The sequence below is a fragment of the Acartia tonsa genome, chromosome 4, assembly GCF_053477335.1.
Source record: "Acartia tonsa isolate MP-2025a chromosome 4, ASM5347733v1, whole genome shotgun sequence".
Lineage (NCBI taxonomy): Eukaryota > Metazoa > Arthropoda > Copepoda > Calanoida > Acartiidae > Acartia > Acartia tonsa.
This window is the reverse complement of record NC_137263.1, coordinates 47,077,263-47,221,441: the sequence shown is the minus strand read 5'-3', so window position 1 is coordinate 47,221,441 and position 144,179 is coordinate 47,077,263. Positions and strand designations below refer to the sequence as shown.

At 33.0% G+C, this 144,179-nt stretch overlaps 2 protein-coding genes across 2 annotated transcripts in view; one reads left to right on the top strand and one right to left on the bottom strand.

Moving 5' to 3' along the window:
* The window catches only part of LOC145317472 (SET domain-containing protein SmydA-8-like), a 13,631-nt gene extending 3,869 nt beyond the window's left edge, over positions 1-9,762 (bottom strand). The window contains exons 1-10 of the mRNA XM_080158566.1: positions 9,412-9,762; positions 8,707-8,791; positions 8,309-8,465; positions 7,760-7,833; positions 7,510-7,588; positions 6,704-6,799; positions 6,016-6,153; positions 5,587-5,641; positions 1,362-1,478; positions 491-571 (exon numbers count right to left, since the gene is read on the bottom strand). Of these exons, the coding sequence (XP_080014692.1) occupies positions 491-571; positions 1,362-1,478; positions 5,587-5,641; positions 6,016-6,153; positions 6,704-6,799; positions 7,510-7,588; positions 7,760-7,833; positions 8,309-8,465; positions 8,707-8,791; positions 9,412-9,553 (1,024 nt within the window). The 5' untranslated portion in view covers positions 9,554-9,762. The remainder of the gene's footprint in view (positions 1-490; positions 572-1,361; positions 1,479-5,586; positions 5,642-6,015; positions 6,154-6,703; positions 6,800-7,509; positions 7,589-7,759; positions 7,834-8,308; positions 8,466-8,706; positions 8,792-9,411) is intronic.
* A 56,614-nt stretch (positions 9,763-66,376) lies between these two features.
* Positions 66,377-119,825, top strand: Tmtc3 (Transmembrane O-mannosyltransferase targeting cadherins 3). The gene is made up of 5 exons (XM_080158565.1): positions 66,377-66,579; positions 87,590-87,826; positions 88,232-88,638; positions 92,447-92,522; positions 115,015-119,825. Exons 3-5 carry the CDS (start codon positions 88,398-88,400, stop codon positions 117,458-117,460), a joined length of 2,763 nt encoding a protein of 920 aa, XP_080014691.1. The 5' UTR covers positions 66,377-66,579; positions 87,590-87,826; positions 88,232-88,397; the 3' UTR covers positions 117,461-119,825.
* The last annotated feature ends 24,354 nt before the right edge of the window (positions 119,826-144,179 follow it).

The following is a 144,179-nucleotide window of genomic DNA, read 5'->3' as shown; positions in this document are numbered from 1 at the left end:
GATCAGACAAATATCCAAGTCATTTTTGCGATTTTCAATGAAATAATCTGAACTCAAAAAGACATTTTAGCATGATTTTGTTCACCCTTTGCAAAAAGGACGCAAATGCGAAAAATCTAAATTATCTAATGAATTTAGACGCTTCTCATATTTTAGATTGTTATCATTTCATACAATTCTAAGTTACTAAGCTTATCATGCTATAAGGCATATCAAGAACGTACGGAAAAAGCTGCTTATTATACAATAAATTCCAAGCTCTAATTAGTTATTTTTCGCATCGTGTTATAAACAGCTTTCCGCGGATATAAAAATGCAGAATTATAAGATTAAAACCAATTTTTATGGTTTTAATCTTATAATACGATGCTATACATAATTAATTAGTATGGCTGAGAACCTGTTCAAATCCACTGGACATTTATCGGTTTCCAGGCAATACTGGAAAAAGATTTACAATAAATAACTAAAAATTGGAGGTTAATTTTACCTACTAGAGTAGATCTTAGAGGAAGGAGAATGCCTTGGCATTCTGGACCACATATTAATCCGCTCATCATTGTTCCAAACTCTAAAAAATTGACAAATATTAAATTGAAAATCGATATACTATACTGACAAAGTCTTGAAGATCCAAGGATCTTATCCTAACAATTCATGCTCTGGTACATGTTAATATTCAGGTTTTCTATCCATTAGATCAAAAAAGTTGCATTTAAAGTTTCATGTATTTTAAACATACATACAGGATCCGAATAGCTGGCATATTTGTGCATGTTCAGTTCCTTTGTATTCATACCTTTAGCAACAGAATAATAAGAACAGGTAACAAAAAGTTCCAGGTATTTTCTTACCTTTAGTATCAGCATAGCAAACTTAGGTACAGGTAGTTTCAGATATTGAATACAGATCTTTAGGGTCATATTTGCAAATAAAGGCACAGAAATAATTCCAAATATTGTTTATACCTGTAGGATCAGAACTGGTAGAGTTCCAGGTATTGTATTCATACCTGTAGGATAAGAACAGCGGGTACAGGTACAGATATAGTTCCAGGTATTTTATTCATACCTGTAGGATCAGAACATCTGGCACAGGTATATATAAAGTTCCAGATATTGTTTTCTTACCTGTAGGATCAGAACAGCGACAAAGGTACAGATAAAGTTCCAGCTATTGTATCATATCTGTAGGATCAGAACAGCACACAGGTACAGGTAATGTTTTAGGTATTTTATTCATACCTGTAGGATCAGAACATCGGTCGCAGGTACAGGAAAGTTTCAGGTAGTGTATTCATAACAGTAGGATCAGAACATCTGGCACAAGTACAGGTAAAGTTCCAAGTATTGTATTAATACCTGTAGGATCAGAACAACGGGCACAGGTACAGGTAAAGTGCCAAGTTTTCTGGATGTCCTCCACCCTCTGGAAGTTTCCAATCTGTGGTGTTGTGTATCTGGTCCATATTGTTTCACCTAAAATTTTTTTAAAAATATTTGGAATTTAGTAAAATTCTCATTTAATATGTTGAAATTGATACTGTAATCAAATTTATTTTAAATACAAGATCAAAGCATTTTAAAATCTTTTTACATTAAAAATTCATCATACATATGTTTTACACATTTTTCATATGTATGAAAGAAAAGTTTATTTTTGCATAATAGGGTCAAAAGAAAATTCTTTTGACAGCGTAATTGAGTTTCACTTTGCAATTTTATATTAGAAAAGAAGGTTGGTGCAACATTTGAAAATTTATGGAAGCAAGGCTTCTCTACAAAATTTATCTATCATTCTTCTATCATGGAACGCAGGGAAAAGGGACCTAAATTCTGACAAACAAATTTAATTTAAAATTACCCACTTTCCTTTAGTTACACCACAACACAAGTTTTACGCCAAAATTACCCCACAAAAGTATCCAAATTTTCAGAAATTTCAAATGAAATTAACTTGCTGAATATCTCGGCTCCTGCTTAGACGATAAAAATTATGACTTTCTTTAAGCAATAATTCACATATAACAGTAAAAAAAGATTAAAAGAATGAAGGCGAAAAATATGTAAACTTTAAATACATTTTATTCAATTGTGCCATAATTATCAAAAACCAAGTTCTCTATGGTCGTTATCGTCCATGTTTTATCTAAAACTTTCCAAAAAATTATGATGCTATTTTTTCTCGAAATTTTACACTTAAAATGTCACTTAACTTTATGCAAACTATTTTATTGAATATTAACAAGTTTTTATTTGCATATCAAACCTTTTAAAGTATTAAAGAAATGTCATAGATCATTTTTAACACGCAGAGTGTGTTTCACAAAACTTAGACTTAAACCTTCCATTATAATTTTTTTTGTATATGACATTTATTTATTTATGTGATATTTTTGCTCAATTTATTTTTATTTTAGGTGTTTGTTTGTCTGATGTTACGGTCTTATACAACCTTTTAAGAAGCGAAGATACTCTTAACCCTTACAGATCGGGCCCCAATTCCCACCTTAATAGATCAGGGGGGCTAATTTGACCCCCCTCTCTATCTCGGCTCCTGTTACAGTTGGAGACATAATTTTTTTTTCTGGTGGTTCATGTGCATATTTAAACAAAATTACTTTTTCTAGTCATAGCGATCAGACCGCTCCTTAGCCACTTTTTAGCGGCCAGCTGCTAAATATTAAAACAGCTGTAGAGCGGCCAATTTTAAAGCTAGGATCACCAAATTTTGGTCATGAAGCTTCGAATGGATATAAAATATACATTGATATCAGGACAAAAAAAAACTATTGTCAATTTAGATTGTTAACATGGACATCACTTATTGGTCAGTTATTTCATCCAGTAGGCGGCGAGGGATTGGTTTAAGAGGGTGGATGTGAGGGATCGTTATTTTAGCCAGTTACAAGTTTCACATGATAATCTGGTGTAAGATCCAAGTAATAATAAATCCATTGAGCTACTTAGTACTTTTGGACGTTGCATCCTTGTTTTCTTTCAAAATATTGTAAGTTTATCACATCTATAAACTTAAAATGGCGCATTTAAAAATCACTTCAATCAGTCTAAAAAGTTTTAAATAAGATTATTTCATATTTTTATAACATAAATGGCCACGATATGGTTTCTATATTGAATTTTTGTGTATAATATTGTAAGTTAATGTTTGTAATAGTGTGAAAGGTGTAATATTGTTGTGATTATGTGTATTATATATTCCATACCTACATCTTATAGCGGCCATAAAATAAACTAAATGTACACAACGTGGGCTTAAATAAGGAAGCAGGATTTGAATTATACAAAAGAAACAGTTTCTTGCATTTTTAATAAAACATAAAATCTCAACCAGATATTTCTTTTCTTATAAGTATTTATAGTCATTTCTGACACACAGAAAACTGTCCCGAATTTGTATTAATTTTGAGGAACAAGACTCCAGTTACGTCATATTTTTCTTTCCCGAAAAAGGGAAGGGGAAAGAAAAAAAAGGGAAGGGGGGAAGAAAAAAGAGATGGGAGAAAAGGGGGTTTTCCCCATCTCTTTTGAAGAGATTTTCTTCCCCCCTTCCCTTTTTCAGGAAAGAAAAATATGACGTCACTGGAGTCTTGTTCCTCAAAATTAATACAAATTCGGGACAGTTTTCTGTGTGTCGTCATTTCTCTGTTACTTAAACTAAGCTTATGTAAAGAATATAAAAATATTTCTGTTTATTGAAAAATAACACATTTTTGAGTGGATTTGAGTAACCTAGAAAATCAAAAAAACAAACCAAAATTTATTTTTACAGGTAGATGGAGGGGGGAGGGGGATGAGGAAATTTTTAAATGATTTACGGAATATTTTACCCCCACCTCCTCCCTAATTTAATTTTTATCCTAGCCTCTTGCATTTCAAAATTAAAACTTAAATCTTTGATCAAGTGTTTTTTCATCATAATTCTTATCTCCATCAATGAGGAAAAAATGTTGAGAATGTAATATAGTGTGTTTTTGTTTGTGTCAGGGATTTTACACCAAGAAAGAAACCACTTTGCCTTTAGTTTTTTTTGTGCCAGTCAAAAATAATAGTCTGGAAACAAATATATCAGATACCTCTAAGGAAAGAAGGGGACAATGGGCTGTTTATTACACATGTCCTCAAAGTTTTATGATGACGTTTTCTTATTTGTTGAGTGTTTAAACGTTTCAACCACTAATTGTAATCTACAGAAATGTGTAATCAATTCATCAGTTATTGTCTTTTCCCTTTACATGCCTGGGTGAATGTTAGTCAAGGGAATAGCTTATGTATTTTATCATTTGATACAGAGTATACACCATTACAATATATCATTATTTCCTCTTTAAGTAAAGTATAATGTATACACTAAAGTACCATTAAAACAATATTATTTGTTGGTGGCTTTGCCCCTACCCTTCCAACTTGTGTTAGATGCTTCTCAAAAAATATTTGGTCTAGAAATTTGAGTTTTTTTTGTTAAAATTATAGGATCTACTGCAGTTCACGGTAAAATATTGCTGGTAACGAATATTGCCAAAAATCTATGAATTTTAAAGGCTGCTAGCTGCCAAACGGCTGAACGTACAGATCATGCCCGCACACTGTTTTAAGCGGCATAAGAAGGCCGATAAATAATCTGGAATAGCCATAAATCAATAATGCATAATTATCTCGCAGTGCAGAGAAATGCGCGAAGAAGGCCTATTTTACGCGTTTTTTCTCCAGTGAAGCTTTCCCTGTGCATCATTTGATCTTGGCTATTCCGGATTATTTGTAGGCCTTCTTGTACCGATTAAAATGGTGTGCGGGTATAATCAGTACGTTCAGTCGTTTGGCAGCTAGCAGCCTTAAAAATTCATAGATTTTTGGCAATATTCGATACCAGCAATATTTTACCGTGAACTGCAGTAGATCCAAATTATATTACTTTTTACTATAGAAAAATAGGTTGTTCTGTTCAATGTAGATTCTAGAGTTTATTTTGGAGCAGATTGGAAAATAGCCAAAACCGACCACCACCACTCCCTAAATTAAATCCTACCATTTTTTCCGCCAGAATAAACGAAATTTAATTTTAATTTTAATTGATTGAATTAGGAATGAAGTCTCCACACAGCAACTTCAAACTGTCCCAATAATGGATATATTATCACTTGGATCTTATGTCAGATTGTCACGTTCTCTAATAAAGTAAACACGCAGTGTGTAAAATAATGACATTCACCCCTTTACCTACTCCCCTACTACTGGATGGACGAAATGACAATTTATGAAGGGAAAAAATCCCCACAAAAAATGACAAGAATGACAACATCCATAAAAGTGAGTACAACAGACAAACAAAATTAGCTGATATAGAGTATCAACGTATTTATCATTTAGAAGTCTGAAAAAATCTGAAGCTGTTTATAGTGCCTTTAAAAAAATGACGTCATACAATACAAATGACTAATAATAGGCAAATACACAGACCAAATTACCAATGGCAGGTAAGTACACATTTGAATTGACCAATGGTAGGCCATTATGACGAAATTTTTTACAGGCACTATAAAAAGCTTCAAAAAGTGAATAAATTTACCTTTAATTATATCAGAATGAGCAATGAGATCAAGTCTTAAGTCTTTGTGCTTTCTAAGATTATTATGTTTTTGTTATAAAATGCATTAATGAAACAAAAAAAAAAAGCAAAGAATCAATTGTCGCAGGAGGGGTGGAGGAGTGTTGACAAAGTGTGTAAAAATTAGGTTTACATACCGATTTATTGGATACAAGATATACGTGGATATATTGACATGGGAAAACGTATCGTCCATTTAGCTTGCTAATATGGGCCTCATTTATTGGTAAGTTCGTTCATCGTTCATATGAGGGGAGAATATAAGGGAAACGGGGCTCGATGGAGGTATCATTATTTAAGCCAACTGCGAGCATCACTTTTTCAGAGCACATGAAAATCTGGTGTAACAGCCAAGTAATAATAAATGCCTCAACAAAATATAATATTCCTTGTATGAGTGTTACACATGCAGTTATGGTTGGCATATGTATAGGTTGGGTACAGGGCAACACCCTCCCCATACCCTACTCGGGTCTCCAGTTTAACGGCATTGGTGCGGATCACGCCGATCATCCGCCGTATCGCCACCTAAAAAATAGATACAATAATTCTGTAATAAAGAAAAAAAATCAATATTTCTCCAATTCTTTGAATATTTTGGTAATGAAAGGGATGAAGATTAATTTATCACTCATCGTTCTCAACCTCCCTGATAAAACAAAATTAATCCTCTCTTTATGGCTTTATGCCACCTTTGTTATATTAAATTGTTTATTCATTAATTGCCCTCGCCCCCTAGGGTAATATACTAAAACTACCATTTTAGCTATTAAAACGATTGGCCTAGCTTTTGTTGAAGTCTTACTGGGAATAGATATATACAGACAGGCAAACAGAAAGACAGACATACATCCTATAACTTTTTTTTGTAAATAAGGATCTTAAGGGATAAGACAATGGATGTTAAAGTGATTTAAACGTCCAATAATGATAAAAATTGCCCCTTCTGTAGATTATCATTATTGTTGAAAAAGGTTGTGCCAACTAATCAAGATTTGATAAAAGTACCCAAAGTTTAAAAGTAAGCGAATGAGATAATATATTCGTAAAAGTTTGGGGACCAGTATAAAAGACTTACTTGGTCAATGTTTTTGAGTTCTAGATTACCAGTGATAAAACTGAAAACTAATTTCTCGTGAATTTTCCAAGTTGGCGAATCTTTCTTAGCACGGTCCTGAAAGGTACAAAACTATCCAATCTATAGATTACAATTAGTGGTTGAGACTTTTGGACACTCAACTTAATAAACAAACCAATCAAAATTTATTAAAGGCCCTAAAGTTGTTAAGTCAACGAATAGGAAAACCTAATATACAACTTTGGGGACTCGGTGTAGTAAACAGCCCTATGTCCACTCCCTCCCTGTATTACAGTACATGCTTCTTAGATACTCAAACTTAAAAATGTCGGTCTTAAAACAAACGATAAGGGTTCCAGGACAAACGCAGGAGTGGACAAACGCAGGAGTGGACAAACGCAGGAGTGTTAAAATATTAATTTGATTAAGTATTTCTATAGAGATTAGGTTAGGTTAAGATATGAATGTACAGAAAAGCTCCCCGCAGTGGTTAGGCATTAAAAAATTTTTAAGAAGGTCTAAAATAGGTTTGTTAGGTTAAGTGTCCACTCCTGCGTTTGTCATAGGACCTTAGACCTTACATTCATTTCTTAATAATCTTGGACGTACGTGCGGACAGACCTCAATCGCCATCAAAATGTCCTGTCTATCTGAAGCTTTAGTGTCTATAAAAAATAACGTCATACAATACAAATAAACCAATGATATGCCAATACACAGACTAAACTACCAATTGCAGGCCAGTTTACATTTTTATTGGCCAATGGTAGGCCAGTGTGACGGCAATTGTTATAGGCACTATCTACCTGATCATGGTCCATAAATGTTTGTAGAATCTTCCAATGTGCAGGATTTGCCTGTTCTACCAGCAGTGCCCTGAGGATGAAGCAGCTCATAGTGCCAATAGAAAAAATGACGTCATACAATACAAATGACCAATCAAATACGTATACATTTTACGATTAGCCAATTACAATGTATAGTGGCTTATCATTGGTCATTTGAATTGTATGACGTCATTTTTAATAGGCACCATAAGCTGCTTCCCTGAGGATGGTTATACAGGAGTAGATGGGACAGTCTGCTTCCCAGTTCTGGATACTGATCTCATAGCCTGCATTCTCGAGCACCTAAAAAATAACAAATTGTAGTATATATCTTTGTAAAAATAAAAGTTTCAAAATTGTTTTAAAAGTATAAAAAAAAACTGTGCTATTGAAAATGGCAATTGAAATTGTCTATGGAATTTGTCTATTGAAACTTTCTATGGAAACTGTGTATAAAAACTGTATATTGAAACTGTATATAGAAACTGTCTATAGAAACTGTATATGGAAACTGTCTATAGAAACTGTCTAAGGAAACTGTTTAAGAAAACAGTGTATGAAAACTGTCTGTGGAAACTGTCTATAGAAACTGTATATGGAAACTGTCTACGTAAACTGTCTATGGAAAAACCTGTACAACCCTCATCATATTTCGTTTCTGAAATGATAACAAATACACTATTTTGCACTTTGGATCCTCACTGCAACGCTCACAAATTGCCTACACTGCTCTGAATCTGTCCTTATCACACTAAGTGCACTGTGGAGCTTTACTTACTTTGCACTCCATAGTATGCCACTTGCCAGTACTGCACTTTAAACTGCACAATGGAGCTTTACAGCGCTCACAAATAACAACATTGTCAGGGCCTGTCAATTTTTTCAGGCACTGCAGACAAACTGGTTTACTTCTTGTGTACAGAGGTCCAGTTACTGTTAATCATAACATCTTCAAAATCAATAATTTAATATTCTTGATTATTGTCAAAATTTACCTATTCTTTAGAGTTAGATCTGTTTTTTTACACATTGTTTTCATACAGGCCATGATATTTCATTATTAAAATCTAAACTCAATATAAGTCCATATTAAATTTCTATTACTGAATTTTTTTTTATATATAGATTTTGTGTTGAAAATATTATTTGAATGAAATTTTGATGATGTAAGTTCCTATAGGATATTCACTGAGGATAACATCACCAGCTTGTATATCCTTGCCAGCAACCAGATAGTGACCCTCGTTACTTTCGGGAGCACCTACAATTTTTATCTTCATAAAAAACAGTTTAGTAATTCAAACCAGATGTTGATACACATTTAGAGACAAAATAAAATGAATATCTTAAAATAATCCTATTAATCGATTAATAAAACTTGGTCATAATGTAAATGTTTAGAAAAAAAACAACAAAAAGCAATAATTTGGTTTAGAACACAATTTTTAAAAATGAAACAATGTATTTAGGGCAGTTCTTTTAAAAGCCTTTTTGGCGGTTTCCCTAAAAAGCACAGTAACAACCCCCCCCCCCCTTCTTATTTTGAATTGCCTACAGCACCCCCAAATTTATTTGGGGGGGGGGGGGGGGTAATCACCCTTTTACACCCCCCCTTTGACGTCTATGGTAGCTAGAACAAACTGATTTTGCCAAGATATGAGCGGAATATTATAATCTTTTTATAGTGCCTATAAAAATGACGTTATACTGGCCTACCATTAGTCAATTATAATTTATACTTGCCTACCATTGGTAATTTAGTCTGTGTATTGGTCAATTGTATTATATGGCGTCATTATCATGTAAGCACTATAAACAGCTTCTTGTTGTCATTATTGTAATGTAATATATTCATTTTTATATAAAAGATTTTTAAATTACCTGCAACATCTGCATGACAGACCACATGATCACCATTATGAACTCCATTCACGCCATTAGAAGCAGATACATCACCATTCTCATGATTATCATTATCACCAACAGTGTTGCCTATAATATCACCACCATTGCTTAACTCCATAATTCCAAAGTTTTAACCTCACTTTTTAGAAAAAATGCTCAGCTACCGACAGAAAAATTTGAACTAAATACATCGGATAATTTCTGCGCGAGGTCCAGCCCTTGTATCTGATCCACATCTGGGCGTGTTATTTTGGGTGTTTTCAGCGCAAGAAAGTCACAATCAGAGATTGAAATATTTGACCCCTTGTCCTCGGCTCTTCTTGCTTTTGTTTCTAATTCCCTCTTGCGGATGTAGGATATATATTGTTGTTGATATTACTATTTATAAAGTTTGTGTGGGGTTGTGTTTATGTTGTTGTATGCCTGTGTTAGTAGCTTTCAGGGAGGGAGGGGGCAATGGACTGTTTATTACACCAATCTCCAAAGTCTTATAATAACGAATTCGCTTAACAACCTTGGGGAATTTTATTGAATTTTGATTAGTTGATTCAATAAGTTGAGTGTCCAAACGTTTTAATTAAAAATTGTAATCTACAGAAGGGGTAATTTTTGTATCATAATTGGGGAAGTACATCAATATATCGGTCATTATCTCATCCCTTTAGATCCCTGGTTTCTTTTCTTTACTTTAAGGGAACTTGTTTATTTTGTCTCCTTTGCTTTCCCCTATCCTTTAAACAATTCTGCCTCCTTTATTTGTTGTGCCTTTCTTTATGCAAAACTCCTTAAATATTATAGCTTTCTTTTAAAGCACAGCATTTCTGAATATAATGTGTATCAGTCTGTATGTTTGTCTTTTAAATCATTAAGATTTTGAATTTTAATTATCCGAGAAATCTGAAAAGCGTAGCAGCTCTAAAATTATCATTATCAGAAAGTAAGTACGTTCTTTTTGGATTTTTAACTACTGGAAATAAAACTGTATAACTTTCTAGTTTTATTTATTTTGATTTAAAGCTTTTGAAAAACACGAAACCTCAACTATAGTAAAAATAAAAATTAATTTTTGAATTATAAATTGAAATAAAAAAATATGGCTTTTTTACATCTCATTTTAATTGTTAAAAACATTCTGTAAATTGCCTGCTGTAATTGTTATATATAAAAGAAATAATAAGACTTTTCAATAAAATGCATTTGATGCACTGATGGAATCTTTTTTCTTCTCTTGTGTCATATTACTATTTCCTGGATTCCTGTACCTTAAAATTCGCACGGTACAAATGTAACTTCCATCTATTTTAATTACCTAATTGTTTTACAACTAGACTATTCATACAAAAATGGTATCCTTCTTGCATTGAACATTGCGGATATATAATTATCTTTCTCGTATTCATTCGAATCCGGTGGATAGGAACCGGTTCTCATCCATACGAAAAAACTATGTCTAGCATCGTATTATATCTAGTTTTCTACGAATATAAAGATGTACAATCATAAGATTAAAACCAGTTTTTTTAGCCCGTGCCTTCGGCATCTCGGGGCTAAAAAAAATGGTTTTAATCTTATAATTGTACATTTTATATCCGCGGAAAGCCGTTTATAAAACGATGAAAGAATTAAGTATTAATTAACTATTCTAAATTTAATTTAGCCGTTAGAAAAAAAATATTTCTACATTTTTATTCATTGCTTTCTAGAAGAACCTAGAATCTCGGATCAACACCGCGTCATACTAAAGACGTTAAATATAGCTCTTACCGCTCCCATGAATAGATAGAGTAGTGGGAATGATACTTACGTTTCTCAGTAAGTTCTACCACACAAAAGCCTTGCTATATAAGTTGATTATCTGTAGATTTTTTTTGTTTTACATAAAGTTAGAAAAGTGTTTATTTTTATTAAATATCCCTTCCAGCTTGAAATTGGTTGCCCGAGGGTGGTAATAAAATGTGTTCTGTCTTTGGTTACAATAATTTGAGTGAGATTTATGAGTATGCGGAATTTTAACATTTCTCACTTTTTTTAGCGAGAAATCGACGAATTTAGATATTTTAGCAGATAGGGAGGGGACATTGGGCTATTTAGTGTTATAATGGCTTATTAACCTAGGGGACTTTAAATGAATTTTTATTAGTTTATTCATTTAGTTGAGTGTCCAAACGTTTCAATACTAATCTTTAGAAGAGTTAATTTTGTGAATCATCATTGGGGATGTACATAAATTTATGGGCCATTGTCTTATCCCTTTAGATCCCTGCATTTTAGAGCAAATTTCATAAATTATTTGTATAGTAATATTAAAGATTGAATTGATAGGCAGGGAAGTTTTTAATTTTTTTTCTGGGGACGATTTAAAATTTTCAAAAAGGTTCACTTTAAAGTAGAGTTATGAGGTACAGAGCCGGCTATTGACAGTCACAATGACATCCTCATAAAAAGCAAAGCTTCTAAATCAATAATGGCTATACCAACTTTTGGCGGATAATTAAAAATTTGGTATGTATACTCTTATACTTCTTGATAAGCACTATTAAAAAAGCTCTAATTGTAAATCTTAAAATATGTGCAAAATATTAGCAAAAATTATGCTATGATGTGTGTAAATGACATTCTGTTTTGTTGTGGTAAAATAATACAGTAGCTGTTCTTGAATTATAGCGAACTTTTTTTGAATTACAAAAAATACTAAAAAGCTACAGACCAAAGTGTTGAATCCGTCGAGACGGCGTGTTGTTTGTGATGTACAGACGTACGTACGGACCATAATTGCAGAAAAAAAAACTTTTCTAAAAAGATGTTCAATATTAAAACTGCACCACCACTGAAATATTAAGTATTTTTACTTTTAAGATGTATGATGAAAAAGTTTACTCAAAACTTATCTCACACAAAATTCTCAAGAGAGATTGGAGGGTGGGAAAAGGGAGATAAAAATAGATAGATAATTAGAGAGGGAGAGAGAGAGAGAGAGAGAGAGAGAGAGAGAGAATGAGAGAGAGAAGAAGATACAAGTAGAGAAGAAATGAGACAAATTATAGTAAAAATGTTGTCATGTGTAATTCATTACATTTTCAGTGAAGGGCTAGTACAAGTAAATACCCTGCAGTTCAGACAGGGACACAGGGATGGATCAATGGAGTTCAAAATCATAATTTCAGTGAAGGGCTAGTACAAGTAAATTCCCTGCAGTTCAGACAGGGACACAGGGATGGATCAATGGAGTTCAAAATCATAATTTTCAGTGAAGGGCTAGTACAAGTAAATACCCTGCAGTTCAGACAGGGACACAGGGATGGATCAATGGAGTTCAAAATCATAATTTTCAGTGAAGGGCTAGTACAAGTAAATTCCCTGCAGTTCAGACAGGGACACAGGGATGGATCAATGGAGTTCAAAATCATAATTTTCAGTGAAGGGCTAGTACAAGTAAATACCCTGCAGTTCAGACAGGGACTTAGGAATGGATAAATGGAGTTAAAAATATTAATTTTCAGTGAAGGGCTAGGACAAGTAAATACCCTGCAGTTCAGACAGGGACACAGGGATGGATCAATGGAGTTAAAAATATTAATTTACAGTGAAGGGCTAGGACAAGTAAATACCCTGCAGTTCAGACAGGGACTTAGGAATGGATAAATGGAGTTAAAAATATTAATTTTCAGTGAAGGAGTAAGACAAGTAAATACCCTGCCGTTCAGACAGGGACACAGGGATGAATCAATAAAGTTAAACTGATAATTTTCAGTGAAGGGCTAGGACAAGTAAATACCCTGCAGTTCAGAAGGGACTTAGAGATGGATCAATGGAGTTAAAAATCATAAATTTCAGTGAAGGGCTAGTACAAGTAAATACCCTGCAGTTCAGACAGGGACTTAGAGATGGATAAATGGAGTTAAAAATATTAATTTTCAGTGAAGGGCTAGGACAAGTAAATACCCTGCAGTTCAGACAGGGACACAGGGATGGATCAATGGAGTTAAAAATATTAATTTACAGTGAAGGGCTAGGACAAGTAAATACCCTGCAGTTCAGACAGGGACTTAGGAATGGATAAATGGAGTTAAAAATATTAATTTTCAGTGAAGGAGTAAGACAAGTAAATACCCTGCCGTTCAGACAGGGACACAGGGATGAATCAATAAAGTTAAACTGATAATTTTCAGTGAAGGGCTAGGACAAGTAAATACCCTGCAGTTCAGAAGGGACTTAGAGATGGATCAATGGAGTTAAAAATCATAAATTTCAGTGAAGGGCTAGTACAAGTAAATACCCTGCAGTTCAGACAGGGACTTAGAGATGGATCAATGGAGTTAAAAATCATAATTTTCAGTGAAGGGCTAGGACAAGTAAATACCCTGCAGTTCAGACAGGGACTTAGGGATGGATCAATAAAGTTAAACTGATAATTTTCAGTAAAGGGCTAGTACAAGTAAATACCCTGCAGTTCAGACAGGGACTTAGGGATGGATCAATAAAGTTAAACTGATAATTTTCAGTAAAGGGCTAGTACAAGTAAATACCCTGCAGTTCAGACAAGGACTTAGGGATGGATCAATGGAGGTAAAGATATTCCAGCATCGGCAAAGGGATAGTACTTCTCAAAATTTCGTGCAGATTTATGAGTTATGGAGACTTGATTGCCTTTACAGGCTAGGGGTAAGATCTAATGCAACTTATTACAATTCCTATTTTAACCATAATCAAAGTTAAGGAGGGGGGGGGGGTGGTTGGGGTTAGTAAAATTTTCATAGATATTTAGAACGGTGAATTAGTAGCTAGTTAAACAAATATAGAATTCTTTTAAAGATCTATTGATCCATTCCTGCATTCCTGATTTGAGAAACGCAAGATATAATTAATAATGGTTTAATGTATTACATTGCAAAACTATGCACTAATGAAAATAAAAACAATTTAAAATGACACAACGGGACAGCAAAACAAGGATGATTACATCCAAGAGTATCAACAACAAGCGGACAAAATTTATGAAGAAAATAACACCAGAGTGTAATATAAATATTTTTTTAAATAATCAAAATATGTAAGTTTATTTAATAAAGTGTCTTGAACTGGATTTCTAGAATAAAAAAACAGGATTATGGAAAGAGTTGTGGTTCTCTTGGGCTCTAACCCTGCGGGGCAATCATTTACATCCAACTAACCTAAAATAAATCAAAATCTACTGTGAAAATACGAAGAAATCCGCAACTTCGTTTTCTTTCCATGATCCAAAAAACATTTTGAAGTTCGTCAATAAACAAGAAGTCAATAGTAAGCTTTATTTACTTACTCAATGACTAAGTGTCAGATCCTAATAATATTTATGTTTTTAGTAGGTCCAAGATGGTAATTTAAAGTCGAAGTTATATTTTTATGTTGCAAAATGATTTATTTTTAAAAGCAAAGTCCGCACGTCCGGAACGGACAGCTTTTTTCCTGTAGTAGTAGTTAGGTACGATTTAAAAAGCGTAGCAACTCTATAATCATTACCAGAATGGCCCTGAACTATATTATGAAATAAAACTTTATTTTCTATTAAAAACACAATAATGAACAGATATAAATTACAAGTACATTGTCAATTCAAAAAGTAAATGTTAGAAAAATGGCAGCTTCAATCCTTTGTCCGTTTGTTTAAATTGTGGTTGCCCCAGCAGCTGCGGCAGCTGTCAGCAAAGCAACGAGTTGGTCAACACCACCGGCAGCTGTGATGAGAGCAGCTACGTCAGGACTTGTGCTGGAGGTCAGGGCTCCAAGAATGGTGGAGGCGAGGACTCCTGCAACTCCACCAGCGGCAAGGCCACCAGCTCCAGCCAACAGGGCAGCGTCAATACCTCCATCAGTGTTGCCGTACTTGCCATCTTTTCCGTGCTTGCCCTTCTTTCTATCCAATTGAGAAGGTTCATGGAGGAGTTGGTCAACAGGTTGGATGTTCTGTACCTGAAGGCCGGCCTCGACATCTCCAAAGTTGGAGGCTGCTACGCCGAGCAGTAGAATAGTTACCAGAGATGTAAACATTTTCAGCAGTTGATCAAAACACAAATTTTTCTACAAGAAATTCTGCTTTTATACTTAAGTTGTCCCTGAAAAATAATTAGATTTTTTTTTGTAATTTTAAAATTTAGTTTTTTCACTGAGCCATCATGAACTTTATATGTATTATTTTCTAATACCAATCAAAAAAATTAATGCCCAATATTAAGAATAAGAAAACTGTGAAAATTTCTTCAGAACATGCCTCTGTAATTATTTGGAAATAGAAATGTCTTTTTTGATAATAGAAATCTTGCAAATCTGACATATTAATTTACTCAGCAATTTAACACTTGAATTTTTAAAACATAATTTCTGAAATTTTAAATTTGTTTTGTGTTAATATGTATATTTAATATTATGATGTCTGTATTTTATTTTTAGCCTAAAGAATAAAGAAGAAGGTTGTATATTAATTCCTTGTTCATTATCTTATCCCTGTGTGTGTTGAGAACAGCTCATTGTTGGATTATTCTATTTTTTGATGGTAACAATAAAATATTAAATACCTATCTTATTTTTTTTGTATAAAAAATTTGATAATGGACTTATATCAAAGTACACTTTGAAATGAGCACTAGGCAATAATAAAGTGTTTTTTGTTTGTTACATTATCATTTACAAGATTTTTTTTTCATACGAAATTTAAACGAGGGACTTAATCCAAAACTTTCTTAAATTATATTTATATTTATATATGTAAAAAAAATCATAATTAACAATAACGAAGCTGCTTCAATTTTAACGTATACTGTATTTCTGGGGGGGGGGGGGGGTTGTGGAAATCTTTAAAAGGTAGTAAGTTTTTTTTGTCTTAATAATAGAATTAAGTATGCACATGGTTTTAGTCTTTTTTTTTTAAACTAGAGGATGGGAGTACATCCACTTTTACTACATATTGTACAGGTCTATTGTATGTGTATATGGGGTGTGTGTTTGTGTGTGTGTGTGTGTGTGTATGTGTTTGAAATTCTCTTACTTCCATCTCTGTACTCAAGGGAAATGTTTTTGTGTAAAAGTTTAACAACATTTTAAGAAGAAGAATTATAAAAGTTTTGTTGAGTAAGTTACAAGATTATCTGTTCTAAGCTCACTTTCAAGTAATTGTTTTCTTTACCATATTATACACACACACATACACACACCCGCACTTACTTGAAATCACGCCTGTAACCAAGTAGTAAACTTGACGGAAAAAGCCACAAAAGCGACATTTAGACAGGCGGACAAACGAACATTGCTTAAAATTCAGAATGCTTATTGTGGTGTTTAAGCAATTTACTGTAAAGATGATTAGCAAATACCAAAGTATTTCATTACAAACGCAGGAGTCCCAAACGTCGGAGTTGACAAACGCAGGAGTGTTAAACTATTCATTTTATTAAGTATTTCTATACAGATTAGGTTAGGTTAAGATATGAATGAACAAATAAGCCCCCCGCAGGGGTTAGGCATTTAAAAAACCTATAAGATGGTCTAAAATAGGTTAGGTTAGGGGTCCACTCCGACGTTTGGGACTCCTGCGTTTTTCGTAGGACCATTTTTAAGTGTCCTTAGCCAAAGTTTAATTCAACAATCACAGTGAAATATAGACTTATTGAGAAGCTTTGCCACCAAAAACTATATGATTGCTGGCTTCCCAAAGCTTTTTGGTGAGATAAATTGGTGTTTGCTTGTAAAATCTGCTCTCTCTCTCTCTCTCTCTCTCACTCATATCTCATAAAATCTATCATTTTAGTAACGAATCTTTTCTATGATGAAAATCTGTAATTCCGTATTTCTCAACGTCGGTGAAATTTCTTTTGAATTTGTTTAAAACTCTTTAAATGCAAGTTCAACCCTTCTGCAATATTTGACGCTTTGCTGCTCATATTATACAAAGTACCAAGGTTTTTTTTGTAGCAAAGGATCTCCCTAACAGCTGAACCGTTATGATTCTCCTTTACAATGTAGCTTCTCATAGGTCAAGTGAAGGTTTATAATTAGTTCATTGAAAAAAATGTGAAAAGTCTTTAATGTATCTCTTGCTATTCTTTATCTTAGTTAGACCAATGACAATTATTTTGCAAAGAAGGTGTATCAACTTTTTCACTTTTTATTTAAGATAGCTAGCCGGTTCTTTTAGTAAGTAGTAGATGTAAAATTTTTCATAGAATTCAGATATGCAATCGGGTTTTTTGTAGACCTCTTATTTTTTAAGTAATTTAAGTTTTTTTAAAAAATAATTAAGTCGGTTTTAAGGTACTAAAACGCAACAAAATAAAAGAAGAAAATGGCCAGTATGAACAAAAATAGTAAGATCTTTAATTTGACACCTTACTTTTAAAATTATGTTGAGTAATTATTGAAAAAATCAATTTTTTTAACCTCGGTTTAATCAAAACTTTGAAGTAAAATATAATCTTCCACAGGCATAAAAAATATGGGTTCATATATAACTTTAGAATCAGAAAAATATTATGAATCCATTGTAAGCTAAATTGAAAAAGTTTTATAAAACTATAATAAAAAATATAAGTTTATTTTAAGAATCATAATTTTCGGCTTTAAAGGGTTGAACAACTTGAAAACTGATAGCCTGATATCTAGTTGCCGAATGTGTACGCAGTTTCCTGAGTGTTTCCTCATCCTAGCTCAATATTTACTACTAGCTAAAAAAGCTTCAAACTTCAAAAAAAAAAATCAAAATTTAAAAAATTCAAATTTATAATGTATATTGTATAAATCGTTTACACATTCAAATTTTGATTTTTTTAAGGGAAGTTTGAAGATTTGTAGCTAGTAGTAAATATTGAGCGAGGATGAGGAAACACCCAGGAAACTGCGTACACATTCGGCAACTAGATATCAGGCTATCTGAAAACTTGAAACTTGAAATAAACCTAAATAAATATACATACAATGTAACAGATATTTTTTAAACACAAGAAACAATAAAGCATTTTTAACTGCATTGTTTTGAAGTTTATAAACAGATTGAAGCATATTTGTTCAAAATTTTTCGTTCTTTACATGTTATGTAAGTATCACTATTTTCATTGTAGTATCTATTGTATATATTCTATGAACATTATCCTTTTTTTTGTCAATTCTATTGGTTGAGGTTTTGAGGTTAAGCTTCCCGATTAGTCAATTTTTGAGACTTGTGATTGGCTAGTTTAAAGGGCGAATATAGGTTCGATATGATATGAGCTTATATCAAAGGTGCCATTACATAGTTTTAGAATATCTATGCCAAATTTAAAAATTCAAAAAAATCCTTAAGTAGATTTTGCAATTTTCTGTTTCAATTGAACATATAATAAATCAGATGGCCTACAAAATCGTTTATTTTAGCCCTTTACAAGACTTTTTTTGACTAGTTTTCTTAAGTTTAATTGATTATTTCATTGGCATGCATCTTAAATGATAATTTAAATGTTTATTTTCTTTAATTATATACTATTTTATTCAAATTTTAAATAGCATCAAAAATTTTGCTTTATAGTACATCATAAAGATAAATATTAAGTTTTTAAATTTATTTTCTCTACTAAGATTTTAGATTGATTCATGATGAATACAATATATTTATATAAAAATATATAATATGTAAAATATATTTACCCTATGGAGCCCACAAACATGATGCAACTTTTAGCAAACAAAAATAATATTTTAATTTTGAAATATTTTTTTAAATTAGTTTTCAGCCCTCCCTTTTTCAATGTACTTTTACAAAATTATGTTATGAAAAATTTATTTTATCAAAAGTAAAAGTTGCAGCATCCTTTTTTTCCCCATTCCTTTCGTCTTCATTATGACTATGATTGAACAAAAGCTTTATAATACAACCTTCCGACGCAGCCTTGTGTGATGCAGGGATGTTTGGATTTCTTAGGGAACCACACTAGTTACGCGAAATGGCGTAATTATATCGACGAATCAGTTCGGTTTTAGGCTAGAAACGGACTTATACAGTTAAATATGTCAATGTCTTTAAGTTATTTATAATCTATATAATTGCACGCTTGAAATAAGCTCATATCATATCAAACCTATATTCGCCCTTTAATAGTTACAATTAAGTGTTACCTGTAAAAAATAATACATTAGGCCATTTTTATTATTTTTATTTTTTTACTTTTTTCAATTTTGCTTACAATGGATTCGTAATATTTTTCTGATTCTAAAGGTATATATGAACCCATATTTTTTATGCCTGTGGGAGATTATATTTTACTTCAAAGTTTTGATTAAACCGAGGTTAAAAAAATTGATTTCTTCAATAATTACTCAACAGAATTTTAAAAGTAAGGTGTCAAATTAAAGATCTTACTATTTTTGTTCATACTGGCCATTTTCTTCTTTTATTTTGTTGCGTTTTAGTACCTTAAAACCGACTTAGTTATTTTTAAAAAAAACTTAAATTACTTAAAAAATAAAAGGTCTACAAAAAAACCGATTGCATATCTGAATTCTATGAAAAATTTTACATCTACTACTTACTAAAAGAACCGGCTAGCTATCTTAAATAAAAAGTGAAAAAGTTGATACGCCTTCTTTATGAGCTTGGCTCTTACGGATGTTGTTATGCTTATTTTTCCATTTATTTACAACATCTACTATAGCTATAAATAAAATACATTACACAAATCAATGAATCAGATTTATGCCTTTTTATTTTTTATCATTATTTATTTTTTACATTACTTTAAAAAAAAGTTCAATAAGTTTTCAAAATGCTCAAATGTAACTATAATTAAATGATTAAATTCTATATAAAAGAAACATGATCTGTGTCTGACTGTGTGTTACCCCCCCCTAGAGAAGTTACCCTGGAAGAAATTGCCCCCCCCCCCCTCTAATTTTATTACTTTTTCTTAATAAAACTAAAATTGAAATTGAGGATCGACTTTCCCTTCCCCCGCCGCTCCTGTTACGGCGGATCTTGCTAAACGCTGAACCGATATGGTTCTCTTTCACAATATAGCTTCTCATGGGTCCTAAGTAGCGAAGCTTCACTACAACTCACTTTACCCGTCCGTCTGTACGTCTAAGGGAAGCGTCATTTTCCTTAGCCTTAACTAGACCTTTATGAATATGTAAGGCTCAGTAAAGCCTAACGTCTATAACAAATGATATTAATCTACAGAAAGAGATAATTTGTTTATCTTAATTGGGGTTGTACATCAATTAAATGTCTATATATTGTCTTGTCCCTTAAGATCCCTCAAATTTTACTAGTTCTTAGAAAAATATGTATCTTTAAAGCAGATAAGGAGGCAAAATTTGCTTTACTGGGAAGCTTTAAATGAAATAAAAACGGTATTTTAACCTAAGGTTGAAAATAGTTATTTCTCGCATCGTATCATAAACAGCTTTCCGCGGATATAGAATGTACAATTATAAGATTAAAACCAGTTTTTTTGGCCCCGAGGTGCCGAAGGCACGGGCTATAAAAACTTTTTAAATTCGTAAAAAGCTGGATATAATACGATGCTGGACATATTTTTTTTCGTATGGATGAGAACCGGTTCCAATCCACCGGATTCGGATGAAATATTTTATCTGTTCTTTAAAAATTTCTAAAGACTACTACTATTTACAAAAGTTTACTGTTGAGGTTAGTCTAAGAAACGATAAAGATCAAGATTTATTTAATTTCTTAATAAATAACATATTTATTACTCAATACTGTTCAATTTTTGTTTAATAAGTTGCTTTATATGTTGTCATCCTTGTTTAAAGTGGAACATATGTGCATTGCATACATAGAGTGGTGAAAAGCCACAAAACCATACTTTAATTAACCACAAATCAGTTTTTGTTAGACCAACGAATTTAATTTTGCAATTGAATAAATGCATAAAAGTATAAAAATGTACATGTGAGACGCAGGGAGGGAGGGAACATTGGGCTGGTGATTACACTAGTCCCCAAAGTTTTTAAATAACGTTTTCATATTCGTTTTCTTAACAACTTTGATGACTTCCATTAAATTTTGATTGGGGTTGGTTCATTAACTTCAGTGTCCAAACCTTTCAACCCCTAATAACAATCTACAAAAGGGGTAATTTTGTATATTATCATTTGGGATGTACATCAATTTATCGAACATTGTCTCATCCCTTTAGATCGCTGGGTGTGACCACAATCTTGGTTAGGTTTTGCACGAGGCGACAAGGTTTTTATTTGGATCCAGTATACCAGTAGTGATCATAATAAATTAATTTGCATGTAATGCATGTGGAGTAGATGATATCCGCTGAAACCAAAACTGAAATAATTCGAAAAAATATTTGGTAATTTCAACAGATTTTTTTCAACAGTTTGGGGGGGGGGGGCAACACTTTATAGAAAAGTTCCTCAATATTATTTTAGATTTATTTCACTTGTTGGCCATACCCCATTTCTGGGATTCCACCATTATTTTCGCAAGTTGAAAATATTTAAATGTTACATATTTTTCATTTTTTAAGTGAAAATAATTATAGCTTGCATTATGTAATATTAATTTTAATTGTATTTTTTTTGTTTCTTAAGTACCAAGTTTTTTTTTGACTGAAGCTTAAGATACCAATGACTACTAAACTGATTAAGAGAAGATAAACAATAAACATAGGTCCCGAGATGGTTTTAGGCTATTATAATTTTAGTTTTAATTCTTATGAGGGTTTTAGACTTTTTTTTCAGATCCTCCCTACCACGAATTTTAATCTACAGAAGGGGAAATTTTATGTATTATCATTGGGGATGAACATGAATTTATCGGCCATTGTTCCTCAATAAAAATTCTATTAAATAAAAAATGAGGGGGGAGGGATGATTTTTTTTACTTTAGGTAATATAAGGTTAGGTAATACTGTGTACTGTGTAGCCCTGTATGGTAAGGGCGCCCTAGGTTTTGGTACGCTAGGTTAGTCCTTCCGCAATGGTTTGTCATAAGGAAAAAAAACAACCATAACCATGTTTTTAATTTATCTTAAAATTAAGGGGGAGGAGCTGTGCTTGACAGAAACTTTGAGGGAAAGTACTAAATTAAAATATTAAAAATAAAAATTAATTCCAAGTTTGTGAGAGGATTTAATTTTGTTAAATGTTAATTAAAGAGAAAATATTTACATTTTGTTCCTACATTGAATTTCTCATTCTAATTTTAAGTAGCGAAGCTATTCTACATGTCTGTTACGATTAATGCTTTCTCGCAATCTCACTTTGTAGCTTTCTTACAATATCTTCCATGTATTATCACGCAATTTAAAAAAAAACAGAAAGGGATAGTTCAATTTCTCAAATTTAAATTGCGAAAATAACAATATGATTTAAATAACAGGTTCAGTTTTATTGAATTTATTATTTTATTTTAAATCTTATTTTTATTGAAATGAAAAGAGGCAATTTTGAATAATTTTTTTTTACAGATGTTCTTTAATAAGAATTGGACATATCTATTAAAAGCATGTTGTCAAGGTAAAGAGAATTTTGTCCCAAAAAATTTTGATAAAAAAATGAACAAGTTTTCAGTTAATTTTATTCAATATTAAAATATTTTTTTCAAGACATGCAAAGTATATAAGCAAAGAATTTCCAAATTTGAAATTGTGTCTTGATTAACTTGTAAAGATGTATACATCTCTAGTTGCCATTCTTCTTCTTGCTGTATCAGCCTCCAACCTTGGAGAGACTGAGGCAGCACTGCAGGCAGTAGATGCTGTGCAACACGTTGATCAACTCCTATTCCAGGGTCTTAACAGACATAAGCATGATGGCGGCAAGAAGGGCAAGCACGGCAAGAAGGGAAAGTATGGCAAGAATGACGGTGGTATTGACTGGGAGAGTCTCCTGGGTACCGCAGCGTTGGCAGCCGCTGCTGGAGCCGGAGGCCTGGCTGCTGGATCCTTGGCTGCCGTAGTCGCAAGCACTCTGTTCAATGCCATTACTTCCTTGATCTCCGGAACTGTTCCTGATATTGGAGCTCTTATTGGAGATTTGTTGGCTCTGGCTGGCGGCAGTGTTGATGCTCTCTTCGCAGCTCTTCAACAAGCCGCTGCAGCTGCTCTTGCCGGTTAAATAGACAGCTATTTTTTTTCTAATGACAAATTAAGAACTATGGAAATTGGAAACTATATTGTACTATAAGAAACTTTATTTTCTATTAACTAACAATTTATATATTTAATAATAATAAAAGATATTTAGAATATTTTACTTTTTCATTTTATTTTTCAGTTTAATTTGTAATGGCCTTTTGGCTGTTTGTGTTGATGTTATCTAAGTATTTGTGGGTAAGTGGGTAAATGTTTGTGTGAGGGTGTATGTTTGTGTGTATTATGTTTATTATGTTGATAATGTAAATGTAAAGTAATGAACAAATCTTGTGGCTTAATCTAAATCCTTGTGCGAGGAGGTTTCAGGTTTTATTCATAGGACGCTCTTTAACTTTAATTTAAATCATTGTGCGAGGAGGTTTCAGGTTTTATTCATAGGACGCTCTTTAACTTTAATTTAAATCATTGTGCGAGGAGGTTTCAGGTTTTATTCATAGGACGCTCTTTAACTTTAATTTAAATCCTTGTGCGAGGAGGTTTCAGGTTTTATTCATAGGACGCTCTTTAACTTTAATTTAAATCATTGTGCGAGGAGGTTTCAGGTTTTATTCATAGGACACTCTTTAACTTTAATCTAAATCCTTATGTGAGGAGGTTTCAGGTTTTGTTCATAGGACACTCTTTAACTTTAATCTAAATCCTTATGTTAGGAGATTTCAGGTTTTATTCATAGAACACTCTTAAACTTTAATTTAAATCCTTCGGAGGACACACTTTAAACTAAATCCTTGTGCAAGAAGGTTTCAGGTTTTTTTCATGGACACTCTTTGATTTTAATTTAAATCCTTGTGCGAGGAGGTTTCAGGTTTTATTCATAGGACACTCTTTAACTTTAATTTGAATCCTTGTGCGAGAAGGTTTCAGGTGTTATTCATAGGACACTCTTTAACTTTAATTTAAATCCTTGTGCGAGGAGGTTTCAGGTTTTATTCATAGGACACTTTTTAACTTTAATTTAAATCTTTGTGCGAGGAGGTTTCAGGTTTTATTCATAGTACATTCCTTGACTTTAATTTAAATCCTTGTGCTAGGTTTTATTCATAGGACACTCTGAAACTTTGATCAAAATGTTTATGATTCAGGGTTTATCTAAAACCTTAATATAAGTAATTGTGATTATAAAACTTTGAAACCTTAATATAAACATATTTGATTAAAAGTTTTAGGTTTTATTGTAGGCCACTCTGAAACTGTAGAGGTTTTCAGGATTTATTCTATCTGAAACCTTAATTTAAGTATTACAATTTTAAATTTTCTTGTGATTGAAGGTTTCAGTTTTATTCATTGAAAACACCTTATGGTAATACCATTTTTCTTAAGCTATCATTTAGTGTATGATTATATTAATCTATCAAAAACATTAAGATTGAGATTATAGTAAGTTAATGTTTTTTTTAAGTTTAGTTAAAATTTGTTTTGAATGTATCTTTAGCTAGTAAAGATATTCTTATACTAGTGTACCTTAAAATTACTTTGGACACCAATCTTTATTAGAATGGTTCAAAATCCAATAATATTCTTATTTCTATTTACTCTGAATATCAATCTATATTAGGATAGTTCAAAATTCAAAAGTATTCTTTTTTCTATTTACTATGGACACTAATTTGTATTAGGGTGGTTCAAAATTAGTATATTAATAAGTACTTCTATGTATGTTCATGAATAAAAGAAAAGTAGGTTATTATTTCAGCCCCTAATTTGAAAATATTTTTCAAGATTGTAGAGTTGCTACGACAACCTTTTTAAATTAAATGACAATGTTGATAATCTTCACTTAAAAAGAAATATCAAGAACTCGCTAACCACTGAACCAATTAAGTTCTCTCTTTTAGGAAAGCTTGATACAGAACATGGGATGTTCTTAGGCCAGTTTATTTTAAATTTAAGTCTCGGGCTGGTTTTGGATATTAATAATCCACCTCCCTTCCCTTCAAATATCCAACCTCTTAACGCTAGGGACGGCGCAGCCGTTCGTTCTTAAAATAAAATATCTTGCCTCTCTATCCATTTGATTTGTACATATGTGATTGTTGGTACATTATTATTTTGCCTAATCTCACTAATCCGGCACAAATCACACACACACATACACACCCACACACAAACACACCTACCTTAAGTCACATACACACCCTAACAGGAATAAAAACTCACACACACACACACAAACTCACGCACACACATGCATGTGAATAGCTAATCCACTAAGAAATGAGTCTTGAATCCTGACACTAATCTATTCTTATTAAAACAAGGATGACCCTTTCCATAAAAGCGAACTAAACATACTCCATTTTTTTAGCCTTTACAATTTAACCATCATTCAGGGCTAAGGTAAAAGTACACACCTCTCCCCCCCCCCTTCTCCTCCTCCCACAATATTTTATCGACCCAAAGTTTTTTTCTCCTCCTTCAACAATCTTACCTATCACATCTCCGCCTACTTCCTAACCATATCAAAAATCCCTTTGATGAAAAATTAGCCTCGCCCCCAGGTCAATACAAATAAGGCCAAACAAAACTTTTTCCAGATCTCCTCCTATTAAAAAGTCATAATTTAATTCTTTTTTTTTCAAATTTGTTCAGTTTTCATTTTATCATCCTGAGGATAAGTTTCAACATAATTTGGACAAATTTTTTTTATAAACTTATGTAATGTATCTTAGATCATATATATTGTTTAATCTAATGTCTCAGATGACAGAAGTTTGGGTTATTATATATCCTTTCCCCTTTCTTAGCGTCATTCTTGTCATCTATAAGTGTTTATACAAAAGCGCCATTTTTTTTATTTTTTATATATTTATTTTATTTTTTTATATATAAAATGACATCTGTTTGGTTTTCCAGTGCAATTAAGCTTTTTTTAGGTACAGGGAAGGTTTTTAATTATTTTGGGAGAGCGTATCTCAACCCTCCCAATTTAAAATCCCCCTCCCCATATTCCTTATTAAAACTCAAATTAAAAAGTAGAAGGGCGGTTGACTTATCCCCCTCCCACCTTAAGAACACCTAGAGGCTTCTAGTGGGCGTTGCCCCTAGTCTTTTTAAAAATAAAAGCTATGTCTTGCATTTTTTTTTCAATTAGGTGTTTGATCACGAATTGCATATGGTAAACATATTTTTTTTATTTAATTGTTATCCTAATAAGATAAAAGTTATTCTTGAAACTTGTTTTAATAGCTATTATTATATATTACATTTTTAAAAAAAAACGTGAAAATTGAGATCAATATTTGCGTAACTTTAATACTCATTTGCGTCATTTCTATTTTCGGAATTTTCTTACCCGTCATCAATGTCTCATGTTTATATTTTTGACAAAATGAATTAATAATGATTTCTTAAATCAAAAAATATCTTCATGTCTTAGAATAGTGTATTTAACAAGAATGACAACATCCATAAAAGCGAAGCACTGAAACGGTAGGACAAACGGACATAAACACTTGTATAGTGTCTGAACTGAATAATCAGCAAAATTGTAAATAAATTTGTTGAAAAACTGCTTGATACAGGATAATGTTTATGGACATACTTACATTTTTAGGACTTGATTATAGAGTTGCTTCGCTTATAATATTGTTCTTTGTTGTCCCAGGAATCAGTATACCAAAAATCAGACCAATCGGATGATTAGGTCACATACAAATTTGTTGTTAAAAATGTTAAAAAAAATCAACATGTTTAAAATGGACGTATGGACATCCTGGTAATGATTATAGAGTTGGTACGCTTTCAAAATCGTACCTACCTACTACAGGAATCATCATGCAAAGTTTGAAATCGATAGGACAATTCTAACATGCCTCAATTAACTAATAAAAGCTATCTATCTCGGACGGACGTACGGACGGACGGACGGACCTACCCTAATTATAGAAAAGCTTCGCTTTATAAAAAATAGATTGAACAACATACTAAATTGTTTATCATAATTGTGGGTGTACATAAATTTATCTCCTATTGTCATATCCTTAAGATCTCTGAAAAAAAAACTATTTAAAAACATAATAACATTTTTGGGATGGAATAGAGGGTGTTTGAATTAAAATATACTGGTCTTGTACCCAGGAATATAGGTATAGCTAAATGTAGAGGTTCCCCAAAATTACCGATTCTGTAGAAAACAATTAGTGCTTGGAGCGATTGGACATTCAACTTAATGAACCAATCAATCAAAATTCAATTAAAGTCCCCAAAGTTTATGCCAATGAATAAGAAAACGTTATTATAAAACTATGGGGACTAGTGTAAAAAACAGACCAATGTACAATATACAATTTTGCAGCGAGAACATGGGATAAGTTTTATTTAAAAAAAAACATATATTTCTAGCCACTGTACTATAACCCTGTACAGGGCTTCATACCTACTTTCACTTTAGGGCTCATATATCTAATCCTTACTAAAACTAACCTAACCTAAGAATATAGATCATGATTTAAAAAAAGTTTGTTTTGAGATTCATCTTTTTTTATACCCATTCCTGCATTCCTGTCAAGTAGGGAAGGGGGTAAATTAGGAGAGGGGAGGAAGAAAATTAATTTTTTTATGGATATGGGATAAAGAGAGAGGGGACAATGGGCTGTTTATTACACTAGTCCTCAAAGTTTTATTATACCGTTTTCTTGGTCGTTGGCTTAAAAACTTGGCACATTCAGTGAATTTTGATTAGTTGGATCATTCAGTTGAGTGTCCAAACGTTTTAACCATTAACCTGCAAAAGGGGTAATTTTATGTATCATCACAGGGAGTAAGGGAGGGGACAATGGATCGAATATTCAATCTTTAGGAGTCTCAGACTTTGGGGACTGGCTTAAAGGGAATGTGCAAGAATTTAGCAGTTTCTGACTGAGTTTGGGGACTTGCGCAAGAAATGCCGTTACTCGCTATATTAGTTTTGAATATATATAGTTTTGCAGACAGAGAGTAGTTCAAATATAAATACACGGCCCCCCTCCCATACTATATTTCACTCCCTTCATCCCCACCTCCTTTTTAAAAGTAGACGAGAAAGGGAAATGGAGAAGGGAGGTGGGGGAAATAAACAGGATAAAAAGGGGCAGGAAGGCGTGCGGGTCATATACTTGCCATCCAGCTACACGCCTGCCTGCCCCCAAATCTCTTTTCTCTTTCCCTGTCATCTGAAGAGATCCAGGGAGATATTTCTAGTAATTAATTACAGAATGGTTATGTCAGTCTGTAATACTGGTAATCTTATTTTCAAATGATTGCTTTTTTTCTTGGAACTTTTTTCTTAGTTTATGGTTTTCTAGATTTAATCAACAATCACTTTACAATTTCCACCATATTTTCGGGATTATTCTGGTTTTCATGGCCTTTCTTCAAAAACTCTTAAATTGAATTAATTGCCCATTGTCCCCTCCCTTACTCCCTGGTATCATCATCGGGGATGTACATCAATTTAACGGCCATTAACTTATCCCTTTATATCCCTGAATATTGGGGGAAGGGAGAAGGTAGGGGGAGGCATTCAGCCGGTTGGACATTTCTTTTGATGTCATGTCACAAACTAAAATCTCATCAAACAGAGATTCTTTGCAACAATGGAATATTCAATACAGAAAGATTGGGTGGTAGTTTAGCAGGGTTGGGGGGGAAACATGAACAATTTGGTATTATCAGGGATCTAAAGGGATAAGACAATGACTGATAAATAGATTTACATCTCCAATGATGATACACAAAATTATTCCTTTACAATTAGTTGTTTAAACATTTGGATAATTAACTTAAGGTAGGAACCAATCAAACTTCAATATGAGTAATAAACAGCCCATTGTCCCCTCCCTCCCTGGGCATTATACAATATGAGGGGAAAGGGGAAGGATTAAAGTTTAATAGTTATTTCTCGCATCGTATTATAAACGGCTTTCCGCGGATATAGAATGTACAATTATGAGATTAAAACTAGTTTTTTTAGCCTCGAGGTGCCGAAGGCACCGGCTAAAAAAACTGGTTTTATTCTTATGATTGTACATTTTTATATTCATAGAAAGCTAGATATAATACGATGCTAAACATAGTTTTTTCGTATGGATAAGAACCGGTTCCTATCCACCGGATTCGAATGAATACGAGAAAACATTATTATTTTGATCTGAGCGGGAGAATCACAGGTGGGGAGGGGGGAACAGTTTTTTTTCGAATCTCTTTTTAGACAACTTTCTGCGGATAGTAAAATGAAAAGTTAAATTCCTGTTTTGTTAACTCCGAGCGGCCGAAGAACTTAGCCAACAAAATTAGTATTAATTTTATGATTTTTTTATTATTCTTAGAAAATTGTCTCCAATACGAAACGATAAAATTTTCAGTGTGGTTCAGAACCGGTAGTAATTCAGCGGATATTAATCGGTTTCGAAACCATGAAGGAAAATCCGTTTGGGGATTTATTTATTTCTGGAATGTGATTTCAGTGTCAATCCGCGACCTAAACCCCCCTCCCCCCTCCATCATAAAGAGATAGTGGAAGATGGCGATCATAACTATTCTCAGATATCTTCAAACTAGTTTACCCCCTCTCTTCCCCCTCTCTTTTTTTCCTTCCCCTTTCAAACCTATAATTCTGGTGTTCATACAAATGCGCCAATTTTTGTTTTATAAAATTTTTTTGAAAATAACATCTGTTTGGTTTTCCTTTGCAATTAAGCTTTTTTTTAGGTACAGGGAAGGTTTTTAACTATTTTGGGAGAGCGTATCTCCACCCTCCCAATTTAAAATCCCCCACAAAATTTTTTTTCTGAATATTTCTTATTAAAACTCAAATTAAAAAGTAGAAGGGCGGTTGACTTATCCCCCTCCCACCTTAAGAACACTTAGAGGCTTCTTGGGGGCGTTCGTTGCCCCTAGTCTTTCTTAAAATAAGAGCTATGTCTTGCATTTTTTTTCAATTAGGTGTTTGATCACGAATTTCATATGGTAAAAATATTTTTCTTATTTAATTGTTATCCTAAAAAGATAAAAGTTATGCTTGAAAATTGTTTTAATAGCTATTATTATATGTTGCATTTTTATATAAACGTGAGAGTTGTGATCACAATTGGCGTAACATTTGTACTCTTTGGCGTCAATGCGTATTTTCAGATATCCATTACTCGCTATCTCATAAAGAAACCCCTAATCCACGATTTTCACCGTCGTTTGATTTCCCAGCATACATAGATTTGTTTGACCATTTGGAGTACAGCTATTCCATAGACTTTTAAATCGTTAACTAATCTTATCGTAGCTTATCAGTACTAAAAATAATTTGTTAGGTAAATTTGTTAGTTAGTTTATGATAATGCTAGTGACTGCCCCCTACCATCAGGTTCTCTGTATTGGAGTGGGTTGGAATGGACATTAATATAGCCTAAAACCACCCTAAGACTCAAGCTATAAACAAAATATCCTAAAACAATCCGTATGAAGCTTTCCTAAAATTAACTAAATATATATCAATATATATCGAAATCTTAAGCTACAGACAACAAATCTTACTACTGTATATAATATAGAGTGATCAACACAGTTTAATTAAACATGTTATTTTTATTTGATAGTAAGTTTATTTAAATTTCATATTAATAGTACTTAAAAGCAATTAAATTTTTTAAATTTTTAATTTTATAATCGAAAAAGCAAATTATGTAACTAACACTTTTAGAGGCACAGGCAAACTGACAAAACATAGATTAAGTTTTTATCCTCTCCTGAATTTTTTTTTGTTTTTTGCTTTTAATATTGTTGCTCTTGTTTGTTCCCCAAAATTCCACGTATTCATATAAAAAAGAATGTTCATTGTTTTCATGTCATTTCAAGCAATTAATAAAATCTGAAAGATATTTTCAAGTTGTCAACAGGGAAGAAAATATTGATAGAGCAGCACAACATTAAGTATCACTAATGTATTGAAACAAGGATGAAACATCCGTTAGTAAAAATTTCATCAAATCGTATATCTAAAATAGTAGCTGAGTAAATCACATTCCCTACACGAAATAACTGACAATAAAAAACACGGCTAAAGTCCCCTTCCTGGTAAAGCGATTAAGGGGGGCTCTAACCCTGCGGGGCCAATTGCCTAAACCTACGGGGCAATCACCTAACCCAATATAACCTAACCTAAACTAACCTATCAAAAGCCATTTTCAAAATTCGCCGAATCGCCCCTTAAGGGGCGTTGCCACAAAAGGGACCATTCCCCCCAAAAATGTCTAATTTTGGTGTATCTATGAACGTTGTTAATGACGTTTATGATTAATGGCCAAACGTCCTACCGACAACTAACTCTTTGATTGCACGAACTTTGTCTGAAAATAACTATGGCTAGAATTGAGTTGGGCCTGTAATGGGCCAAGGCATTCCCCGAACCCATCACCTAGACCGGCAACGAGTGGATGCGCTACAATTTTTTTTAATGTCTAATATGTTTAGAATTTACACACTCCCTTCACCCCCATTGAGCACGCCCATAACCAAGAAGATATAGATGTATTGTAGATATACAATATAAATTAGTTTACTAATAATAAGAAAGTGTTTGGTTGCCAAATCTAATTTGAATACAAATTATTCTAAATAGTTCAGAAATTAATCTACGACATATCTCAGGAGGGCATTTGAGGGTATTACTGCTTATTAAAGCTGTTTTATTGGCAGGCTAGTCAACACAGTTATTCTATAGTTTGGATTTGTCTAAGCTCTCATTCACTGAAATGTCAATTGCACCAGAGCTGGATCTTTAAATTATTTTAGTGTTGAGCCAGATCGGGGTGAGCCAACTTTCCACCAGTGAGGCTGAAATTCGGCGCACCCTGATCTGGCTCACCACTAAAATGATTTAAATATCCAGCTCTGTACAGGGACTAGGGAATGTGACTCAGACAAACAACTCTAAGTGAAATTTCCCCTAAACCCTCTTCCCTCATTTCTCCCCCCCCCCTTCTTACCCACTTCCCACAAGTTTTACGCCAACTGTACGCTAATAAAATATTTAATTTTTAGCAATTTCAAATGGAATTAATTGTCAGAATGGTAGTCCCTGCACCAGTACAATGAAAGGATATAATTAGAAATGGACAATTTACATAGAACAGACATAAGATTTGCATTCAAAACTAAAGAATCCTTATTTTCATGATTACCCTCTGAAAGTTTTAAATGATTATTTACCTAAACTCTCTCTATACCTTTGACTAAAGATGATACGGGTGAAGCTTCTGGAAATTTGTTAAAGCCACTGCATTCAACAGCAATCCACTTATATCCCCTTTTATAACTTGTATTAAATATACTTGGCTAACTTTATCAACAATATGTTGTCAATATGAACAATTCATATTCAATACTTGATATAATTGTAGCTAATCTGAATATCATTACATAATACATACTTTAAATGATATTCTAATGAGTTTTTGACATATATAAATTTTGTATGATTATCTGAATATGGATTAATGATTCCTAGAACAACAAGGTACAATTTTATAAGCGGGACATCTCTATAATCAAATACTTATAAATGAAAATTTGTCATTTTACTGCATCATGTACAAATTTTTGTACAATTTTTTACAAATTAATCTTCCTTCTGATTTTAGAGCTTCGCTTTTATGGATGTTGTCATCCTTGTTTCTAAAGGTTGTAAAAATCAGATTTAAAATCAAGTTTGACGAAGGTTCCTGTATATAGGCCATAAATTGAAATGCAGAGTTGAAGGCATAAAAAGCACATTGTCCACTAATTGCATTTGAAAAGGGTGAATTATTGACTTTTTCAGTGTTTGGACTTGGATTTTCTCTTCCCCACTTGGCTTAGCCACCTTCTCTAGCTCATTCCCCCCTTTTCTTATTCCCTCTCCCCTTCCTTCACAGATAGACAAACACACTCGAAATTTTTTAAAGGCACTTGAACGTGGTAAAATTTATATTTCAAGATTAAATGTTCAGAAACCTTTCGAGATCTTTAAAAACATTAAATTTCTCATGGTTTTTAATAACTACAAGTTTTTGGGCCAAAACATTCCCCCTACTCTAACTTTTTTGGCAACTGAGATAGATGTAGTAGAAACAATTTTTCACGTCCTAGTCGCGGTGTTGGGCTGGAATTCAAATACGTCACCTACCCTATATACAATAAGCCGATGCGCTACGTGTCACGCCGCAGCTACTAGCGGCTACGCTTCTAGAGGCCTTCTGAGAACCCTTGAGAGCTGGGGAAGAGATTTTTTTTCTAGGTGCGATTTCTCATGGGAGGGTAGCCAAGATTGTTATAAACATTCCAAGAACTCATGAGATGCTACCCTGTGAAGTAACACAGACAGTCAGAGATCATTTTACTTTATTATAACGATTAAAACATTAGTTTCTACAGTAAGAACTAGTTTAAAATGTTGGTAACTCTGAATGATGGAATTCTAAATCCAATATCTGGCAACCCTGAATGATGGAATGATGGAATTATGGTTCCAATATCTGGCAACGCTGAATTATAGAACTCTGGTTCCAATATCTGGCAACCCTAAATTATAGAACTCTGGTTCCAATATCTGGCAACCCTCAATGATGGAATTCTGGTTCCAATATCTGGCAACCCTGAATTATAGAACTCTGGTTCCAATATCTGGCAAACCTGAATTATGGAATTCTGGTTCCAATATCTGGCAACCCTAAAATATTAAAATTCTCATGGATGGCAAACATGCAGAGACTTGAAGATGTCATGCTGTTCTTTTCTCTTGCTAATCACACACACACACACCACACACACACATTCACACACACACACACACTCACACAAACACACAAACACACACACATATATGCACACCTAAGACTGTGTGACTAATAAGGTTGAATAAAAAATAACTATGCACTGAGCACAAAAGGTCCCAGGGATCTAAAGGGATAAGACAATGGCCGATAAATTATTATACATCCCCAATGAGGATGCACGAAATTACTCCTTCTATAGATGAAAAATATTGGTTGAAACGTTTGAACACTCAACTAAATGTATCAACCATTCTAAATTTACTAAAGTCCCCAAAGCTCTTAAGCTAACGAATAAGAAATCTTTACTATAAAACTTTGGGGACTAGTGTAATAAACAGCCCAATGTCACCTCTCTCTCTCTGGTAGGTCCCCTGTAGTTTGCATACCCAGTCAGTCACACATACCTAACAAATACCTTTCAAATAATTGACACCTCATCTTATTGTTGCAACCCTTTAATTGATAATATATTTTCTAGTTTGGCTTTGAAACCGTCTAATATCCGGTGGATTAGAACCGGTGCTCAACCATTCTTAAAATCGTGAATAGTGTCGTATTATGGCCATTTTTTCTATGAATAATAAAATAAAGAAAATATAAATTTAATATCAGTTTTGTTTGCCCTTGTCTTCGGCCCCTCAGGGGGAAAAACTGGTATTAATCTTATAATTTTTTATTGTGTTATACGGGGAAATATTTCTATAATACGATGCGACAAAGGAATAGTACAATTTATGAAACAGATCATTTTGTTCTAAGATACATTTCATCAGTTCGATATTGCAAAATCCTTCATGGCAATTAAAAAAATAAGACGTTCAAAATAATGTTATATGTCTTGAGATTTTGTTAAAAGCTAAATATCTTAAAAATGTTTGATCTTATATGGTTATTTTTCTAGAGAACTTTATATGTACATTGGTGTTATCCGAGTATATTTTCTTATCCCCCATAGTAGAGCAAATCCTTTATCAAATCAAATTTATTAATTCAAATTTTTAAGGCTTAATATAATAAAAATAAAAACATGTTTGAACCCTTATAACAAAGATGATAACTTGGTAAGATGGGATATGAAAATAGCCAAGGACAATTCAAAGGTTAAAACCTAGAAATTAAATAGCCTAAAACCATTCCGGGATCGCAGTTAAGCTTTCCTGAAAGGTGAAGTAAATCAGTTCAGTAGTTCCAGAAATCTTAAGCTTTAAACAAAAAAAACCTTACTACTTTATATAATAAAGTAACACAACAAAGTATCAAAATTAATTTAATTGATTTGCAAACTTTTTACAATTGAAAATAAAATATCTATAAAGCCTTTATTACAACAATTTACATCTAAGGTTTAAATCGATAGGACGATTCTATAAAGGCTAAACTATCGATCAGAAAAACAGACAAACGAACATACTTCAAATGTAGAAAAGCATCGCTTATAAAACCTACAATATATTACCTATCATTCGTAATCTAAAATTACAATCCTAGATTTTCTTTGTTAAGGTGTCTCGGGACGGGTGTGCGGGTGGGGGCGCGTCATACTAGAAATAAATGTATATAAATATATAATATGCTTTTTGGTATAATGTTATATCAGGTCATGTGGTAAGGCTTATAGGAAAGGGGGGAGGGGGGAGGAGTAAAAGGTTAAAAAAGCATAAGTTTACCACTTATTTTCTAATTACGACATTGCATTTCTTATTGCTAATCCAAGAAATCTAAAGGGATAAGACAATGGCCAATAAATTTATGTATATCCCTATGATGAATGATGATAAACAAAATTACCCCTTCTGTAGATTCAAATTAGTGGTTGACACCCAACTTAATGCACAAACCAATCAAAATTCACTAAAGCCCCCAAAGTTATTAAGCCAACGAATAAGAAAACATTAATATAAAACTTTGGGGACTAGTGTAAAAAACAGTCCATTGTCCCCTCTCTCTTTAGCTTATCCTGTGTTATGATAAAGTATCATAAGTGACAAATTTTTTGGGAAGATTATATTAGTCATTAGAGAATTAAAGACTATTCAATATTATTTTTAAAAAAATTTGCCGCTCTTCTTCTGACATTTAAAAACATAGAGGCAAGGGGCAAATTAAATACAATTATATATAAAGAATATGAATTGAATAAAAAACTTTAAAACTTTGTAGACTGTTATTTACATGATTAAATTTGTTTACAAAAAATTAAAACAAAAAGTTTGTTACAAATAAAAAGTTTATTTGCAAAATTTTTTAATTTTCTAACTTTTAATCAAGCTATGGATAAATTAGACCATCTTTACAAGAGTAGAATGTAAATGTGTGTGTTGGTATGTCTGTGTGTGTGTGTGTGTGTGTGAGTTGGTTGGTGTGGTGACCCCCCGTGGGGAGAGAGTGTAGCTGTGGCCCCCTGCTGGGCATATGCTCTAGGGCCGCGCTCAGGCGCGCTCAACGAACCATCTCACCCACACACACACACCCACCTACCTAACCAACCAACCAACAATAGATATGATATATCTAGATGTAGATGGCCAAACTGGCCCCTTAATCCGTCAAACCCAAAAAAGAAAACACCGTTGTTTATATTTTATTATCTACGATTCATTCTAATAATGCTATATAGGGTTAAATTCTACAACGATTTAATTGCTTGTAGGCTACTTTTATCCAAAGAAATTCAACTATTCATAGCTGGTTTTTTTTATATATGACTTGCCATATGCTTCACATAATACAAGCCGCGAGGGAAGACATTTTTACTCCATAAAATTTACCCATGAATATAACTTAAGACTATTCATAGCTGACTCATTGGGCGAAAAAATGCCCTTGTGTAATATAATCTGTTTACTTTCTAACCAATAACATGGCTGGATTGTTGGGTGATTTAGAGAGTATATATCTATATTATACCTATAAATCCAACCAACCCAGTTGGATCAGGCCATGAAGGGGGCAACCTATGTATATGATGAGTTAGTGTTCAGATCCACAATCTTTAAACAGCAATTTAATAAAAAAAATTCCGAAGCGCTGGAAAGTGTCACGTGTGACGTCATTTAAATACGTCTATTATCCATTTCTGTATTAGGGGTTTCGTTTCCCAATTCTCCTCTCATCCCTCCTTTTTAGACGTATTTTTAAGACGTCACACCTGTCACTTTCCAGCGCTCCTTAATATCCACATTCAGCCATAATAAATTAGTAACTAATTAATAAACGGTTGATAAGTAATAATAATTAATTACAACATTTTTAGCAAATAGCCAAAAAGATCTAATTGTCATATAACTTTCAAATGTTACTATTTCGAGGGATGGGAGGTGTCAACACCTTCTTCAATTATAAAATTCGAAAGAACTGCCTTCCCCTTTATTATTTCACCCTTCAAGGGTCACATACCCATGCAAATATCTCTGCACGCCACTAATTTGCACTGATAAGCTTTTTTGTTGTTTTAACCCCACAATCATAAATTCATATATGTGCTATATATGAATTTATGTATCAGGGAGGGAGGGGACATTGGGCTGTTTATTACAATAGTCCCCCAAAGTTTTATTACAGCGTTTTATTTATTCGTTGGCTCAAAAAATGTGAGGACTTTTATCGAATTTTGATTGTTTGGTTCACTTAGTTGGGTGTTAAAACGTAATCATTAATTGTAATCTACAAAAGGGGTAATTAGGTGTATCATCTTAGGGGATGTATACTAATAAATAAGCCATTGTCTTTTCTCTTTAGATCCCTGGTATATATGATGGTATGTAAAAGTTTGAGCTGTACAGAACCCAGCGTGGTGTCATACGGAGAATTCAAAACTAAAAAAAAATATTTTCTCAAACTAATATTTAAATTTCAAGCTAAACTAAAATTAAACTTTTAAATGTATGTATAATCTTGATTTTATCTTTTTTTTTTAGAATTATTATCAAAGAAATTAAGGGGATTGGTGCTAACTTTGGATGTATATTGCAAGAAGTGTGCAAAATAAGAAAATGGCAGTATTCAGAAACTTAATAAACGTTTTTTCGACTATATTGCGGTATCGAAAAGTGTTAAGATAGCTACTGCGTGCTAGATTACGGCTGTGGATGATGAGCCTAAAAAAAGGCAATACTTTTGGATCTACTGCAGTTCACGGTAAAATATTGCTGGTAACGAATATTGCTAAAAATCTATGAATTTTAAAGGCTGCTAGCTGTCAAACAACGATCATACCCGCACACCATTTTAAGCGGTATAAGAAGGCCTACAAATAATCTGCAATAGCCATGATCCAATGATGCACAGGGAAAGCTTCACTTAAGAAAAAACGCGTAAAATAGGCCTTTTTCGCGCATTTCTCTGCACTGCGAGATAATTATGCATTATTGATTTATGGCTATTTCAGATTATTTGTAGGCCTTCTAATGCAGGCTTAAAACAGTGTGCGGGCATGATCTGTACGTTCAGCCGTTTGGCAGCTAGCAGCCTTTAAAATTCATAGATTTTTGGCAATATTCGTTACCAGCAATATTTTACCGTGAACTGCAGTAGATCCATACTTTTATTTGTATTTTTGTATTACTAAATATTTTCATTAAAATCCACAAAAATTTTAACAAACAGACCATAAACATAAAAAAATATGTGGAAATTAGTTGTTAAGGAATTCAGCGGTTAAAAAGCTGCTTAAAAGCAGTTTGATCGTCATCATAGATGTTTTATAATAAAAAATGTTCCATGGATGAGAAAATCAGGTTAATCACGTTACCTCAAAACGTTTCAGACAGACTGACATTAAGCTTCCATAAAACTAAAACTCAGTCTGCCATATATAAGTTAGTATTTATGAATCTTCTTATGACTGATTAGACACCTCAAAGCATACACACAATGAATTTCTCTGTTGAAGTAGTTCCATGACTTATCACACACATAAACAGTAAAAATTCAAATTCATTGCAAATATCTAAAATTCCTAAGATATGTTGGTTCTCAAAGCAAGAAGTGTCGGGTATAGTCCCTTTCGTGGCAACGCACCTTAAGGGGCGATTCTTCGTATTTTTCACACTAGCTTTTCTCCTATGTCTAGCCCCTGCGGGGGGCTCTAACCCTGTGGGGCAATCACCTAACCTAACATAACCTAAAATAAACTATAAAAAGTCATTTTAAAAATACGACGCATCGCCCCTTAAGGGGCGTTGCCACGAAAGGGACTATTTCCGAAGTTTCTTTTCATTTTGCTTTATAGTAAAAAAAAAGGTTATTTAGATAGTTATTTTTAATTTCAACCCTTTATTATTTTGTCCTTTATCTTCCTTTAAGCTAACAAAGTACATAAACAAGCTTCCATATATGAAGCACTAGCGGCTTCGCCCCTAGCCTCTAGAGGCTTTGCCTCATGAGGTAGTTTTCATGTCAGGTAATTGATAGGTAATATGCCTTGATGTTTTTGAGATCTTAAGAAATTACATTATATCTTTTTAAATTGTAGATTTTATGTTAAAAAATTTGGTTATATTTTTGTAAGCCATCAATTTGTAAGGGTTAATTTTTAATATAAAATTAGAATAAAACCAGTACTTTTTCCCACATAAATCTATTTTAATCATTTATATTGCTTTAAAATATGCTACCCTCATAAAAATTACAAACATATTGAATCACAATACAAATATAAAAACGCCCAATAGCAAAAAAGTAGTCATTATAGGGTGAAAATAAGAGGGTATTTGTAGGTCTAATTCATACATACACACACACACACACACACACACACACACACACACACTTGTATAATGTAGTAGGACCATGTAATGTATGGTTCTCTAATATTATAATTATGTGTTGGACGGTATATGGGGTTTTCTCTCTCTCTCTCTCTCGTTCTTAGTTTCTCTATCTCCCTCACTCTCTCTCTCTCACTCAGTTTCTGTCTCTCTCAGACCCTTGTTGAAGCTGGTTGTTAAAAGATGGGCTTTAGGCAGAGTGACCACGTTTGCGCGTGATCTGCGCACTTCGGTAAATAAGAATTTAGTTGGAGGTATGTCCGTCTGTAACGGTAGCTCATATCGTTAATTTAGGCATGTTAGAATTGTCCTATCGATTTTAAACTATGCCTGATGATTCATGTTACAATGAGGGATGATTTAAAAAGCGTATCAACTTTTTTGTTACAAACAATTTTTATATGATATTATTTTATTATTCATCTCATTTAGGAATAAAGATTTTTAGGGCAAGAATATTATAAACAAAGCATCTCTATAATCAAGTAATAAGATAAGTCTGTCCTTAAAAGAATCCAGTATTTTTACAATTTTGTGACAAATTTATATACAATTTTGTTTAGACTTTTAAATTTTTATTTTGTTTGTCCTTTCGCTGATTTTAGAGCTTGGCATTTATGGATGTTGTCATCCTTGTTTAATCTTAGGTTCTTAAGGAGGCCCTTCGGAGGCCACATTTACAATTAAGTTATAGTTGCGTCGAACTGTTAAATAATGTTTTAAGGTTTTTTAATAATGTTTTTTCTCACCACTTTTAAAAAGCCTTTTTAATCTGGGCATAATAAATACACATTAGTTTAACCATAATGAACTTTAATTCTACAAAAACATGCATAAAATATTTCAAATCTTCTAGAGAACTCACTTTTGGGGATTAAAAAGTCTTAGATCTGGTACATCTGTGCTCCTCTGCAAAATGGAGAAATCTATGGTTTGCAAACAAAAGGGGAAGACCATAAGAAATGAAAATCGGCTTAGGACCTAAAAAAGAGAGTTACAGGGGACGGGGGGGGGGGGGGGGGGAGGCGCAGGGGCACGCGACTGGGAGGAGTTGGGGAGGGGGAGATTATTAAAAAATGCGGGGAAATGGTTTCATCAGAGAAAAAGGAAACTATCCCTGAAGAAAGGGAAAGGGAGGGGGGGGGGGGAGGGCTCCTTAAGCACTCAGTAGTGAACCAACTTTGTCAGATGTTATATACTTAAAGACCACGTAGATTTGGTCTTGAAAAGAAAAAAAATAAAATTATTTAATTAGTGAAATTACAGTTTTTTAAACATCAATTAGTGACATAGGTTAAAAAAGTCTGGTTGTATTAAATGAAAAAGGTAAGATTTTACAATAAATTATATAAAATTAAGATTTATAAAGGTCATTTTAAAATTTCATCTACATTAATTTTCTAAGATTTTGATTTACTTTTACTAATTTTCATTTAAAATGTTTTGGGTCAGAATATATAGCATAAAATTCAAAAGTCTATATTAATCACTGTATTACAAAATGATTTAAGGTCCTATTAGGTCAGGTTAGGTTTATTATTACTCATGAGATAACCCCAGCGATGTGAAAATCCGTAGGGGCAATGTGAAGAAAAATTCTATGGAAATCTTTTTTTAACAAGGATTGCAACATCCATAAAGCGAAGCTTTGAAATGGTAGGACAAACGAAAATTAACACATGTAGAGTGTGAGAACTGAAAATGTATAAGTCTAAGCAAAATTGTAAGTAAATTTGTTACTAAACTGCTTAAATACAGAATACTGTTTTGGCACAAACTTTTATTCTAGGATTGATTATAGAGTTGCCCGCTTACACTATTTCATGAAAAGTTTGAAATCGATAGGACAATTCTAACATGTCTAAATTAACGGACGGACGGTGTAGAAAAGCTTCGCCTTTATAAACGGTGGCTTATAGTATCAGTTTACAACAAAGAATAGAAAAGCTCTTTTATGAAATGACACAAAAATGTTCATGTACAATAGAATTTCTAAAAAAAAACTTGAATTTTAAAATTCACCAGATAGGTTTTGAAGGAAACATAATAAATCTTAAACTTATAAATGTATATAAATTTAAAAGATTATTTTACGTTTAATTATAATGTATCTATATGACTTTTCTAGTTTTTCTGTCGCTAGGAATATTGGCTGCTAAAAATATCTTATAGAATTGCTACGCAAACTAAAATGTACCAAAGCGTCTTTGGAATCATAGCAAGTTTTATAACGATAGGGCAATTCGCTTTAGCCAAATTTTAATAAAATTACCATTAGACAAACAAATTATATTTACATATTGGGAAATAACCTGATAAAGGACCCATTTAATTCAGGGAGAAAGGGACATTGGGTCGTTATTACACTAGTCCCAAAAGTTTTATCACAACCTTTTCTTATTCGTTGACTTAACAACTTTTATTTCATAATATTTTAATTGGTTCGTTCATTAAGTTGATTGTTTTAACCACTAATTTTAATCTACAGAAGAAGTAAATTTACGTATCATCATTGGGGATGTACATTAATTTATCAGCCATTGTCTTATCGCTTTAGATCCCTGTATTTATTTACCTGGTTTTTCTGCGCTATACATCACTTAATCCTATAAAATTGTTATTTTCTGTCTGTTTTTATTCTGTGCTTCGCTACTTATGATTGTTGTCATCCTTGTTAATTTGTTAAATGCTATGCTGTGCCTATATAAGCCTTTAAATTTATGTATTTTATGCGAAAATAAAAATGAATGATCCTGCATTTGACCTTGATCCCTGGCTCTTTGCATATTTCTTCAGGGATCTAAAGGGATAAGACAATGCCCGATAAAATGATTAAAATTACAACAAAATTACCCCTCTAATAGATCAGCATTAGTGGTTGAAACATTTGGACACTATACTTAATTAACAACCAATCAAATTCAATAAAAGTCCCCAAAGTTGTTAAGCCAACGAATAAGAAAACGTTATTATAAAACATTGGGGACTAGTGTAACAAACATCCAAATGTCCCCTCCCTTCTTGTACACTTTTTAGCTGGTTTCTTTGAAAGGATTTAAATTTTTATAAATCATTAAATTTCTTTTATTTAAACAAGGATAACTACATCCAAAAAAGCGAGGCTCTACAATCAGAAGAACAATAACTCTTGTAGAGTGTCAGAACTTAATAAGCAGAACATTAACATGTTTAAATTAACAAAAGAGTTTACCCTTACAGACCACAGGGGTGCTAATGGAGTTCTCATTTTGAAGAATATTTATTTATCTCATCCTATCATAGACAGCTTTCTACGGCTATTAAAATGAAAAAATGATAAGATCAAAACCAATTTTGTTTTGATATTCGTAAAAAATTGTCTGTAATACTATGCTATACATGATTTTCAGTGTGACTGAGAACCGGTTAAACCCAGCGGATATTAATCGGTTTCGAATCCATACTGGAAAGTATTTTACTTTTAAACTGAATATTTTTTTATTAAATAATAAAATAGCAAACATGAAATAATAATATATCCTTACAATAAAATAGCATGTTAAAAGCCCATTACGATTCCGTAATAAGAGAGAGCGAGATAGAGAGAGAGAGAGGGGGAGATGGATTGGAATTTATACGAGGGAGTTATTGCCCTTATTGGCATGAATCGCGTGTTTGTGGTTTCAGTGTTATATTCAACAATTAACCTCTACAGACCCCTCCCTCCCCACACGAAATTTACATACTCGCCCCTCCCATATTAAATACCACATCTTGCCCCCAGGAGAAACCAATGATTTGTAAACAATTAAAAATTTAAGTTGAACATTTTCTTGTGGTTATTGAATATTTGGATTTTATTAATCCGAAATTTTCTAAAGGGTTTGTTCTAACGTAAATATTTAAAGAGTTTAGTAAAAATATCAGGAATGGAGGGGACATTGGGCTCTTTATTACACTAGTCCACAAAGTTCTAAAATAGCATTTTCTTATTCGTTTGCTTTACAACTTTAGGGACTTTATTGGATTTTGATTGGTTGGTTTTAAGTTGAGCGCCAAACGTTTCAACCAATAATTGTAATCTACAGAAGGGGCAATTTTGTGATTCGTTTTTTGGCCACAATGTTTAACTTACCCCAAAAAGTATCCACATACGCCCTCTGTAGGTTAATATAGCGCCACAGCATGCGATGTATTAAATTGCTTTATATAATTTGATTTATAACTTGGCTATTTGTCATGATATACAGTCTTGATAAATATTTAATGCTTTTACACTTGATTTTACTTTTTTTTAAACCAACGTTAATTATTAATAACCATATTATGTTATTTTCATAATAGATACATATAATTGTCAATGGATATATGTAGAATATACGTGGATATATTGACAGGGGGAAATTTGTCGTCAATTTAGGTTGCAAACATGTACGCCATTTATTGGTTAGTTAGTTGACCCAGTAGAAGGGGAGGGGTTGGAGTAAAGTGGGTGGTTGGGGATAGCGCGCCTGTGCACTTACCTATCAATCATCTCATCTGCTTGAGGATGCTGTCAATGACGTCAGGTCCAACAACCCAGGATAACTAAGAGAGCCATGTATCTACTTTTCTGTCCAAACACCCGGTGTATTAGGTTAAATAAGACTCATCAGACAACCAACTCTTTGATTGCACGACCTTTGTCTGAGAAGTCCTAACTGTGCATGGCAATGAGTTGTGCCTGTTTTGGGCCAAAGCATTCACCCTATTCTAGGAACCATTTTTAACGTCCTTAGTTATGACGCAATGTTAAGCCGGGATTTGAACCAATCACCTCTCCGACGACGAGCGGATGCTGGACATGTTGAGCCACGGTTGCGCTTTAAAGTTAAGCGGCAAAAAATTAACACTTTGAGCAGATGAAATACAAAGAGAGAATAAGAAGGAGTTCCTAATTAATTCATTATCCCCCCCTTGTTATTTTTATTACCCAGTAATAAAATTCACAATGGACTGCTCTTGTGTAACAAGGACAAAAATAAAAAATAATTTAGTTCTATTTTCTAATAAAATGTGTATATTCATCTTAAATATCTTCAAAATATGGAACTTTTCATAAAAAATATTTATATATAATTATGCACATTTTAAAAATGTTTTAAGCCATTCCTCATTCCATTTTAAAGTGGTTTGAATGGTAGAGAATAATTGCTGACAAAAACTGAAATGATGTGAGAAAAAATATAAAATTATAGTCTTTTATTGTGGAAAAATTAGGTGAACACAGGCAAAACTGTTTATTAGGGATGTGGGCTAAGGAAGCAAAGAAAATCGTTGGAGTGCCAAAGTTTTAAAATTCTATATTATTTAATTAGTTACGTTTTTTTTGTCTGTCATTCAAGATCTCAGTAACTTCAAAACCAATCAAAGCCGCAATTTTATAGAAGCTTTCTTTAATTTATTAATTTTATTTCTAAAATGTATATAATTCTCGAGGCTAGGGGCGCAGCTCTTAGTGTTTTAAAAATAATCGAACATATTTTAGTAATGTAATCTCAAACAGTTATGAGATATTTCCGTAAATTAAAATGTAGAATAGTTATTTCTCGCATCGTATTATAAACAGCTTTCCGCGGATATAGAATGTACAATTATATTAACATTAAAACATTATAAAATTAAACCAGTTTTTTTAGCCCCGAGGTGCCAAAGGTTCCTATCCACCGGATTCGAATGAATACGAGAAAGTATTTTTACATTAAAAGATAAACTTACAATCTATAATTTTTAAAAATCCTACATGTAATGTTGAACGAATATCCCATAGCCTAGTTTATTAACTGTTAGTATCTTGGGGCAATATTAAATATACCCAGACCCAAAGATTAAACTCAAATGGTGTTACAAATCTTTGCCCAAAAACTTAATCTTGTAATTTGCCGCCGATTTCAGTTTTAGAAAGGTATTTTATATCCGCTGGATTAGAAAGAGCTCTCAGCAATTCTGAAAAATCATGTATAGCATCGTATTACAGACATTTTTCCACGAATATTGAAAAAAGATTCATAAAATTAATACCAGGTTTAATCCTATAAGTTTTTATTTTAATATCCGCGAAAAGCTGTTTATAATACAATGCGATAAATAACTATTTACAAATTTGTGTTTAAAAACAGTATTAACGCATTTTTTGTCCGTTAAATTCTTGCCAAGCACTGAACAGTAAGATATATAAGTTTTCCGGAATTTTAAAGTTAGGGGGAGATTTGAAATCTGCAACAAATTTTGAGGATTTTTTATAAAATTCATTTTTTCTATAATTCTTTATCTAAAAGCGGAAATGCAATTTAAGTTAATTAATTTTGGCATCTGTGATTGGTGGATTTAAAAAATCCGCGCTCTGATTGGATGGCGTACATTATTCAACCAATTAGTACGCAGGTAGTTTAAAATCCACCTATCCTATTGGTCAAAATTAATTAACTTAAAATGCATTTCCGCTTTTAGATAAAGAATTATACAAAAAACGAATTTTATAAAAAATCCTTAAAATTTGATGCAGATTTCAAATCTCCCCCTAACATTAAAATTCCGGAAAACTTATATATCTTACTGAACAGTATAAGTTTCAATTTATAGGAAGTTTTATAGATAGTTGAGTTTTAATTGTGTTTTAAGCTATTTTTCTACCCCTTAATTCATGTGCCTTACAGGTAAAATTATGTCCATAAGTACAGACGTACAGCGACGTAGCGACGTACAGACCCTAATTTGAACTATGCCTCGCTCATAAAAATTATGCCACCTGCAATATGAATAAAACACATTTTGGGGGCGGGAAATCATTATATTAAAGTGGGCGGATTTGGATAATGGGAAGAGGTGAAGGCATTTTTAAATAGGCGGAGTTTTGTTTAAACCAAATGTTTTATTGTTTCCTTAATTGCCCCCCTCCCCCACCTTACCAAGGAAAATTAAATCCATAAGGATGGCAGCTATTAATAATTTAACAGAGGAACAATAATTTTAAAAACAGATTAAAGATTGTAAAATTGTGCATTGTCATATAAGCCATTTTGCCAGTCGGTTGGTTAAAACTAACTCATAGAGTATCTGCGCTACTCATATTTTCCAATGATCATAAAAAAATCTCACCCATTTTAAACTTAGCTTAAGGGGGACAATTTAATAATTGAGTTCATTAAGAATCATTATTAATCAGATGTATAGCAGATAGAAAGATATAATTTACCTTAAGTTTTTTGTTTGAGATTTCATTTCAAGTGAATCTTGACTTTAATTGAAGGTATACCTATATCGACATAGGTTTATTTATCTACCACAAAATTTTTAACATTTTATTTTTGTATGGCCAGTAAGATCTCGCTAACCACTGAACTGTCTACAAAGTGAGTTCTCCAATTTAGAGAAGCTTCACATTGCTCCTAGGATGGTTTCAGGCTAATTTAATGCCATATATGGTTCTAGCCTAGGTTTTTGCCCCCACGCTCCCCCCTTATCACATTAAAAAATTCACAATGGCTGTATATCTGAGGAAATTTGTTGTACTTGTTTTCTACTTTGATGTCTCTTGTTGACAGCTTAGATAATTACATTTTTTTCTTACAGGTCTCATTTTCTGACAGTTGACTTACAAATAATATTTTTAAAAGCAAAGCTTTTCTATATTTAGAGTCTAAACGTCGTCGCTAAGTGGTAATTTTGGGTAATTTTTCACAGTAGCTTTTTTCCTGTTTCTAGCCCCTGTGGGGGGCTCTAACCATGCGGGGTCAATTACCTGACCCTACGGTGCAATCACCAAACCTAATAACCTTCTAAAGCTACTGAGAAAATTCAACGAAACGTCACGTTGTCACGAAAGGGACTATGCCCGTAATTTGCTATATTCCATACGACGTTTTTTTAATTGATAGCTACCTTTTTACAATGAACAATAATTTTTTTTTACTTTTTTAAAGGTTTTTTTTATCATAATAATTACAGCTACTTTTAAATTTTTGAATATTTATATTTATTTTATAATTGTCATGCTTCGCTTTTATGCAAGCCATCATTCTTGTTTTTTACCAACTTTGCAATGAAAAATTATACAGTTGACAACAATTTACTTTTAATGGAAAAATATATCCTGTAAAAATTGTTTTATTTCTTAAAGGAACTATAAGGATTTTAAATGGATAAATTTGAGTTGTTTTTATAATAAAAAATCAATAAATATTTCCCCTATCAATGAAAATAAACAAGGATGATTTAAAACCTTTTTAGTTTGGCTCAACAAATTAGATTTTCAGAAAAACAATAATTAACATTTGTATAATTGCATCGTCTTTACATTTTACCCAGGGAGGAAGGGGACAATGGGCTATTTATTACACTAGTCTTCCAAATTTTATAATACCGATTTCTTATTCGTTAGCATAACAACTGTGGGGACTCTTATTGAGTTTTTATTAGTTGGTTCATTAAGTTGAATGTCTAAACGTTTTAATCACTAATTGTAATCTACAGAAGAGGAAACTCTGTGTATCATAATTGGGGATGTACATCAATTTATCGACCATAGATCCTTGTATTTTACTAGTAGGAAACAGAAAATTTATAGTAGTCAGATCAAAAAAGTTAAAAACTGAACCTTTTTGTTAATTAATAGAGAGTTTCTAAGGCTTTCCTCTAAAATTAAACTTTATTACTGCAGGAATCATTATACAAGGACGAAACAATACCTACCCATTAGTGTAGAACAGATTTGCTTTTAAAAATTGTAAACAATACCCCACACGCCCATCCATCTAGCAAGTCATCCAGCTTAACTGAAACTTAATCTATTCTATTTCCAATATAGAATATACAATATATGGATTGAATAATATTTGTATTTCAAACTATAAGCTATACTTTCCAGGGATCTAAAGGGATAATACAATGGCCGATAAATTGATTTACATGCCCAATGATTATTACCCCTTCTATTGATCACAATTAGAGGTTAAAACGTTTAAACACTCAACTAAATGAAACAGTCAATCAAAATTCAAGAATAGTCCCCAAAGTTGTTGAGCCAACGAACAGAAAAAGTTATTATAAAACTTAAGGACTTGTAATAAACAGCCCATTGTCCCCTCCCTCCCTGTATATTATCACATATTGTCGCCACCATATATTAAACACAGATATGGTGCTACAACTTTTTTTTTATCAAAGGGACTTCTTAACGTGGCAGTTTTTTAGCTGGTGTTTTTGACGACCCAAATCTTAAAAAATGACGTTGACTAAACTAACATCTTGAAAATGTAGAGAGTTAGTTGATAATTTGGACGGCTGTTGATATAATTTTGACAGCTATAAAAATTGTTTAGGAATAGCATTGCTGCCTGCGGCATATTTGGATTACAAGTCGGCTGGCTGCAAGTCTGACATTTCACAGCGCTATCTTTTCGAAAACTTTGCCCAAAACAGTAAAATATGTGATAGAAATTGTTTTTGATCATAAAGATACTTCTATTCTGTAAAACTAACCAGATAAAATATAAAATATACTTCTATAGAAAATAGTATTTATCAAAAGAAAATATTCTAAGAACAATTTGATGGCCCACCAACTGAACGGAGAAAATTGAAAGGTGTTTTATCCATTCCGCGCGTTTGTCAAACTTTACGACGATTCCGCTAGTATCACATTGTAGTGTTTTGCATTTAGTGATATGTTCACATAAAGCTTTTTATAAAGCCTATAAAAAATGAAGTCATACTGACCTACCATTGGTAAATTAAAATGTATACTGTCCAGCCATTTGTAATTTGTCTGTGTATTGGCCTGTCATTGGTCATTTGTATTGTATGGCGTCATTTTTTTAGGCACTATAAAAAGCTTCTATACATCTATAATACAAAGTAGAACGATGTCTGTCCGTCTGTCCGTCTGTCTGTCCGTCTGAAGCTTAAGATCTCGGTAACCACTGAACCGATCGGATTCTACTCTTAAGGGTATATACCTATTGGTCCTGTGGTGGTTTTAAGCTATTTTCTTGGGGGGTGGAACACCCCTAACCCCCCAAAAAACAAAAAAATCCCCCCCTTATTTTTTATTTTGCTCTGCTACAGGCTGCCGCAGGCTGCCCTTTATTATTTTTTATTCCAGCATTTATTTTGAATGAAAAAATAGCAACATTCTCTCACTAAAAACAATAAATATTAATTTTTTTTATCACCTCTTGGGGCAAAGCCCCTAGAGGCTAGGGGCGAAGCCGCTAGTATAATAAGAAAGTAGAATCTTATTTTGGGTGGGAGGATGACAATAGGTGTAAATTATTGTTTTGGTGGCAGCTTTGAACACCAAATTGAAAATACCTTCCTTCCCGTTGTCTTGTCAACATTTAATTTACCCCCCAAAAAATGATTCCTATAGAAATTGTTAGCAGAGCAGCTACACTATTGCTTGGTTCGGCAGGTTTTTCTGCAGGGGCAATATCTCCCGCCCTGATTTATATTATATATATTCAGGGATCTAAAGGGTAAAAGACAATTTAGGATTAATTGATGTACATCCCCAATTATGAAACACAAATTACCCCTTCGTAGGGGTTGATCCGTTTGGACACTCAACTCAATGAACCCACTAATCAAAATCTCAAAGTCTCCAAAGTTGCTAATCCAACGAATAGGAAAACATTAATAAAACTTTGGGGACTAGTGTAATAAACAACCCAATGTCCCCTTCCTCCCTGAGATATATCTTCCTGTAAAAGATATCCTCTACTTCCTAGGAGCTAATAGTTCCATTTTCATATTAACGATTTTCAATATTATCATATAATATCAAATTTAGATCAAGATAGTAGACCACAGGAATCTACAGGGATAAGACAATGGCCGATAAATTGATGTACATCACCAATGAATGTACACAAAATTATCCCTTTTTTAGATTAAAGTATTGGTTGAAACGTTTGAACACTCAACTTAATAAACCAACCAATTAAAATCTTACTAAAGTCCACAAATTGATAAGCCAACGAATAATAAAACGTTGTAATAAAACTTTGGGGACTAGCGTAATCAACAGCCCTCTCTCTTATAGAAGACAGACAACTAAGGAATACTTTCTAAATCAGCCATTAGGAAAACAGTTGAGAAACACACAGACAGACATCCTGTTACTTCTATATTAAGATATTGTATACCTGTTACTGGGATAAGACAATGGCTAATGAATATATTTGAAATTACCACTTCTGTAGATTAAAATTAATGGTTGAAAGGTTTGGACACTCAAATTAATGAATCAACCAATCAAAATTCAAGTCCCCAAAGTTGTTAAGCCAACGAATAAGAAAACGCTTATATAAAACTTTTAGGACTAGTGTAATAAGCACAAGCAACCAATTGTCCCCTTCCTTCCTGGCTTTTCCTGGACATAATTGTCGATGTTTGTATGCTCGAGTGCATGCCTCACTGAATGTGAATGGTTAATAGTGTATCATCATGATTATTAATAAATATTTCTTTATTTGACATCTAAAGGAATATATATATTCCGGGACTTGGCAGCAGCATGAAAGCCTCCGTTGAATCGTTATAAATTTAAAATTCAGCTGAATGTTATAAACTTTTCCTAGACAGCCAATTAAATTTTTCAGGATTAAAATTTTTGCACACCAGTGGGTTTAAATTTGAGGCATTTGCGCGACTGAGGCGCAGCTGCCGAGCCTTGATATATTCTATACACTTTAATACTTCCCTATTAAGCGGTCGAGCTCTTGTTATGTCAACATAAGAATAATGCATTTATACTGTCATCTGAACAACGTCATATAGGTAAAATAAAAAGAGAATCAAACTTAAAAATAACCAATTTAGAAACTTTTATTTTGATGTATATTTTAGTAAACAAACTTTTTAAAGAATGTTTGTAAATGTACATATTTCAAACTGTACAAAATTTTACCCTGAATTAACCTTCATCGATTTTTCATTTAATTTAAAAAAAAATCAAATAAGATTTTTTAATGAAATAAATACATATTTTGAGTTTTTTTTATGAGCAAAGCTTTAATCTGGGCATAATGATAAATTGTTAGCATATCTATGAATACAAGACTAATGATTTCATTTCTTATCAATGAACAAATAGGCTTCATTAAAGAAGATTCCTTTAGTGGATTGAAATTGTAAAATTACAGTTGTATGTCTTGCTGAGGCCATGATAATTGTGGGAGGGAGGAGGGGGGTGATGGCCCAAAGTCACAAACGTATTTTGAAACGGGTTTGGGGGGTTGTTACCACCCAATTTTAAAAGAAATTGGGGAGTTGTACATCCCCTTAACGCCAACATCCATAATACATATCTTTTAAAACGCGCCTAGTCTAAAACTTTTTAACCAATCTTTTTAACTCAAGTTTCCACTTTTATTTTTATTGCCCATTTAATGACTTTATACATATTTTATATACTAACTTTAGAAAACTAAAATTGACTTTTCTTTAATCAATATGTAAATTAAAAGGATAAACGAGGGGGGGGATTGAACTGTAAATTATACAGGTACCCAAAGTTTTAAGTATTCTCTCTCGCTTTGATTAGTTGATTCAAACTAGCATTTTCGACGAGGCCCAATCTGTACCACTTTTGCACCACTTTTGACGTCATATTCTCCATCTCTTTTTTAGGGGTTTTCTTTTCCACTTCTCCTCTCATCTCCCTCATTTTATGACGTCACAAGAATTAAAAGTGGTGCAAAAGTAGTACAGATTGGGCTTCGTCACATTTTCCAAAGAATTCAAACAATAATTTTAATCCACAACAAAGGCAATTTTTTTGATGATAATTGGAGGTGTAAACTAATTTATCGTCCATTGTCTTATCCCTTTTAATCCTTTGAAAACGAATTACCAAACCATTTATTCTACAAATATGGTTTTAAAATTAGAGTAAAACACTAGAGGGAGAAAGGGTTAAATATCAGTATCTCCCCATCACAATCGTCTTGTGCAACCTTTCTATTGGGTCATTGAAAATCAACCAATAGTATCGCTTATGTTACACAGCCAAGTAGCAGAAAATAATTTAGAAGCAGACGAAAGAGGTCTTTGAAAAATGAAGGAAGGTAGCTGTCTGTATATACATCTATACTTTAGATCTGTTGTTTTAGATCAGAACTATCCGTTACAGATCTGCGGACGTAACAATCCTTAATATAGAAAAGCCTTGCTTTTATAAATATTCTTTTATATTATGTATTGATATATAATTTTATATATCCCCAATATCCTAAATTATTTCCTCTAAACATATTCAATATTACCATGATAATGTCATCCATAAACTATTTTCTTATGTTTTCACATTATCATATTATAATGTGCAGCTTTTTCACGGTATATAGATATGATATTAAACATTTTTGTTACTTAGGATCTAAAAAATGTACGGCTGAAATATAAAGAGAAGTTTTTTGGTCCATCCCGGCTTGAATCAATCATCTAGAATTGTTAAAGACATTTTATTGAATTGAAACTTTGCAGGAAGATTCCTATAACAATTAGCCATGGGCATAATCTGAAAAACGCAGCATAAAATCCATAAAGCATATTGAATTTTACCTTTTTTGAGACCAAATAATTTTCGTAATAACTTAATTTTTAAAATTGTGAATCTTAAATATTATAAAAAATCAAGTATTGAAAGCAGTGGCGTACACAGCGATTTTAAAATTGAAAAGGGAAGGCATGCCCCTCCGTGTTCAATTATAGAAGGGGGGGGGGGGGGGGGAGTGTTGAACCCCCCTAACACACGCCCCCGATAGAAAACCCTGTTTTTCTTTTAAAGAGCTTCGATTTTAAGAATATTTTTATTGTTGTGTATTTTTTAATGCATATATATTGTTTATAATATGTATAATATATAAGTGTATGAATAAGATATGAATAAACATAGAATTGTTATTCTATAATAATCAATTCCATCAATAGATATCAGATAAACCTACAAAATAGCAGGAATAATGTTAACCATAAAGTTTTTCATAGGGACGTCTCTAAAAATAATATATCATACTTTTATCTGAAGCTTAAGATTTCAATAAATACTTAACTAATTTAGTTCTCCTTTTTAAGGAAGCTCCACATAGAATTCATGATGGTTTATAGTTACTTTATTTTTAGATTAAACCTTTGGATAGTTTTAAGCTATTTTTAACCCTTCTTACCTAGAATTCAGAGACTCTAGATGTTAGGGGCACAGCTGCTAGTATATATTATTTTGCTTGACTAAATTGCTTGACAACAAAAGAGAACAAATTCTTGGTTTAAAATAAGAAAAAAGTAACATAATAGCTGCTGTACAGCGGCTACTAAAACCTAGTTTATATTCTTTACAAAATGTAGCTTTTTTTAACATTCAACACAAAAAAAACAATATACATTTTTACTCTGAAATAAGACTATCATACATACTCCTCAGAAAGTAATAAAATAAATAAATAGTAGTCGAGAAAATTACGTTTCCCCTACTTCGTGTCTTACGGACGGACTAACATTTGGAATTATAGAGTAGCTTGGCTACTAAAAATGATCTTTTATAAGAGCCAAAATATTTATAAGAAGCTAAAATGTCTCTTCTGTAACAGTATCAAAATGTATAGACATGAAAAAAACAATATTCTAGCCAAGCATTGCAAATTGAATGGTCAAAGTTTAATAGTTTGACAATATATTGTTCTCTTTGGACTTCCTTAAAAGTATTCTTCAATAACTACTTTTTTTAGTAGGGCAGCTGCTCTAAAACTAAGATTTGTCCATACTTCCATATATCAAAACGTTTGAATAAGTTAGGTAAAATTATGTGTTTACAAAGAACATTGCTCTCTATGTATTCCTACACACTTACATACACACAAATACCTTTAATGAACAATCACATGAAAACACATAACTACCCTTACAGGACATGTTTTATTTCTGAACCTTTCTTTTAATTTCATACTTTTTTTTTAGGTAAGTGCATTGATTATTCACATATAGAGAATACCCAATGAATAACTCAAATCCATACTTTTGTGCTTATTCCTAGTTTTTTTTTTATTATAACATTATTTTCACACAAAAGGCCAAAATAAGGGCTAAATACTTCAAAATAATAAACTAACAGAAAATATATGTTATGTTTCGATTTGTGTGTGTGTATGAATTTGTGTGTGTGTGTGTTTGTCTGTGTGTGTGTCTGTGTGTAGATTTGGTGGGATTGAATTTAGTTGTCCCATAGCCTGAAGGAAGAACTTAATACAACAATTTCTCAAATGGCCAAACATATAACTTTAAAGAGGATTGTCTTTCTTTCTCATTTATCTTTGGTGGGTAGCATAGAATTCAACCAACACAGGTCGCCATGAAATGCAGTTGGGTGAAGTTAGGTTAGGTCGGTGTTACGCCATGGTTAGGCTTCTACATAAATTAGGCCTTGTTGCTAAATACCTCTTTTGATGCGAATTTTTGTTTACAATATGCCAGAACCAAAGGCCAATGTAAAGTAGAAGAACAGGTTTTGCTTTTTGTTTGTACACTAGCAGCTACACCCAATGAGGCATCTTTTTTTACTAGGTACAATTTCTCTTGGGGTGGTGTTAGTACACTCCCCCAAAAATAGTTATAAACTTTCCCAGTACCAAAGAGAAGCTAAATTGTAAAGAAGAACCATATCGGCTCAGTAATTTATGTGATCCTTCGGTACAAACAGACAGACAAATTAACAGACATCCTGTTACTTTTACATAAGGATATGCACATTGGTTTAGGTTGCAACTTCTGTGTCTAACTGTGCATAGTATGAGTAAAGATTTTTATTTGCTGGGGACTTAACCCCAATTTTGAACAACTCGCAAAGCTCACAACAATTTATAAAATTTTTCTCTTCCTCTTTTTTCGCTCTGTTGGACAAAAGTAATTTTCAATCAATTTTGATTCAATTACATTCTACACGGTGATCCTTTAAACAAATATTTTAACATAAAGATTCTATTTTGTAGCACATCTCCTTTATATTTAGGGCTCTTTTGTCAATACACCCATGCCTGACAGTAAAATAACATAATCAAAAGTATTATTATTTTAACAATCATAAAACATTTTGTTTGATTTTGATTTCACTCCTCCCACCTCCACATATTTTTTCTATTGCCCTTCTTATGATCTTAATTATCCTTGTTAGCTGTTTTCATTCATTTAGTTGTAAAATTTTATTTTCGCTTCAATCTTTACAAGTCGGCTTGCCTCTTGCTATTAGGGGCTACTAACATATACAAAATGTAGGTACTGAAATGGAGCGATCGTCGTTTTTGCCCCGAATTTTATAAAAAAAATCATTTCTTAAGGCTTCAACTCATAGGTGAGTGGTTACTCCTCTAATAAAAAGCTAAAACTAGCCTCGGACTAATATCAAACTTTTCTAAAAGTGTCTTCTGATTAGTTTAGGAGTTTATAAGATACTAATGAATCAATGATACATACAAGACCCTATTTTACTTAAGTGTATAGGATAAGTTGATTTAAAATGAAATAATTGAAAATAGTTTTAAATATTGGGCTGGAGTAAACTGATAAATTGGTCATTGCTTGGCTGAGCATCACTTTACAGGAAATAGGGACGCAATTTTGAAAAGGGGAGGGGGGTGCACATTTTCCACCATCCTTATCAATATTTTAAATGTCATTCAGTTCACCTAAAATCCAAGAAACAAATAATTTAAAATGATGCCTAATAATTAAACTCCAATATAAAAAAATACCCTCCCCCCAACCAGAAATTACTTACCTATACGTTGAAAATGTCCTCCCTCCTTTTAAGTGAGGGAATGGGGAAAATTTATCCTGTCTTTTCTAACTGCTCTAATATCAAAACTTTAATTCAACTTTTCATTCTTTCTAATTTCATTTGCATTTGGAGGATAAATTTTAGATATCTGAAATAGTGTATTTTTACATCATATTTTTGAAGCGAAGTTTCTCTACAAGTTTTGTAGTTGTGTGTTCATTTTATATAGATCTCGTGACAAATCTTTGATGGACTTTAATTGTTTTATGTGGTCTTTTTAAAAGCGAAGCTTTTCTATAATTAGGGTCGGTCCGTCCGTCCGTCCGTCACGGATAGCTTTTTTCGTTAATTTAGACATGTTAGAATTGTCCTATCGATTTCAAATTTTGCATGGTGATTCCTGTAATAGTTAGGTACGAGTTTGAAAGAGTGACAACTCTATAATCATTACCAGAATGTCCGTACGTCCATTTTAAACATGTTGATTTTTTTTTACATTTTTAACAACAAATTTGTATGTGACCTAATTATCCGATTGGTCTGATTTTTGGTATACTGATTCCTGGGACAACAAAGTACAATATTATAAGCGAAGCAACTCTATAATCAAGTCCTAAAAATGTAAGTATGTCCATAATCATTATCCTGTATCAAGCAGTTTTTTAACAAATTTACTTACAATTTTGCTTTGACTCTTATACATTCGCATTCTGATTATTCAGTTCTGACATGTGTTAATGTCCGTTTGTCCTACTTTTTCAGTGCTTCGCTTTTATGGATGTTGTCATCCTTGTTCCATTTAGGTTTATATTATTAAGATTTGGATTTTTTTGTTTTTGTTAAAAATTTTACATTCTAAATAAAGACCAAAATCTGGCATTTGGAAAAAAGAATAAAAACTGTAGAATATAAATAATTTGGTTAATATAATGTCCTAATCAGAAAATATTAATTCACCATCAAGCTTTAACGTATGTGTCTTTGAGTGTGTGTGTTTGAAGCCAGAGAGAGACAATGGGCTGTTTATTACACTAGTCCCCAAAGTTTTATAATAACGTTTTCTTATTCGTTGGCATCATAACTTTGTGGACTTCAGTGAATTTTGATTGGTTGTTTTTATCAAGTTAACATGTTTCAACCACTAATTTTAATTTTGTGTATCATCATTGGGATGTAATTTTTTTATCGGCTTTAGATTCCTGGTTTGAAATAGTCTTTAAAAATGACAACATGCCCCAATTATAAAGTTGTTACGCTTCTAAAAATCCATTGGTTGAGCGTAGCCTTCATGTATTAAAGTTTAATTTTTGTATATGTCAGTTTTGATATGACAGCCTATCAACTCTCTACTCCCCCCCCCCCCCCAACTTGCTTATTTTCAAGCAACCTAACTCTTAATCTCTTTCACCCTCCTTTACATTTTTTATGCCCTATTCAAAGCACCTTTTTGTGTTCGTTTCCTTCCCATATTTGAGGCGCTTTTTTTGTTGACCCCTTTTTCTAATTCATTTTTTGATTTTTTTGGTTATTACTTTTGCCTAGGGTCTTACGGATTTGGTAATATTAGAAATTTTGGATCATGGAAAGAAAACGAAGTAGTGGGTTTCGTCGCATTTACAGTAATTTTATCCCATTTCTAGCCCTTGCGGACGGCTCTAACCTTGCGGGGCCTATTTATTAACTATTTGGGGCAATCATTAACATTTACCGAACCTAACCTATAATAAAAGCTACTGTGAAAATACGACGAAACCCGCTATTTCGTATTTTTTACATGATCCAAAATTTTGAATATATATGTTAAGGTAATGCAATGATTACTAATAGTTGTTTTTAATTTGGCAAATAAAAAATAAGTATTGCCTCTAACTTTTCTTCCATTCCAAATAATAATAACTGGAAAAATAGTTTCTTTTTAGATTTGATATCAATCTGATTTTGAACCTAAATTTCTTTAAATTCTATAATGGATTTTTTACTCAGCTTTTTACATTCAACTATGGTATACTGGTATATCCCCTCCTGTACTTTTTAGTATCTTCTTGATTTTTATGTGTGTGTGTGTGTGTGTGTGTGTGGGTGTGTGTGTTGGACTGTCATGTATAAAAATTTCATCTAATCCCTATCTGAGTTTATCTATACAAGGTTATTAGATGAGTGGTTTTAATTGAAAGAGGAATTCAAAAAAATGGGGGAGGGTATGGCTTTTTGGGTATTTTATTGGCTGGTTCAAATAAGAAGTGTCCAAACTTTTTAAGCAATAATAGAAATCTACAGAAGGAATCCTTGTTTTTTTTATTGAAATTACTTCTGACAAATTATCAACATCTTGTTAAAACATCTTATTAAGCTTAATGACACACAGACAAAGTGAGTTACAAAACAGCTTTGCTTCTTAATATTTTTATCACTATTACATACCTGTATATAAATAATCTTGAGTGGTCTGCTTTACAGCGAAGGTGTTCCATAAATCCGCTAAAATTTAGCGGATTTCTAAATTTTTTGAATCGCAAACAACAGATAAAATTGTCAATTTTCCTTTACCTATTAAAACATCCAATAGTCTATTTAATTCTGTAATTTCATAGTAAACTAGCGGCTGCGCCCCTAGCATCTAGGTACTCTGTCTTCTAAGGGATAATTAGGGGGCAGAAAAGTAGCCTAAAACCGTCCAAAGGCTTAAATACAAACATAAGATAGCCTAAAACCTTACCAAGTTCTTTGTGATTCTTCACTAAAATGAAGAACTCGAGCGGTTTAGTAGCTATAGAAATCCTCAGCTACAAACATAATAAACTTATTACTTTATATAATAGGATATAAAACACTTTGCGAATATGAGAAAATGCGGGAGTGATGGAACATAAACAGTGATGCCTGTAAACATAAAAATGGTTAGACACACCACACAGCACATTTAAATATACCTTATTCTAATCAGGGACGGGGGACAGACGGAATTTGCTTGAATAACAAAAAATAGAAAAATAAATAATTTTGTCTTTATTAATATTATACTTTTATAAGTAGAAACAAAATATGTGCCCTAAAACCTGATTAGCATATCATATACTCTGATGAAATAGCTTACATAATGTATGTATTATATTATTAAGATAACAAGGATGACAACATCTATAAAAGCAAAGCTCTGAATGCAATAAACGAACAAACGGGCGTATAGGCCCTTATTATAGAAAAGCTTCGCTATTTAAAACAATTTAGATTATACTTATAATATTTTTGTCTATTTATATATCCCTTTCTTTTTGATGAAAAAAAAACTGGAATTTACTAACAAACACACTAAGAAACAGTCACCCACAGAATAGCGGGGTAAATAAAATAGATATTTTTTGAAAAAGATAATCTTTCTTTTTGAGGCTTTTTATAGTGCCTATAAAAAAGACGTCATACTGGCCTACCATTGTTCAATTAAAAAGTATGCTGGCCTGCCATTGGTTACTTAGCCTGTGTATTGGCGTATTATTGGTCATTTGTATTGTATGACGTCTTTTTTATGGGCACTATAAAAATCTTCTTTCTTTTTTTCCACATATTTTTAATACTTTTATACTTAAAGTGCATGTTCATAATCATAATCTTAAATAATATCATGTTTGTGTTTATACTCGGAGAACTTTTAAACAAAAAGTTTTTAATTAGAACCAGGATTCTATCACATTAAAAAAGATAGAAAATAAAAATCGTCTCACTTTTTATCTGCCTCTCTGTAAGAAGAGACTGAAATTTAATCAACATTTAATTTGTTTTTGTTTAAACGTTTTTGCAGCCAATTGTTTTTTTTTATGTTTTATGTTTAACATGTTTTCCAGCATGGCTACGAATACGATTAATATCCACTATATTAGAACCGGTATTCAGCCATGTTGAAAAATCATGTAAAAAAACTGGTTTTAATATTATAATTTTAATATCCGCGGAAAGCTGTCTGTGATACGATGCGATAAATAACTATTTCAGTATGGCTCCAAATCCGATTAAATTCCGCTGGATTGAAAATGCTAATTGAGCCATACTGAAAAAGTAAATGTATCGTATTATAGACAAAAAAGCACATGAATAATACAATTAAAACCTTTTTTGTTGACCTGGGTCTTTGGCCTCTGATGCAACAAGATGCAATAAATAATTCGTATTTTTGAATTTCAGATAAGTTATGAAATAAAAACAAAAGTGATTGACACAATTTTTTTTAATGAAGGTAAGTTAATTTTAACAATAATTTCATAAAACTTCAACATCTTTTCTCCATAAAACCTCAAAAAATTATCTTAATATTATTGTTGCTCCGTCCAGTATCCATTTTAATGTGTTAAAGGCATGAAATAAGTGGCTTTTTTTTATCTTTTTTAAATTTCTATTTTAAATTCTTATAGACGATAGAATATATATATATGACTCTTAGTCTGTTAAGGGAAACATATATCTCTTGGCAGATTTTTATGCCCACTTATTGGAAAGGGGAGAATCGACCCTCCCAAAAGAAATAATGGATCAATAAAAATATGATCCCTCCCTTCCCCTTTTTTTTACTGTTAAAAATAATAATTTAATCTGATAACCTCCCCCTACATATTTTAATAAATAGTAGTTTAAATTCTGTTAGCGGAGTTGAATTGAATAATATTGAGCTGAATTCATGCTGTGTTTAGATATTTCATTAGATTAGAAAAATTACTTTCCATTTGTACCGAGGTCGGATATATACAACTTAAATCATGGACTATGGTTTCCCTTATAATTTCATTAAATATTTTTAGCAAAATATAACTGATAAAAACAACGCCTTCTTCACCAATTAACTAAAAAGAATACTCCAACACTCGAAGCTTTTTGTAGTGCCTATAAAAAATGACGTCATACTTGCCTACCATTGATTAATTAAAATATATACTGGCGTGCCATTGGTAATTTAGTCTGTGTATTTACCTATCATTGGTCATTTGTATTGCATGACGTCATTTTTTGTATAGGCACTATAAAGAGCTTTCTAACACTCTAATACTGTAAGTTGATATTCTTTTTTTCCAATAAACCTATTCTTAGCTTGATATTGTGGCTGCTCTATTTATGGTTATAATTATTCTTGTTTGGACGATTTTCTTGAGGACTTTGTCCTATAAATTTGTATTTGTGTTTATGGGCATAATTATTCTTGTTTGGACCATTTTCTTGAGGACTTTGTCCAATATATTTGTATTTGTGTTTATGGGCATAATTATTCTTGTTTGGACGATTTTCTTGAGGACTTTGTCCTATAAATTTGTATTTGTGTTTATGGGCATAATTATTCTTGTCTGGACGATTTTTCTTGAGGACTTTGTCCTATAATTTTGTACATATTTGTGTTTATGGGCATAATTATTCTTGTTTGGACGATTTTCTTGAGGACTTTGTCCTATAAATTTGTATTTGAATGCATAAAAAGCTCTAACTCAGAAAAAAGAATAATTGGGAACACGCATTTCCAGACTTAAATATACATTTAATACATGTTTATTCCATATATGTATGTTGTATGTATACCAAAATGTTTTATATTCAACTTATAGCTTTTGTGTCGACCATACGTGGGTATATTTTCTTAGCGTTTGGACCTAAGTAGTCACGGAGACACTAATTTGTATAGCCACTGGGGCCAGCTTAAGCTCCACGTTTAAGTACATTATGAAATAAATTGGTTTACCATCCTTAAACCTTCGAAACCCCTTATTTTACCCCCCTCAAAAGAAGCTTGGACGTTTTTCGTCACAGCCTATGTCATTGTAACTTTTCACACCATCCTGAGATAATGGCATTCCTCAACAAAGAATAAAACTAAAATTATTTTAATACTGAAGCCTATTATTTATAATAACGTAAAGAAAGATTGTGTATAATTAATTAGTTTATTGATAACTACTCAATAATATCACTATAATACCCCCGTACACAAATATACACCTGTGACTAAGGGATCTAAAGGGATAAGACAATGAACGATAAATCTATATGCAGTTAGCTTAAAACAAGAATGACAACAACCACAGAAGAGTTCAGACGATAAAATATAACATTTAATTTTGCAATAAAGGTTCAAATTTTGAAATATATATTTTTATTTTGACTCTGGGATTTTGATCAAGGATTAGCAGCATTAGGCGCAGCTCCATTCTGCCTCACGGCTTTCAATAACTGTATCCTCAGCTGCGTGTCTTACACAAGCCGTCCAGCAAGCTTAAGCCGCAGCCGCGTAGCTTAAGGGGAAGAATAAAAGTTTAACTATGGATGGTAGATAAGTATACCTGTGTAAAGATAGATATTTCTACTTATACTTTTATATTATTAAAACAAATGTTTCATTTTATTTCTAATAAAATACAAAATTCAAGAGAAGTTTAAAATTGTAAATCTAATTTTAGTACTAGCTTACATTAATAATGTATTCCCCGCAGAAAACAATACATTATATAAATGAGTTTTGCTTAACAAAAGAGAACATTTTAGACCAATTATAGAGGAGTAGTTACGTTTTTTTTTTGAAAATCCTTATACAAATGTAATAGGATGTCTGTCTGTATGTCCCGAAGGATCTCGTAAACCGCTTAACTTATATGGTTCTTATTTACAATTTAGCTTCTCATTTGTCCTGGAAAGGATTATAACTATAAACTATGTATATTACTAAGAGAAATCGCTCCTACAAAAATGACCGTCTAAATTTTTAATATAGATGCATAAAAGAGCAGAGGGTGACTCCACACCACCCCCCCCCCCCCTGCTTCAACTAATCAGCTGTTATTGCTGCGTTGCTTGTGGACATATTTGTTGGTATTTCATACTGTTTAAGTTCTTTTTTTTTATTTAAAATATTATTTTAATTAGATGGTCAAAAGTTCTAAAATTTGTTGTTAAATTCTAAATAATTTTTCCATGTCTGTTATTAGTATTAGCTAATGGTCTGAACCCAAACCCTTTCCTGTCTTTTGAATTATTGATTACATTTGCTTTAATTATTCCCCCTCACCCCCTTTGAAATATTTTCGGGGGGGGGGGGGGGGGAGGTTGGATGTGGCTTGTGGATTAAAACACGCAATCTAATGAACACGTTTTATAATTAAATAAAAACATTTATGACAAAATTTAATGACTTCTATTTTGATGAAAAAGGGAATATAATATTTTAATAGATTTCTTAATCTAATCAAATACAATTAATTATAAAGAAACTTCTAATATTGGTCTGTTTGTCTGTTTATCCTTAATAAAAAGGAATAATTTTAAAAAAAGTTTATCTTAATATTTTTTTTCAATGTGTGACCCTCATATTTTAGTTTGGAAATAAGAAAGAGTGTATGAGTAACTCTGAGAAAAGCAACAAGGATAAAAATTTTATTAGTAGCGCAGCAGTAAGCTCGAAGTTCTGCATTAAAAGAACAGTAAATTGTATTACAAGATATAGAAAAGTTATTGATTTTAACTGTATATATAATTTTTAAGTCAAGTCTTTCAAACATATAAAAGCAGCACCAAATGTAGGTTATATAAGTGTTGAAGGGAGTAAGTGCGCTGGAAAAAACATTTGCGTAGAGACTGTTCTGTAACATTTGAATTTAAAGTAAATCGAGTCTTTGTTTTCATACTCGGACAGTCGGTCAGCTGGACAAAAACATAGATATATTATAGAGAATCTGCGACACGCTGAAAATCAAGGAGCCGAAAAATAAAGAGAATAAAAACCTGCTTCCGCCTTTGACACATTTTGATAGATTCTGTATCTCACTAACCACTATGGAAAAAACGTAGAAATTTTGGTAAATTTTATAACTCTCTACTATGAAAAAAAAGGTGTGATTTGGAATTTTTTTTTATTATAATCCACTTTGGAAAAGTTATGTTTTTAAAAAGCAATTTTCAATTCTCATTGAAGGAAATATTTTGTTGTAATTCAGTATGTCATAATAGATGGCCACTGAAATGAAATTTTCTTTTACAACGTTAGGAAAAATTGCAACCAAATTTGTAGGAGCCCTATACTTAATGGGGAATAAAAGAAACTAGCATCAAACCATACTAAGGCTTAAATCAATAAATATGAAATAACCCAAAACCATTCCGCGACGAATGTCAAGCTTTCCTTACTAAATTGGTTTAGTTGTTTTCTTAGAAATAAAATATTATACCCATTCAATTACTCAAAGAACAATATTCCTATATTCTTGGCTACGACACTAAACTAAAATTGCAATTTTAATCCTTGTTATTATAAAAAAGAAAATTCATTTTATGTCAGTTTATAAAGAAAAATATTTGTAATGAAGAGAGATTCGAGATGTCCTATTTTTTTATCTTTGATCTTTTTATATTCTCTTTTTTTTTCTCTCACTCTCTCTATTTTTCTAGTTTATTTTTTTTCAATCCTGTAGTCTTCAGTGTTTCAACATATCACCTGAAATCTTAAAAAGAGTAAAATAGAGAGTAAGGGCTCCTCTTTATCTCTCTTTTCCCTTTCTCATCCTCTCTCTCTGTCTCTCTATCTGCCGTATCTCTCTAGTGGTCTCCACCCTTTCTAGTTTTTCCTTAAAGCATGCACAATGTATATATAATAGTGTATTTATATGATTGTATGTGTGTGTGGGTTCAGTCTGGTTAAGGGGAACCGCTTTACAAACATATCTACTAAGGGGAGGGTTAAGAGTAAATAAGGGTTTTATTTATCAGGAGGGAGAGGAGGGTGGGCTGGTGCTAGAGGGCGTGGGAGTGGGCGGGTAGGCAACTCCCAAGGGACACGGAGAAACCTGTTGAAGAGAAAATGGTTGTACTCAGTTTTCTCTCACTTACAACCAGACAACCACACTTATACACACACACACACACACAAACACACACACACAGGTATGATAAAACAGTCTGATATTAAGAAATGGCAAAAAGTATGCTATAGAATGGTCATGATATATAAACTTTTAAAGTTCAAATATCTGTATGTCATTTCTTTCTAAATAATCATTTTGAAAAGCTGATCAATGTAACTCTTGTGTTCAGATGAATTTAAAAGTTACAAATTTTAATGTTTTAATATGTTGGATAAACTTTTAATAACTCTTTTAATAAAAGCATATTTAAAATTTTAATAAGTTTAGTTAAGATTTGATTAAAATTTCATAAATTGAAAAGTTTTTGTGTAGAGAAAAGCATATTTAATGAGCCAAAATGCATATTAATTAGAATAAAGTTGGTTTGTTATATTTGATACTGGTTAATTATTAAAAGCTTAAGTAAGTCTCTCTCTCACTCTCTCTCTCTCTCTCTCTCTCTCTCTTTCTGTGTGTGTGTGTGTGTATTCAGTAATGCTTTTAATAGAAACACAGAGCGAGAGAGAGAGAGAAAGAGAAATATTAAGAAACCATAGAGAGAACATGAGAAAGAGTATCCCTCTAGTTCCATTCCCTTTGCTAATTCCCCAGTCTATTTCTCTTTTCTCCGAGGTTATGTCTAACCTCTCTGATTCTCTGTGTGACTGACTCACGGATGAGTTTAGTAGACGTGTGTCTAGATTAGCGTCAATATACCACACAGCCACCTCAAGCTGGTGATCTACCTGTATTTTAAAATAAACTTAGCAGTCAGCTGTTTCAAAGCAACAGTGTTCTTTTTATCAAATACCGGTTTGTATTTCATTTTACTTTTATCAACATTTTATTTAATGATAATATTATCTTTAATTGTTGGTTTTATTGCAAATAATTCTATTTTAAGAGTAACAACAGATTGTTTTTATTACTTCAAAGTTTTTTCATAATCATCAGAAAGTATTTTTGTTGTGCATTGCCTGTCTTGCTATCATGCTACCTTTTATTTCCTTACAACTTTGTCAACTTTTATATACTGTATTTTTTTAGAGAAAAAAAATTATTTTGGCTTTAAAGGCTGTTATACAAAATTTCTAGACAAAAAGTAGAAAAGAACATTCTCTTTTAAGTTGAGATATCGATATTGATTTATAATATCTGGCCAAATTCATTTTTATATATCAAGTTAGGCGGAATTGCCAAAAATATGGTATACAAACGCATAAAAATTCTAGACTTTAATAAAATAAGATAATTTGCAAAAAAATTTATCTTAATCAAAGTATGTTATATTATTATTTTCTGTATAAACTGAATAGAAAACTGTAAATAAATATTGAATATGTATATTACAAATATTTTATACATTTTTTTGCATTAGAAATCAATATTATTGGATTTGCATTTGGTAAAATAGGATAGATTCGAATAATTCTTATTCAAAATATTTATCAAAACATTTTATTATGTGTTGTTTTTTTTCTCTCCCAAAATAGTTATAAACCTTCCCAGTACTTATAAGAAGCTACCCTGTAAAGGAGAACCATTTCGGTTCAGCGGTTAGCGAGATTCTTCGGTACAGACAGACAGGCATTATGATACTTTATTACAAGGATTAAATTTTCAAAATATTAAAAAATACTACATTTTTGTTCATTTTGCTAAAAAATAAACTAAAATATTTTTTTATCGCATAGTTCTATAGACAGCTTCTCGCGGATATTATAATGAAAAATTATAAGATTGAAACCAGTTTTGTTAGCCTTGAGTGGACGAAGACTCGGCCTAACAAAACTTGTATTAATTTTATCATTTTTATTTTAATATTCGTAGAAAATTTACCTCAACACGATGCTATATATGATTTTTGAGTATGAGAACCGGGTCTAATCCAGTAATTATTAAACGGTTTCGAAGCCATACTGGAAAATGATTGAAAAAGACAACTAAAATTTAAACATTTAATATAACCTTTTAAAAAAAGTTTGCAATGATTAAATTTGCAAGTACAGCATTACAGCATAATGCTTTCAAAAATTGCACAAAATAATGAATATTTAATTATTTGGTTGGTTGCAGCCTATTTAATACAATTCATTTACACATTAAAGAAGAGAGTTTAGAAAACAAACATTGGATAATCGTTGCCCACTATGTGTGTATGTATTGTGTACTTTAGTTGTGAGGTTACAAATTTTTCTCTTAGACTTAAGACTAGCGGCTATAGCCCCTAGAGGCCTTAATGTGTACTTAATGTGAGAGGAGTGAAAAGAGGGGATTGTAGACCTCCTCCTTATTTTCAATTTTAGTTTTAAAAGAAAAAGTAAACAAACATATTTTTTGCAAGGGAGTAATTTTCTAAAGGAAATTTCTCTTTAGAGGGTGGTGGTACCCTCATTCAAAATAGTTATAAATCTTTCCAGGACGACCTATGAAAAGTTACATTGTAATGGAGAACCATGTCGGTTCAGCGATTATCGAGATTCTTCGGTACAGACTAACATACATTCTGTTACTTTTAAATAAGGATAACTTTTTCCTCATCATGATTCTCGTAAAATATAGGAATTTTTTAACGAAATTTGGAGTAAATAATCGTTAAAATGTTAAAGTCACTAAAAAAAATTAAACATGGAATTAGTTCACAGTTTGAAAACTTCAGTTTCAAGATACAATTCTTGTATCTAAATTTAAAGAATTCCTTTTTTTGATATCAACATAAATCTGTTGTCATAATGTCATTATAATAACATTAATACTTTTATTATTTTTTAATGGAGAAGTTTTTTTTTGTAATTTACTTTAATTATTAACTTGCATTCTAAAAGCTTTGCTTTATTTCAGCTATACTAAAAAAAAGGAAACGCTTAACAATCTATCTTTTAATGAAAAGAGGAAGAAGAGGAAGTAAAAACAATAATAGATTTCATTTTTAACAGAGATAAAATAATTTTAACTTCCCAACTATTTTATTTGTGTGTTTGTAATGTGTGTGTGTGTGTGTTGTAAAAGTTAGTGTCAAATGTTTGGCCTAATTGAACACATTTTCAGTAGACAAATTCTATAAAGCCTAGCAAATCAACTTTCTAGAGTAGAGAACTTTGGAGACACACTTCCTTTAGTTTCAACTATTTCAGTTGCTCAGCTACTCTACAATGAGGTCATGTTTTGCGAGTTAACAGCGAAGGGTTGATTAATTTCAGCTAATCAAAATTATCATTATCGATACAAGTTATTTGTTATATAACCAATGGATTATATTATTTTTTAAAAAGAATATCATGTTTTTAAAATGCATAAAAGTTTAGTTTTAAGCCACTTTTAATCCAGTCTGCCTTTATTTCTAGTTAAAATTCCAATAAGGGAATAGTAGCTTTCACAGTATTGCGTAAAGTTGTAAGTAAGATTCCAGTCAAATGCGCTTATAATGTCAAACTGTTTTAAATATGCCTTTAATTATATGTCAACAATAAAAACAGTTCGACTTAATAAGCGCCTTTGACTGGAATCTTACTCACAACTTTACTCGATATTGTGAAAGCTGCTTTGCCCTTTAAAGCTCTTAGTAGATAAATAATTTTTGTATCTTGGTTATATTGTCAGGATAAATCTTATAGAATAAAGATACACTTTGACATCTATGTAAACAATACTCATGGAGGAAGGGATAGCTGCAAGTTTATTTTCTTTTCTTAAAATGTTTCATTTTTTAATTTTTGGGGGCATTGAGAGTAAGATAGTTTTTATGATATATTCTATTGACAACTCATTGGCTTTAATTTTATCTATAAAATTGAAATTTAAAATCCTTTGATAAGAAATAGTCGATTCTTCTACCATAGAAATAGATAAAGCATATCTAAGATATGTTTAGCTGTTTAGATGTCATTGGCCCTTTCAATGCATTTGTTAGAGAGAGAGTGGTGACAATGGGCTTTTTATGGTCCCCAAAGTTTTAAAATTCGTCGGTTCAACAACTTTGGGGGCTATTTCAATTTTGATTGGTTAGTTCTTTAAGTTGAGTGTCTAAAAAATTTAACCACTTATCTTAATCTAGAGAAGTGGTAATATAGTGTTTTAACTTGGGGGATATACACCAATTTATCGGCCATTGTCTTATCCTTTTAGATCCCTGACATATATGCATACCGAGTACACAGTACACATTGATAATGTTTGTATTTTGACTTTCTATGTACATTCTATAAAGGTGGTTACAAAAATATTACATCCTTTTTTGTAGCGAATCTACCATACACTCTAAGCTAGTGGCTCGTTTGACAAATTTGTTGTGATTACTTTATGGCATAACAACAGTTGACCGAAAATGTACGTAATTTTACAAACATAAGAGTACAAAGCCAAATAGCTACTATTATACTTTTAAAAGTTTAATTAATATTTGGTTTTAAGAATCTCTTCGTGTAGTAAATTCTAGTAAATAAATTTGTTAAAATTAATACAAATCCATATGCACTGTACAAAATGGGATCCTTAATTCACCCTTTATTTTTTTTTGCAATATTGATGTGCTAATTATTAACACAAATGTTATTGTTTAGTAATTGTAAATATTTTTAAAAACACCATGGTATGATGGTAGGGCAAAAGGGTAAGAGTTTATTTGTGGATGAGAGTGTGCACATGTGTGTTTGTTTTTGTCAGTGTGCACATGTGTCTTTATGTGTGTGTAAGTGTGTGTGTGTGTTTGTGTGTGTGTGTATTTATTCAGAGAGAGAGAGGGGGCAATGGTTTGTTTATTACACTAGTCCCCAAAGTCCTATTATAACGTTTTCTAATTTGTTGGCTTAGCAACTTTGAGGACTTTAGTGAATTTTGATTGGTTCGTTAATTAAGTTGAGTGTTAAAACTTTTAAACCACTAATTTTAATCTACAGAAGGGGAAATAAATTTTGTGTATCAACATTAGGGGATGTACATCAATTTATCGGCCATTGTCTTATCCTTTTAGATCCCTGGTGTGTATTGTATGAATATAGTAGTGTAATGTTGTGATAGATATATATTTTGTGTGACAGAATATATCAATTTATATTCTAGCTTTGTATTCCTTAAGCTGGGATATGTAGTTCTCTGCTGTACTAAAATATGGAAAATAAGTCAGGCATCTAAAGGATAAGACAATGGCCAATAAATTGTTGTGTTTCTCCAATATATACACGAAATTACCCCTTCTGTAGGTTACAATCAGTAGTTGAAATGTTTGGATTTTAAACTTAATTAACCAAACAATCAAATTTCAATAAAAGTTCCCAAAGTTGGTTAGCCAAAAAAAAGAAACCGTAATTATAAAACTTTGGGGACTAGTGTAATAAGCAGCCTATTGAGCCCCTCCTTTCTGAAATAATGGATACAAAAAGGATAAATAAAAGATATGTATATTATTTATCTTATTGCCTAAAGTAGTAAGGGTTTTTGTTTGTTATTATGACCATAAAAACCACTTAACCTTCATTTTAGGAAAGCTTCATATAGGTCCTGAGATGGTTTAAGGCGATTTTTCTGCCTCTCCTTCACCTTGTGCTAGGGTTGCAGACGCTAGTTATAATTTATAATAATTATAGAATTATTTATTGATCATGGATACAAAATTACTTTATATAATTACTACAAATTCGTTTGGGGGGGGGGGGGGGGGTAATCCCCACTTTACCCCCCCCCCCCATTCATTGGACGTCTATGACAAACATCCTTTAAAATTAAACACAATCATCAGATTTAGAATATGGCTTATTTCTTGGAACGATAAACTTCACCTTTTATTAAGTGGTATGCATATTAGCCAGGGATCTAAAGGGATAAGACAATGGTCGATAAATTAAGGTACATCCCCAATGATGATACACAAATTTTCCTCTTCTGTAGATTGCAATCAGAGGTTGAAACGTTTGGATACTTAAATTAATGAACCATCCAATCAAAATTTAAAAAATTCTCCAAAGTTGATAGGCCAAATTAAACAAAGCGTTATCATAAAACTTTGGGGAATAGTGTAATAAACAGCTCATTGTCCCCTACCTCTCTGAATATTAGCCCTGAGTGAGTGAGTGGGGTACTCTCTGTAAAGAGATTGATTCGACGTATCAATCTTACAGAAAGGCATTGTTCCACACAATTAGACAAACCAGAACAATAACAAAGAGGGGGGAAGTGGTGTACAAATGCATTTGGGGGGTAAACTACATACAGGGTGTGGCCCAAAAATTGTCAGAATTTTAAGTAAAGTTGTAAAAATCGAATACTAATTTTAAAATTATGAACTTTTTAAATACCTAACAACAATATGTTAAAATGACTATAAATAAAACAATATTCCCTTATAGCCTTTGGATTTAATAATTAGCTTTTAGTTGTTTTTAGGTTTATAGAGTAGCATGCTCAGATCATGTCTTGTTTGAAAATAGGGACAAGTTTCGTTGAGTACTTAAAAAAGGGAAAAAAGAACTTTTTATTGGCTATATAAATAGATTATTAAAAAGTCAATAATAACATCTAATGATAAATTAATTTTCATTGTATTTTATTTTAAAACTTGTGCATTTAACAACGATTTCCAATTCTTTGATCGTCTACGTCAAAGAATATAAATGCGTTGCTAAAGTCAAATTGTATAAAATACCTCTATAAAATGTTATCATATATTTCAAACCAATTGTTAAACCTTGTACAAATGAATTTTAGGGCATTCATTTTTGAAAGAAATTGTTCATAAAAGAAATGCTTGAACACTTAGAATTATGATGTGTAAACTAAATATTTCATTGTAAGGAAGCTCTTATATTTGTGGTGGTTAAAAGTGGGTTTCAGAGTCGCTCCGGTCTCAATTAGTTACAGTATATTCCAGCTAGCCTAGGCAAGGACAAAATGGTGTTTGTTTGTTGTGGCGCAGCGACTCTAGAACTCAACCAAAGTCTTAGCTGAGGGGAGTTGTGATTATTTCAAGTATTCCTTCTCTCTTCAACTTATATGTAGAGTAGGGGGTGTGCGTCCATTGCCGCAGTGATTTAAATAAAAAAGGCCATAATAATTCAAATTTTTTATGGCGAAAACATCATAAAAAGTAGTCATTTTATCTGATAGTAACGTTTACGTTTTTATGCAATTGTTGTGGCATACTCTATTTTCCAAAACTTTTACCCTTAGTATATTTCGATAAAATAACAGTATTCAAGTTTAACAAGTTGAAAGGAAAAAAAACTTAGTTAGCATGGTTAAAAGCTTTAAAGAATTTTTAAAAGCGAAGCTTTTCTATAATTAGGGTCGGTCCGTCCGTACGTCTGCCCGTCCGTCCGTACGTCCGTAACGGATAGCTTTTTTCGTTATTTTAGGCATGTTAGAATTGTCCTATCGATTTCAAACTTTGCATGGTGATTCCTGTAGAAGTTAGGTACGAGTTAGAAAGCGTAGCAACTCTATAATCATTACCAGAATGTCCGTACGTCCATTTTAAACATGTTGATTTTTTTACATTTTTAACAACTTGTATGTGACCTAATTATCCGATTGGTCTGATTTTTGTATACTGATTCCTGGGACAACAAAGTATAATGTAATAAGCGAAGCAACTCTATAATCAAGTTCTATAAATGTAAGTATGTCCATAAACATTATCCCGAATCAAGCAGTTTTTCAACAAATTTACTTAAAATTTTGCTTTGACTCTTATACATTTATATTATGATTATTCAGTTCTGACATTATACAAGTGTTAATGTCCGTTTGTCTTACCGTTTCAGAGCTTCGCTTTTATGGATGTTGTCATCCTTGTTCTTATATGATTTCTTAGACAATATGATTACTATTTAATTTCTACCTAACTCAAAAGTTGGTTTATACGAGGAATTGATTGGGCACTTTGTAGGCATTCTCAATCATTCAACTCCAATTGCTTCGCTAAACTTTCCACCCACATTGAAGGAGTTATTCAATAAATCAATTAGGACAATAAACAAATTACATTTTTTATTTTAAAAAGGATAAATGAGGCTTTTAAGAATAGTGTCTAAAAATGAAACTCTTTATGGTGCCTATAAAAATGACGTCTTACAATACAAATGACCAATCATAGAATACACAGACAAAATTACCAATGGCAGGCCAGTTTAAAGTCATTTTTCTAAAATCTTTAACATCAAATTTTACTTCTTTCTGAGCATCCCCTTGGGCAGGGGGAATAGACTAAAATTACATAGGGCGTTTACACGCCCCTTAATTTTATATCTTATGGGAAAGTCAAAGTCAAAATTTGTCCGAACGATTGAGAATGTTGACTAGTCAATTGAAAATAAGGAATTATTGAAGTGACTTCCATTATTATGCCTGTCAATTATATGCAATAATGAATAATATTTAATCTACCAGTGGTTTAGACCCTGTTTGATTTTTTTCTTCCAAAAATGAAAAGATTTGATGACCTTTCTTCATTTTTTGGTCTTAAATACGGCTCTAATATTATGTATTATTTTTTTTCATAATTTAAAACCATTTGAAATGAATAAAAGTTGTCTCCCTACAACATGGAGGTTTATATTTTTGCACGAATTTCAAGGACAATGCATCAGAAGAAATTATTAACATTTTTCTTTTATGTAATATTTAGTATATTTATTATCCTACATAGAGAATTAAAGTTAATGTTTATTAAGCAAAAATATTGAATACCGAATATTTTTCCTGATGTGCCCTATCCCCCCAAGTCCCTGGATATTTGTCTGAAAACTTAACCCGCAGTTTTCTTTTAGGTCAGTTTCATTTGTCTTTTAAAACAAGGATGATCAAATTAGGAGAAACATTTGAATATTAAAAATGTAAAATTAAGGTAGATCCAGAATCTTTTTGCTGGGTTATGGCGTCTTAGTATTGAAGCTCTTTAGTGCAGGCAGTTGGACAAAAAAGAGAAATAAATGACCAAAATAAGTTAATAATGACCACTTCTCTGTTGTCGACATAAATAATGTCAATAGCATATCAAAAATATATCAGCAAAGGCCACTTTTATTTAATGCCACATCTCGTAAGCATCCAAATTGTATCAGAGATCTAAGGGATAAGACAATGGCAGATAAATGATGTACATCTCCAACAAAATGAGATTAGATAAAACCTAGTAAAAGTGGTTGACTCAGATTATGACGTCAAAAAAATTAACCTATCAGAGGCCACTATAAATTTTACTATTGGTCAACTACAGTGTATACTGGCCTCTCATTGGGTAATTTTTTTACGTCATAATCAGAGTCAGACACTTTTACTATATTCGATTAGATATATTAATGTAAGTGGTTAGAACGTTTTAACACTCAACTTAATAAATCAACCAATCATAATTCAATGAAAGTCCCCAAAGTTGTTAAGCCAAAGATTAAGAAAACAGAAAACTTTGGGGACAAGTGTAATAAACAGCCCCGTGTCCCCTCTCTATCTGAATTGTATGTCCCAAAAAGTTACATTATCCCCAAAGACACAAATTTGTTAAAATTATACAAAGAAATGTTTGTAATGATATGTAATGCCTATGTAAAACGAACCATAACAATTCTATTTAACATGGCACATAATGGGCTAAATCTAGGGCTCGGCATCCGCGCTATTCGCCAGGCAACGGGGTTAGCTTTTGCATTATATTCGTTTTTAAAAGAACTTAAAAAATAAGTGAGTTTAGTCCTTTCCAGCTTGCATGCGACTGAACAAAAATAAGCCATTAGTCTGCGGCTAAAAGACTAACAGCTTATATAGGCTGCAGCGGCCGAGCCCTGCCTTTTAACATTTTGCAGTAAAGCAATTGTTATCAAGTGAAGATGAACATTTGTACAAAGATGTCTAGAAAATATGTCCTATCTTATATGCATGTGTGTGTGTGTGTGTGTGTCGTCTATATATGCATTTTACGACAGGATTTTATGCTTGAAATAAAAATATTGCAACAGGATATGGTTGGAGAGGGGGGAGAGGGGAAGATGAACCCCTCTCACCAAAATTTTACAATTTAAAAGAAGGAAAAAGACCACAGCTGGTTAGGTGGTTAAGTTTTTATACGAATTGACCTAAAAGATATGTGGACATTATAATTCAATTTATAAGAAAAATTTATGGAATAGAATCATATTATTAAATGTAGTTAAAAGAATATGTATACTGATGGCTTGGAAATTATATAAATTTATGTAATGCATATCTTCTGCTTATGTATATCTATCTACCATACAAGTTACCATACTCGTAGAAAGGCGTACCATTGATTGATTAGCCATAGTTTCTTATTGTTTGGAGTAGGCTAAGGCATTAGGATCATCTTCATATTAAAGAACGATATTGCATGACCTTTCCATCGTTTTAGTTGACGTTTTAAATTCGCTTAACGACAGTAGATTGGCGGTATAATAATATCGGTTAAACTTGCGGGTGCAAGGCCTACTAATTATGGAGGCATAGTATACATTATTAATTTTGTATATTTTCTAGCTTGATATGGATATTTGTATTGCATAAAAGAATGCACTTCCCGCATTCCGCTGGTGCTCGCAAACTTGGATATTTGATATTCTGCCTTGTTATTTTATACCTCTCTATGGGCTTCACACCAGGGTGGGAGGGGACACTAGTCCTCAAAGTTTTATGATAACGTTAGCTTATCCATGGGCCTAACAATTTTGGGGACTTTCATTGAATTATGATTGGTTGGTTTATTAAGTTGAGTGTCCAAAAGTTTCAACCACCAATTGTAATCCACAGAAGGGGTAAATTTGTGTAACATCATTGGGGATGTACATACATTTATCGTACATTGTCTTATCCCTTTAGATCCCTGGCTTAACACCCCTCTGCTATATATATTTGGAAATGGAAATTTTGCCATTTTTAAATTGTTAAATAAAAGAATTAAATTTTGTATACAACTTATTTGTCAAATCAATTTAATTCCATAAAAAATGCTTCCCTAAGAAACACAATCCCACATTTCAAGGTACATAGCCTTGCAAACAAAATTTTGATGTTGTTATATGATTGAAAGACTATTATTTTATTGTATAAATATTTTTTTTTGGCTTTAGATTTGATAATAAAGATGGTCGCCTATGAATTTTCATGAAGCAAGGTCCTTTAGAAAAATAATTTTCATTGCATTGTAAGTAGCTGTCCTTGTTTTAAAGCTAAAATTTTCTTGTAAGCTGTGTTTATGTCGAGATATAAAGCGGATAAAAATGTTAAGATAAAATCAACTAGAGAGTAAAAATGGTTATGTGTACTTTAAAAAGGCTTAAGCTAACAGTTTTATTACAACATTCCACAAAATGCAAGCAAAATACAAAGGGAGAGAATGCATGGGGAGGGGGGAGCGGGGGATTACTGCACTTTAACATCTAGTTTATTTTGTTTTGTATTTGTTTGTTTGTGTATGTGTATGTATGAGTGTGTTTAAGTTAAAATTATTTGGGTAAATTGTCTTGGGTATAAAACGCTTGATACATTTTAAGTGACTGTCAAACAGACGGACATACACTTATTATAGAGTTAGTGGACTGATTACAGAGATGCTTCGCTTTTAACATCATACCTTGTTGTAATATGTATCAGTATTAAAAAAATATGAATAGGATAATTATGTCACAAAAAATTTTTGTCAAAAAGGTTCAAAATCAACATGTTTTAAATGGTCGTAGGGACATTTTGGTAACAATTAAAGAGTTGTTACACTTTAAAAATCGTACCTAACTATTATAGGAATCATCATGCAAAGTTTGAAATCGATAAGACAATTATAACATGTCAAAATTAACGGACAGACCGACCATTATCTCAGAAAAGCTTTGCTTTTGAAAATATCCAAGTAATACCTATAAAAGTAATTGTAAGCATATAAATAATGAATAATATTACATGTATACTGTATAGTGTACACACACTGGTATTTAATGATCATTAATATTGTAAGGTATCCTTTATTGTTTTACTTCCCTGTAAAGCTTTCGTGCTGTTCTTATATCGACATTATATAAGAATGATGTTTTATGGTAGATATAGTCGGGAGGTACATTTAGCTGTTTATTACACTAGTCCCCAAAGTATTTTTAGAATGTTTTCTTATTCGTTGGCTTAACAACCTTGGAGACTTTTATAGAATTTTGATTGGTTGGTTCATTAAGTTGAGTGTTTAAACTTTTCAACCACTAATATCAATCTACAGCTCTTAGTAAGACTTGTGAATGTTATGTTAGCCATAACTACTTCAATTTAATGCCAAACGGTCAAAATAAAACCATTTGAAATATTTGAATCTATATTCAACAGCATATAACTTTATATTATGATTTTGTATTTTTAAAATGGACTTTATTTATTCTTGTTTTCTCGTGTTGCTTGACATTAAAACTAAACAATATTCTAGAGGGAAAATAACGCAGGGCTCGGCAGCCGCGTATCAGCAGCCTCAAATTTAAACCAGTTTGAATGCTTTGCAAATTTGTTTTGATAAGAGGGATTGTCATATTTTGTTGGGGTTTAGACTTCCAGCTGATTTTTAAAGTTGTAAAAGGTTAATTTCCCTGAGGCTTACAGGCGGCTGTTACGCGGCTGCCGAGCCCTGAAATAAAGTTTTATTTTTATTATAAGTTATTGTTGCAAGGCTTATATTTATACACTCATTGATCGATATCATAGTAAACACTAGAGGAAGGTGCATCTATAGAATAGCAATATAGCATAGAATAGAATAGAATTTATTAACTAATGCAATACATTTAAATTATTAAATATACATATAAAATCATATTTTAAAAATTGCATAGCAAGGAGTAATTAAGCCTTGGAGTAGGCCGTAAATTTACCCCTTTAATTGATTTCATTTATCATTTTATTTATAGCCAGAAATTACAAAAATTATTTATTATATAAAGATATTTACACGAATTTAATAGATCAATAATTAAGTGGGTTGACTAAATAACTATTTACAGTTACAGAAGTTGGTACAGATTTTATTTCTTACAGGAAAAGCATTTTCTTTTGTTGCAATGAAATGATTTATAATTTAAAAGATAATCTTTTTTAATCATGGACAATGATTTCTTTACAGAGTCTGAAAGCCTTATTTCATTTCTCAAGTTATTCCAAAGTTTTGGAAATGACACTGCTGGAAAATATTCAAGATGTTTTGTTTTAGGTATACTTATCAGTAACTTTTTTGATCTCTGAGAAGAAAGAACTTTAAACATGTTATCAAAGCTTTCTGGGAGTTTCTTATGAAAAAATTTACTTATAAAATTTAAAATGTTTAAATTTACCAAATCATCAAATTTTAAGATTTTAGATTGTCCAAACAAAATTTCAGTGTGTGCATTATAATTAGCACCTACAATAATCCTTATTGCCCTTTTTTGGTGTTTTCTTATTTGATCAATATCTTTACTTTTAGAGAGACCCCATGTGATATTAGAATAATTTAAGTGAGGCAAAATCATTGAGGAATAAATCGTTTTCAAAGTTTTTGATGGGAGAACATTTTTTATTTGATTTAATGCATATAGAGAACTAGAAACTTTGTTTTTTTACCATTTTTGTATGCTCATTCCAATTGAGAAATTCATCAAGATGTACCCCAACAAATTTAAAAGACTTTGTTTCATTTTCATTGCTGATTCTCTCAACTTCCTCCCCATTAATGAAGATTCTAAAGTTATTATTGACAGGTTGCATACTGCTAAGTCTGAAGACCATGTATTTTGTTTTAGATACATTTAAAGAAAGTTTATTTGCCCTAAACCATACTGATGCCTTATCTAATTCTTCATTTAATGATGTTTTTATGGTTTCTAAATTACTTGAGGTTTTACAAAATATTGTGTCATCTGCAAAAAGGCTACAAAATAAGGTTGTTGAATTTGGAAGGTCGTTTATATACAACAAGAACAAAATTGGTCCAATGACAGAGCCCTGTGGTACTCCATGGGTTAATACTTTTTCTTTGGACTTTACACCATTTATTTCAACATACTGTTTTCTATTAGTTAGATAATTTTCAAACCATTTTGCAGATACACCTTTAAAACCATAGTGTTTTAGTTTGGATAGTAAAATTGGTATATCACACGTGTCAAATGCCTTTTTAAGGTCAAGAAACACACAGGCACTGTATTCTGATTGGGGCTTATTCAGTCCGTCATAAATATCTATCAGTTAAGATCTCATTAACTACTAAACCTGTTGAGTCCTCCCTTTCAGGGAAGCTTCATTTAGCCCCCAGAATCGTTTTACTTTATTCTTAAATCTTAGGATGGTTTCAAGCTATTTATTACCCCGTGGCCAGTTTTTAAACTGAGTGCTACCCTATTTTATTATGTTTGTTTACAACATACACATTTTATAAAAAAACATGGCATATTTTTTAGACACTTGATAATTCTAGCTTCACATTTCCTTTAATTGCCTAAAAGTTATACATTATATACAATTATTTTGGGATTTGCTTTTATGTAGTTGGTCTGCAACAGGACTTGCCATAGAAATTATATAAAATATCCCCATGTAAATATATATGTAATATACATATATATTGTATTATAATTATATATACTATACTCAGTTGTATCATATATTTAGGTAGGAAAAATATATTTTGTAAATAATATTTATTCTGTATTAGAGGGTTTTTGTTTTGTCTTAAATAATAGTTAGTTAAAATGAAAGATTAAGAAGATTTTATTAGTCAAGGGATTAATTCTTTGCATTGCCCCACCATTGAGATATGATTCCTATAGCTCCTAGAGCTAATTTTAAAAATAATTTTATTATTTTGTTATGGTGTTTGTGTCCTTAACAGTTCGGTTTTTGAAACATTTTTCTCCTACTCAAAAAAATATCTATATCTGCAAAGTCTAACTATCCCCTAAGAAAGGTAAAGTCTAAAGTTAAAATTATATCATTAAGACATAGATACACAAAAACTAGTCCGTATGAAATAATTTTTATATTTGAAGAGAATAAATATTTATTAACTACCCAACTGTTAGTTTGGTGGGGAGAATCTTGGTAGGGAAATTTGTATGAATGTTAAATCATTAATCTATTGCATTATGTCTTGGTCAATGAAAATAAATAGGTTTAGACACACCCTCTCTACCTCCCCTCTATTCTAATATAAACATTATTAAAAACATGATAAATTGTATTTCAAAATAAGCCTAAAAAATTATTATTATACATATGCATTTATGCATACTTTCATAACATTAGTTGGCCGTTGCAAAAGCATGAAATATTAACTAAGGTTATATTTTTAACCTGAGTTATTTTCTTAACTGTTATTTCAGAAATAGAACCAAAATTTTTTGTGAGGCTTTCTTAAACCCATAAGCAACTGTATAATACCTTTTTGGTATGTGTCTTTTATACTGCATGAATTTCTAAAGGGGAAAAGTTGTTAATCTCGGATGCTATTTAATTTAGATGAATCATTGTTTGTGAAGATTCCCTGATAAGAATCTTGTTTTTCTCACCAGCTGTGTAAAATTAGCTTCATAAGAAGATTCCATCGTTCAATCAGCATACATACCTTAACGTATAAATCTTAATATTTTTTTTTATTTCTATGCTATAATAATTTAAATATTGTCACCCTCCTCGTTTGCGGTTCAGTTTATTTTTAGCAATATTTTAAATTTTATTAGGCATAGTTCTTGCAAAGCATATTATTTGCAGAAATAAGAATGTTAAAAATAGTACTTTTCATGATTCAAACCAATAAAAAGTCATTCACCAGAAAATTTAGACTGGAGTGTGAGACCAGGTTTTTTTTAACTGTTTGGGGGAGGGTACCACCAACCTTCCAAAAGAAATCGACCCTAGAAAAATATGTCCCCAATAATTTTTTTTACTTTTCTTCTTAAAACTAAAAATAAAAGTAAGAAAGTTGATTCACCCAACTCTTTTAAGTGCCTTAAGATACCTCTAGGGGCGTAGCCGCAAGTATGTATAAAATAAAGTTAAAGACATTTAGTAAGTTTGCAGTGATTTTGTCTAAGCTATGATAAGATAGACATTCAACTCATTTTATTTCTAGTTTAATGGCCTCCCCTTCTCTTTTCTCAGAGTATAATCCTTCTACATCCCCTTCCTTCCCCTCTTTTTATAACTTTCTTTACACTAAATCTATTCTTAGCAGGATATGAATTTGTTCAACAGAATACATTTATTATAAGATTTTGGATTTTGTTGTGACTTGTATTACAATGGATTCGCCACTAGCATCTAGGAATGAAGTCGACCCTTCTTGAAAGCCTAAAAATATAAGACATATAAAGCTTTCCTGATTACAACAGTGACAGAGATCTTGTGCTTCACTTTTTTATAATAAGGGATATTAATGAAAACAGTAAAAGTGTCTGACCATGACGTCAGAAAAAATTAACAATTAACCAAAAAGAGGCCGCTATATATTTTACCATTGTGAATACTGGCTTCTCATTGGTTAATTGTTAATTTTTTCTGACGTCATAGTCAGACACTTCTACTGTTTTCGATATTAATATGTCTGAATAAATGTTTTAGTGAAAAAAAATGCGAGGACCTAAATGAAGCTTCACTGTAAAGGAGAACCATGTAGATTCAGTGATCTTATGCTTTAGAAACACAAACAGACAGACATCCTGATACTTTTTTTTATAAAAAGGATGATTTAAAAGCTAAAAAAAATCTTTTATTTTACTTATTGGTCTGATTAAAAATATTTATCTTTATTTAAAAACATTATTGAAAATAGATAAAAAAAAAATTGGCAAATTACAATAAAAAAGAACATATAATAATGTTAATGTTAGATATTATTGAATAAATGCCCCGTCTAATTACATCTTAATATATCACTTCTATGCCAGACCAAATCAGAAAAAGAGTTAAGAGAGTGTGTGAGTGTGACTGTGTGTGTGTGTGTGTGTGTGTGTGTGTGTGTGTGTTTGTGTGTGTGTGTATTCAGGAATAGAGGGATGGAACAATAGATAAAAAAAACCTTGTCAAGTTGGGTAAGAATATATGCAACTATTTTATTTTAGGTGATTTTTAAGCTTTCTCGGTTTCCTTGGTATTATTAAGAATTGTGTATGGGAAAAGTAAGTCATATTGATTAAGGATGGGTAAAGTGATCTTTAACCCCTCCCCCCCCACAAAAAAAGAAGAAAATATTAAGGGAGTGTAATAGGAATATTAACCAAAAGTTTTTATGACCGCTTCGCGCCATTGTTCACAGCTATTAATTTTAACAAATCAGGTAAATGTGGGTTTTTATCCCTCTTCATAAAAAAAACTATTTTTTATAAGATAACTACCCCTCCCTGAATATAAAACTTTTTTTTAGTTCTGTTTTTTTATAAAGATTAATGCCAATGTCCTATCTCAATATTCCTGATTATGTGGGTCTGTGTTTTTGTGTGGGTGTATGTTCACAGCTTATGATACATTTCTCTTTTTTTCTACATCATTTAACTACAAACCATTCTTTTACTTAATAAAACAAAAGATTATTTTAAGGGGGGGGGGGGCCCGGGGGGGGTCAAGCTTGATGTATGTTAAAAATATAAGTAAAAGGGAAATGCATACATTCCAATACCAATGCGTTTAAAACATTTCTAAATGTTAACAGATACTTTAAAAAGAAGAAAAACATTAAAAAGAAGAAAAAAGGATTAAACTCAAAATCTAACTAGTTTTGTTTATAAAACAGCAAAAATGCATAGGTAATTATTTAGAATATGAAAAGGTCTTAATTGCAACGTATTATAGACATGTTTACGCAGATAGTAAAACGATAAATTATATGAGTAATTCCAGTTTTGTTAACCCTGAAGGGCCGAAGGCTCGGACTAACAAAACTGTATAAATGTTATGATTTTTTATTATACTATTCGTAGAAATTGTCTTTAATACAATACTATACATGATTTTTTAAAATGGCTGAGAACCGGTTCCAATACAGCGGATATAAATCGATTTCGATGTCATACTGTAATATATATTACATAAAAAAAACTTTTTTTCATAAGTTTAAGGCTGTCAAGTATTTTCCATGGCGGTTTTTAGTGAAACTAATTATAAAAATACAATTTTTCAGACAAGGGGGAGAATACAGAGTGAATTAAAAATAATTAGGGGTGTGACGAAATTTTTATATAACCAGGGTCAGTGTTTGATAACATCACTAATAGAGGAAGAATTATGACGTTTGTATTATCTTGTTTGTGTATTGATAACTACCGGCTTAGCCTAATAGCTTAAACCACCACAGGACCAGTAGGTATATTACTGAAGAGTAGAGCCGGTTAAGCGATTACCGAGATCTTAATCTTAAAACGGACAGACAGACGGACAGATAGATATTGTTCTACTTTGTAGTATAGATATAAAAAATAAATCATCAATAAGATATTTCATTTTTCCATTGATGGAAAAAATATTAATAATCACCTTTAATATTTCATCACAACCCCACACTAAAAATATATATAGCTGAATTCTCGCATAATGAAAATCCCAGTTATTTGATGTAAGGATACTGTGTGTTCTAAAAACTTGAAAAGTTGATGTTAAAAAAGGTCACTTTGAGCTAGAAATGTAAGAATAGTCAATAAAATACTGTCACTTTTGGGATGTATTCACTTTTAAAATTTTATAATATTTGTTTTCTTGTTCAAGACATTTTTTTAAATTTAAAAAGAACTTTTTACACTTTTCATACAAAAATTAACAAAATCATATTTATAATAAAACAAATACCAAAACTAAAATTGAAAAATTTTATTAAGAAGGGAAATTTTAAATGTAATTTACATCAAGCTATTAATCTACATTGAAATTCTCTTCAAACAATGTTTTTCAACAGAGAGAGAGAGGGGGGAAATGGGCTGTTTATTACACCAGTCCCCAAAGTCCTATAATAACGTTTCCTTATTCGTTGGCTATAGGGACTTTATTGAATTGAGATTGGTTAGTTAATTAGAATGAGTTTCAACAAATAATTTTCATCCACAAAAGGGATAAATTTGTGTTTAATCATTGGGGATGTAGATCAATTAATTTGTTATTGTCTTATCCCTTTAGATCCCTGGTTTTTCATACCCTAAGCTTTTTCAGTTTCTAGCACATAGAGTGGAGGGAGAGAGAAAAAGGAGAGATGAATGTGAGATAGAAAAACTGACACTTTAATTTTCCTAAAACCAAGCTGTGTGGACACCATTTTGGTAGATTATACAAATTCCAATCTAATTCATTATGCCACAATTTTTAAACAAAAAAAAATAATACTTTAACTATATATCAAAGATACGAGTTGATAATAATACTTTATTTTTTATCTATATGCAATAGTGGGGGCATTTTTTTTAGGGGGAGGGGGATTCGTTCACCACCCCATTTTAATTTTAGTTTTAGAAAAGAAAATTAACTTTTTTTGTGGGATGGGATGGTGTAATTTAAATAGTCAAAAACCTTTCCAGGACCAACATAAAGCTACAGTGTAAAGGACTACCATATCGATAAGTTGTTACCGTTGTGTATCCTTTGGTACACACAGACAGATACAATCATGTTACTTTTATATAAGGATATCAAATGCATAAAAAGAAAAGAAAAGAAATTTGAAAAAGAAATATAATTATATATGTTTGTGTGATTATATATAAGCGCACAAGCCACCGACACTTTGTCTAGATTTTAAACTATCATTAAGGAAGTTCATTGGTCAATTGGTCACGCAAGATATTTAGAAAACGCTCAAAATCTTAATAGTTTTATAAATAACTTTAGCTAGTTTTATACGTATAGAAATCATATCAAAATTTGGCCTCAAAAAGATCAACACGTTTGAAATTGACGTAGAACGTTTTTGTAACAATTATGGAGTTATTACGGATTTAAGATTATTCCTGATTACTGCAGGAATCTTTATACAACGTTTAAATTGATAGGATACCTTTAGCATACCTTTTAATTTAATTTATTCTAATGGTTTAAATTAGAGCTGAAACCATTGGTACCAAATTGAAATAAAATTAAATTGAATATGGCGCCTAATGACCCAGTCGTGAATGTGTGAAGTCCTGTTATCAATTGACAAACCCAATTGTGTCACGAAATCATTTCAACAAAAAGATACACCTTACACCCTTTATGATTAGGATACTTTTCTTGCACATAAAAATGAAGTAAGAAATAGATCTATTTTGGACAGGTTTTCATGGCTCAAAAACTGCGTTATACCAAAGAATATTATATTACTAAGTACTTAGGTTTATATTGTAACATTATGAAAATAGGTAGGGTAAATGCCTTAGCCACGTGTTGTTGGATTTGCAGTCAAATATTTTTGTCACCACGTTAGCCATAGTCATAATTTAGACATAAAATTAAGCATCTTGATAGTCTTACTTTACCTCTATATATTTGTGGTCTAAGTTACCTCTATAGATTTGTGGTCTTAGTTACCTCTATAGATTTGTGGTCTAAGTTACCTCTATAGATTTGTGGTCTAAGTTACCTCTATAGATTTGTGGTCTAAGTTACCTCTATAGATTTGTGGTCTAAGTTACCTCTATAGATTTGTGGTCTAAGTTACATCTATAGATTTGTGGTCTAAGTTACCTCTATAGATTTGTGGTCTAAGTTACCTCTATAGATTTGTGGTCTAAGTTACCTCTATAGATTTGTGGTCTAAGTTACCTCTATAGATTTGTGGTCTAAGTTACCTCTATAGATTTGTGGTCTAAATTACCTCTATTATGGATTTGGAGAGCAATAAAAAGTTTGATTGCATGTCGTAAAATGGTCTCTTAATATGAGTTTACTTTTCGTGGTTTAATCATAAACATGTTTTTGTTAATCATTCATATAGCATGTAAACAATCAATTAATTCATTTTAAAAAGTTATACTGTTCTTTTAAAGGATGATATATTTTACTAGTGGCTGCGTCTTTTCCTCTAGAAGAATATCAAGGATAATATTATTAGCAATACTTATAACTTTATTATAATTGATAAAATCACTTTTTCTTTGGGTGGAGGGGTTGATTTATTTGAGATTAATAAATCTTAAAATTTGAAAAGGACAGATATTAGGTTTACATAGAAAGGATAACTCAATCGGTCTTGTAGTTTGTGAGATCTTAAGGAACGGACATGAGCCCTACCTTATTCATATAAAGATTAAGATATTTACTTAAAATTTAGCAAAAAAAGTGCATAGATTGCCAAAAAGTAGCTAAGATGATATGGGGCGGCGGTGTGCTGTCTAAATTACAGACAATAATTTGCTACCCAATTTAACCCCCCTTACCCTCTCACCTTCCCAAGAAAACTAAAATGGGCATAGCTAGCACCCCTCCACCCCCCCCCCCCACATATACTCACAGTGCAGTATAGAAATGGGAACCCCATAATTTTATCAAACTAAAGTCTATCATTACACAGTGTTGCCCAGATATAGCCACACAGAAAAATGACCACTGTTATTTTAAAGTCAGATTTCTCTACAAAAAAAAAAACTTTATTAGTTCGTGATTTAAGTTTCTAAAGCAAATTTTAAGGATGATAACGGTCAAACGGCTTTATGACAGATTCTAAATTATAGGCATTATTAAGCCAATTCTAATAATGTTTAAATAAGGCTGTGCAATCAGCCGTTTTGCCGCGCGCAACTTTTAAAGATATATATTATAAACCTTCGTATTTCAAACTAAAAAGAAAATTGTGCTTTGTACAAAAGAATAATAAAATATTTTTGAGTCTTTTTTGTTGTCACTGTATAATTATGTTTAAATGTTTCAGATCTGTAGAGAAAGAAACCTCTGGTGTTGATAAAAACTGAGATAAAAACAAGAAACTATAATCATCACAACTGATACAAAAATAAAAACTTTCATCATCAATTCAGCAAAAAAATATATGTGACAATAAGACAATTAGAAAAAACTAAAATGATGGTTTAGTAAAAAAATGGACTAATTTAGTGTAGAAATGTTTAGTTAAAAAGAATTATAAGAATAATTATAAAATGCGTATAAGGTTGGCTTTTGATTTTATTTGATTTTCAATAAAAAAAAGTAATAATCATTTAAATCCTATTATGTAAAGTAGTAATAACTTTTTTTGTCCGTAGCGAAGGATCTCACTTATAGATGAACCGATATAGTTCTCCTTTACAGTGAAGGTTCTTAGAGGTCCATGGGAAGGTTTCTAACTATTTTGGGGGATGGTATCTCCACCTTCAAAATAAAAAATGATAATCCCAAATATTTGTAACGTTTTCTCTTAAAAAACATGAATTGAAATGGGTGTGAGATCGACTTCTCCAAATCAACTTAAGCGACCCTGGAGGCTTTTAGGGGTGTAGCTGCTAGTCTAACATATATTAGACAAAAAAATTGTTATAAAAGAGTTACAAAATCAAAAGCCAAATTGTAATATCAGATGTCAGGTGCACACGATTGGACTCGAACCTACTACCAAGAAGCTTGCCTGACAAGGTTGACTTGCAGCCCCGTCCTCCGCTTTGTACCTAGCCTCTGGGAGGTATCGCTGCCCGCCGGAGACATTCAGCAAAATAGCTGCCAGTTAGTCTCCGGAAGGAGCTGATATGGATGGTGTTGGGATGAGAAATCAGCAGCCACATCAACATAGTCCTGGCGGCCACCATCACCAGGGCCATCACCACCACCAGCAGGGCCACCAGGATGGAGGGTATCATCAACACTCCCCACACCACCATAATCACCACCACCATCAGCACCAACAGCCACAGCAGGAGGCCAAAGGTGGTGGTAATGGTGGTGGAGAGGGGGATTATATGGGAATTGTTCAAACGTTTATTGCACTTGGTAAGTTTTAATTTATAATGTAAAGTACTGTGATGTGTATCTGTCTATCTTAGAAATTTGGGTTTATACTTTTCAAGGAAGCGTTATATTCTTATATTAAATACATATGAACAGTATCTATGGAAATCAATCGTTCTATATTATCACCCCAAATTTATTTTATCCTTTAGATGCCATGATTTTTGCTTGAAAGATTCAAATTGCAACATTGTAAAAAACTTTCAGTTGTGGCAAAATTTGTTTCAAAATAGCTGTGGCTTAGTTTCAATGATTTCGGATAAATACATTAAATAAAAATTGCTTTTGCACATTTATGATTTTCAACCCATTGTGGCTGCTGGCTTAAATTCAATATACATTTAAAGAGACATGTTCAGAGGATAAAGAGAGAATTAGGGGGGAGCCATGCAAAGTTGAAAAGAGGGGTAAATACAGAGATAGAGAGAGATCTGTCATTTTCAAGTATCAACTTTGAATTCAAACTGTTCACTTAGAAATGAATATAAATTGGAATGAAAGGCTCAAACACACATCAAATCAAACACTCACACACACTTACATACATACAAACACACACACACACAGAAAATCACATACTGGAAATGTCCTACAAATTCAAGCTTTATAGCCAATTGTAATATTTGACGCATTAAAAAGAAGCAGTGACAAACGAACATTTACTCTTACAAATTTGTTGTAACTAATCCAGTAACAAAAAACAGAATATTAGACTTTACAATAATGACAATAAGTCAGATCATAAAAAAATTCCATAGCTAGCCTAATAGTAAAAATTTCCTGGACATTATATTGATATCGATAACTATGTAAGGTTTAGGAAACCCTAACTCAAAGTCTAGTCTAAAAATTTATATAGAATTTTGCCTTATGACTTCAGAGTTGCAATGCTATAACTTAACTTAACCTTATTTAAGATCTTTATTTCCAATGACGATTTTAACATGCTTATATTTTCGCTTCAAGACGGACAAAAATCCTCTATCTACTTGAAATCCTATACAACACAGCTGCATAGCCTTTTATTTTACCACTGCAGATATTAAAAATGAATTATTGCAATGTAAGACTAAACATACTGTAGATGACCTAAGGATTGGGTCTAGTTCGAGTACAGAATCTGGAACATGCAATATTAAAGATAACACAAAAAAACTCCTTCAATGCACTTATAGCTTGTAAATTAGAACAAAAAAGTTAACTTCTAAAATGCCTTGGTCCAAAACATGTACAACTATGCTAGGAGAAAAGTCGTGCAATCAAAGAACAAGGTCGTGTAATCATTATTGCACTATGGACAGGTTTCTTTATTGTAACATAACCAAATTCCTCTACTGCACGGTATTCAACAGAGCTGCAGCTTTCAAATATAAAATGATATATCTTATTAGTTTTAATCAGAAATATAAATGATGATTTAAAATAAAGCAACCACTTCATTATTCATTTATTTCAACACTGCTTCTTCCTTTAGTTTGGACAATGACAGAACTACCTTTACATTGAAGAAACAAAATGATTAATCGTGCTAAAATTGCTTTAACATTGCCTTAACTACGTCATTTGCTTATTACAGACAAACATAAATCTAAGGAACATTCGTAAAGATGCTACGCTTATAACACTATGTATATTGTATGATTTCTTATAGGAAAATCATAATCATGTTTTAAATAGACGTACAACTTATCTAATAATGATAAAAGAGTTGCTATGCTTTTCAGATAATGCCTTATAGAAATCAAGGTTTGAAATTTATAAGACGATTATTTTAAGTGCTAACACAATTTATGATAAGGGCTATCCATTACCCGATAGACGTACTGACAGACTCTAAAATAAGAGGTTAAGTTTCAGTATATACATGATTCAGTCGTAGCCTACACTTCTATAAGTAGGTTTAACAGCTAATTTAAACTTTGTTGAGTTTATTTTTTAAATTGATGCAGTACTTTGAGAAGCGAACCTTCTTTACACGTCACTAAGGACGGACAACTCATTATAATTATCACTATTAGTTTCAAATGTTATATCTAAATATCATATTAGGTTAAAATAAACTCTTTAAAGGTTTAAAACAACCACCTTACATTATAGATCATAGAAAAAAGCTGTAATTTAAAAAAAAAACAAGGACATTATAATCTCAATTGGTAGAGCATTGAATGTTAATAATAGCTGGATGAAAAAGAACAGTAAAATAAGAACTTTTTTTAAAACGATAATAAAAAGAAGAATGAATATAAGAATACGAGCTCATTTATAGACGTTTATTTCCTATATAGATCTTCCATGGATCTTGATACAATAATGCAAGCCGTTTTATAAAAAAATCTGTCGAAAATAATTCATAAGGTAAAAAACAAAAAAAAGTAGTCGCTCATATAGGTATAGAATAAAAAAAACCTTTAAAGCTAAAGCACATACAGACGGCTGTACGGACTCATCCTAATTGTATATCTGCTGCGCTACTAACCAGGTCATATGTAATAAGTAGCGCTACGATAAAATCAATAGCAACATATTTTAATGAATAAAAGAGTTATTAATTAGGTTTTTTTGGTATGTTCATTTTTGAATATATCTTTTGAAAGCAAACTATGGTTATATTTTTCAGTTATGAATGTTTTTATATTACGCAACTTACCATGATATAAATACAGAGTAATGGACGGACATACAAACTCTACTTATAGCTGCGCTACTAAGAAAAAGAAACATAGAGAAACACGTGAATCTGATATAATTCAATTTTAAATGGCCTATTTCCTTTTCTGTGAAATATGATAAAGCAAACCTTATTTCTCTTTTATTCGATACTTCTCTACTCTAAAAAGAACCTTAAACCAGTTTTCTCTTTTTTTCTGCTGAATGAATTTAAAATATTTAGACAGCAATTTATTTTAAATAATCTCAATAATCCTAGAAGTAAGTCTGTGTAGTAAAATCTGACAAACGGCTTGACCCGGTTATTCCAAATTTTTGTGAAAAGCTACTGGCAGGTTCAATGCTACTTAACTATCAACCTACAAATTTCTTATTATTAAACAATTCTAATGTAACTAGGGTATTACACTCCCTTAATTAACCCATAGCCCTAACACATAGAGCGACTCAAGATGTACTACAATTTTCTCTCTAAAAAAAGAGATAAAACATAATAATTTATTTATAAACTGGGACTCTTAGATTGCAATTACAACTGCGCAAAAATTGCCTGCACTATTCCTCTCATCAGGGATTCCAGGGATAGCACAATGAATGATAAATTAATCTTCCATTGAATCATACGAAATTCTAACTTTGGTACAAGTAATAATTTGAGGGTAGTTAAGGTTATATAATGATTCAATTGTCCTCTCCCTCCCTGCTTTAATTTTTTTTAACACAAGTATCTTTCCCTTGGAACATAAGTTCTTTAGTTTGAATCCCCCCTCTTACCCATTATTTTACCTGATTCTAGTTTTGTGTGTGTGTGTGTTTTTTGTGTGTGTATGGGTGTGTGTTTGTGTTTTGTTAACATTTTAGAGATTGTAATTACCTCTTGAGAATAAAGCAAAAAAGGATACACAGTTCTAGTTTTCTTTTTAATTTTTTAAAATTAATTTCATAAATTTGATAATATAATACAATGGTAGGCTAATACACAGACTAAGTTACCAAGTTTATATTTTAATTGACCAATGGTAGGCCAGTATGACGTAATTTTTATAGGCACTATAAAAAGCTTCACAATATATATCTACCTGTCCTACTTTGATTTACTTTAAAATGCATATTTGTTTTTCAGTATGTGTGAGTATTTACTGGAACAGTCTACAATGTGGTTTTGTCTTTGATGATATGAGCGCCGTCAGAGATAACAGGTAACAACACTGAATTATTTCCACTGGAATAAAACCGGTTTAGAGCCATAAAAAATCATGTATAACATCATATTACAGACTATTCCACGAATGATGAAATAAAAATCATAAAACTAATACAGTTTTGTTAGCCTTGGACTTCGGCCCCTTGGATCTTTAATCTGATTTAAATCTTATAATTTTTATTATGATATCCGCGGAAAAGTGACTATGATACGATGTGATGAATAAATATTCCATAAACAGATCCTAATCTGATATTTATGAGCTGGATTGAAACCGGTTCTGAGTAATACTTAAGAAAAGAAACATATATCATGGTGTTTTATACTTGTCCAGTACGAATATAAATCTGATTGATATCCGCTTGATTGAAACCGGTTCTGGTTTATACCTAAAAAAAGAAAACATAAATAATTGGGTTTTATAGACATGACTTCCGCGGATAAATTTAGGATTAAAACTTTTTATGCCAGGGTTTTATTAGCCAGTACATACATTATATAATGTTTAATTTATAATAAAAAAGTATATACATAAATATCCGTCTGTTATGAATTTTTTGTTTTTATTTTATTTTTATGATAATTAGTTCGGAGAAATTATTTTTCAAAGTCTAGATTAATCAATCAAAATTGTTGTGCATCAAATTCCACTTAACATAACATACACATACTGTTTCTTAATTGCAAAAAAGATAGAAATGAATAAGAGTATTTTAAATTAGAATGTGGTACAGTTCACCTAAAATTTTAGTGGATTCGATTACTTCCATATAAAATAACTTTAAGGCGTTTTGAACGGTCAAGCGGCTAAACGTACAAAATACGTTAGTACATCATTGTTTCCAGCAATAGAATCCCATTATATAAAGTAGTAAGCTTCTTCTTTGTCTGTAGCAAAAAATCTTGCTAATCTCTGAACCGATATGGGTTCTCCTTTACAGTTAGGCTTTTTATAAAATGGTTTTAGGCTATTTTTCTGTCTAAGTATTCATACCCCTTCAAATATAGAGCTCCTAGATGCTAGGGGTGCAGCCACTAGTACAAAATAAAACACAAGCTTTTAACTTTAAGTATGTTCAGCCGTTTGGCTGCTAGCAGTTCTATTCTTAGGTTTTTTATTGTTGAAATAATCGATTCCAGGAACATTTTACTGTAAGCTCTAATTTGATAATGAAATACATACGCGGAAGTGACTGCGCACCCGCACAAGGAACATACTCATTACTTTGTCATGAAGAAACTATTTTAGTAGGGAAGCTTATGTGTGTCTGTCCGTCCGTCCGTCCATAACGATATGGGGAAAAATGATTTTCTCGGTTCTATTTAAGATAGAAGGCTGAAACTTCTTTTCAAAATTCCCAACTTTATGGTGTATGATTAACTATAAAACACCCATGGCGGTCAGACTACTTTTTAGCTGTTTTTTTGGCTATTTTTATGCGGAATTGAATGCGCACCCGCACAAGGAACATACTCATTACTTTGTCATGAAGAAACTATTTTTCTTTATAAAGCTCATTAATTAATATTAATGATAATACTGTACATATTATGACAAAGCTAGCTTTAATTAAATCAGTTTAAATAGCTTTATATTTTACATTTTGTATTTTCATAACAGTAAATATAATGAATTTTATTGATGCTAGTAGAGTCGCTATTGGATTAACGAACTGAACAATAAAAGCTTCCCATATGATGTTAGCAACCAAAATTGACGAAAATTTGTCTAACATCATAATATCCACATATATTCTATATCCAATTATCATATCTTATTTTGGATCAGTTCCTTTTGGACGCAATGATCCTTGTTCAATTATAAGTTTTCTACTAATTCTATCAATATAGGTTTTAATTTTATAAGAAACTGTAGATCATTTTATTATTCTTTTCATTTAGACATATATGAGGGATCTAAAGGGATAAGACAATGGTCGAAATATTGATGTACATTCACAATGATGATACACAAAATTTCTCCTCTTGTAGATTAAAATTAGTGTTTGAAACGTTTGAACACTCAATTTAATGAATTAACCAATCCAAATTCCATAAAGTCATCGAGGTTGTTAAGCTAAGGAAAAAGAAAACGTTATTATAAAACTTTGGGGACTAGTGTAATAAACAGCCACTGTCCCCTCTTTCTCTCTGAAATAGTTGTGCTTCATTGTATAATAATTTCCATAAAATTATTCTCTTGGTTGTAAAAGGAAAAAAAACTTTACATTATTAAGATTTATGCAGATTTTAGTCCGAGACTATTTTTCTTATGGCACAATGGGATTCGTGCAAGTATATAAAGCTCAATAAATCTCCCCCCACTCTTGAACAAGAAACTGGGCTTCTTCTTAGTTTTTTTTTCTCATCTTAGGGGTGGCCATGTTATCACATAAAATTTAAAGTCCTTTCTTTAGTTATCTTTTTCGAGAACCAAAAAAGCTGTCGGGGAATCTTACATAGTTCATTAAAAGGTTATTTTTGAAGATAAACAGTTAAATAAAATTTCCAAAAAAATCTTTTTTATAACAAAGTAGCATGGCATAAATATAATAAAAACTTAAATTATTAGATTCTTAAAAGCTGTTAGTTGACCACACCCCAATATTTTTTTGTAACAAGTATTAATATTAGCTGAACTATTTCCACATCTGAAAAGTATGTACAGTATACATGGTACAAGGGATCTTAAGGGATAAGACAATGGCCGATAAATTTATGTACATCCTATATGATTATACTCAAAATTATCCCTTCTGTAGATAAAAATTAAAGGTTGAAATTATTGAACACTCAACACTCAATGAATTAACCAATCAAAATTCACTAGAGTCCCCAAAGTTGTTAAGCCAACGAATAAGAAAACGTTATTATAAAACTTTGGGGACTATTCTTATAAACAGCCCAATGTCCCCTCCCTTCCTGGCACAATGTACATGGTACACATACCACATACAGTATATATAATGTATATATCAGTAGGGAGGTTGGTAACAAATTTTCATCTCTTTAAGATTTTCAAGTTTGCTATTTATACATAGTGGTGTAATTTTTTTAACTTAATTTTAAACAGATTTCCGCGGATATTGAGTTGGAAAATTATTAGATTAAAAAATTGTTTGTAATACGATGCTATGCTTGATTTTTCAGTATAGCTGATAACCAGTATGGCTTAAAATTAATGGTTATGAAGCCATACTGAAAAATTGTTTCCAGTGCAGTGAAAAAACCATAGTGAAAAAATAGTTTTAAACCTTCCTTAGACATATAGGAAGCTCCATACCGGTTCAGCTACACACGCTCAAAGAGACATCTTGTTACTTTAATATAAGGATAGAGGAAAAATAAGAAGAAAACAATAAAAAATTTTGTTTCCGAATTTAAGAAAAGGTCCACATTTTGATCCTGTGAACTGTATATTGTATCTATTTATAATACAGAAAGCAGGTCAGTTGAATTTAAATTGCCGAATGTGTACACAGTTTCTCCGGTGTTTCCTCGTCCTATCTCAATATTTACTTCTAGCTAAAAAAGTTTTTTTAAGTTTGAAGCTTTTTTTTAGCTAGTAGTAAATATTGAGATAGGATGAGGAACACCGAGGAAACTGTGTACACATTCGGCAATTCAATTTCAACTGACCAGAAACCAGACTAACAAAAGAACAACAACACCACTTATTCTTCACAACAAATAATGGATCAAAAACATTTCTAATTTTCTACAATTTTTAATTTTTTTCACCCTAAAAGAAAATATTATGTGGTTTATCAATGTTTCAACATACGTCTATATAGGTTTCTAGGAGTGAAGCTAAATGTTAGCAAATGCTAAATAATAGCAAAAATGTTTAAATTTGACATCTATAACTTATTTAAAATATAAAATTAAAACCATGGAGTTTGAGCAATTAATAAAAATATTAAGGACCCAAAGTTTTTTGAGTAAACTAAAGAAAACTTGTCATTTAAACTTTAGGTATTATTACAATTTAAAGTCCAATGTACCCTCCCTTCCTCCGTAAATACCAATACATATGGTTGTGATCAGGGAAGGTTTGGGCAATGGCAAGTAAATTAATTTTACTATATACGATTGTTCAGCTATTTTCAAGCAAAAAATTGTTTTTTACACAACAATAATTCCAATGGGTACCTAAAGTGGGATGTATATACAGTCCAATGTCCTTTCTCTGTATCTATGAGCTGTGACATAACAGGCAGGGATCTAAAGGGATAATAAGACAATGACTGATAAATTGTTGTTCATCCCTAATAATTATACACAAAATTATCCCTTCTGTAGATTACAATTATTGGTATAAACGTTTGGAAACCAGTCAAATTTCAATAAAAAAATAAAAGTGTCTAAAATGTTAAGCCATTGAATAAGAGAACCTTATTGAAAAACTTTTGGGACTAGTGTAATAAACAGCCCAATGTCCCCTACACTCCCTGCAATACAGGGGACATTGGGAACCATAGAAAAACTTTTACACTCTCCCCCACCCCCTCTCCCCAAACCACTCATGAATATATTATCCCACTATTATACACTTTTTATACAAGTTATTTCAACTACAATATTTTTGTTAGTAGCGCACCTACTCTTCTACTAGGATATTCTGTTTGTCCGCAGGGGATTATTTGTAATGACAGTAAAAGGCTATGTCTTTTATTTTAAACTAGCGGCTGCGCCCTTAGCATCTAGGGGCTCCGAATCCGAAGGGGATAGTACGGTTAGAAAAATAGCATAAAACCATAATTCTGAAAGATGAAATAGCCCAAAACCATCCCGGAACTCATGTGCAATGGATAACTCAATCGGATCAGTAGTCATCGAAAACTTCAGACAAAAACCTTTTTACTTTATATAATAGGATTGGTATAAATTTACCGTTGCACCTGTTTAACATGCTTCCTCGCTGTTGGACATAATTTTCCTTGTTTTATGCTTTGTAGTACTGTAATATATTTAACTTTTTACCTTTGCTTTTTACATTTTGGATTTATAATTTTATTTTAAAGTTAAGAGATTTAAAGTAAGTTGACAAAATAGGAAAAATTGATTGTGTAGTTTTCTTACATAATTTAAAAATTTATATAAAAGTAACAGGTTCTATGTGTTTGTGAGTCTGTCTATACCGAAGGACCGTTATGGTTCTCCTTTAGGTACTGAGAAGGATTATAACTATTCTGGGAGAAAGTACTACCACCCTCTTAAGAGAAATTGTCCCTAGAGGCCTAGGCATATCTGCTAGTTTACAATATGGTAGATCAGCTAAACAAACATCTTATGGTATGAAAAAAGTGGATTAATTTAGAAAATTTTTGATCAATTATAACCTTAAAATACAAAAAAATACAGAAATTAAAGTAAAGGGGAGAAAAAATGAGATTGATCATTAAAAGAAAAATGTTAAGAGTGCTTGTTATATTTAAAAAAAAAAAACTGTGTTGGGTAGTCGGAGCTCGCAAGGGTATTGTTGGAAAATAAAGGAAACTATGAAAGAAGTGAATAGCTGAAAAGGGATTGCTGGATAGGATTAGAAAGAGAGATGATGCAGGGATAAAGGGAAATATAATATTCCTTAGTGGCAAAATATCCAAGATATACTCTAAACCAAGGCTCTGCAGCGGCTAAGCCATATTTTGGTCAGATTTAGACTTCCATATGTTTTTTTTTTAAATATTAAAGGTTGATTTTCCTGAGGCTTACAGGCGGCTGCCGAGTCCTGCTTTGAACCATGATTTTCTATCTATTGCAAAACAATAAAATTTAAAAAAAAACTCAAATATGTAGGGAGCTTCCAAAATAGAATAGAATTAAAATGGAATAGAATTTAAAAAATTATGCGGGGGTGGGAGGGTGTAGCATTGGAGAAAAATGATATTTTTTTTATAGTTAAGGCCAAGGGAATGTCAATGGTAATTCCTTTATTCCAGGAGAGGTTATACAGTTAGAGTTAGAAACAAATTTGTACAAGTTCACAAACTTATAAATTGATACAATTCAGAAACCCTCCCTTTCCTATCTTTCTCTTGCTTTTAACCCCTCTCTCTCTCTCTTTCTCTCCACCCCTCTCTCTCTCCCACCCCACTCTCTCTCTCTCTCTCTCTCTCTCTCTCATTCCCCTCTCTCTCTCTCTCTCTCTCTCTCTCTCTCTCTCTCTCTCTCTCTCTCTCTCTCTCTCTCTCTCTCTCTCTCTCTCTCTCTCTCTCTCTCTCTCTCTATCTATCTATCTATCTATCTATCTCTCTCTTTCTCTTTCTATGTCACTCTTTCTCTCCTATTTTCCTATTTCTCTACCTACCTATCTATCTATCTATGCTATATGTAATATGTTTCTGTATCGCTGCTTTAACCAAATTAATTTTCTGCCAAAAACTTAATTGACAAATTAATTGGACCGTTATCCAGGAAATCTGCAAAATCATTTTATCTTCCTGTCCTGTCTCCTACTTTATAACTTTATTTCCCCCCTGCCGCCCCTTTACGAATTTGAAATTATATTTTTAGTCGTTTGTGTCTCTTTTAAAGGATCTTAAGGAACAATTTTAAAATTTAATTTTGTTGAGTAAAATATACAAAAATATCGTTATATTTCACTTATTTTCTCTCTTCAGAGATAGACCTTGTATAAATACAGACATAAATTTATATAAATATTTCATAAGAAATGTTTCAATTAACATTAGTGATATTGAAGTCAGTCATCGAGGAAAGATAAAAAAACTACTAAATAAAATATAGCGTGATATTAAATTTTGTGTGCTTTCCACCAAAGTGCCAATTATACAATGAATCCCCCCCCCCGCACTCTTCAATAAGAATGAAGTAACCCTTTCCTTGGAGTTACACTTTTAAAAAAGTAATAAAAACAAAGAAAAACTACCTACCCCTCCCCCTTTAATTAATTTATTTTAAAATAAGGCGGAAGACAGTGGAGGTAGTTCTTTGCTCGACTAGAAACTTCGAGGGAAACCGCAAAGTTTAGTTTTGAAACTGTACATACAATAAAGTAGGAGGATAATCAAAATCTAAACATTTATCAACATGACATTGTTCAAAGACCCATGAAATCGATGCTCACAGTGTACAATATACCATCTTTGCTAACACACACACACACACATTCACACACACACACATTCACACACACACACAATCAAATCTACACGAACATATTAACCTAAAAATATTATGTCTTTTATTGTAGAAAGATTATATTAGATGAAAATATTGTGATTAAAGCTTTTTTCAACCTATCAAACAACCAAATTAAACCCTTACACATGTGCATTTTCTAATATTATGTTCTGATAAACTAAGGCAAGTGCAGAAGCTATAACCCTGCTGGGAACCTAGTTACCACTCACAACTTTACCTAACCAATACTAGTAAAACTGCCGGTTAAAGAATTTGATTGTTAATAATTTCATAATATATATGTATACTGTTGGAGGAAAAGTTGATTTTTAAAGTTATTTTAAGAATTTAAAAGGCCTTTTCTATTTTTCTTCATTTATAACATTGCGATGATTTGTCCTATTTATTTATTTAACGCAGGTCAAATAAAATAATTCGTGGAAATGATATTTTGAAAGAGTTGGCCACCGGTTTCTATATTTTATTATTTTTGTGACAAGCAGAAAGTTAATATCTTTATCAAATCATTTTCTTTTTCTCAATCCTTAATTTTTCTACTTTTTCTCTCAGTACTACATTTTATTCTATAATATTTGGTTGATTTAAAAATATTTTTAACAATTGTACAAAAAGTTAAGGATCTGAAGGGCTAAGACAATGGCAAATAAATTGGTGTACATCCCCAATGATGGCATACAAAATTACCCTCTCTGTAGATTACAATTAGTGGTTGCAACGTTTGGACACGCAATTTAATGACCTAACCAATCAAAATTCAATAACAGTACCCAAAGTTGTTGATTTAAGGAATAAGAAAACGTAATTATAAAAATTTGGGGACTAGTGTAATATACCGCCCATTGTCTCCTCCCTCTCTGAAAGTAATATATATTAAACGTTTTGTTTAAATCAAACTGCTCTAAACTAATACAAATCAAAATATGCTTATATGTAATTTTCCACATATTAAAATCCTCAGTCAATTGAGGCTGGGTGTGAAGCCTCAAGTGACTGAAGTAAGATGGAAAAAATGTTCCAATAACTTTTGAGAAAATCTGTGTAATATTGACTCATCTTTGTGAAGTTAATGTCGGGAATGTTCCACAATTTATAACATAATATTTTATACCAGATAGAATAATATAGAGAGAGGATATCAACAAATATTTTATTGAAATAATGTCTTCACTTTCATGGCCAGAATTCGGTGTTTGTTCACTGCCGCACCTAAATACCAAATCATAAGCACATAGCAGCCAAGAAGGAAGGGGACAATAGCTGTTTATTACATAAGTCCCCAACGTTTTATGATAAAATTTTCTTATTGGTTAGAGTAACAACTTTGGGGACTTTTATTGAGTTTTATTGGTTAGTTCATTTAATTGAGTATCAACATGTTTGTAATCTACAGAAAGGGGTAATTTTGTGTAGCATCATTTAGAATCTACATCAATTTAACGTTCATTGTCTTATCCCTTTATATCAGCACAAACTGCCTCCTACCCTTTGCTTTCCCTCTGATCATTAAACTAATAAATGTCACCTTTTCTTAATTGAATGGCTGGCCAGTATATTGTGGTAATCACCATCCAAGTTTATGTATCCCCATCCCTGTCCACATTCCTATACTTCTCTGGCTGAGTCAGACCTCCACTTGTAACCGCCACTATACTCCATCCTGCTGTGTTGAGGGCTAGTTGATTGTTGCAGGCCAAAGAGTGAATACTTCTCTCCCGTCTGCATTCGGTTAGATACAAGCCTATAAGTCTAGGCTGGCGGTATCTATTACGTGTTCAAGTACGTCGTTTCTTACCTAACTAAGAAACAGGACGTCCAAGCCTTTAATTGATATCATATTAAATATATCCTATAATAATAATCCCATTAATCTGCCTATTCTAACCAGTTTTAATTGCTTAATAAATGTTGTATTTTTTAGAAATACCTTGTTATATTATTGATATTTAATTGTATCGAAGCTACTCTATACTCGTATTCCAGTCTGTCTGTACATCCCCTCATACGTCATTTTGGCGCAGTCTTGTCTACCACTCAATTTTTGAGGGGGGAAGGTATAGATAATTAGCGTACAGACAAAATTAAATTGTAAAGTAGCTTCGATTGCAAAGTGAAATTAATATTTTCCTGATAACTAAGTTTATTCACGGAAACAGTTTATAGTAACAATTTGTTACAGAATATTTCTAATAATTATTTCGTGGCAAACTGCCAAATAAAGATAAAAAGGAACCCGCCTTTTATTTTCACACTAGTATTTAATTTCACACATTTCCATATTTTCTCCTTAAAACAGGAAGAAAGGGATATTCCCAAGTTCTTAAAAAAGTTTCGTGGTAGACAAAGCAGTGTTAACGAACACTACACTCCAGCACCATGACCGATAATGCCAAGAAAGGGGATAATGATAAAACCAAAAATCCGCCGCCTCCGCCGGCTCCGGCCGTCCCTGGTACCTCGCAGCAGCAGGCTGACCCGCTTTCCCCTGAAAAAATCAAAGAACTCATAACGGAAGCGTTAAATGTTAAGTTAAACGAATACTCGTCACATTATAGAGATATAATAAAACAAGAATCCGAGATTATGAAGCTCGAAATAGAAACAAAATGGGCAGGGTTTAAGGACACGGAATCACATCGTAGATTATTAGCCGACACCGACATCTTAGATCTAAAACGTAGAGTATCAAAACTCCCAGCGGACGGAAATCTTGGCCCATTGTTTGCGGAAAAAACGTTAAACGAAAGTCTTAACACGACTCATTTTAACACCATAGGTGATGATTCAATTAATGCCACTTATTATGACCGGCTGTCGGTCCAGCAAAAGATAAACGTGGTCGAATGGGTCGCCAAGGATAGGATTACAGCCCCAGGTTGTATGGCCTATTCAATTGTAGGCTTTATAGGTCCGGCGGATAATGACAATTGGATGAATGTAAGAGAAACTTCTCTAACGGAATATGAAAAAACCTTATTAGAAAGGATTCCCTTTATCCCTGATAGGATTAAGTCGTTAGAGCCCCTCCGTAGACCTACACGGTCTGCACCCAATGTAGCAACAAGACCCTCTACAAGAAACACGCCAAACACAGGCACATCCGCAACGGCAACAACTAGCGCCGCCGACGATGACTTTATTAAAGAATGCTTTATTAAGGGACAAAAATGGGATTCCGATTTTGCAAGGGATGCCCCTAGGTGGGACGGCAGGGCCGACTTTGATAATTTCTTTTCTAATATGTGGAGGGTTGCAAAGACATACAGAATCTGTGACCCAATCCTTTTTAAAGATATTTTATACCAGCGAATTTATGACTCTAGAGGGGAACGATTAGGAGACCTAATTACGCCTGAAAGAAATCAGGCCTTATCTGCCTTAAGTTATTACCTGATGATTAGGAGGCTGGTCACTCCTTTCTCGGATCCAGAAGTAGCCTCCCAGTACTTCTACAACCTAAAACAGGAGACTAATCAACCCCTTGACACCTATTTTGAAAACAAACTTAGGGTGTTCAAACTCATGAATCCTGGCCTCATACCTAAAAAGAAGTGGAAAGAATTCTACCTTAACGTTAGCAAAAATCTGCTGTATACCAACCTTGCCATGGACATGGCCAATTACGTTGAGAGTATGCAATTTTTGGACGATTACAACGCTTACTTAAATAAACTTATTAACCTCGGACAAAGATACGTTAATTGGGATGGGTCTGGTCATATTAGCAAGGAAAACCTTTCGGCTTGCTATTCCCAAGCCATGGAAATGTTCCTACCTAAAAATTCTGCGGAAACGAAAAAACAACCCATAATCAGCATTATCGAAGATAATATCCCCACTAACACGGCAGTGTATAAGGAAAACTTAACCGAAGAACCTGACGAGGTTCCCTCTTGGGTAGATCATGAGGATGATCCTATTGCTTGGGATCAAATCGAGGGCGTTATAGGAGCCTTTAATGGGAGGAGTAAAAATATTAAATGCTGGCATTGTAATATCCCTGGCCATGTAGTGCAGAATTGCAACAAAAAGAAAGCTGGGGAGCCCCCACATCCTGAGTCCCGCTTTGGTAAAACACGGAGTAAATTCACACCTAGAAAAGCTCCAAGTAATAGTAATAAAATACCTGAGCAGTATGCGCGTAAAACTATCAACCAAACGGATCAGGAAGCCAGCGAGGAATCTGAAATAGATAAATATGTACAAGCGATTGTTAAAAATCACGTCCACTAGATGTAAAAAATAAGTGGATTTATGCGATATTAATTGTCCCTATCCCAGAAAATAAAAATTTGCTGAATGAATTTCATATTTTGATATGAAAGATAAACAAAATATCCCATGCCAAGCTAAACTTGCAAATTCCTTAATATCAAATATCCCTTGCCAAGCAATGCTTTGGCGCGAAAAAATAAAACAAATTGTTATTATTAAGTCTGACTAAGCAACACAAAATAAACTCCTCCCCCTCCTTTCCCTATCCAAATGTAGCTGATACAGGAAATTGGGGGAAATAGGGAAGTAACCTGAGGAGCATTTCACATGCACTTAATATTTCCATTTTTTAAAATCTAATAGTCTTTATAAAGAAGCTAACAAGTGAATACCTATTTTCTATTTAGTAGTATTTATTTTTAATATCGCATGATCTATCTAAAATGTAAATACCGTATATTTTGAGTGTATATATATTAGAATCTAAAACATTCTAGTTCAATTTTTAACCGCTAGGGGACCTTAAGCGAATTATCTGTATATAAACAATGATTTTTGAGTTAAATCCTCAGTATCAATTTTATCTGAGAGTTGCACACTCTTAGCCTCTGATTTTTGTAGCTGAAATATTTCAGCAATTATGTATAATAACTTATTCATATGGATAAATATTATTGCATTTTGTACAGTGACAATAATAGAACTATATTTAATTTATTATGTATCCGAAAGATGTCGCCTAGAATGCTACCGCGGTCCGTATAAGTAAATAATAAGAAGGGGGGGGGGTCTACTGGAAAATCTGTATAAATACGAGCAAATTTCCAAATCTAATTCAGTTGTCCTTCAGTTCTTTGTTGTTATCATTTACTCTCTGATTTTTTGAGCTGCAATTAAGCAGCAGTTAAAAATTAAAAACTTTAATCACTTAAAACGTGATTAATAAAATCTTAAAACATTTTGATTAAATTATTTTCCGCTAGGATTACTAGCAGAATAAAATAAACATAAACTTAGTTCTATTAGCTTCCGCTAGGATTACCAGCGGAATAAAAGGTCTATATAAAAGTGAATGCATATTATTAATCAAGGCCAGTTACTATCAAAGCAGTTACTACAAACCACATCTTATTTTTGAAGCTGATATTCAGCATTAATTATACTTTAGTAAATATATAAACTTGTTCTACCCCATAGGTGGAAAAATTAAGTATAAATACTGACAATATCAGAATAATAAATCAGTCATCATTGACCCTCTTTATTATATTAGTCATATCTAATATTTTTTGAGCTGTAATTCAGCGCTAACTTTATATTATTTGATATCGTGAATCAAATACTAACTAGTAAAACCATATTTTGTATAAATACAGATATAAATCAAAATATAAGTCAGTCTGTTTTTAATGTCTTGTTAGTTGCAAGCTGAACACTTATTTTTAAGCTACTTTGTAGCCTTTCAATCTTTCGAAAACTTTTTAGTTCAATTTCATTCCGATAGGTTTTTATCATATATCCAAGTATATAAATAAGGACCCGTATTAAAGTTTAGTAGTTTCTTTAGAACTATCAACATTCTCATGCTTATTAAGAAATTTCTGGAGCTGAAAAGCGCTTAATAAAAAACTTAATGAAACCCAGAAAGTTATATAAAATTATTTTAACAATTAACCATATTGTTAAAACATTTCATTATTTGAAAAAATTCGACAGACAACTATACCTGGAACACAGGAAATCTCTGTGTGAGGATTACCATCGTCTAACCGCTGAGGTGGGGATCTTGGAAAATATGCATCTTAGGCTTCGACTAAAAATATAATTTATTTTATAATGCCTATCTGTGCAAAACTAAAAGTTCTTAATCCCGTGGGGGGGGAATTCCTGCAACACGCTTTAGTGGATACAGGAAACAACTTTAGGTCCCTTATTTCTAAAGAAATCTTAGATGATAATAAAATCACATTCACCCCTGCCAATCTTAGCGCTCTGTCTGTAGATTTAAAACCAGTAAATATCATAGGACACGTGAGTTTAAAATTCAGCTTTGATGGGTCAGATAAAATATTCGAAGAAACATTTTACATCCCTGAAACGACGTCTAAAATTATAAATCTAGGATATGAATTTCTCAAAGTTAATCGAATTAATTTGTTACTAGATAAGTTCTCCTTCGAGCTCCCTACTGGCGAGCAAATCCCAATAGAAAATTCAACAATTAACATAGTTGAAGAAAGTAAAAACATACCCTTAATTCCTACAAATAATGTTCATACGGAACAAAACTCCCTTATCCCAGGAATAAATTGGAGTAACCAGGGGGGGACTGGGACATTAAAACAAAATAAAACATGCGTAAAATTAGCAAAGAAAACAACATTCTTGCCGGGGGGGAATACAACAGTGATAACAATACCTATCCACCAAAAAAATAGGAAGCTGTATATATCCCCAAATAATTCTAAAATGACAAGCCATAACGGCTTGATGCTTATGGAGGGTATTTATAATGTAAATGAGAAGGGAGAATGTTGGGTAAATTTTGTCAATTTAGCAGGAAAAAATATTACCTTATTGAATAACGTTAAAGTTGGATATTGCTTTGAATTCGAATCAGATTCCCCAAATTCCTGCAATAAAAGTATTAATCAAATAAATGAATTGTCAGGAACTACACTTCTTAAAAGAATTAAATTCATTAAAGAAAAATTAGACTTAGAAAATAGTGATCTTATCAAAAATAACCCAGGGATGAAGGAAAAGGTAGTAAAATTATGCCTTGATCATTTCGATATATTTTTGGCTGACGATGCCGATATCGGTAACTGCGATCTCTTACAGTATAAAATAGACTTGATCCCCGGGGCTAAACCTATTAAGGCTAGAAACATTCAATTAAACCCATTATACGAAGCCAAATTAAAAGAACAAATTGAAAATTGGCTAAGGGGGGGCGTCATTGAGGAGGGCTACAGCGAGTGGTCCTCCCCAATCTTTGCGGTAAAGAAAAAACCAACGGCTGGGGGGGAAGGCAAGCTTAGGTTCGTTATCGATTTTCGTGCGCTTAATAGTGTAACACGAAAAATTAATTGGCCCCTTCCCCTGATTTCTAGTAATTTAGAAAAACTAGGCACTGGCAATGTATTTACCACCCTCGACTTGACTAGCGCATTCCATGCGCTAGCCATTTCGAAGGAAAGTAAACACTTGACAGCGTTCACAGCCCTTAACAGGCAGTATCTTTTCAAGAAACTGCCGTTCGGACTGTGTAACGCGCCAAGTGTTTTCTGCCATTTGATGGACAGAGTCCTAACCCTTATCCCTGGCTTATACGAATTTATAATTTCTTACCTTGATGATCTTATTATATTCTCAAAGAATGTTGAGGAACATCTGAAGCATCTCAGAAAACTCTTCGGAGTCCTAAAAATAGCAAAACTTAAGTTAAATCTAGCCAAATGTAAATTTTTCACATCCGAATGTACATATTTAGGTCATATAGTCAGTTCCCAAGGACTTAAAATGAACCCCGCATATTTAGAACAAATTAAAAATTGGAGCAGGCCCAGGACAGGCAAGGAACTCCAGCGTTTCCTGGGCTTCTCCAATTATTATAGGGCCTATTTCCCATCCTATGCGAAAAATTCTTGTACTCTAGACGAACACAGAAACGATAAAGTTATCGAATGGACCAATTCCCTATCAAAAGATTGGGAAAATTTCATAAATATGTTCTCGAATTCTATAAGTAAAGGCTATCCCCAGTGGGATAATCCTAACCCCTTTATAGTAGACGTAGATTTTTCTACAAGTTATTTCGCTGGAATTCTCAGCCAAAATCAAGGGGGGGAAGAAAGAATTATTGGAATATGTTCCAAAAAATGTAACGGGGCAGAGAAAAATTATCCAAGTTATAAAGGCGAATTAGCATGTCTAGTATTTGTTCTTAAAACCTTTCTTCATTATTTAAGATTTAGAAACTTTATTGTGCGTACAGATTCGATTTCCTTAGTTCATTACAAAAAATGGCAAAAAGGAACAATAAATGGTGTAACTCTGAGATGGATTTTCTTTATCCAAAGTTTTGACTTTACAGTAATTCATAGGAAGGGTAGGGACCATTGCAATGCCGACAATCTATCTAGAGGGCAATTTTTATGCAAAGAACATAAGGAAACCGATTGTGAAAAATGTACTAGCTCATTTACCTTGGATCCTTATGAACAGGATTGTCCATACCAAGACCAGATTTTTGAGTTACATGCGGCTTCGGAAGTCGGTGTGCACAATGTCTGGCAATCTGAAACACAAAAAGATCAAGTATTATCTGAAATTCGTAGGTGGATATTCGAAAAAAAGAAGTTGTCGAGTTTTGAAAAAGCTGAACTAACCGGCCGGAAAGAGGTCCTTTTTAAATTAATAGAACATTTATACGTTATGGAAGGACTTCTAATATTTAGACAACCTCTTAGCAATGGAACATTCATTGAAAGACCCGTCGTACCCATTGGATTATATAATAAAGTTTTTGAATTAGCACATAATAATAGTATAGGTCACAAGGGGGTTAACGAAACAATACGCAAGATAAATGAAAGATTCTTCCTTATAGGAATTAATAAGTTTGTCGAATCACGCATCAAAAATTGTATTACCTGCCTAAGAAAAATAGGGCAGGTACCTAAACACAAACAACCTATCACCCATTCAGCCATTAGTCACGAGATTTTTGGCCAGGTATCAGTAGACCTTATCGGTCCTTTAACCCCTAACTATTTCCAAGGACAACATGTCCGTTACATATTTATCCTAGTTGACCTATTCTCTAGGTACATAATCGCCCACCCCATCAAGGACGCCACCGTGGAAAGCACGGTGAAGGTCATCCTTGAACAGGTGGTACCCACCTACGGCTTATTTCGGTCATTGAGGAGTGACAGGGGAACAAATTTTACTGGGGAAGTTTTCAAAAAAGTTATGGATGAACTAGGTATCGAAACTAAACTTATTCCCCCAAGAAACCCTAATAGTAACCCATGTGAAAGGCATAATCAAAGCATTTATGCAGGTCTAAGATCCGATGACCGATTCGAAAGTAAAGACTGGGCAAGAAAATTAGCTTTGACCACTTTTGTAATTAACTCTAGTACGTCTAGAAGAACGGGGTATACGCCATATTACCTTATGTTCGGCAGACAACCAACTCTCAATCTCGATTTCTTTTCTCCAATCCTGCAGAAAAGGCAGGACATTGACTGCAGGTCTTACTTAAACTACCTAAAAAATTTGGAAGAAATTATTGCACAGGTTTCCAAAAAATCTAAAATCTATTTAGAGTTTCAAAATAAATCTAGGAAGGCTTCATCTCCCCTTTTCGTTAACGACGTATGCTTTGCATTTTTTAACCTAGTCAAGATAGGGGTCAGTAAAAAATTGCAATCTTTCTATGGGGGTCCTTTTATTGTAACAAAAAAATTCTCAGAGGCCCTTTTTGAACTCAGTCCCTTTGGATCAAATCCAATAAAATCTAACCAAGTTGTCAGTAGAGATAAAATACGAAAAATAGATTCTAAAGTAGAATTATTGGGGGAAACACTTTCCTTTAACGTCTTTCCAATTGAGGAAATTGTCCCGTCTGAGGAAATAACCTTGACCATAGATAATACCGGGCAAACCGAAATAAACGATAATAAAGGTATGGAAAATGACGATTTTACCTACCTAGATAACGATGGTGACGATTTTATAGAAGAAAACCCTGAAACTAGTCAGGACTTACCCCAGGGGGAGGTGGATTGTGATGGGGGAGGGGATATAATGGAAAAAAACTCACCATTTGAGCCACAGCCCAAAGACCAAGAACCCCCTGGCGCAGATCGGTCATCCGGTCCTCACATCCACGTCGAAAATAGTTTCTTGGAAGAAACCGTCCCGTCCGAGGCTTCTTTCTTCGCACAAAGACCCAAACAATCCAGCCCTGAAAAGGTTATTAATGTTAACAAACAAAGCATAGTACCCAAGTATATATTAGAAGAAGAAAGAAAAACTAGGTCACAAGGGGGGGATAACCGCATACATGTCCAAATCGGACTGCATAATCCAATTAAAAGGAAGAAATAAAATGTATATAAAATGTATAATTATATAAAACCAAGGTGGCAAATGTATATAGCTTAATCTACGTATGTATAATAACGAAAATAAACAAAAAAAAAATATATGTTAAAACTAACTAATTAACATATTTCAGAGAAAAACGAGAAGCATAAAAATAAAATGCAGCATCATTTGGCAAAGGCACCAGGAGCTCGAGGTAAATTTATTTTGGGATTCTTGGGGCTTTTTATTATTTTGGCAAAATCAAATGCGTCCGAAATAATACAAATAGATGCGACTCAATGTGTAGCAAACGAAAATCCGCGTTTGAAAATCTCTGAATGCGCTGCGTTTCTTAATATTACCAATATTGAACAAAAACAATTTCACCTGCTTCAAAAGGTTGAAAGAAAAATTATACCTGGAATTCGTTGCCACCTCCGAACCAGTACTCATTACTGGTATTGTGGCAGATATAGCCACATCCACCTCGCTGCTCCAGCACTCGTGGAGATACCGAGCCTCGTAACTTATGAAGACTGTTACACCATGTCCAAATCTAAAATATTTAACTTTGAAGGAAAATCAGTCTCAGTGTATGAACACCAAATGTCATACACGCGTTTCCTGGTAAACGGGACGCTTACTTACCCCAACAACCTCCTTAACGGCATCGACCCCGCCTGCGAAGGAAACGGCGTAACCATTAACGGCATTTTTATCCCTGGGACATTTGAGGAAAAACAAATAGGGGTCCAGGCTGAGCCTGTTGAATTATTACAAACAAAAGCGGGCTGTTACCTGGGCAGTCACTGGGTGGGAAACAATTGTTTAGATCACAATCTTAGAATAGGCTACGATAGAATTATCTCAGATGATAAATCTGATAGCGCACAAAAATTCACTTCTCCTTGGCGAACGGTAGACATCTTTAATATTTCATTGTTTACATTTGAAGGAGAACAGGGTGCCCAAAAATATCTAGTGATCGATCCCCAAATTACGCTAGCGCTAGAACTTAAAGATAAAAAACATTTTGAAAATCTAATTCCCGAATTATTTTATTACAAAACTAATATTGATAACTTAATGGTATGGTTCACGAATTCTATAAAACCATATTTCCCACTTTTAAACGCTAAAGAAAAGGATGACATGTTACCACTAGAGATTTTCTATTCCTACCAACAATATAATAAATTAATTGTCCCCGAAACTCGCTGTTTACAGAACCATTTTCTGTCTAAAAGTAGCATTCAGACTCATCGTAAAAAACTAGTTAGGGCGCTCGGTGAGCTGGATTTAGAAATACAGTGCGATAGTCTTAAAATCAATGTTTCTTTGGGAGAAAATTTACCCTGTTTTGTGGATCATTTCTCGGTTTCAATCAATAATAAGACTATGGGAATATCACCATTTTCACGCCGATTGGTTAACATCACCCATTTAACTCCGACTAAATGTTCCGAAAATCCAATTTTCTTACATTTGTACCAAGGAAAATTCCTTGGGAATCAAGGGCAGGGTATGCAAATACTCAATGTAAACCAATATCTTATGGATAAACCGATTAGCCTATTTCTTTATCATTCTTGGCAAAGCCTAGAAAAAACTAATTTCTCAGAAAGTGCCGAGGAATTATACCTCAGCCAACTTGCCGCAGACTCCAATAATTTTGAAGTAAAAATAACTGACTCCTGGTTTATTCAAACGTATCATAAGGTGGTTGATTTTCTATCTAGTACTTGGTATCATATAGTGCTTGTAGTAGCAGCCATCCTTACAGGAATAGGGTCGTTATTATGCGTCGCTTTTATCATTTACATATTAGCCTGCACCAAAATTCACGCGTACAAAGAAGGAGGTACGAGTGAAACACACGAATTGCGGGATTTTACAAATAATGGGGAAAACTAATCCCCAAAAACGGACGACCTGTATCAGACATATATACCTATAAGATTGTCGTCCCTAAAGGTCGTCTTTGTAAAAATATTTCCTTATTCGTTATAAGGAATTAATGACCCTTGATTTTAAGTTTATTATTTTTATTTTAGGACATCCCAGGCGGAATTTTTCAAGGGGTTTTCACCACTCCCATGGGGCCGGTCACTCTTCATACCGTCGAGAATATGAAGAGGCACCCTTCTACAATGAAGAGGACTATTATTACGACAGCAATCATGGCTATCCCCAGGGCGGCCCTGAGGAAGCCTACTATGAACCTGACGAAAACAGGTATCAGCCACGAGTAAAACCGCCACGCAACCCTGAAAACCTCAGTGAACTTCAATGCGTCTCAAGATCGATCCACGTCTACCGCACCGCGAGAAAAGAGGTTCCAAAGGAACTCCTTGAATTGCAAGAAAAATTGCGGCAGGCTAAAAATTTAGAGGCCAACGAATATTCCGATAAAGCCAGGCCTAGGGCCAGGCCTCTAATGGAACAAAATAGGGGAGGGGAACCGCAAAAAAATCGGGTGGAATCGCCACCAAAACGTAGTGCCTCACCTGAATTGGAGGTAGTCGCCGTAAAATCAGCCCCAAAAGCGGTAGAAAAACGTCCGCCAACACCAACAGGTAGCGGCGGCCCAGCAGCCAAGAAGGCTAAGGTGGAAACTCAACCGCCTCCATTACCCCCTAAAAAGAAAGAGACATTAGCAGAAAGCAAAATTGAGCCTAAGGCTTTTTGGGTGACTGCTGAGGAATGGAAAAAAGTCCTATCCTCCACTGTAAAAGAAGCAATGGAGGAAGCTCTTCTCCCTTTCCAGAGAAGTCTGGAATCTAAAATTGCTAGCAATGCTTCATTTGTTGAGAAAGCATATATACAACATGGCAAGCGCCTTATTGAAATTTCCGCAGAATTACTGCGGAACCGCAAAACTTTGCGCGAAAAAATTCGCACTGTCTCTGAGGACTCGACCGTTGAGTTAAAATCACAAATGACCACGGTCATTGAGGCCACTAGTCGACTGTTGGACCAAAACTCTGACAGGGTAATTAAATATATCAATACTCGTTGTAATATTATGAATGTACCTGGGCAGAATGTGGCAACCATAGAGGCATCCCTTCCCACTGGGGACGTATCCCGGCCAGATGATGATGGAGTTGAGCTGATTTCTCACTATGGCGGTTCTGAGTGCTCTGATGAGTACAGGCCCACTGATAGAGAAGGCAATCCAGAGGTCCTGGATCCTGCAGAGGAAAACAGTGACACAGAGCTCGATGCTCAAATCAGTGAGCTCTTTCCATCTGGAATTGATCTACCTGTTAATCCGCAGGCTGGCGCTGCCTCTGAAGATCCAGTAGCCACGGCTCCCTGTGAGGGCGTGTTGGCCCTCCAGAATGCTGTTGCTCCAGAGCCTCCAGCAGCTCCAGAAGATCCTACTTCCTTAGAACCCAATCCTGTTGATATCGTAGAGAGGGCTATGGCTGCAATCGAAGAACCTGCGAGTACAACAGCAACCCGCAGAAGCAGGCGTGCAGGTCAACTGTGAGGGAATATTCCATATTCCCTCAGAAGGGGGCGAGTGTGGTAATCACCATCCAAGTTTATGTATCCCCATCCCTGTCCACATTCCTATACTTCTCTGGCTGAGTCAGACCTCCACTTGTAACCGCCACTATACTCCATCCTGCTGTGTTGAGGGCTAGTTGATTGTTGCAGGCCAAAGAGTGAATACTTCTCTCCCGTCTGCATTCGGTTAGATACAAGCCTATAAGTCTAGGCTGGCGGTATCTATATTTCCCACGTGTTCAAGTACGTCGTTTCTTACCTAACTAAGAAACAGGACGTCCAAGCCTTTAATTGATATCATATTAAATATATCCTATAATAATAATCCCATTAATCTGCCTATTCTAACCAGTTTTAATTGCTTAATAAATGTTGTATTTTTTAGAAATACCTTGTTATATTATTGATATTTAATTGTATCGAAGCTACTCTATACTCGTATTCCAGTCTGTCTGTACATCCCCTCATACGTCAATATGTACATTTTAATTGACCAATGGCAGGCCAGTATGACGTCATTTTTTATTGGCACTATAAAAAGCTTCACGACGAAAAGAAAAATGTTTAAAAAAATTTATCTTGATTATTATGAAAAATTAATTCAAGGAGTGTATTCATCCCCCTCTCTCCCATCCCTTTTATATTAAATTAAAAAGGTATCATCTTTTACAGTTATATTATTTTTATTTGTATAAAATATATTTAATCTAGTTTTTATTGCAAGGCATGGGAGACATTTACTTCTCTGCCGCACTACCAATTTAACAAGGATCTAAAGGGATAAGACAATGGCTGGTAAATTAATTTACTTCCCAATGTTGATACGCAATATTACCCCTTCTGTAGATTACAAATTTTGGTTAAAACAGTTGGACACTCAACTTAACAAACCAACTCATTTAAATTCATTAAAAGTTTCCAAAGTTGTTAATCCAACGAATAAGAAAACGTTATTATAAAACTTTGAGGACTATTGTAATAAACAGCCCAATGTCCCCTCCCTCCCTGACAATTTAATATCAACTAGATTTATGCAACTATAATACACAAAACTTATACACACACACACACACACAAACACACACACACACACACACACACACACTGACAAAAACTCATAAAGTACACACACACACTGAAACGCAGGTACACACAGATGTGTGTGTCATAAAAACTTTTCATTTGAACATTTTATTTGAGTACCTTCTCTTGAAACATGATATCTAGAATTCATATATTAAAGGATTTCACTTTTTATACGTAAAAAAAGATAAAAAATTAAAAATAACTTTTATTTCAATTAACATATCTTTTTTAAAACAGCGCTTATTTCTTCTATTTCTTTTGTTCGTTCGTCCGACCGTCCGTACATCCGGGTACCTTAGGAAAGTTTATATTTTTTTCTGTTGATAGAACCTTTAAAAAATCTAATAAAAATGTTAGAATGTCTTTTTCTGTAATTTATTCTAAACCTTTATTTTTTATTTCAGAGACCTGCGTCCTCACGTACCTGTGGAGAACTTGTTCCACAATGATTTCTGGGGGACTCCCATGAACAAGGAGCAGAGCCACAAGTCCTACCGGCCCCTCACAGTCCTAACCTTCCGCCTCAACTATCTGGTGCACGAGCTGGCCCCCCTTGGTTACCATCTAGTCAATCTGTGTCTGCACACCGCAGTCAGTTTACTCTATCACTCGCTGTGCTGTTCCTTGCTATCACGGCCAGCTGCGGCACTTGCCGCACTGCTGTTTGCTGTGCATCCGGTTCATACAGAAGCAGTCACTGGTGTTGTTGGCCGGGCGGAACTGTTAGCCTCGTTATTTTTCCTTTACGCGCTGCTGCGCTATCAAAGGTTGTCAGCGGAACGGCGACGCAGCGGCGGTGTCGGCTGGAAGGGCCTAATGCTGGTGGCCATCCTTGTGTCAATGTCAATGCTCTGTAAGGAGCAAGGTATAACTGTGATAGCTGTGTGTACTCTTCATGAAATATTTGTTAATCAGAAGCTCTCTCTGCGTGATATCGTAGTGTTTAGTCAAGTCATAACCAGCCCGGGTGGTGCTAGTGGAAAGGGTGGCAGCAGTTCTAGTTCTAGTTTGTTACCGGTATCCCTGCGCCAAGCTGGACAACGGATAGCCTTCCTTGGAGTCACGGGCCTTGTGCTGATGCTTTTTCGACTGCGCATCATGGGCTCCCAATTGCCAGTCTTTACTAAATTTGACAATCCCGCGGCGGTGGCCGAATCTCCGGCCCGCCAGCTCACTTTTAACTACCTGATCGCAGTCAACTCGAAGCTATTGCTGGCGCCGGTGGACCTGTGCTGCGACTGGACCATGAATACAATTCCGCTAGTCGCGTCACTCGGGGACCCGCGCAACCTTGCCACAATTGTGGCTTTCACGCTGCTCGGCCATCTGGCATATCGCGGCCTGTTAACTAACCCCCACCCCGAATCTTCTGTGATATTGACAGGACTGGGCCTCCTTGTGTTCCCCTTCATCCCTGCCTCAAATTTGTTGTTTCCTGTTGGCTTTGTTGTGGCCGAGCGAGTGTTGTACCTGCCCTCCATGGGGTTTTGCCTCCTTGTTGCCTTTGGTTGTGATAAAATGTTTCGGCGCAAGGGACCGGCAATCTGGCGATATTTATTAATCATTGGAGTTACAATCCTGTTGGCCTCGCATTCCTGTAAAACTGTTTTGCGCAACCTTGACTGGACCAACGAGTACATGTTGTTTAAATCAGGACTCAAGGTCAACTCGGGTAATGCGAAGTTGTTCAACAATGTCGGCCACGCTTTGGAGGCCCAGGGCAAGTATGAAGAAGCTCTGGATTATTTCAATGCCGCAGTTACCGTACAGCCGGATGACATCGGGGCACATATCAACGTTGGCAGAACATACAATCACATGACTAAATTTGACGAGGCTGAGGCTGCCTATCTGAAGGCTAAAAGTCTGTTGCCCCGACCTAAACCTGGAGAGACATATCAGGCGAGAGTAGCGCCCAACCATCTGAATGTGTTCCTAAGCCTAGCCACCCTCATATCTAAGAACGGCTCACGGCTGGAAGAGGCAGATTTGCTGTACCGCCAGGCCATATCAATGAGGTCAGACTACACACAAGCCTACATAAACCGTGGCGACATCTTGCTGAAGCTGAACCGGACCAAGGAGGCTCAGGAGGTGTATGAGCGAGCTCTGTTTTATGACAACACCAACCCAGACATTTACTACAACCTAGGTGTTGTGTTGATAGAGCAGGGAAGACACAGTCAAGCCCTTGCCTACCTAAACAAGGCCCTGGAACTAGATCCCGACCACAGCCAAGCTCTGCTTAACTCAGCCATGCTAATCCAAGAAACTGGAAGCTCCCACCTGCGACAGACCGCCCTTGATCGGCTGCACCGCATGGTTGACAAGGGCCACACCAATGAGCGCGTTTATTTCAACCTTGGTATGCTCTCAATGGACGAGGGCGATGCTGTCCATGCTGAACTTTGGTTCCGTAAGGCGATTGAGCTTAAACACGACTTCAGAAGCTCGTTGTTCAACCTGGCTCTTCTACTTTCTGACAACAACAGGCCTCTAGAGGCTGCACCCTTTCTGAATCAACTTATCAAATACTACCCCACTCACACCAAGGGCCTCATCTTGCTGGGCGACATCTACATCAACCATCTGCGTGACCTGGACGCTGCCGAGGACTGCTACACAAAGATCCTGGACATGGACCCGAACAACGTGCAGGCCATGCACAATCGTTGCGTTGTAATGGTTGAGCGCGGCCAGCTGGGTTCTGCTCGCACATGTCTGCAGAAGGCTCACAGTCTGGCACCACATGAAGATTACATAAGAAAGCATTTAGATATTGTTGAGACAAAGTTGAAAGAGGCGAATTCATCAACCAACCCAGCGTCGAGAGAAAAGAAAACTAAATAAGTGTTTTATTAGTTGCTTTAATGCTTACTTTTTGGTCTTTAAACTTTTATTTTAACCTAAAGATATGATATGTTGTATCATATGTATTAATATAATATTTGTATGTGTGTGTGTGTGTATGTGTGTCCATCTGGTTGACAAAGGAAGAACCATTGTCAAACCTGAATAAGGAAAGGAGTGAGAGAGAGAGAAAAGCAGACAGTAAGAGGGGAAAATAGCACATAAATGATATTAAGAATATTCTAGAAAAAAAGCAAAATAAAAATAGCAATTTTTTAACTTTTTAAAGCTTAATATTTCAATTGTTTTTTTTTTACGCTTCTTTGTAATTAGGATGTAGACAAGTTAAATTAAATACCTTCATTCGTTTAGGTCACTTAGTAGGTCAGATTAAATTCAGAAATTCTCACTGGCTATTTAAGAAAGGGTAATCACCATCATGCAATTGATTTTAATGGCTTTTTTACGTCCAAAAAACATGCAAAACAAATAAAAATAATTAGAATAAAAATTTCCTGATTGGCCATTTTTTGTGAATTTTTTTTCTGTTGTATTTGTACTCACACTGCAGAGATTGCTCCCGTTTCCGGTCACATCTGTGCCGGAGTACAAGGACGGAAGATATCCGGAGCCGGAAACATTATCACATATACACACACACACATTCATATACACTCTTATGTACCCTGTTAAACTCTGCTGTTGTTGTTAACATAGTCGCAATTTTATTACTAGAAAGACATAAATGGTAGATACAGGTTTTTAGTAAACATTAGAAGCAGCTTATAGGGCATAATAAAAAATGACGCCATGCAACAATGCGTATGACCAATTATAGGTCAGAATACATTGTAATTGACCAAAGGTAAAATGTATACTGGCCTATCATTGGTCATTTTTTATCATATGACGTAATTTTTATTAGGCACTATAAGCTGCTTCTTAAAAATACAATGTCTTTAATATTAAAAACCAGATTTACTTATAGTACTTTATTTTCGATAAAAAATGATATTAACACAATATTTCTAAGTTTAACAGGATGAATAATATACATATGATATCATATATTACCATCTATATGGTCAAAATAAACTGAAGGGTAACCTAAAAATAAATTGTAATTATTTTTTTCTATCTAGTCTTTCACAAGAGTAAACACATTTGGAGGCAGCCATTATTATTATTATTCTTTTTTCCCATTATTTAGGAATACTTCTTCTTGGGTTATTGATGATTTCCGGGGATAACAATATAACAATATGCTCTTTTATTCTTTATATTCAGAAGTGTCTTTTTGTTCTCATTATTACAAAAATTTTCATTTAATCTTCATGTTTACACTTAAAAACTAGGACATTTTTATCAATATATTATTTATCGTTGCTTTAAATTTGCTGCTATATAAATGCTTAAATGTTCTGTTAGGATCATGTCTTGAAGACGAAGTAACATCATACTTGCTCTAACGACACTACATTTTAACGAAACAGCTTATAGTGCCAAATGACGTTCTACTGGCCTACCATTGCATGGTCAAATAAAATCATATTGGCCTATCATTGGTCATTTGTATTGTATGACGCAATTTTTCTAAAAGCACTTTAAGCTGCTTCCATTTCAAGCTATTTTAAATTAAAACGGGAATTATAAAAACCATCATTTCTAAGAGCAAATCCCTATGTTATTATGTTTACTGTATTAAATGTGCCATGTTATCTGTAGTGTTCCACACCACACCTAGATTTATTATTTTAAACACCAATGCAAACAAAAAATGCAGAAACTAACTCTTATTTAAAAAAGGACATAGTCCTACAAAAAAATGATTATTTGCAGTCTTTTTTTGTTGCAAAAGTATGCTTAAAAGAAACTTATTTTGTTCAAAACTCATAACATTCTACACACAACCATTGAAAAATTAATTTTTAAGTGGAAAGGATTTTTATACCTACCTATTATCATCCAAAAAAATATTAACACTTTTTCCCGAATCACCTCGAAGCTGATTAATATCCGGTGTATTAGAACCAGTTCTCAGCCATACTGAAAAATTATGTCTAGCATCGTATTATACCAGTTTTCTACGAATATGAAAATGTATAATCATAAGATTACAATCAGTTTTTTTAGCCTGTGCCGTCGGCATTTGGGGGCTAAAAAAACTAGTTTTAATCTTATAATTGTACATTTTATATCCGTTGAAAGCTGTTTATAATACGATTCAAGAAATAACCATTCCTTCAAAAAAAATTAAAAATAGCTTTTTCTTCTATAACTTAAAAAGTGTGTCTATTTTTCTGGACACTGTTAGTGTTAGTCCTCTCTCTCAGAGTGTCACCTTCAATAAAACTCTTTTTCTTACACTTCCCACCCACTTTATTCTCCTTACCCCCCGACCATTTATCTGGTTAAACTTATATTTACTCAGTTTAGCAAAACATTTTCTGAAAAAAAACATTCATATTTTTTCTGCGAGTAATTTCGCCTCAAGATAAATGAATCCTCCCTTCCCCCCGCACAATAAAGAAAAAAATCCACCTCGAGATATTTAGCCTAAAACCTGCCCGGTGCTAGTTTTAATTGCAGACTGATCATGCCAGCCATTTACGAGATCTTACTGGACACCTAAACCAACCTCTACAGTATTGTAAGAACTCCCCCGTGTCAATGTTTGTTATGTTAAGGATAGGATAATAGGATGGGGATACAAACTTTTCCACAACAATTTTTGTCACTAAACTGGGGTCTCTTCGTGGCGGGGACATATTTTCATAAATAGTTTAATATAAATGTTGTGTGTGGCGTTTGTTATGCATGTTATTGTACATTAAACAGTTTCTTTTAGCCTTATATAAAAGTAACTGGATGTCTGTCTGTGTGTACCGAAGGATCTCGCTAACCGCTGAACCTCCATGATTCTCCTGTACAATGCAGCTTCTCATAGGTTCTAGATAGGTTAATGACTATTTTGTGGGAGGGCACCACCCTCCCAAGAGAAATTAAAATAAAAGAATTGAAAGGTAGGAGCAAGGACGTCCAATGGGGGGGGGGGCTTGGGCGCCCTTAGGTAGAATGGTCGACTCCCCCCTCCCATACAGGCCTCTAGGTGCGTATCCGCTAGTATTAAACACAAGAGTTATATCTTAAAGGATCTGCGTTTAAACCTCAAGAAATTTTGACCGTTTGGCATCGCTTACAATCGCATATAAAAAAAACTGAAAAATACACAATGCAAAATATAGTCAAATAATTTTATTTTTGCTTAAATTATGTTCAAGCTTAAATCTTTATTTCTTATTTAAAATTTATGATACTTAAAAAACAATGCACTTAATATAATATTACAATATGCTACATATCAATTTAAATTCTTCTTTTTTTTTGGATTATTGTTGTAAAAAATTAACCATGTATAAATAACCAGAGAAAAATACCAGTCAGATATTGTTAAACTGTATTTATGTCGAAAAAAATATGTTTCATGTTCTTATTGTTAAATTTTGCTGTTAATTTCATCTTTAATTTGTCAAATAGATTTAAAAAAAATAATTAAATTTAAATGAATAGAAAATTTTTTTTTATTCTCATTTAAGTCAGATTTCTATGAATTTTTAAAACTTTTGCAAATTTAAAATAATGAAGTTCTTTATAGTGCCTAAAAAAATACGTCATAGTGACCTACCATTGGTCAATTAAAATGTATACTGGCCTCTCATTGGTTATTTGTATTGTATGATGTCATTTTTATAGGCACTAAAAAAGCTTCAAAATCAATTGTAAAAATCTGATCTAACCGTCCAGAAAAATTTAAAAACATGCTTTGTAAATTGTATAATTATGTGCTTATAAATATTATTATTATTATAATACTCTATCATCATTATCAATGCAAAAAAATTATAAAAGTGAATTATTATCATTGTTGATTATTGTATATTTATATTTTCATAACAAGTCAAAAAATAAAAAAGTCTTAGAAAATAAAAATAATGAACCTTATAGATTTAGCAAAAAAAAGATACTTTAATAAATGGAGAATTTAATATTTTTAATAAAACATTGTAGTCAAATTTAGAATTTTGTAAGAAAATTCAATTTTAATATACTGAAGAAAAAAAAGATTCTTGACATGATAATTTACAAATTCTTATAAATAAATTTACCAATGCACATCTGAGCTTCTTTGTTTTCATTAATTTGATTTTTTTAAAAACTGGCAATTTATTCATATTTTTAAAAAAATCTTTCAAAATAATTTTTATAAATGTTGTTTTTTGTTTAATGTAACCCAACCCCAAAAAACACCAAAACTTTAAATGTAAGAAAAAAAATGTCACATAATCTTTGTTTTGTGTTTTTTCGTAAATATTTTGAAAAAAAATCTACCAATTATTATTAAAATTTGAATGCTTTAATAAATCGTGATTATGTCGTGTAATAGTGACTTCTTTATTTTGTAGCAGCTCTACTCTATACTAATGTGGTGTTCGTTCGTCTTTTTGTCTGTTGTATTAAAATATCTGAACGCAATTAAGAAAACAATCTAATCAATTCGGTCTGTACGTATGTCCAAAGTCAATAAAAAATTTTAAAGTCGTTAATTTAGGCATGATAGAATTAACATATCGATTTCAAACTTGTTATGGTAATTTCTGGTATAAAATGTTGGGTACGAATTATAAGGCGTAGCAACTCTGTAGTTGTTACCAGAAAGTCTGTGAGTTATTAAAACATTTTGATTGAAAAACACTTTTTTGACAACAAGTTTTCACATGATGTTATTATTCCTGTTTGAGAATGAAACACAAGACAGATAAAATGTGATAGGCGAAGCATATCTATAGTACAAAGTAGCTTGATGTCTGTCTGTCTGTCCGTCCGTCCGTCTGAAGCTTAAGATCTCGGTAACCACTGAACCGATTGGATTCTACTCTTCAGGGTATATACCTATCGGTCCTGTGGTGGTTTTAAGCTATTTTCTTGGGGGGTGGGACACCCCCAACCCCCCCAAAAATGAAAATTTACCCCCCCCCCCAAAAAAAAATAATTTTCTTGAGAACACATTAGACTATGAGCAGCCCCAGTAGTAATTTTCTTGAGAACACATAAGACTTTTTTTTACGAATTTTGCGAATTCGTTATTTAATCGAGAAAATGTTTTCCTGCTGGGAAGGTGCGAAAATTTGCGATCCGTTCTGCTGGGTAAGTAATAGAAGATGTAATCATACCTCTTGGGGGCAAAGCCCCTAAAGGCTAGGGGCGAAGCCGCTAGTTTATAATAAAGTACTAAAAATGTAAGTATGCCCTTTAAGAGGTACGTGAACAAAGTCGCTCAAAAAAATTCTAACGTCATAGAAATGAGGGATGAGGAGAGGAGGAGTGGGAAAGAAAACCCCTAAAAAGAGATGGATAATTCCTCATTTTTATGAAGTCATATACTGTTTTTTTTGTTCGACTTTTTTCACGTACTTAATTGGTCAGTTATACAGTAAGAGGGAAGAAATGGGATAGAGTTGATCGTTATTTTAGCCTGATACAAGTTTTACTGTATTAGAGTATATGATAATGTTGTGTAAGTAATAATAAATCAATGATTAAATTATCTAAGCTAAAAATTTGGGCTTGGCTGACGGTCTGTAATCTAAACAAAACATATGTACAATTAAAAATTCAATTTAATAGTATCCAATATGTTAAAAGGCTTATTGAATGTTTTTTTTTATCCCAAATAGGCAAGATTACATAAACAGCCATCCATAAGCGAAACCTAATTTCTTAAACCCTAGACTATATCAAATATTTGGACTGTTTTTGTATCAGGTTGCACTCATTGTGCCACTAGAATAAATACTTGTAGTTAATATGTAAGAATGGATATCCAATATAGGACAGGTTATACAGCAAAAGGTCTTTTTTAGTGTATTCCGCAAACAAGTCTAGCGAATGAAGCCAAACGTGTCACAGACAACCAAAACATTAATAACACAACCTTTATCTGGAAGTGTAATCGGTTGTACCTGTTTTGTGCCATGATATTCCCTCTACTCCATTTTTTATGAAGCATTGGTATACATACTTTGACGTCTTTTATAATGAAGCAGCGTTGATTCGAGAATCGAACCCATAACAAAACAACGAGCGGATGCGCTAAATGTAACACCACAATAATATCATGAAAATATTGACATGTTCAGCCATAATACTTATTTATCACATCGTATTATAAACAGCTTTCTGTTGATATATTAAACCAGTTTTGTTAGCCCCTAAATGCCGAAGGCACGGGCTAAAAATTTGGTTTTAATCTTATGATTGAACATTTTTATATTCGTAGAAAACTTGATATATTACAATACATGATCTTTTAGTATTGCTTAGAACCTTTTCTAATCCAGCGGTATTAATCTGTTTCGCAGCCATTATGGAATGATTTTTATTCTTTAGCACATAGTCCACATAAACCAATGAAACCCAAATACAACCCAACTACAATATGGTTTGACAGTGATCTTTGTACAATAAATTGGTGTACATCCCCAATGATGACACACACAAATTACCTCTTCTATAGATTAAAATTAGTGGTTTATACGTTTGAACACTTAACTTAATAAACCAACCAATCAAAATTTAGCAAAAGCCCCCAAAGTTGTAAAGCCTTAGAATAAGAAAATTTCATTATATATCTTTGGGGACTAGTGTAATAAAATTGTCCCCTCTCTCTCTGCAAGGTTTTACAGAAATGTGACCTGGGCTAGTGTGAATTGTCACAATTTTGGGCAAGACTTAGAATTGTACATGTGGGAAATCTAGGTATACGAACTTGTTGAATTGTTTTCATTTGGTAGGAAATGACTCCCCGAGGAATACACAGAACCGCCACCTTCAAAATAATTTTTAAAATTGAAGCTTTTCTACAACTAGAGTCGGTAGGTCCGTCCATCTGTAACGTATAGATCTAATTTGACATGCTAGAATTATCCTATCAATTTTAAACTTTGCTTTATGGTACATTATATATATTTATGTTAAGGATCTCGCTTTCTGCTGAACCAATAGCTTCTTATAGGTACTGGGATGGTTTCTAACTATTTTTTGGTATGGTACCACTAACCTCCCAAGAGAAATCGCCCCTAAAAAATGTTTTACTTTTTTTTCAAAAATAAATTTAAAAGTATAGTGGGGGAGGGTGATCTCCACCAAACCAAACCTCAAGTGCCCCTAGAGGCCTCCAGGGGGCTTATCCTCAAGTTAAATGAAATAAAAAATCTTTTAGGCCTATAATGGAAGCACATCCCTTATCATAGAAAAGCTTCGCCTTAAAATCTTACCATTCCATTTCTTTGCCATTAGTGCAGCTAATCTTGTACATACGGCTTGGCTTTCATGCCTATACAGTATACATACATTCTGATTCTATATGCTTTATTTGAATGCCATGCTCGCTATTTCTTCCCAGAGAGAGAGGGGACAATGCGCTGTTCATTACACTAGTCCCCAAAGTTTTATAATAGCGATTTCTCCTTTGTTGGCTTAACAACTTTGTGGACTTTAGTGAATTCTGATTGGATGGATCATTATGTTTAGTGTTCAACCGTTTCAACCTTTAATTGTAATCTACAGAAGGGATAATTTTATGTATCAACATTGGGGATGTACATAAATGTATCGGCCATTGTCTTATCCCTTTAGATCCCTGATTTCTTCTGCATATATACAACAACTAAAAGGGTGAATATGGCGTGTGTGTGTGTGTGTGTGTGTGCATAATGCCAATTTTATAAATATGGCATCTACAAAATATAGATATTCAAGTAAATATATGTAGAGGCAATACATTATGCATGGCGTTTTTGGTAGCGGAGCTACTGTACAATTATCTCTTTCATTAGTAGGTGTGTTTAGAGCTTTAAAGTGATTTTTTAAAAATCCATACATTCAATTACCATTATCATTAGATCTTTACACTTATCGTCGACGTTAATATGAGGCAATTTAGTTTTTTTTTAAATGTCGGTGATATGTCATCTGTTATAGCCACGACAATTAAAGTTATTAGGTCCGTAGTTATCATATATCGTCAAAGAAATAGCTTTATCTTTGTATTTAGACTGTTTTTGCTGAGCGTATATGAGCTTCTTATGTTGTGATCCTTGCTATGGTACATCAATATTGCTGCATTATTGCATACTTGCGTACCAGGGGAATTCCACGAGTGGGTTGTAACCACCCCCTCCCCCCCAAACCTTCATAATTAGTTTTAAAGTTTAAAAAGTATAGTTCTGGGTTTTTAGGCCCAAATTGCGCCACTATTAAAGACTTTAATTGTACCTACTGTTAAGAGTAGGAAGAATGCCTTAGCCAAAATAGGTTTCATTCATTTCTATTCATAGTTATGACTTCCAGACAAAATTGGAGCAATCAAAGTGTTGGTTGTCTGCAATAGTTGGTAAGTTAGTGTCTTGTGATCTACTATAAATGCCTGGCCCTGTGTTGTTATCAACAATCTCCAGAGGTATAAATCAGATACCCCCCCCCCCCTTCCCCTGTTGTTTCTGCTTATTGGACAAGGCATTTCTACCAATTTTATTGATGATCATACGTCATGCATGTCGCGTGTGAAAACATGTTTAACTTGTTAGCTGCAATGTAGATTGAACCTCGCAGAGTCTTGTACCTCGCGATAAGCATATGCACTAGCAGCGCGGATTAGAGGAAGAATAAGAAACTCTTCATAATTATGAAAGTAATTGGGTAAAAAAAAGTGTAGGAACAATTCTACCATATCATTGGTTAGATACTTCTCCCATTTTAGTAAGAAATGCAAGTTATTTCTTCATTTCATTCGTATAATAAGTCAGCTTTAAACTGTTTTATATCTTAGGATAACTCCTTGCTTGGGAAATTAATTTGTCCTACATATCTTAGAATTGAATCACTCAGCGTATTTCAGGAATAGCCATAAATTTAGCCACGCAGCTTCTGAGCACTGAGGTGAATTCTTAAAAAAACTTTTGCCCCACTAAAATCAGTTTGCCTCACTAAAATTTCAGTGAGGCAAAATTGTCCCCTCTAAATTTTTAGTTTGCCCCACTGATTTTAGTGAGGCAAACTGATTTTAGTGGGGCAAAAGTTTTTTAAGAATTCACCTCTGCTTAATGTGCAACTTTAGTTTTACTTTTAACAAATAATTATGAAATCATTGTTTTTTACTGATATATATTCATTTTCGCCTGATTTTATCATTGTTTGATATAAGAATTTATATTTTGATTTATTGCTTGCTACATATTTCTACGTTTAGGTCAGTGTTTGTGGGTAAAACAGTACAGGTATTAGAAATATATGGGTGTGCGTGTTTGTCTCTTTCAAAATGTTGTGCTATTATTAACCAGGTATCTAAAGGGATAAGACAATGGCCAATAAATTGATATACATCCTCAATAATGATACAGAAAATTTCAACATCTGTAGATTAAAATTATTGGTTAAAAAATTTGGACAATCAACTTATTGAATCAAATCAACAAATCAAAATTAACTAAAACTCTCCAAAGTTGTTAAGACAACGAATAAGAAAACGTTAATAAATAGCATATTGTCCCAATCCTTCCTGATTAAAGGATTATTATAATATTATTAACGACATAAGACTGTACGCTACGCGACTAGCTTCCAGACTATATACGGAGAATAATTAAAAATTGCTTTATGTTGTCCTAAATGTCAAAGTGAATATACGGCATGTTTATGGAAAATGTAGGCATCAACAAACCATTGAAATAGTATGTCAACAAAATGCCTTGGGCTTTAATAGTAATGTGTATGTGTGTGTGTGTATGTGTGTGTGTGTGTGTGTATGTATGTATGTGTGTGTGAGTGTGTGTTCGTGTTTGTATGTATGTATGTGTGTGTGTGTGTGGGTAAGTTATGTGTTTCCAGATGAATGGTTGGCAAATCCGAATGTAAATGTGCAAATTTTGTTCATTCAGGGTATCAAAAAGACATTGGGTTTAATGTACTGTCAGTATTAAAGTAGTAGGAAGTTCATCTGTTTGTCTGCAAATGTTATATTTTTTCATAAATGCCTTGGATAATAAAGCTGTCTTTTCAGGGAATCTTTACTTTTGGTTCTGTAACATAATGTTCAACCAATATGAAGCCCCAAAGTAACAAAAAGTTTTTATTTCTGCGTGTTTGTATAAATTAAACACATCTAATGAAGCTCTTTATAGTGTCTATAAAATGACATCATACAAATGACCAATAATAGGCCAATACACAGACTGAATTATCAATGGCTGGGCAGTATACATTTTAATTGACCATTGGTAGACCAGTATGACGTCGTTTTTTATTTACAATATAAAAAAGCTTCCATAAAAATAATTGGACTGTTCAGTGAATAATCATTTTATACATTAATCTTTTAATTAATATAGAGTTTGTTTGATTGTCAAAATAATAAATATTTCTCCTTATAGTTGACTATTCTTTTAAAGAGGGTATTTTATATCAAAAGTAACAGAATTTTTATCTGTTTCTCTGTACTAGTTGAAACGTCCAAAACTGAAGTGGCGAAGCTTCTCTAAGTTTGGTCGGGGGGATGGAGGGGATGGAGGATAACTTTCCAAAATAGATCTAAAAATTTCAAATACCTATGAGAAGCTATATTGTAAAGGCGAACCATATCGGTTCAACGGTCAGTAAGATCCTTCGGCACAGACACAGAGCCATCATTTTACTTTTACATAAGGATAATCAGTGTTAAAATTTAATTTGCTGTCCTTTATGTGGATGTGTTGATTCTTGCGGATACAAGAGAAGCATTGTCTTTGTAAACTGTCTCTATGCATGTGCACAACCAATACTATATTTACTTTCACACACACACACACACACACATACACACACAAACACACACACAATCAAACACACACACACACACACATACACACACAAACACACACACAATCAAACACACACACACACACAATCAAACACACACATACACACAAAAAAAAAATTATTTAATACAGAAGTATTTAGTGTCCTAACTAGTGACGTGCAGTAAGGGGGGTGTCAACACCCCTTTTAAAATTGAAATTAGAAATACCTGTAATCCCCTCCGAAATGGTTTCACACCCCCCTGTTGAATCTCTGTGCACGCCATTGGTACAACAGAGAATTGTAAAATGAATTATTAAAATGAAAATAAAAATATTTTTTAAGGTATTAGATAGTTTACTAGAAATATTTTTAAAAGCGAAGCTACTATTCATCCGGGATCTTAAGGGACAAGACAATGGGCCACAATTTATGTACACTCCCAATGATTAAAAGCAAAATTATCTATCTTTTTGTTGAACAGTTTGGACATTGGTAGTTTTAACCAACAAATAAGACATATGGTTTTAAAGCCAATGAAGAAGATAATGTGTTTATAAAACTTTTGGTACTAGATAAATGTGATCCAAAAGTTGCAACGTATAAACAATTAAATTAAATTTTGGACAAAATAATAATACGTGGGATGTCTCAGAAAAGTACAATAAAATCGGACTAGCGGTTTCCGAGATCTTCAGCTACATTTCTTAGTAGCGGAGGGGAAATATGACTTTCTCGACTGCTATTGAAGATATACAGCTGAAACTTTAATGATGATTCCTTTAACATATGCACATCTATTCTATATTTACATTGTTTAGTCTAGCTGTCTGTCGGTCATACTCAAAAAAGACATAAACTTTTTTAAAGGTAAATCTTTCTTTGAGTTTTTGCATATTCTATTTCTTTCTTTCCACAGTTATGACAATTGAACATCTAATCAATTAATCACTTTGTCCATTTGTCCATTCCATCTATTTTTGTACTTCGCTACTTATGGATGCATGTTTTCCTTGTTAATTCTTTGATTTCTCTTGTAAAATTTAAATATTGTATGTTGCTTACACTCTACAATTCTTAATTCTAAGAACATTGATAAAGCATTTCTATAAAAACTAGTTCATTAAAGTAGGGATAGTCAGCCGCCTATTTCAAGAGTTGTTGACTATAGGTTTTTTTTAAAAGCAGTAGCTCGGCGGGCTCTGGCTTTGTATAGTTTTACAGCTATTTTCTTGTAAGGTGGGACATCTCCACTGCCGAGTCCCACCCCCTAAAAACCGAAAAAAAATCACCTTAAATTTTTTGTAAACAAAAAAATAGGCGAGTTGGGGGATCACCCCGATCAACTTTTTAATACCTACAGGCTATGAAAGTTGCAAAGCCACTAGAGGCTACAGGCGAAGCTGCTAGTTCAAAATAATAAATTATATAATATTTATATTTAACCAGTAAAGGGAAATATCGTGATTATTCTTAATGTCATACCGTTAAATGGATTTATTATTACTTGGATCTTACACCAGATTATCATGTACGCTAATAAAGTGAAACTTGTAGCTAACTAAAATAACGATTTCCTCATCCACCCTATTTATCCCATCCCCTTTTCTCCTACTGGATGAACAAGTTATGTCCATGTTAGCAACCTAAATTGACAATAATTTTTCCCTTGTCATAATATCCACGTAAATTCTATATCCTTTTACCTTTATCAGATAACTTTAACGTTAACATTTTCATACAAAGTTTATACAATCTAAAATCATTATATTTCAAATGTTATTTCAGTTAAATGTCAAAAAAAGGTATTTTTATAGCAAAGCTACTCTACTGTTCACTTATTCATATCGATATGGTGAAAATGTAATTTTCTCGGCAGCTATTCAAGATTCAAGACAACTGAATTTTTTTCGTTAAGATTCTCTATACCTATGAGCATCTAGCGTCTTATTTACTTAAGCCGTCGTGTCGGTTTGTAAACATATGAAAACATATGTGAAAGATTTCGCGATTTGGAATATGATTTTTTTGTAATTCCATCCCTGATTATTTAGTGCGTCGCTAGTTATGGAAGTTGTCATCCTTGTTTTTTGATATACCTAGACTAAACCTTATTTTATGGGTTACTACTAGCTGCGCCCCTAGCATCTAGGGGCTTTTTTATTCGAAGAGGAAACGATGGAAAGAACGTTAAGCTTCCCTCAAATGGAGAGGTTAATCAGTTCAATAGTTACAAAAAAATTTAAGCTTTAGACTAAAAAATCCTACTACTTTATATAATAGAAATCCTCAGATAATCTGATTGCACGACCCTTTGTCTAAAGCCCTTGCTGTCACTGAAAGTAAGTTGGTGTTTACTTTCATCTAATAAAGATAAAATTTCATTCGCCTATCCGTTGATCCAGAATTATATTGAAATAATTTCCCTTGAATTAAAAATACCAGCAAATTTTATGTCCGGTTTTTCTCCTCCCCAAAACTCATAAAGGAATTTCATTAAAATTGTTTCAAGTCCCTTTACTTTTCACAACTTAGGTAGGGAAAGGACAATGGCAGAATAATTTATCTACGCCTTTTTCTTTCCACCAATAAAACAAATCATTATAAGGCAAATATCATGCCTAATAAGTCAGGGAAAATATTAATTTATCGTCTATTGTCTTATCCCTGTGTTAATGCTACAGCCTCTGTTTTGTTTTATAGTTAAATTCTTTTAAATTCATTAAAATTCATAAAAATTCCCTCCCAATTTTAAAACAAAAAATAAACTAATGTGGTACTTCCCCCCAACCCCCCAACTTGTTTAAATCAAAAATCTTTGAAACTGATACATAGATTGGTTTTAACTTTGTAGGTAAGCATCTAAAAGGTACTTTTGGGTGGTTTTAGGCTATTGTCTGTTGACAAAAGAATAGTTTATAAGAAAGTAGATAAAAATTACCATAACTTTAAAAGGAAAGCCCCTATATACTAGGGACGAATCCACTAGTAAAACCATAGTTGAAATATAAAATTATATTTTATTTTTTCTTTCTTATATTGTATGCCCTTTAAGCTATAAAGTTATACAATTGAATAAAATATATTCTATCATGTAATATAATCATCTATACAAGCTACATTAAACTTTATTCTATTCAAAATTAATGTTTTGATTTGAAGTTTTACTGTTTTAATTCTGTTTATTGCTTACAGCTAAGCTATTGTAAAACATCAAAATAAAGAAGAATATTATTTTCAGTTTAAAATGTAAATGTAAAAGTAAAACAATATTAGATATTAGATCTATAAACGTCCGAAACGGGGGGGGGGGGCAACAATCCCTGAAATAGTGAAATTTGGCAGGACTGCCTTCCTTTTTTCCATCACTCAACAAGGTTCACACCCCCCTGTCAAAACCCTGTGCACGACAAAGTTCATTTGTCGTAGAATTAGATATAAAGCATGCTACTAAAAATGGCCATGCCTTTTTGATTGAGCGACCTTTTTCTGGAAGTCCTGACTGTGCATATTAATGAGTTGTACCTGTTTTGGGACAAGACACTCCCCATACTCTAACTAATAAAGTCGCACTTGGTATATAGCTGCAGTATTTAGTTATGACGCGTTGTTGAGCCTGTATTCGAACTTCCCGACGACGAGCAGATGCGCCACAGTCGCGGGTTAATATGGTCATACTAACCATTTGAACACAGACAGACAGACAAACAAACTTACCCTTATATCAGTATAAATATACTTAATTCTTTAAGAAAAGTTCTTAATGAGTATCTATAAATATATATATACACATAGATAGAATCAAGATTGAAGTTGTTGTTAGTTTATACACATAAGAAACTAATTTTATTACACTTTCAAAACTTTGATACAATCTTCAATTAAAAAGATAAACTTTTCCTCTCCTCACCTCCCCCTCCCACCCCCAATCCTCCTACAGAACCCTCTTTTCATTGTTATAATAAAAGAATCTCCCTATCTCTCTCCCTCATTTTTCATCCTTTCATTCTTTTCAAGATGTTTTCATAGTTGAAAATGATCCAAGTTTTTACCTGAAAAAAACGTGAAAAAGAATTGGGAATTATATTTTAAAACACATTTTTAGTAGCGAAGCTACTCTCTAATTTAAAATGTCCTTCTGTCTGTCCGTATGTCCGTCTGTCTTAGTTTGAGGAAAACGGGATTTTCTCGGCTCCTATTTAAGATAGATAGCTGACATTTTTAGTGTAGATTCCTATGACATATGCCCATCTAATCTATACATTGTTTTGTCCATTTGTCTGTTGTTTGGGGTGCTAGATCGATTCCTAGATTTTCAAGTTTTCGTGATTTTCTCAGTACGTTTTCGAGATGGAGGGATGAAATTTTTAGGGATTAATCAATTTTAAATTCTACATATTTTTACAAAATTTTATTAAGAGTTGCCTATTACTTGGGGTGCTAGATCGATTCCTAGATTTTTAATTTTTCGTGATTTAAAGGTTGCGTGATTTTGAAGTTTTCGTCATTTCCCTAATTCATCAAATATATTGGATGACACTGCTATATAATAAATCTATTCCCGATATCCATTCATAATTTTTGAGCTTCGCTACTTATGGATGTTGTCATCCTTGTTTATAGTATTATTAACCAGAGAGAGAGGGGACAATGGGCTGTTTATTACACTAGTCCCAAAGTTTTATAAAACGTTTTCTTATACGTTGGCCTAGCAACTTTGGGGACTTTTAATGAATTTTGATTGGTTAGGAACGGACGGATCGACACTAATTGTAGAAAGGATATTGTTTAACAAAACATTGTATTGAATAATTATTAGATAATCTTAAAGATTTCTTTGTATTTTGAACTTGTAAAGCTTCCTCCGTAAATTTACACTGCATCTTGAAGCTTATCTTTCTCGAGTATTATTATAATTCTTATTTATGTAAAGTATTTCTATTTAGTTTACTCCACCACGGGCCTCTAGGGGATGGTGGTTAGGTTTGGAAAATAGCCTAAATCCAACCCCAACAATTATAATTCTTCCCTGAAAAGTACAACCACTTAAGAACAGTATTTTCCGAGATCTTTAGCTTCAGACAAAAAATGCTTACTACTTTATTTATTAGGATGCGATTTTTAGTCCGCTCGTTGTCGGGATGACAAACTTTTTGATATGTAATTCTTATATAAAGTAACAGGTTGTCTATGATTCTAAATGTTACAATCTGTCTGTTTGAACCGATATGGTTTTCCTATACAGTGAAGCTTCCCCTAGGAACTGGGAAGGTGTATAACTATGTTGGGGGAGGGTACCTTTCTTTACTTTTTATTTTTAAAGATCCCAACCCCTTCCTTCAAGTGCCCCTAGAGGCAAATGTTTTAAAGGACCAAATACAAGTTAGAGACGGGTGACTGCATTGGCCAAATAACAGGTTAATCTCATTACCATACACAGTAAGGACTTCAAAAAGTTCTCGGATGAATATTTGAAGTCTACAAGAGTAATATACAATAATAATGCCCAATATCAATAAGGAAATAATAAAAAAAACATTCTGTACAATTTGAACTATATTTTACATTTCACAATTTTCTTATTTAGTTTAAGTTTGTGTATGTATGTTTATGTGTTCGTGTGTGTGTGTGTGTGTGTGTGTGTATGTGTTTTGGTTTAGAGTACATGGTAAAGATATGAGAAGAAAATATGCTAGTCTTTTTTTTTATATTTCACTCTAAATAATATCCTTGCTACAGTTGACCCAACAAAATATGTATGTTAGAACAATTAGTCTTTTCTGCTTATTTTAGGTTAGGTTAAGTTCAGTTAGGTTTAGAGGAACCCAATAGGATTATAGCTTCCTGTAAGAGCTAAAAAAACGATTTGGTTTCTTGCTTTCTTTTTCTGTCTAGGAGGTATAGGGTTCACCAAGTCACATTTGAGCCGCTATATTAGGTGCATGACATTAAAAGTAAAAGTAGATGGTATGCCTTTGCCTATAAACCTGCGCAACTCATGAACATCACTGCATACTTAGGACTTAGAAGTAATGTGCAATCAAAGGGTTAGTTCTCTGTTTTTTAGCAAAGAGAGAGTTAACAATGGACTGTTTAATACACAGGTCCCCAAAGTTTTATGATAACGTTTTCTTATCCATTGGCTCAACAAATTTGGGGACTTTTCAATTTTGATTGGTTGGCTTTTTAGGTTAAGTGTTTAAATGTTTCAACAACTAATTTTAATCTACAGAAGGTGTAATTTTGTATATCATCATTGGGGATGTACATGAATTTATAGGCCATTATCTTATCCCTTTAGATCCGTTTTTTTAGAGTGTAGCAAGAATGCCAGATGGAATGTCATTCAAAAATATTGGAATATTGAAATATTGTAAAGTAATTTATAAATATATTTTCTTAAAAAGTGAGAGAAAGAGAGAGAGAAATATGAGATACAGCGCTAGATAAAACAATGGCTGATAAATTGATAAACATTCCCAAAATTACCCCTTCTGTAGATTACAATTGGTGTTTGAAACGTTTGAACATTCAACTTAATTACCTAACCAATCAAATTCAAAGTAGTCCCCAAAGTTGTTGAGCCAACGAATAAGAAAACGTTATTATAAAACATTGGGGACCACTGTAACAAACAGACCAATGTTCCCTCCCTCCCTGATGATATGAGAAAACAAAGAGAAAAAATTGTGATGGGGGTTGGGGGGGGGGGGGTAGATATACCACACTTTTCTGGGATCTTGCTGGGTCAAGTATCAACTGTTGGGAATATCAAAGGATGACTCCATGCAAAATTTGAGCCGGATCCGGCCAAAACCGGACGTGAATTTTATGAAAAACCGGTTTTTTCCGGTTTTTAGGGGGTATCTGTAAATCGATTCAGCTGGAGCAAAACCGGTTAGAGGTACAAAAAATTTTACTTCACATGAAATTTAGCCAATGCAATTGCCTACAAAATTGTACTTCCTCATAAACTTGATTGGACAACTCTTTCCCCTCCTAAATGTCCATTAAAACCTCGGAAACGGCAAAAATCTCCAAAAATCACGCCTTCGGCGGCAAATAACGGCTAAACGGTCAGCCGGAGGCGAATGAAACATAAATAAAGAAATGTCTGCCTCAAAAAGTTGTTCAACATCACAGAGATGCTTGAAGTCTCTAAAACGACTCCTTCCCCTCCTTTAAGGGGAAAAACTGAAAAAACGTGATTTTCAAAAGTATGCCCACTTCGTGGGTGTGGGGGGCACTGAACCCGTCACCCCAGGGTCACCAAATATAAAGTCTAGGCGGCCCACAATGCTGAATTTTCACCAAGTGAAAGTCTTGTGTCATTATCTCTTATGAGAAAAAAGTTATTAATTAATTAAAATTTCAAATTGTGATTTTTTGATGGATTTCTTAGATGAAATGACAGGCTGGTCAATTTTTAGGCCATTTTTTGCTGTTTTCGGCCCGCCACGCCCAAACGGTTTGAGATAATCTCACGGGACCTTTTGCCCGACCTAAGCCTGGTTATTTGTAAGGTCTAAGAAAAAAAAAATCCCGGATTGGATGCAGCACGACGTCGCTGCGTGCCGTCAAAAATCGCTGGTCGGCTCATTTTGCCCCCTCAAACCCTCACCTCGTGCCATTTTTCTGTGTAAAGATTATAATTATAATCTTTTGCGTAAGTCTGTTTTTTTTCCTAGACCTCACAAATAACCAGACTTAGGTTGGGTAAAAGGTCCCGTGAGATTATCTCAAACCGTTTGGGCGTGACGGCCCAAAAACCGCAAAAAATGGCCTAAAAATTGACCGGCCTGTCATTTCATCAAAGAAATCCATCAAAAAATTACAATTTGAAATTTTAATTAATTAATAACTTTTTTCTCATAAGAGATAATGACACAAGACTTTCACTTGGTGAAAATTCAGCATTGTGGGCCGCCTAGACTTTATATTTGGTGACCCTGGGGTGACGGGTTCAGTGCCCCCCACACCCACGAAGTGGGCATACTTTTGAAAATCACGTTTTTTCAGTTTTTCCCCTTAAAGGAGGGGAAGGAGTCGTTTTAGAGACTTCAAGCATCTCTGTGATGTTGAACAACTTTTTGAGGCAGACATTTCTTTATTTATGTTTCATTCGCCTCCGGCTGACCGTTTAGCCGTTATTTGCCGCCGAAGGCGTGATTTTTGGAGATTTTTGCCGTTTCCGAGGTTTTAATGGACATTTAGGAGGGGAAAGAGTTGTCCAATCAAGTTGATGATGAAGTACATTTTTGTAGGCAATTGCATTGGCTAAATTTCATGTGAAGTAAAATTTTTTGTACCTCTAACCGGTTTTGCTCCAGCTGAATCGATTTACAGATACCCCCTAAAAACCGGAAAAAACCGGTTTTTCATAAAATTCACGGCCGGTTTTGGCCGGATCCGGCTCAAATTTTGCATGGAGTCATCCTTTGATATTCCCAACAGTTGATACTTGACCCAGCAAGATCCCAGAAAAGTGTGGTATATCTAGGGGGGGGGGGGGGGGGGGAGAAGAAATGAAATAGCCACATAACCATGGGGAAAATCTTAAATTGTTTGTTAACATACTAAACAAGGACGACAACTTTTTCACAGTTCACATTATCCGTATGTAAACAGTTTCAAAACATTTTAAGCAGTTGTATCCACTCATTTTTTCAATTGATTCGATTGAAAATAGGTGTGCCTGTACCCAGGGATCTAAAGGGATAAGACAATGGCCGATAAATGAATTTACATCTTCAATGATAATACACAAAATTACCCCTTCTGTTAATTAAAATGATTGTTTAAAACAATTGGACACTCAAATTAATAAAACAACCAATCAAAATTCAATAAAAGTCCCTAAAATTGTTGAGTTAACGAATAAGATAACTTTATCATAAAACTTTGTGACTAGTGCAATAATCAGCCCAATGTCCCCTCCCTCCGTGGTCTGTACCCCCTTTCTTTACACATTTGCTGCATATACTCTTAACCTGGTGTAGTCTCATAAGGGAATTAGAAAATGTAATAAAGACAAGGTCTACAACAGCTCAGGGATATAAAGGGATAAGACACTGGCCAATAAATTGCTGTACATCTCCGATGATGATAAACAGAATTACCCATTCTCTAGATTACAATAAGTGATTGAAACTTTTGGAAACTCATCTTCTTGAACCAACCAATCAAAATTCATTAAAAGTCTCCAAAGTTGTTAAGTCACTGAATAAGAAAACGTTATTAAGAAATTTGGGGACTAGTGTAATAAAGAGCCCAATTTCCCCTCCCTCTTTGACAATAGCTAAAGTTATACACGAAGCAAAGATAGAGAAAGTGCAATAAAAAAAAACAATTTTAGAAATAGGATTGTCTCAAATCATGGCTTTTGGATAAATGGGTAATTTTTAGTTTGATTGTTTATAACTTTAGGTCAGGTTAGATTAGGCTATGTTAGGTACTGGTCAGTCCTAAATGAAATCGCCTAAATAATTTTGTTCTTGAAAATCGATTAACTTGCCTTTTTAATAAATTCTTATGGTATTATTAGTGAATTAACAAAAGGAGAGGTAAGTTGAAAAATTTTAATGCATGATACTTTTTATTGCCATTGTAATTTTAATATTCATTGCACTATCCCTGAACCCGTGGTCGTATGGAGACACATGACAAGGATATTAAAAATACAATTATGAAATACCTAGGGAAATAAACGGAGTAATAGCGCCTACAAATCTCCCAAAGGTGGGTTCTTAAAAATATAGTTAGAAGAATCGGCTATAAGGTAACCAGTAAAGAGATTGTTTTTATTAAAAAAAAAATTTCTAAATTCGCTTGTAACCCTTCTAGAATATTAGAACTATTTGTGTAGCTGTGTTTAATGCCCTAGGAAAATGGGGATAGATGTCACCGCTTTTGGCCTACCTATTCTATTGACGTCTTAGTAGAGTGAAAGAGAAAGGGAAGAGGGAAAGAAACTCCCTAGAATAGAATAGATAGGCCAAAAGCAGTGACATCTGTCCCCATTTTGTCAGGGCACTATAGATAGCTACCTATTTTTTTAATTTAAAGATATATTTGTAAACATTTTTGATTTCTTTTTTAAAGATCCCATCTCAGCTGTAATATCTCAATTAATTTTATTATTTGTGTTTATTGTATGTGTATATGGAATATTACTGTATAAAATATGTAAATATAACATCCTTCGCCAAAACAGTGCATAGGATTAATAGTTTATAAGGATTCCTTCCAGTTTCTGTTACAAGTCGCATACGACTACTTAACCGCCCCCTCCCCCCCCCCCCTCACCTTATGTTAAAAAATAATTATTTTCAGTGATACTTCAAAAAGAATTTGAACGGAGCAACTTATAGTGCGAATGAAAATGACGTCAAACAATACAAATGACCATTGATAGGCCAGTATACATTTTACCATTGGTCAATTATAAATTATAGGCACTATAAGCTGCTTTATTTAAACAATATTTGAATTTTTGCAGCTTCATTTGCCATAATATATGTTTATATAGTTTTTTTTTAATGGGAACTTGTGTTTTGTTGTTGTTGTACATATTCTTTCATATTAACTGAGAAAGAAAGAAAAAATATGAATCTAAGAAGTACATATATACTAGCGGCTGCGACATTAGCCTTTAGTGCCTTCGCCCCAAGAGTTAATGAAGATCCAGTACCACAACGCTTCTAATTTGAAGAAAACTACGGGTGAATGGTATTTTTTATTTGGTTTCGCCGCAAAAGGTAGTTTGGGCACTCCTCATTCAAAAAAATGAACAAATAACTATTTTTTATAGGGCAGGTAAATTATTTTCAGGGAAGGGTCTCATCCCTCAAGAAATTAGCTTAAAACCATAGTATAAACATGACATTAGGTATATTTAGTATGTTCTAACTTTTTTTTTATTATGGGGGGGGGGGGGTGATGGTATAATATATTTTTAAAAATTTCCATTGACTGCCATTGCTAATGTTTGTTATTGGTTCAACATCTTTCATCAAAATAAAGTTAAATTATTGGCAAGTTACATGCGTATATAATTGTCTATATAATTTTTTCTGAAAGATGAACTGTATAAAAATTTCGAAGTATATTGAATTATTTATATTTTACTAGCGGCTACGCCCCTAGAGGCCTCTAGTGGCACTTTAAATGTTTTTGTTTGTTAAATTTAATTTTTTATGTACGATACCACCTTATTTGACGTTGAAGTCTCCCCTAAGGGGGGGATTTTTTTGTTTTTGGGGGGGTTAGGGGTGTCCCACCCCTCAAGAAAATATCTTAAAACCACCACAGGACCAGTAGGTATATTCCCTGAAGAGTAGAGCCCATTCGGTTCAGTGGTTACCGAGATCTTAAGCTTCAGACGGACAGACAGACGGACAGACGGACAGACGGACAGACAGACATCGTTCTACTTTGTATTATAGATATCTACATAATCCTAAAACATAAATGTAAAAATGGATTTCAAATAATATTTTTTTGTGCATGTAGTTATATTTTTGTTTTAAATAATAATCCTATAATATAAGTAGTAAGCTTTTTTTTGTTTGTAGCGAAGGATCTCGCTAACCTCTGAACCTATAAGGTTCTCCTTTATAGTAAATCTTCTTATATGTCTATGGAAGGTTGTAAACTATTTTGGAGAAGGGTATCCCCAACTTCCTGAAGCATTCACTATGATTATAAATGTTCGCTTGAACCTGTGTTAGTCTGTCCGTCCATTAGACTATAGAATATTGAGATTTTTGACTGCCATTAAAGATAAAACTCTACTCTACATTTGATGGTATCTGTTCATCTGTCTGATACGATGGAGATATCCATTCTAATCCAAAATATTACTCCTCAAATGCTTTTTCAGGCTTAACATTTGTTTTACTGGATGAATGAGTTATTGGAGGAACGAATCAAAATGATATAATACTTTAAATGATTAGAGAATCTTATCAGAGAATATTATAACTTTACCCTTTATTTCTTTGTTAATACATCCCTTCATATTTCCTGTGCAAATTATTGTTTCAAAAACAAAAAATATCCTTTTAAAATTTGGCTTCAAATACATTTTTTCTTATTTTCTAAATGTAAACCATACATGTACAATAAGATATATAAGTTTTCCGGAATTTTAAAGTTAGGGGGAGATATGAAATCTGCATCAAATTTTGAGGATTTTTTTTATAAAATTTGTTTTTCTATAATTCTTTATCTAAAAGCGGAAATGCAATTTAAGTTAATTAATTTTGGCATCTGTGATTGGTGGATTTAAAAAATCTGCGCTGTGATTGGATGGCGTACATCATTCAACCAATTAGAGCGCAGGTAGTTTAAAATCCACATATCCTATTGGTCAAAATTAATTTACTTAAAATGCATTTCCGCTTTTAGATAAAGAATTATACAAAAAACGAATTTTATCAAAAATCCTTAAAATTTGATGCAGATTTTAAATCTCCCCCTAACATTAAAATTCCGGAAAACTTATATATCTTAATGTACAATGTACATGTAAAAATTGTTCTCAAATTTTCTTTTTATATCCCCTCCATTGTAGCCGCAACACCCACCCTCCCTCTAAGCCACCAAATATACATTTGTATATTTTGTATTAAGAAAATGAAAGTTGTCAGCTACAGAAAAAGTATATTTTATGTGAAACTAGAAATATTTTATATATTTTTTAATTAGTAAATGTAACTTACACCACATATGTATATTATAAAATTTCTCTTTATTCCTTGAAAGCTGTGGATCATGGAAAGAAAACGAAGTTGTGTATTTCGTCGTGTTTTTATAGTAGCTTTTGATTTTATTTATAGTTAAGTTAGGTCAGATAAATGTTAATGATTGTCTCAGTGGATTAGAGCCCCGCAGAGGTAAGAAATAGGAGAAAAGCTACTGTGAAAATACAACGAAACCCGCTACTTCGGTTTCTTTCCATGATCCAAAGCTTTTTTTAAGGGTGTGTGAGGAACACAGTAATAGTGTCTGACTGATTATGACGTAACAAAAAAAATTAGCCAATGAGAGGCCACTATAAATTTACCATTGGTCAATAACGGCCTCTCATTGGCTAATTTTTTTTGTTACGTCATAATTAGTCAGACACTATTACTGTGTTCGTGTGTGAGACTCAAATAATGTTCTTCTGTACGTAGCATAGCAGGAAGCTAGCTTTAATCAAAACCGTGTCATCACGTAAATGATAGCGTGTCTGCTTGCAATCCTGGAGGTGTCAAGTTCGAGTCTGGAACAAACCGCGTCGTACTATAGACGTTAAAAATTGTATGTTCTGCTCCTATGTTCAGCACGCAACAATGAAAGTAAGAGTAGGGTTAGTATAAGTTTAACAAGGATGACAACATCCATAATTTGCGAAGCAGAAAAAAGGATGGGCGATCGGACAAAGTAAATTATAGAGCAGGTGTTCTTTAATCTTAAATCAAAATAATTTTTGTGCAGACCAACGGATCAAGTAAAGTAAAAGCTGGATGCTTATTGATATTAAAAATCTTTACAAGACAAAACAGCTGTCTATCTTAGCAGCTGAGAGCATTGCCTTTCCCTTTAAACTTTACGGAATGACGGGTGGACGGAAAGCTTCGTTTTTTAAAAATAATTAATGACAGTTTGAACTTAGCAAAGCCTTTGATAATTTGGTAGCTTCCTTAATAATTTCTGTTAATAAAACTATTAATATAAAGATGACAACCTTCATTTCAATTTGTATAAACTTAACTCATCTTTTAATCTTTTTTTTACATTGTAAAAGTCGGACTTTCGATGAAAAAATGTGAAGAAATCATTGTTGTTTTTTAAGCAAAATCCACTTGATAGGTGCTTGATTAAATTTCTAATTACTACGCACTTCACTTCTCACTCTTAAACAATAAACAAACTTTATTTGTCTTTGAGGACTATGGAAAAGCCAGACTCATAATTTGCCAACCTTTATGACAACTAGCAAATTATGTAATGGAAAAAAGTATAAAATTAGCATTTTACTTTGAGGAAAACTGAGTTTTTTGATACAATAACAAATAAAATTTTATGTGTATTTAAAATTCTATATTAATACATATAAAGCTTTTTGATTAAGTTCATGTACACACAAACACTCAACTACTTTAATACATTGAATATCTGTAAAAAATGACGCCATTCTAGGCTACTATGTCAATAAAAATGTATACTGGGCTGCCATTGGTAATTTAGTCTGTGTATTGGCCATTTATTGTATCATTTATATTGTCATGTTTTGTCATGTTTATAGTCACTTTAAAGATCTTCGCTGTGAATTTTACATCTGCTTCACACCTAAACTAATCAGTTTGTCAAACCATTGTTCATAAAATGTAAAATTTGAGATTACCCAGCAAAAAAGGTGCCTCCTCTTAATTAGTATGTAGAGAAAAATTAGCCAACTTTGATGGTCTATTGTTTCAGTTTTGTTTTTGTTCCGAGCGGTGGCATGACGGTAAGGTCACACACACACACACACACACACAATTTAACACATAATTAAATCGCACACACACACACACACACACACACACACATACACACACACACACACACACACACACACACAAAGAAAGTACAATTATCCAAGTAGTATGAAAAAATACCCAGTGGGTTGCGGAAAAGAGGGTTGTGCAAACATAATCAAGCTTTTCCCGGAAAACTATAATTTGAAAATCTATCCTTAAGAAAACATTAAGGAAAAAAATATTTGTTAATTATTTCAGGGCAATAATTGAAACTTTTTAAACCTTCTGATTTTTAACTTTCTTAACATAAATTTTAGTATGACACATTTTATTATTTATCCAATTGATCATTTTTATGTCTGATTTAGAGCTTCGCTTTCATGGATGTTGTCATCCTTGCTTTTTTTGAAAATTAAAAATGTTTAATCTAAGAAGGACAGACAAACATATGTTATTTCATTATTGTGCCACAAAAAATGTAAATATGTTAATTCTAATTATCGGATAATGTGAGTGGGGTAAAGTAACTTTACAATGAATTAGAAATTGGTTTTGTAAATCACACACACACATACACACACACACATATACACACAACACACACACTCATACACATACAGACTTAGATGAAGTGAGTATAGATTGTCAATATTTAAGTGGTAAACTTTAATGGTGTTCAATTTAGGCTTAAATCGAAATCTCTAAATGAAACTCTTTAATTGATTATTTTGATTTATTATTTATTAAACTAAATAAATAAAAGGAATGCTTTAGAATCGAAACTGCTCTACAATTTATTTACGATTGTGTGCTTGCAACGTTAACTATAAAACACTTCAATCAAAGGATATACGGGAAGGGTCATGTGTGACGTCATGAAAATACGTCTAAATCCATCTCTTTTTCAGGGGATTCCTTGTCCAATTTTCTTATCTTTTCCCTGTTAGACGTTTTTTTTATGACGGTACACATGACACCTTCCGTATCTCCCAATAAAACCTAATTCTTCACCAAAGAACCCCTGTCCGCTCCACTCTTTATCTTAAATTTGTGAAGAAAAAAACTTATTTCTAACCCCTTACGTAACAAAACTATTCCAAAATAAGCATCAAAATACATTGTTAATCCAGATACAATATGAGTGAAACTGCCAAAAAATGTGAAAAAATATTTTTTTGAAGGTTTTCATTTAAAATTAAACTATTTTTATATGATTCTCATTGTTTTTGTAACTGTTTAATGTGAAGTTTTATTTAATTAAATCTATAAAGAGAAACATAAACCCAATGTAAAGAAAAACAACGAATAATATAATAGAA

Excerpts from the sequence above, each read along its gene's own strand:
- Tmtc3 (XM_080158565.1), top strand. The coding sequence starts at position 88,398 with ATGGATGGTGTTGGGATGAGAAATCAGCAGCCACATCAACATAGTCCT. Across the intron at positions 88,639-92,446 it reads TCAAACGTTTATTGCACTTG|TATGTGTGAGTATTTACTGG; the intron begins GTAAGTTTTAAT and ends TTTGTTTTTCAG. Across the intron at positions 92,523-115,014 it reads AGCGCCGTCAGAGATAACAG|AGACCTGCGTCCTCACGTAC; the intron begins GTAACAACACTG and ends TTTTTATTTCAG.